The 125565-nt window shown below is 39.1% G+C and overlaps 1 protein-coding gene across 2 annotated transcripts; it reads right to left on the reverse strand.

Moving 5' to 3' along the window:
• Positions 1-44216: 44216 nt before the first annotated feature.
• LOC128684518 (transducin beta-like protein 3) lies at positions 44217-121128 on the reverse strand. 2 transcript variants are annotated; one of them, XM_070096284.1, is made up of 15 exons: positions 120923-121128; positions 119017-119068; positions 117155-117347; positions 116679-116853; positions 116048-116224; positions 114172-114344; positions 113358-113557; positions 108987-109183; positions 92241-92353; positions 91706-91911; positions 72433-72591; positions 68944-69218; positions 64029-64272; positions 46557-46744; positions 44217-45086 (listed from the first exon to the last, which is right to left on the reverse strand). In XM_070096284.1, the coding sequence occupies exons 1-15, from the start codon at positions 120949-120951 to the stop codon at positions 44381-44383; spliced, it is 3087 nt and encodes a 1028-aa protein (XP_069952385.1). In that variant the 5' UTR covers positions 120952-121128; the 3' UTR covers positions 44217-44380. The 2 variants fall into 2 exon arrangements, with proteins under 2 accessions (XP_069952385.1, XP_069952388.1); XM_070096287.1 differs by lacking the exon at positions 120923-121128 and having other exon boundaries at positions 117240-117347; positions 119017-119034.
• Positions 121129-125565: the final 4437 nt, after the last annotated feature.

Raw genomic sequence — 125565 nt, forward strand, 5'->3', positions numbered from 1 at the left:
CCTATCAAACGAAAATTATACCCAGTTCCAGTTCACCTTAGGGATGCATTTGACCGAGAGGTAGACAAATTATTAAAACTAAAGATCATTGAACCTTCAGTATCTGCAAATTTCTCACCAGTAGTCATGGTTAAGAAGGAGTATAATTCATATAGACTTGCTAATGACTTCAGAGGCCTTAATGCTATAACTCAGTGGGATGCTGAGCCTATGCCCTTAATAGATAGCGATCTACACAAATTTTATGACTCTTCATTCTTTTCAGAGATTGATGTTGCGCAGGCATATCATCAAGTAATGTTAGATCCTTCTTCTAAGCAGTACACCGCTTTTCCTACACACCAAGGACTGATGCAATATAGAACTATGCCCTTCGGTTTGGTAACTGCCTGTGCTACCTACGTGAGACTCAGTGGTCAGTCGTCAGTACTCAGTGGTCAGTCGTCACGTGAGGTCACAGACCCTGAGCTGCTTTGGGGATTAGTGTGGACGGTTACAAAGCATGGCTTGCTTCTGCAGTGTTTTAAAAATTGAGGTTGGAGAGTTGAAGGAGGAGGTCTTGCTTCTCCAGGAGGAGATTAGGAGGCTGAAGGTCCACCTCAATGGGTCTGGGAGAGAGTGTGAGGTGGCTGGAGTTGTGGGGAATGAGGCTTCTAGCAGCGAGGTGCAGTCTGTCTCTCGCTGTGGGGAGGCTGTAGTTGGGGAGGCAGCAACGGCTACCAGCAGTGAGGAGCAGCCCAGCACCTGCTACAAGTGGCGAGTAGTTCACAGTAATGGAAGGCGCATCAGAGTAAGGAAAGTTAAGAGTGAAGATCTGAAGGTAGGAAATCGCTTCTCTGTTCTTCAGGATGAATGTACTTCAGTGGCCAGTGAAGGTAAGGGTACTACTGCCCCTGCTAATGGAGGTAAGCGCATTCTTGTGGTTGGTGACTCTCAGGTAAGATACATTGACCGTGCTTTTTGTAATAGGAATAAGAAGATGAGAGATAGAGTGTGCTTCCCTGGAGCTGGTGTTGGGGACATTGTCAACAGGCTGGATAATATCATGTCAGGTAATGGGAGCAAGCCCATTATCTGTCTCAGTGCTGGTGGAAATGATATTGGGAAGGGTAGGAGAGAAGAGCTGCTAGATAAGTACAGGTCAGCTATAGATTTCATTAAGTCTAAGGGAGGGATCCCAATCATATGTAGCATCTTGCCTAGAAGGGGAGTAGGAAATGAATGGTTGTCTAGGGCAATTGGTGTAAATTGCTGGCTAGACAGATACTGCAAGGAACTTGCAATCCCATTCATTGACAACTGGAACAACTTTTATGGCAAACATGATATGTATGCAAGGGATGGGGTACATCTCTCTGGGGCTGGGGTGGTAGCACTTGCAGACTCGATTGAGAAGGCCATTGGTGAAATGCCTATGATTTTAAACTGATGGAAGATAGAGGTATGGGTGTGTGTGGGAAACAAGCAGGTTGCAACACTTGGGTTGGAAACAGTAAATGTATAAAAGGCATTCAGCATGAAGTTATAAATAAAGACAATAGATCAGGTCAGCAAACAAAGGGGGACAGCAGAGGGCAGCAAGGGACTAGCTCCCTTAAGGTTTACTATACTAATAGCAGGAGTGTAAGAAATAAGATAGATGAGCTAAGATTAATTGCAAGTGCAGGAAACATAGATATTATTGCTATAACAGAGACCTGGCTCAATCTGAAAGATAGAGAGATGCCCTCTGAATGTCACATACAAGGCTATAAATTATTCCACACTGACAGGGTCAACAGGAAAGGTGGTGGAGTAGCGATGTATGTCAGAGACAATTTAAATTGTTGTGTTAGACAAGATATTAAATTAGAAGCGTCAGCCACTGAATCTGTTTGGTTACAGCTTCTCGAGGGCCGAGAAAAACTAATTTTGGGTGTGATTTACAGGGCCCCAAATCTTGATAGGGAGTGCAGTAAACTTCTATGGGACGAAATTCGTAAGGCATCTACATACGAAAATGTTGTGCTAATGGGAGATTTCAACTATAGACAGATTGACTGGAGCAATTTGACAGGAAATTTAGAGTCAGGTGACTTTCTTGATACGATCCAGGATTGTTTTTTAAAACAGTTTGTGACAGAGCCAACTAGGGGAAATAACCTCCTTGACTTGGTTCTTGCCAGTAGGGAAACACTAATTAATAATCTTGAGGTTAATGATGAGCTTGGGGAAAGTGATCACAAATCACTCAGTTTTAATATATCATGGAATTCCCCTAATAATGGCAATCAAGTCTCCGTCCCTGACTTTCGCTTGGCTGATTTCATAGGACTGAAAAATTACTTAGGTGGGCTGAACTGGAATGACCTGACTAAGGGTCAGGTAGGTGGTGATGGTTGCCGATATGATGCTTTCCAGGGCATAGTTCTAGCTGCTCAGTCAAATTATGTTCCAAATAGGGAAATCAGATCAAACAAAAATGATCCTAAATGGATGAACAATAGATTAAAATATCTGATTGGTCAAAAGAGAGGCATATATAGGCAAATCAAAAGAGGAGAGGGGCAATTGAGAAATCGATATATTCAGTTAAAGAGAGAAATAAAAAAGGGAATTAGAAAAGCAAAAAGAGATTATGAGGTTAAAGTTGCAAGAGAATCGAAGACTAACCCAAAAGGATTCTTTCAGGTATACAGAAGTAAGATCAGGGACAAGATAGGCCCACTCAAAAGTTCCTCGGGTCAGCTCACTGACAGTGATAAGGAAATGTGTAGAATTTTTAACACATACTTCCTCTCAATTTTTACACAGGAGGATACCAGCGATATTCCAGTAATGATAAATTATGTAGAACAGGACGATAATAAACTGTGCACTATTAGGGTCACAAGTGACATGGTCCTTAGGCAAATAGATAAATTAAAACCTAACAAATCCCCAGGCCCTGATGAACTGTATGCAAGGGTTCTAAAGGAATGTAAAGAGGTGCTTAGCACACCTTTGGCTAATCTTTTCAACATATCACTACAAACTGGCATGGTGCCAGATAAGTGGAAAATGGCAAATGTGATACCTATTTTCAAAACAGGTGACAGGTCCTTAGCTTCGAACTATAGACCAATAAGCCTAACCTCCATAGTGGGAAAATTTATGGAATCAATAATTGCCGAGGCAGTTCGTAGCCACCTTGAAAAGCATAAATTAATCAACGAATCTCAGCATGGTTTTACAAAGGGGCGTTCCTGCCTTACGAATTTATTAACTTTTTTCACTAAGGTATTTGAGGAGGTAGATCATGGTAATGAATATGATATTGTGTATATGGACTTCAGTAAGGCTTTTGACAGGGTCCCACATCAGAGACTATTGAGGAAAATTAAAGCACATGGAATAGGAGGAGAAATTTTTTCCTGGATAGAGGCATGGTTGACAAATAGGCAGCAGAGAGTTTGCATAAATGGGGAGAAATCAGAGTGGGGAAGTGTCACGAGCGGTGTTCCACAGGGGTCAGTGTTGGGCCCCCTGCTGTTCACAATCTACATAAACGACATAGATGAGGGCATAAAGAGCGACATCGGCAAGTTTGCCGATGACACCAAAATAGGCCGTCGAATTCATTCTGACGAGGACATTCGAGCACTCCAGGAAGATTTGAATAGACTGATGCAGTGGTCGGAGAAGTGGCAGATGCAGTTTAATATAGACAAATGCAAAGTTCTAAATGTTGGACAGGACAATAACCATGCCACATATAAACTAAATAATGTAGATCTTAATATTACGGATTGCGAAAAAGATTTAGGAGTTCTGGTTAGCAGTGATCTGAAACCAAGACAACAGTGCATAAGTGTTCGCAATAAAGCTAATAGAATCCTTGGCTTCATATCAAGAAGCATAAATAATAGGAGCCCTCAGGTTGTTCTTCAACTCTATACATCCTTGGTTAGGCCTCATTTAGATTATGCTGCACAGTTTTGGTCACCTTATTACAGAATGGATATAAATTCTCTGGAAAATGTACAAAGGAGGATGACAAAGTTGATCCCATGTATCAGAAACCTTCCCTATGAGGATAGACTAAGGGCCCTGAATCTGCACTCTCTAGAAAGACGTAGAATTAGGGGGGATATGATTGAGGTGTATAAATGGAAGACAGGAATAAATAAAGGGGATGTAAATAGTGTGCTGAAAATATCTAGCCTAGACAGGACTCGCAGCAATGGTTTTAAGTTGGAAAAATTCAGATTCAGGAAGGATATAGGAAAGTACTGGTTTGGTAATAGAGTTGTGGATGAGTGGAACAAACTCCCAAGTACAGTTATAGAGGCCAGAACGTTGTGTAGCTTTAAAAATAGGTTGGATAAATACATGAGTGGATGTGGGTGGGTGTGAGTTAGACCTGATAGCTTGTGCTACCAGGTCGGTTGCCGTGTTCCTCCCTTAAGTCAATGTGACCTGACCTGACTAGGTTGGGTGCATTGGCTTAAGCCGGTAGGAGACTTGGACCTGCCTCGCATGGGCCAGTAGGCCTTCTGCAGTGTTCCTTCGTTCTTATGTTCTTATGTTCTTATGAGAAAGGTCTTGGGTAATATGCCAAATGTTTCAGTTTATTTTGATAACATTTACGTAATGACATCCACGTGGGGCGAACATATCCAAACATTAACATCAGTTTTGCGTAGGTTATGCTCACATGGCCTCACTGCCAAGCCGAAGAAATGCTTCCTTGGGTATAACAAGATTAGATATCTTGGACTGATACTTTCTAATAACTCTCTGCAGCCTCTCCCCAGTAAGATCAAAGCTTTATTAGAATTTAAATTCCCCAAAACCAAGAAGCTCATGTGTAGCTTTCTTGGTTCTGTAAATTTTTATGCACGGTTTATCCTGAACCTTACTGATCTTACAGGCATCTTATCCGACTTCCTTAAAAAGTCTGTGAAGGAACCTCTTGAACTTTCTGACGTAGCTCAGGAAAAGTTTAATGAGATTAAAAGTATTTTTTCGAAAGACCCTATACTTAAGATTCCAGATATTAATAAAACATTTTGTTTAAGAACTGATGCCTCCAATACTGGCTTAGGTGCAGTGTTACTACAATATCATGATGGTACTCCCTTCCCTGCATGCTTCCTAAGCCAGAAACTCCTTCCCACAGAAACGAGATACTCCACCATAGAAAAGGAATGTTTGGCCCTTGTGTGGGGTATCTCCAAACTTAAATTTCATTTGCTGGGAAAAGAATTCATTTTAGAAACGGACCACAAACCTTTGATATACCTAGAAACTTTTAAGGGAACCAACAGTCGCCTCTTGAAGTGAACATTGGCACTCCAGGCTTTTAAGTTCCATATTGTGTATATCAATGGTTCATCCAATTATTTCTCTGACTGGTTAAGTTGTGACAGTCAGTAGAAGATTTGTTGCCTTACGCAACTTCCACATGTTAGAACTTTGGCCCGGTGGCCTGGTGGCTAAAGCTCCCGCTTCACACACGGAGGGCCCGGGTTCGATTCCCGGCGGGTGGAAACATTTCGACACGTTTCCTTACACCTGTAGTCCTGTTCACCTAGCAGCAAATAGGTACCTGGGTGTTAGTCGACTGGTGTGGGTCGCATCCTGGGGGACAAGATTAAGGACCCCAATGGAAATAAGTTAGACAGTCCTCGATGAAGCACTGACTTTCTTGGGTTATCCTGGGTGGCTAACCCTCCGGGGTTAAAAATCCGAACGAAATCTTATCTTATCTTCTTACCTATTCTTCTTATACTCCTTGACTATAAGTCTTGGTATGGGGGAGTGTGAGGGAAAAGTTCAATAGATAGGAGTAGCGAGGGAGTATATAGTAACAATAGTTTCATTGCCGGCTACTTGTTAAGGTAGGGTAAGTCCAGCTCCCGCTATTCCCCCCCCTCCCCTTTTTTCCCCCTCCCCGAAAGTGATAGTTTGCTTGCCGGCTACTTGTTAAGGTAAGGTAAGTCTAGCTCCCGCTATTCCCGCCTTTTTTCCCCCACCCCAAAAGTGATAGTTTGATTGCCGGCTGCTTGTTAAGGTAGGGTCAGTCTAGCTCCCGCTATCCCTTCCCCTCCTCCCCCCCCGAAAGGTGACGTGTGGGGCTCCGGTCCAAACAGTAATCACTAGACTCACAGCTCCTAGCACTACTGTAAGTACATGCCTGCCTTGTATTCTAGTGGATTTATTGGTTGAAAGCTTCACTTTTGACCAATAATAAACTTAGTCCTTTCAGTCTTGCTCTAAGTTGACTGTTGTAATAATCACCACATCTTTTAGGTATTGTACTTATCATGGAGAGTGATTTCTTAAGCAGTGGGTAACCTGTCTATCTTTCCAGCTTGGATGACAGAGAGGGTCACCTGCCAATCAACGAGTAGAATTGAAGGAGCCGGACTAACGTTCTGATATGTCCCAAATTCTGATCCACTTACCTGTTTGTGTATGCAAGTAGCAGGATATAACCCCTCATCATTGCAGTGGAAAAAAACCTGCTTTCCTGTCATCTGGGTGGATTAATCATGGCTATACTGTGAAGAACTAGCCAGTGGGTTGTAACCAACACCTGCGACCCCCCCCCATCATCAGCAGCGGCTACGATTTCAACAACACACAGTGTCACCAACACCAGACACCCAAGTTTTACATATATTAGCATTGAATTCAGATATCATTTATATTTTTCATTTTTCATTTTCTTTAATGTAGGATCAATATTTCATATTTAAGTGTTTTATATTTTATATTTTCTAAATAATAAATTGTTTATGTTTGTCAGTTTTATTCTTTTTCTAAACATTAATTTTCCTGAGGAGGAGCCAGCCTTAGTAACACTGACTGAAGTTGTTACAGGGCTGAGTAAGCCTTCACAGCCCTACTGTAGATATTTTCTCTGGAAGTCTATCTACAATTTCTGCATTAACACGTTTTTTCTCATTGCCCAACCTGACAGTTACATAAACAGTGTCATACAATTGAGCTCTTTTATCTGAGAGAAAACCAGATAATTTTAGAGTGGTAGGATCTCCCATCTGTACTTTCATACCATTAAGACATTTACGTTTAATGAAAGTACGTTGGGATCCCTGGTCTAATAATGCAGTTACATTTTTTGATTTATGCCTTTTATCATAAATTTTTACCTGTAACACAGTTAAGGCTACTTCAGCAAAACCATCATTATTAACATTAGCAGCAATTTTTACATTAGCTACCCGTTGTGTCAGGATTGTCAACATTATCATTATTATCAACATTATCATATAGACCCTTACACATGACTATATGGTGTCTTCCTTTATGACATTGATAACAGTTGTTTAATTTGGCATGACTATCCTTTACATTGTGATTACCTAAACACCTGATACATCTGTCAAGTTCCTCCAATCTTTCAACTTTATCATTCCATGAATTGTATGCATTGCAATTCTTAGAAAAATGAGTACCCTTGCAGAAAAGACAATCTCTCTTTTCTTTGACTGGTTTCTTATTAACTGGGCTACTCTTAGGAGGGTACTTATTCTTCTTACCTTGTGAAGAATCATTATTTCTGATTCCTGCTACTTGATATGCACCTATGCAACTCTTTTTAGGAAATGAATTTGGATTATTAACATTGGGATAATTTTTCCCTTTGTGAAACTTGACAGATACCTTAGAGTTATTATGTGTTGCATCTTTAAAATGAGTTAGTTGGCTGGTCTGAAACTGCACAGTTAATTCTTGTAGACCTAGTCTTATTTCCTCCAGTCCAAAATAACCCTTGTGATATTTGTTCGAGAACCATTCAAGTGTTTTACAGCTTAATTTATTCTGTACCATGGCACTCAATAACCAGTCTGATTCCTTCATATTATATTTATTACTTAAAGTTTTGAGAGTGCTCTCCAGTTTAACTCTAAACTGCTGTAAACCTTTGTAAGTGTGATCTGGAGATTTTAAATTAACAATGATATTCACTAGATCCAACCTATTTTGTTCAATATTACCATAAGTGACTTTCAACAAGTCAACTGCTTCCTTGTAAGAATCATCTACACTGGGAAAAGCTTGTATGAGTATGTGAGCATCTCCTCTAATCTTTAAAAATTGACCAAAACTCCTCCCAATTTTCTCCAGGATTAAATACAGGTAAACATAATTCTGGGAGTTTTGGCAAAGATATATTATTTGTTGGAGTAGACTGATTAACTGCCTGGTTTACACATTTTAATTTATTCAAAACCTGACTTTTACAAGAAAGAATCTTTTCTTCTAATTCATAATACTGATTAATCATGAGATCTACTTCAGTCTGATCTACACAGTTTACTAATAAATCTCCTTCATATTTGTTGTAATATAATTTGTATTAATCATATCTATTCCTTGAAGCATCTAAATACAATTTTAAATCATCAGTATTCACAGTTTCTTGATTCATTAATTCTAAGCACTTATTATATGCCTTGGTTACATAACATTTTCTAGCTTGCAGTGATGCTTTTTTTTGCTCTATATTCCATATGTTTGTCTTCTCCATTAATTTCCTCATTTTCAGCCATGATGTAATGTATTAAATTCAACTCAATTAATAACACTGATTACAACTTACAACACTGATACAACTTACCTTTGAATAAATCCCAGCTACTTGAGCTTAGCAATTACATGTAAGAAAATTATAATATAAATTTTAAATGTACATTAATACAAACAAACCTTTAGCCAGACTTGGCTTATCAAAATTAATATTATACAAATTAATATAAATCCTTGCCAGAATTTGGCATAGCAAAATTAATATTATACATATTAATATAATCTTTAGCCATACTTGACTTGGCTTATCCAAATTAATATTGTAATAATTATAATCCACTACACATTAAGTAAATTTGTGAACTTAACATCCACCTCCTTCTGTCATTTCACATATAATTATTAAGTAATTAACTAATTAATGACTTCACTAATTACATCTGGTTCGAAGGACCAACGGGCAAATTAAATGTGGAAAATTACATTTGTCTGTATGTAACTCATAATGTACATACCAGTAAATAACAAAGATAATTATTATTTATCAGAGTTACATAGACATGTAGGAATTTGGGGCACCTAGGTCACAAAAATGTCCCCCTTCGATACCTACCACTGTCATATCCACAAGTTGCTCTAGATCTATTAATTACAAATGAAATATACATCACCAGGAATTCTGGTAAATATATAAATTTGTGGATTGTATATTAAAATTAATAATTGATTATATATATACAATTTACATAACAGAAGGAGAATATATCTTAATATCACTCACCAATTTGACTGGAGATTAAGGTGTATCATACTCAGAAAACCTCACTGTCTATACATGAAAATAACACTGGCCAGAGTTAAACATTAACAGACTTATCTGAGGTTCCTGGAGCTGTCTTGTCCAGTCGCCTGATATCTCAAGTTATGCAGGAATGCACATGCAACAATTTCGGCTCCTATTTGAGAGGTGTCAGCCCAATTTAACCTCTAGAGCACGAAAAATTCTTCCCATTATTTACTAACGTTTGTGTCCAATTCAAACAACAATGGCGAGTCTCTTCTGCTCAGGTGCAGTTTCCCATTTTTTATAACATAATTTTTATTAAATACAGTATGGCCGTCTATTTACATATAACTACTGTATTTCTGGAAAATATATACAGTATTTTCCACAAAACCTATATACATCAAGGAATAAACTTTTCTTGTGCATATTTGAAGAAAAACAGATAACTTAAGTTAAGGTTAAGTTAGGCTAGGCTGGGTTAGGTTACGATTAGTTAGGCTAGATTACGTTTTGTTAAGGTTAGGTTGGATTAAGTTAGGTTAGGTTACGTTTAGTTAGATTAGATTACGTTTTGTTAAGGTTTGGTTGGGTTAGTTGAGGTTAGGTTATGTTACATTACGTTTGGTTAGGTTAGATTACGTTTTGTTGAGGTTAGGATGTATTAAGTTTGGTTAGATTAGATTATGTTTTGTTAAGGTTTGGTCCTCTGCTAAAACTATGTGGCCCGGTGGTCTGGTGGCTAAAGCTCCCGCTTCACACACGGAGGGCCCGGGTTCGATTCCCGGCGGGTGGAAATTCCGACACGTTTCCTTACACCTATTGTCCTGTTCACCTAGCAGCAAATAGGTACCTGGGTGTTAGTCGACTGGTGTGGGTCGCATCCTGGGGGACAAGATTAAGGACCCCAATGGAAATAAGTTAGACAGTCCTCGATGACGCACTGACTTTCTTGGGTTATCCTGGGTGGCTAACCCTCCGGGGTTAAAAATCCGAACGAAATCTTATCTTATCTTATCTTATCTTACCTTCTAGCCTTCACAGCCTTTCCTTATACACAGTTTTCCTTGTGTGAATCTTAGTTGTGGCTCTGTCTCTGTAGATGCCTTCCTTTCCCATTACATTGTCTAATGCTCCAAATTTCAGAACACTAGTGACTTGACATGATCCTTTCTTCTCCTTTCCCTACCTCTTCTCCTTTCCTATTTTTTTCCTTTTTCTTTATTTTCTCTTCTGCCTATGTTCTGTCTCATTTTTCCCTATGAGTTTGGTCCTACCCTTTGTGGGCCCTAAGTTCTCCTGCAGTGGTCCTTTTTCTTGACTTTAGACTGTACCCACTTTTACTACGGCTACCACTCCATTGCTACTACCTCTACTATTGCCTACATTCACCCTTTACTCGTCTTTCTATCTCTTGTGCCACTAAACTACTCTCCCTACTTTCAACTGCCTCTGCTTCTGCTACTATTTCCTCTACCAGCCTTACCACTACTTTTTTTTTCTTCCTCTCTTGGTCCCGTCCCTGGCTCCCTCACTCTTTCATATTATCCAAATCTTACTTAGCACAGCCCATTTTGTGTTAGTGTGACTTCGTAAATAGTCCAAATCGGACCGAAAAATCGTCGTAAGCTTGTCTCTCCTATGTGCGAGTTATTTGTGTATGGATTCAGTTAGGTTAGGTTAGGTTAGATTACGTTTTGTTAAGGTTAGGTTAGATTACGTTATGTTTGTTTAGGTTAGATCATGTTTTGTTACAGTTAGGTTAGGTTACGTTTTGTTAAGGTTAGGCTGAATTAGGTTGGATTAGGTTAGGTTACGTTGGTTAATCTAGATTATGTTTAGTTAAGGCTAGTTAGGCTACGTTAGGTTTGATTAAGTACGCCACTTAATCTGGGAAAGCTATCACAAGATCTGCGTCTTGTTGCCATGATTGTAACCAGATCTACCTGGAGTTTATTGCCTTTGTAACTAGTTCAACAATCATAACTTTGGGGTCCAGTCCCTGGACCCGTTATGTACCTCTGTACTTTTTGACTACCACCCACAGGATTGGTATGGGCTGCAGAATAAACATATTAAACTAATTATGTTTACGTTGTGCCTGGAGCGAGACACGTCTCGGCGTGTTGCAACATAAATGCATTCATTTTCTTTATATCTTTCAGAATAACAATTTGCACAAGAAATGGTTACTTGTTCCATGATGTACACAGGTTGAATGTGTTCAATTCAATTCAATTCAATTCAAAGCTTATTCTCTATAAGGATTACAATGCTGAGTTTACAGAATTTGGTTATTGTGTGGTTTACATGTAGTAAAATAATGATTACAGAGTGTACCACTAGAACACCTAGCATGGCAAGGCATTTCGGGCAGACTTAGTTTAATTCTTAATTTTAAAATATTACAAATTATGAGGTAAGTTGGTATTATGGCTAAGTGACTAAATACTAGTTTGTGAGTTTAGCAATGTGAGTGCTTTTGTTTTGGCACCCATATCCAGCATATAGCCAAAAAAGTATCCAAAACGGTTGGGATCCTCTCCAAGATACGATACTACGTGCCGCAAAATGCCCTTCTCACACTATACCACTCGCTTATTTATCCATACCTCACCTATGCTATTTGTGCTTGGGGATCAACTGCAGCAACACACCTAAAGCCAATAATAACCCAACAAAAAGCTGCAGTAAGAATAATCACTAAATCCCATCCCTGGCAGCACACCCCCCCCACTCTTCAAAGATCTAAACTTAGTCCCAGTTCAGTACATCCACACTTACTACTGTGCAATCTATATCTACAGGGCCTTAAACTCTAATATCAACCTTGACCTTAAATGCTTTCTTGATAGTTGTGACAGAACCCACAGGCATAACACCAGAAACAAACATCTCTACGACATTCCCCGTGTCCGACTAAACCTTTACAAAAATTCAATGTATGTCAAAGGCCCTAAAATCTGGAATACCCTACCTGAGAACTCTAGAACTGCAGACACATTCATCACCTTCAAAACTACCATTAGAAAACATCTTATCTCCCTGATACACCCCGTCAACTGACTACACGAATACCACCTGGTGGTTCACACTTACACTCGCTCACTCTTTTGACCATAAACAGAAATATTAATCTCAGTCTTAAAATAATGAATCCTGTGATACTCCAATAATGAAACTATATACTGTGCCAAAACAAAAGCATTCACATTGCTAAACTCACAAACTAGTATTTAGTCACTTAGCCATAATACCAACTTACCTCATAATTTGTAATATTTTACAATTAAGAATAAAACTAAGTATGCCCGAAATGCCTAGCCATGCTAAGCGTTCTAGTGGTACACTCTGTAATTACAATTTTACTACATGTAAACCAAACAATAACCAAATTTCTGTAAACTCAGCATTGTAATCCTTATAGAGAATAAACTTTGAATTGAATTGAATTGAATTGAAGTATGGGAGTATCACAGGATTCATTATTTTAAGATTGAGATTAATATTTCTGTTTATGGTCAAATGGGTGAGTGAGTGTAAGTGTGAACCACCAGGTGGTATTCGTGTAGTTAGTTGATGGGGTGTATCAGGGAGATAAGATGTTTTCTAATGGTAGTTTTGAAGGTGATGAATGTGTCTGCAGTTCTAGAGTTCTCAGGTAGGGTGTTCCAGATTTTAGGGCCTTTGACATACATTAAATTTTTGTAAAGGTTTAGTCGGACACGGGGAATGTCGTAGAGATGTTTGTGTCTGGTGTTATGCCTGTGGATTCTGTCACAACTATCAAGAAAGCGTTTTAGGTCAAGGTTGATATTGGAGTTTAAGGTCCTGTAGATGTAGATTGTACAGTAGTAAGCGTGGATGTACTGAACAGGGAGTAAGTTTAGATCTATGAAGAGTGGGGGGGGGGTGTTGCCAGGGATGGGATTTAGTGATTATTCTTACTGCGGCTTTTTGTTGGGTTATTATTGGCTTTAGGTGTGTTGCTGCAGTTGATCCCCAAGCACAAATAACATAGGTGAGGTATGGATAAATAAGTGAGTGGTATAGTGTGAGAAGGGCATTTTGCGGCACGTAGTATCATATCTTGGAGAGGATCCCAACCGTTTTGGATACTTTTTTGGTTATGTGTTGGATATGGGTGCTGAAATTCAGGTTGTTGTCAAGGTATAGGCCTAGGAATTTGCCCTCATTATGTCTGGTAATTAGAGTGTTGTCGATCTTAATGTTAATTTGTGCATCTCCTGCTCTGCTACCAAACTGTCATCCAAGTCGATATTTTGATCAGCTCCTCGTTAACAATGGTGTTGATTACTTGGAGTTTACCTGGAGAGAGTTCCGGGGGTCAATGCCCCCGCGGCCCGGTCTGTGACCAGGCCTCCTGGTGGATCAGAGCCTGATCAACCAGGCTGTTACTGCTGGCTGCACACAAACCAACGTACGAGCCACAGCCCGGCTGATCAGGAACCGACTTTAGGTGCTTGTCCAGTGCCAGCTTGAAGACTGCCAGGGGTCTGTTGGTAATCCCCCTTATGTATGCTGGGAGGCAGTTGAACAGTCTCGGGCCCCTGACACTTATTGTATGGTCTCTTAACGTGCTAGTGACACCCCTGCTTTTCATTGGAGGGATATTGCATCGTCTGCCAAGTCTTTTGCTTTCGAAGTGAGTGATTTTCGTGTGCAAGTTCGGTACTAGTCCCTCTAGGATTTTCCAGGTGTATATAATCATGTATCTCTCCCGCCTGCGTTCCAGGGAATACAGGTTTAGGAACCTCAAGCGCTCCCAGTAATTGAGGTGTTTTATCTCGGTTATGCACGCCGAGAAGGTTCTCTGTACATTTTCTAGGTCAGCAATTTCACCTGCCTTGAAAGGTGCTGTTAGTGTGCAGCAGCATTCCAGCCTAGATAGAACAAGTGACCTGAAGAGTTTCATCATGGGCTTAGCCTCCCTAGTTTTGAAGGTTCTCATTATCCATCCTGTCATTTTTCTAGCAGATGCGATTGATACAATGTTATGGTCCTTGAAGGTGAGATCCTCCGACATGATCACTCCCAGGTCTTTGACGTTGGTGTTTCGCTCTATTTTGTGGCCAGAATTTGTTTTGTACTCTGATGAAGATTTAATTTCCTCGTGTTTACCATATCTGAGTAATTGAAATTTCTCATCATTGAACTTCATATTGTTTTCTGCAGCCCACTGAAAGATTTGGTTGATGTCCGCCTGGAGCCTTGCAGTGTCTGCAATGGAAGACACTGTCATGCAGATTCGGGTGTCATCTGCAAAGGAAGACACGGTGCTGTGGCTGACATCCTTGTCTATGTCAGATATGAGGATGAGGAACAAGATGGGAGCGAGTACTGTGCCTTGTGGAACAGAGCTTTTCACTGTAGCTGCCTCGGACTTTACTCTGTTGACTACTACTCTATGTGTTCTGTTAGTGAGGAAATTATAGATCCATCGACCGACTTTTCCTGCTATTCCTTTAGCACGCATTTTGTGCGCTATTATGCCATGGTCACACTTGTCGAAGGCTTTTGCAAAGTCTGTATATATTACATCTGCATTCTTTTTTGCCAACGGGCAAATTAAATGTGGAAAATTGCATTTAGCTGAATGTATAATTATTTACATAACAGTAAATGAACACTGATAACTATTATTTATCAGTTAGACAAGTAGGAATTTGGGACACTTAGGTCGCAAAAAATGTCCTCCTTCGATACCTACCACTGTCATATCCACAAGTTGCTCTGGACCTATTAATTAAATGAAATATACATACACCAGGAATACTGGTAAATATATAAATTTGTGGACTGTATATTAAAAATAATAAATGGTTATATATACACACAATTACATAACAGAAGGAAAATATATCTTAATATCACTCACCAATTTGACTGGAGATTAATGTGTATCATACTCAGAAAACCTCACTCTAACTAAATCTATGAAAATAATACTGGCCAGAATTACACATAAATCTAGAGAGCTTATCTGAGGTTCCTGGAGAAGTCGTGTCCAGTCGCCTGATATCTCAAGTTATGCAGGAATGCATATCCACCAATTTTGCCTCCTATCTGAGAGGTGTCAGCACAATTTTAACCTCTAGAGCACGAAAAATTCTTCCCCATTCACCAATGTTTGTACAAAATTCAAAACCAAGATGGCGAGTCTCCTGTCTGCCCAGGCACAGGTCCAGTTTCCCATTTTCCATAATATACTTCTTTTAAAAATACACTTTTATTAAATACAATATATGGCATCTATTTACCTATAAATTACCGTATTTCCGGAAAATATACAGTATTTTCCAAAAGGTCTAATATAATGACTTTTGTGGAGTCTATGTTTTGAGCTAGAATGAGCTATAGTACAACTAGGTTTAATCTAATAATATAAAAATACAAATTAAAAATAGCACCAGTCTCTCACTAGTAATTGCACTATGGTCTAATATAGTGAATTTGGTATTGACTATGTATTGAGCTAGAATGAGCTATAGTACAACTGAGTTTAATCTAATAATATAAAAAAGGCACAAAACTCTCAATTGTAATTGCACTAAGGTGTTATTTAAGTTGTTTACAAGAATTAGAGTATAACTAGATTTAAATTGACAGGATAAAATACACAAGTTAAGGTAGCAAAAGAATAAGAAAAAAATGATAAAAATAAAAATGGCAATGACTTGGTTATAATATGCTAGTAAGATGGTAGACAGGATAATATAAAAGTTGTAGTTGAAAATACTAGTTTAAAAAAGTATAGAATAAAAATGGTCAATAAAAGAAGTTTACAATAAGTTTGGTCAATATAGTTTAAAGCAAAATTGGGCAATAATAGGGATTTTAGAATAAAATTGGGCAATTGAGTATTTCTTAAAGTAAGGTAGAATTATTGAGGACAAGTTATGGTTAGTTTATAATAAAATAAGATAGAACAGAGATGTGGTAAGATGTAAAGAAGGAGATAGATTCTGTAGATATTAAACACAATTAAGACTATGAGGTAGAATGATTGTTGAATACAACAATGACAATCAAAAGTGGTTGGGGTATTAGAATTTTAGGGGGGCACAAATTTATGATAATATAACACTAATGGGGTTGTAAGAGAAGTAAATGCGAGGGTCTTGGCAAGAGGCGTGGAGTTAAAAGATAAAGAATCACACATAAAGTGGGAGTTGTCACAGTTGCTCTTTGCTGATGACACTGTGCTCTTGGGAGACTCTGAAGAGAAGTTGCAGAGATTGGTGGATGAATTTGGTAGGATGTGCAAAAGAAGAAAATTGAAAGTGAATACAGGAAAGAGTAAGGTTATGAGGATAACAAAAAGATTAGGTGATGAAAGATTGGATAACAGATTGGAGGGAGAGAGTATGGAGGAGGTGAATGTATTCAGATATTTGGGAGTGGACGTGTCAGCGGATGGGTCTATGAAAGATGAGGTGAATCATAGAATTGATGAGGGGAAAAGGGTGAGTGGTGCACTTAGGAGTCTGTGGAGACAAAGAACTTTGTCCTTGGAGGCAAAGAGGGGAATGTATGAGAGTATAGTTTTACCAACGCTCTTATATGGGTGTGAAGCATGGGTGATGAATGTTGCAGCTAGGAGAAGGCTGGAGGCAGTGGAGATGTCATGTCTGAGAGCAATGTGTGGTGTGAATATAATGCAGAGAATTCGTAGTTTGGAAGTTAGGAGGAGGTGCGGGATTACCAAAACTGTTGTCCAGAGGGCTGAGGAAGGGTTGTTGAGGTGGTTCAGACATGTGGAGAGAATGGAGCGAAACAGAATAACTTCAAGAGTGTATCAGTCTGTAGTGGAAGGAAGGCGGGGCAGGGGTCGGCCTAGGAAAGGTTGGAGGGAGGGGGTAAAGGAGGTTTTGTGTGCGAGGGGCTTGGACTTCCAGCAGGCATGCGTGAGCGTGTTTGATAGGAGTGAATGGAGACAAATGGTTTGTAATGCTTGACGTGCTGTTGGAGTGTGAGCAAAGTAACATTTATGAAGAGGTTCATGGAAACTGGCAGGCCGGACTTGAGTCCTGGAGATGGGAAGTACAGTGCCTGCACTCTGAAGGAGGGGTGTTAATGTTGCAGTTTAAAAACTGTAGTGTAAAGCACCCTTCTGGCAAGACAGTGATGGAGTGAATGATGGTGAAAGTTTTTCTTTTTCGGGCCACCCTGCCTTGGTGGGAATCAGCCAGTGTGATAATAAAAAAAAATAAAAATAACACTAACGGTGGACTATGGGTATTATCTGCACTTTACTCTGATTCTATTAGTCCAGCCTCACTTAGGAATGTTTTAAGGTCATGTTCTGTAGAGATGAAGTATCTCTTTCCAGGGGGCTGTTTCCTAACTGCGATTTTTCCATCCCTCACAAAGCACTGGTGGATTTTTTGGGCATAGCGTAATTTTCTTAGCCGATAAAGAAGGTTTTGTCTTGTTTTGGTAAGGCACTCATTGATGTAAACATCAGATTTAATAGAAATAGATGTTTTTAGTAGGTTGTTTCTTTGTAGGCTAGTTTGGAATTTTAACAGCACTGTTTTTTTACCCGCTTGGTAGCCCATCAGTTTGCAATCCTTTAGGTCATCACTACGTATGTTAAGGCGAAGGTGGTCCTTGATAAGCTGTAGGGTGGTCTCCATGCAGGTTTCTTGGGTGACTGGGGGTGGGAGATGTTTGCTGTTAACAACAACAGCGTCAGATAGCTGCTGTTGGTCATTATGGTCTTAGAAGTTGGTTATGACATTGGCAAGTTGTTGGTCCACTCTTGATCTTTCCTCTGTAATGTTGGTAGTAAGTAGGGTGACTTGGTCTTTTAGAGTGTTGATGGTGTCTAGGGACTGGGTGTGGGTGTTGCTTTGTTGTTCCAGAGTGTCTAGTTTATGTTCAAGAGCAGTGATCTTGTTGAGGTAATCTGCATTGCTAGCTTTTAGTTCCTGCATTTCTTGAGTTAGTTTGGTGATCGTTTGGTTCTGAATCGTAAGGAGTTTAGCTATTTCTGGGTCGGTGATCTTCTTGACATCAAATACTGGGAAGGAGTTATCTTGGACTGTGGCGGCGGCCATGTTTGTTGTTGTCTGTCGTGTGTTGTGGTGATGCCGGTGGGCGATGAGGGTTGTGTCCTGGCTGGCAGTACCACAAGTTTTCCTCGTGTTGTTACTGCTCTCACCTTTGATGTTGTAAAATATAAAATAATGACCGAGTTCCGCCTAAGAGATAAGTTAATATTTCGTTCGGATTTTTAACCCCGGAGGGTTAGCCACCCAGGATAACCCAAGAAAGTCAGTGCGTCATCGAGGACTGTCTAACTTATTTCCATTGGGGTCCTTAATCTTGTCCCCCAGGATGCGACCCACACCAGTCGACTTACACCCAGGTACCTATTTGCTGCTAGGTTACCTGGAGGTTACCTGGAGGTTATTCCGGGGATCAACGCCCCCGCGGCCCGGTCCATGACCAGGCCTCCCGATAGATCAGGGCCTGATCAACTAGGCTGTTACTGCTGGCCGCACGCAGTCCAACGTACGAGCCACAGCCCGGCTGATCCGGCACTGACTTTAGGTATCTGTCCAGCTCTCTCTTGAAGGCAGCCAGGGGTTTATTGGCAATTCCCCTAATGCTTGATGGGAGGCTGTTGAACAGTTTTGGGCCCCGGACACTTATTGTGTTTTCTCTTAGTGTACCAATGGTGCCCCTACTTTTTATTGGGGGCATTTTGCATCGCCTGCCCAGTCTTTTACTTTCGTAGGGAGTGATTTCTGTGTGCAGATTTGGGACCATTCCTTCCAAGATTTTCCAAGTGTAGATTATGATATATCTCTCCCTCCTGTGTTCCAACGAGTACAAGTCAAGTGCTTCCAAGCGTTCCCAGTAGTTAAGGTGCTTGACAGAACTTATACGTGCAGTAAAGGATCTCTGTACACTCTCTAGATCTGCGATTTCACCTGCTTTAAATGGAGATGTTAATGTACAGCAGTATTCCAGCCTAGAGAGAACAAGTGATTTGAAAAGGATCCTCATGGGCTTGGCATCTCTCGTTTTGAAAGTTCTCATTATCCATCCTATCATTTTCTTTGCACGTGCGATCGTGGCACTGTTGTGATCCTTGAAAGTGAGATCCTCAGACATTACTACTCCCAGGTCCCTTACATTATTTTTCCGCTCTATTGTATGGCCGGAGTCAGTAGTATACTCTGTTCTAGTTATTATCTCCTCCAGTTTTCCATAACGGAGTAGTTGGAATTTGTCCTCATTGAACATCATATTGTTTACCGTTGCCCACTGGAAAACTTTGTTTATATCTTCTTGGAGGTTAACCGCGTCCTCAGCAGATGACAGCCTCATGCAGATCCTAGTATCATCCGCAAAGGATGATACGGTGCTGTGGTGTATATCTCTGTTTATGTCTGATATGAGGATAAGGAATAAGATGGGGGCGAGTACTGTGCCTTGTGGAACAGAGCTCTTCACTATGGCAGCCTCCGATTTAACTCTGTTGACCACTACTCTTTGTGTTCGATTTGTTAGGAAGTTGAAGATCCATCTCCCCACTTTCCCAGTTATTCCTTTAGCACGTATTTTATGGGCTATTACGCCATGATCGCATTTGTCAAATGCTTTTGCAAAGTCTGTGTATATTACATCTGCATTCTGATTTTCTTCCAGTGCATCCAAGGCCATGTCATAGTGATCCAGTAGTTGTGAGAGGCAGGAGCGACCTGCCCTGAACCCATGTTGCCCTGGATTGTGCAGATTTTGGGAATCCAGGTGATTTGCAATCCTGCTTCTTAGCACTCTTTCAAAGATTTTTATGATGTGGGACGTCAGAGCTATTGGTCTATAGTTCTTAGCTAATGCTTTGCTGCCACCTTTATGGAGTGGGGCTATATAAGGAAACTTGTCGAAATGTTTCCACTCGCCGGGAATCGAACCTGGGCTCTCCGTGTGTGAAGCGGGAGCTTTAGCCACTAGGCCACCGGGCCTAGTAGTTCTCCGTAACTATTATCGTATTTTATCTAAATGATCCATAAGGTTTTATTGCTCACCGGCGAATAATGCTATATTTCTTATTCTGCATTCAAAACCGAGTACTAGAGACACTTTAATCAATATTTTGATTCATTAATTTTGGTGGCCCGGTGGTCTGGTGGCTAAAACTCCCGCTTCACACACTGAGGGCCCGGGTTCGATTCCCGGCGGGTGGAAATTCCGACACGTTTCCTTACACCTATTGTCCTGTTCACCTAGCAGCAAATAGGTACCTGGGTGTTAGTCGACTGGTGTGGGTCGCATCCTGGGGGACAAGATTGAGGACCACAATGGAAATAAGTTAGACAGTCCTCGATGACGCACTGACTTTCTTGGGTTATCCTGGGTGGCTAACCCTCCGGGGTTAAAAATCCGAACGAAATCTTATCTTAATTTATTTTTGTGAAACGCACATTGAACATATTTTCGTTTTCTATGAGGTATTTTGGGGGAACTAAACTATTACCTTGTATCTTATATTATTATTATTACATTCTTGAGGGTAGTGGTGAACCCCTAGGGGTCATAACAACGCTTGGAGGAATAGGAGACAATGAGGTTCCATCCAGGGAAAGGGAGATTAGGCCCCATTTCTTGGATCAAGAGCCCTTCACCGTTTTTGAGGTGTTTTCCTTCAACAGAAAAACTTATGCCTGTAAGGTTAGTAAATCAGTAAGTAATTTTACATGTAAGTACGGTTACACAATTTTTTTGACTCTACCACTGTGGCTCGTGGCCTGGTAGGCAAAGCTCTCGCTTCACACGCTGAGGGGTCCGGGTTAGATTCCCGGCAAAGGTGGAAACATTGGACGTGTTGAGGAAATGGTATGGTGATACCGACAAGATGTGGAAAAAGACACTTATGTACAGTTCAGGACATTTATTAAAGGAAACGTTTCGCCACGAGTGGCTTCTTCAGTCCTGAAGAAGCCACTCGTGGCGAAACGTTTCCTTTAATAAATGTCCTGAACTGTACATAAGTGTCTTTTTCCACATTGGACGTGTTACCTGACACCTATTGTCCCTGTTCATCCATCAGTAAAAATGTGTACCTGAGTGTTAGTTGACTGGTGTGGGTCGCATCCCGGGAAAAAACTGACCTAATTTGCCCGAAATGCTCTGCATAACAAGCGGCTCTCTATATAGTAGTATGTCATTGATATCAACTATGGTCTGTATACCTTGTATATGTGTTTTGGTGAAAGATATATAGTGTAGTGATGATAGATGTGTAAATTACCTAAGATAACCCAAAAAGTGAGACAAAGTGACTTTTGCCCAATGGGATCCTTGTAATATCTTATTATTTAGTATTTTATGGCAGTATTATGCTATAAGAAAAGTTAATGCTATATATCATTAATATAACAGAAGTCAGTCTTTACAGTGCAGCACTGTTGAGAAACAATAAGGTTTTTTTAAAAATTGGGTTATATTTTTGTAAAAAAAAAAAAAAGTATGCGTAACAATATTTCTGTGTAATCTAATCTTATACTAAGATTATTCATGTGGGACGGCTACTGTAGCTTTGACTTGTTGAAGGATAATCTACACAAAGCTGGCAGCATTGTTATCTTCAAAATTTAAAAAAAAATATGTTAATCTTTACAGATTGGTGACAAACTTATTATTGATTACAGATTGTTTAAAACATCTCTGAGAGAATAAGTGAGTCTTAACAGAAATAACGAGACAAAGAGAGCACCAGTTAGTCATGGACTAGTTTAATAAAATACGCAAACACATTAAGATTCCAGCCGCTCAGATGTTGCGTTATGAAGCAATCAGCATGTAAGAGTTGAGGTTAATCTGATGCGGCACTCAGGGTGTGTTTGGGTAGGAATCCAACAGGCTGGTGACCGTCTTGGCAGACAGGTGGACACTGGTTGACCACGTGGTTGTGAAGGCATCCGGGATTGGTGGTTAGCGGACTGTAGTGCAATGTAATCAGAGCTGAGGCAAGACATTAAAAGTGTGTAGTGTGGCTGTCACTCTGTGACAGTCCATGTCACTTTGTGTCATAGGCCGCCACTGATACCTACTGCCTTGCCCCAGAGAATTTCCCCTCCTATCTGTTGCTGTCTTGCAACACTGAATAGCTCCTGACGATGCAAGAGAGCTAGAGCTGAAGATTTTCATCCCGATGTGGCTGGCAGGGGCGTCGTAAGGGGGGAGCGGGGGGGCCGCCCCGGGTGACACCATTAAGGGGTGACACCACAGAGCCTCTAAAGAAGGTGACACTAATGACCAAAACCGTGCTACAGCAACCTAAGAGAAAAATCCTTCGTTTCTATATAGCCCATTATAGGATTACAGAGTACAAATAGACCTATATAGGGGAAATCATTGATTTTGATGATATGATAGATGATTTTGCAGGATTGAAGGCAAGGAAATAAAATATCAGATTCTTTGAAATGTTACCTGTACTCAAGGTTATGTCGGAACTAGTGTTTTTCTTTATTTTTCAATTTTTTTTTTTCGTTGTTGAAGATGAAAAAATGTAGGATGTGTTGCCTATACTCAAAGTGGTATTTGAGTTTATGTTTCCTCATTATTACTACGATTATTTATTTTATCATTAATAAAGTTGAGAAGTATTCTCCTATTCAGTTTATGGCCCTTAAACGTTCTCATTGTTAAACATTAGTCACTGATCATACAGCAGTGATGTAACTGATCATACAGCAGTGATGTAACTGATCATACAGCAGTGATGTAACTGATCATGCAGCAGTGATGTAACTAGTCATGCAGCAGTGATGTAACTGATCATGCAGCAGTGATGTAACTGATCATACAGCAGTGATGTAACTGATCATGCAGCAGTGATGTAACTAGTCATGCAGCAGTGATGTAACTGATCATGCAGCAGTGATGTAACTGATCATACAGCAGTGATGTAACTGATCATGCAGCAGTGATGTAACTAGTCATGCAGCAGTGATGTAACTGATCATGCAGCAGTGATGTAACTGATCATGCAGCAGTGATGTAACTGATCATGCAGCAGTGATGTAACTAGTCATGCAGCAGTGATGTAACTGATCATGCAGCAGCGATGTAACTGATCATGCAGCAGCGATGTAACTGATCATGCAGCAGTGATGTAACTAGTCATGCAGCAGTGATGTAACTGATCATGCAGCAGTGATGTAACTGATCATGCAGCAGTGATGTAACTGATCATGCAGCAGTGATGTAACTAGTCATGCAGCAGTGATGTATCTGATCATGCAGCAGTGATGTAACTGATCATTCAGCAGTGATGTAACTGATCATGCAGCAGTGATGTAACTGATCATTCAGCAGTGATGTAACTGATCATTCAGCAGTGATGTAACTGATCATGCAGCAGTGATGTAACTGATCATGCAGCAGTGATGTAACTGATCATGCAGCAGTGATGTAACTGATCATGCAGCAGTGATGTAACTGATCATGCAGCAGTGATGTAACTGATCATGCAACAGTGATGTAACTGATCATGCAACAGTGATGTAACTGATCATGCAACAGTGATGTAACTGATCATGCAGCAGTGATGTAACTGGTCATACAGCAGTGATGTAATTGATCATGCAACAGTGATGTAACTGATCATGCAACAGTGATGTAACTGATCATGCAACAGTGATGTAACTGATCATGCGACAGTGATGTAACTGATCATGCAACAGTGATGTAACTGATCATGCAACAGTGATGTAACTGATCATGCAGCAGTGATGTAACTGATCATGCAGCAGTGATGTAACTGGTCATACAGCAGTGATGTAACTGATCATGCAACAGTGATGTAACTGGTCATACAGCAGTGATGTAACTGATCATGCAGCAGTGATGTAACTGGAGTTTACTACTCCTATCCCCCCGCCCTTGGATTTCATGGGGTGACATCAAAGATGCTACCCCGGGCGACATCAAAGATGCTACCCCGGGTGACATCAAAGATGCTACCCCGGGCGACACCAAAGATGCTACCCCGGGTGACACCAAAGATGCTACCCCGGGTGACATCAAAGATGCTACCCCGGGCGACACCAAAGATGCTACCCCGGGCGACACCAAAGATGCTACCCCGGGTGACACCAAAGATGCTACCCCGGGTGACATCAAAGATGCTACCCCGGGCGACACCAAAGATGCTACCCCGGGCGACACCAAAGATGCTACCCCGGGTGACACCAAAGATGCTACCCCGGGCGACATCAAAGATGCTACCCCGGGCGACATCAAAGATGCTACCCCGGGTGACATCAAAGATGCTACCCCGGGCGACATCAAAGATGCTACCCCGGGTGACATCAAAGATGCTACCCCGGGTGACACCAAAGATGCTACCCCGGGTGACACCAAAGATGCTACCCCGGGTGACACCAAAGATGCTACCCCGGGTGACACCAAAGATGCTACCCCGGGCAACACCAAAGATGCTACCCCGGGCGACACCAAAGATGCTACCCCGGGCGACATCAAAGATCCTACCCTGGGTGACATCAAAGATGCCACCCCGGGTGACACCAAAGATGCTACCCCGGGTGACATCAAAGATGCCACCCCGGGTGACACCAAAGATGCTACCCCGGGTGACATCAAAGATCCTACCCTGGGTGACATCAAAGATGCCACCCCGGGTGACACCAAAGATGCCACCCCGGGTGACACCAACCCTAGAAACGCCTCTGGTGGCTGGTTCTATTTATATATATATACAGTGGACCCCCGCATAACGATTACCTCTGAATGTGACCAATTATGCAAGTGTATTTATGTAAGTGCGTTTGTACGTGTATGTTTGGGGGTCTGAAATGGACTAATCTACTTCACAATATTTCTTATGGGAACAAATTCGGTCAGTACTGGCACCTGAACATACTTCTGGAGTGAAAAAATATCGTTAACCGGGGGTCCACTGTATATATATATATATATATATATATATATATATATATATATATATATATATATATATATATATATATATATATATATATATATATATATATATACAGTGGTTCCTCGTTTTTCGTAATTAATCCGTTCCTGGAGCTGTTACTATAAATGAAATTTACGATTTACGAATCAATTTTCCCCATAAGAAATAATGTAAATACAATTAATCTGTTCCTGACACCCAGAAGTATTAAAACAAAAAAAATTTAACATGAAATATGCATGTAGTACATAAACAATACAATGGGAAATGATGAATGAAAGCATAACACTTACCTTTATTGGAGATTCTTCTTAGTGTATGGGAGACTGGAGGAGGAGAGAGAGTGGATTATTTATACTAGTTTGGAAGGGGAATCCCCTTCCATCAACACCTCAGGTACCATTTGCTTTTCTGGGGTTGCTTCTCTTCTCTGTTTCTTAATGCCACTAGGACCACCTTGAGAGTCACTGGAGTCCTGTCTCACAAAATAACTGTGGAGAGAGCTCTGTTTCTGGCATCTCTTTAACACTTCCCTAAAATGGCCCAAGACTTTGTCACTGTACATGTTGCCAACCTGGCTTGCAACAACCTTGTTAGGGTGATGTTTCTCCATAAAGCTTTCCATCTTACCCCACATAGTAAAAATCTCTTTAATTTCTGAAGAAGGCACCTTCTTCCATCTCTCTTCCTCCTCCTATGCAGCAAGATTCTGAGCTGCGATGTGTTGCTCTTCCTGCTGAAGCTCTTGCAGCTCCTCAGTGGTGAGCTCTTCATTGTGGTCTTCCACCAATTCTTCCACATCCTCCAAACTCACATCCAAACCCATTGAACTCCCCAGTGCCACAATTGATTTTACAACAGGCATAGGCTCATTAGGGTCAGTCCCAAATCCTTCAAAATCCCTCTTTGTCGACACAATCTGGCCACAATTTTCTCCAGGCAGAGTTCAAAGTCCTGGTAGTCACTCCCTCCCAAGCCATACCTATAAGGGTTATGCAGTGGAGGATGCTGAAGTGTTCTCTCCAAAATTCCCGAAGGGTCAAGTGAGTGTCTGTGGTCACAGTCAAGCACCTGTGAAACATTGCTTTTGTGTAGAGTTTTTTAAAGTTTGCAATAACCTGCTGGTCCATGGGTTGGAGGAGAGGAGTGGTATTCAGGGGCAAGAACTTTACTGTGATGAACCCAAACTCCTCGAAAATTAGGTCATCCAAGTTTGGAGGATGAGCAGGTGCATTGTCCATTACTAGCAGGCACTTGAGATCCAATTTCTTTTCCAGGAGATACTCCTTCACACTAGGGCCAAACACTTCATTGAACCACTTGACGAAAATTTCCCTCGTGACCCATGCCTTACTATTAGATTTCCAAAACACAGACAATTTACTCTTCATAACATTGTTTTTCCTGAACACTCTGTGATTTTCAGAATGGTACACTAGTAATGGCTTCACTTTGAAATCCCCACTAGCATTAGCACAGAACATTAGCGTCAGCCTGTCTTTCATAGGCTTGTGTCCTGGCATTGCCTTTTCCTCTTGTGTAATGAAGGTCCTCTTTGGCATTTTCTTCCAAAAGAGGCCTGTTTCGTCACAATTGAACACTTGTTCAGGTTTCAGTCCTTCAGCCTCTATGTACTCCTGGAATTCATGCACATATTTTTCAGCCGCCTTGTTGTCCGAACTGGCAGCCTCACCATGCCTTACCACACTGTGTATGCCAGTACGGTTCTTAAATCTCTCAAACCAGCCTTTGCTAGCCTTAAATTCACTCACTTCACCACTATTTGCAGGCAATTTCTTTACCAAATCTTCATGCAACTGCCTAGCCCTTTCACAAATAAACGAAGTCATAAGAGTATCTCCTGCTAATTGTTTCTCATTTATCCACACCAATAACAACTTCTCAACCTCTTCCAGTACTGGTGATCTCATTTTTGTCAGCATAGTTACTCCCTATTTCATTTTTCTTGGCCACTATGGAACATAAGGTTGTGTAGGGTTTCTTATACATCCTGGACAGTTCGGCCACACTTGTACCACTTTCATATTGCTCAATGATGATTTTCTTAAATTCAATCGTATTTCTCACCTTTACCACAGGCTTGGCACTAGGAGCTTTCTTTGGAGCCATGGTAGCTTATTTAGTACTTGCAAGCACTAATATAAATGGAATATTATGAAATATTTCGCTGGAGCACGTGAGGGGACCTTCGCTCACTGGTAAACAATGCCAGACTGGCTGCCGCCTGTGTCCCGGACGAACTACGACTCGCGAGTCAACCTATGAAAAGAGTCCATGTTTATACGAAAATATCTCTATGATTGGCGAATTTTACGATTGCCGGGAACTGCGAAAAGCGGGGGACCACTGTATATATATATATATAATTGTGACCACAAACAAGTGGTATTGATCAATAACAACACTAGGACTAGCCAAGGATTCGAACCCATGCTGCTTTGGTTAGTTACAGTGTTGTTATTGATCAATACCACTTGTTCATAGTCACAATAATATAAAATACTGCTCACTGAGGCTAGTACACCAAACGGGGAGGAGAATGAAATTAGCTCAGAGGCACCCACACTACTGTATGTCCTTGGACCAAGGATAACACACCTAGCTTGGCTGGGTGCTTGGTTCTCATAGAATTGCGTGGTGGGTTATAGAGTTATCGGTTTTCGCTCGCCATGAGGCGGGCCAAAGCAGCATGGGTTCGAATCCTTGGCTAGTCGCAGTGTTCTTATATATATATATATATATATATATATATATATATATATATATATATATATATATATATATATATATATATATACAGTGGACCCCCGGTTAACGATATTTTTTCACTCCAGAAGTATGTTCAGGTGCCAGTACTGACCGAATTTGTTCCCGTAAGAAATATTGTGAAGTAGATTAGTCCATTTCAGACCCCCAAACATACACGTACAAACGCACTTACATAATTGGTCGCATTCGGAGGTAATCGTTATGCGGGGGTCCACTGTATACAGGAAGGCCCCACTTATACGGCGGGTTAGGTTCCAGGCTACCGCCGTAAAGCGGAAACCGCCGTAAAGTGGAACACCCTTTTTTTCCACTTAAAAATGCATACAAACACTAGATAACAAGTTTACACTAACATATATTAAGTTAGCAATAGAACCAGGCATCAAAAAACAATAAAAAAGTACAATACACACATAGTGCACTCATTACTTACCTTAAAATATTTATAGTCTTAATCTAGGGTGAGACAAGTAGTATTTATTGTAAGAAATCAAGTGTGGTATGTATTGTAATAGCCTCACCAGGCCACCCCACCCACACATACTATTCTATGATATTTAAGCATCCCAGAGCGATAAAATGTATATACAGTTCACTCATTACTTACCTTAAAATATTTGTAGTCTTAATGTAGGGTCAGGAGTAAGTAAATGAGATAAAACGATTAAATGAGAGAGAGAAAGAATGAATACATGAGAGGGGGCAGGCGCAGTTATGTAAACAAACCAGGCGAAGGTAAGTTTTGTAAACAAACGAAGTGTACACGTCTGGTTTGTGTACAAGTTACATTGTGTACAGGTTGTCTCTACATTGATACGGTAGAATTAATAAAGAAGAACACTCCCATTCTCATGTAACATCATTTTGAGAAGAAATGAAGCTCTGAGTGAAGGCAATGGAAATAAGTCACACTGACTTTTTTGGGTTATCCTAGGTTCTCTACACGTATGTTGTTATGTATGATAATCTATGTAACTGTATTTGTGTATACCTGAATAAACTTACTTACATACATACGAAAGGAATAATTTTCTACAGTTACCCCCAGTAACACATTTACTCTTATGTTAGATTAGAGAAAATGTTATTCTTGGCGTCACTTGTACAAGTTATGTGGCTCCCACATCTTATATTTATGTTTATTTATTCTATTGTGGGGTGTATTTATCATCTTTTTATGTTATGTATCGTGTTTATTATATAATTTTGAAAAAAATATCATGGCTGGATTAATGAAAATGTGTATATTACCGTAATATACGACATTTAATGAGACTCAGTATTGTTATTATCACCACTTGTGCAAGTCGTCTGCTCACATCTCACATTTGTTTATTTATTCTACTGTGGGGTGTATTTATCTTATTTATATGTTATGCATCGTGTTTATTATATAATTTTGAAAAAAATATCATGGATGGATTAATGAAAATGTGTATATTACCGTAATATACGACATTTAATGAGACTCAGTATTGTTATTATCACCACTTGTGCAAGTCGTCTGCTCACATCTCACATTTGTTTATTTATTCTACTGTGGGGTGTATTTATCTTATTTATATGTTATGCATCGTGTTTATTATATAATTTTGAAAAAAATATCATGGATGGATTAATGAAAATGTGTATATTACCGTAATATACGACATTTAATGAGACTCGGTGACTATTGTTATTATGGCGTCACTTGTGGAAGTCGTCTGCTCACATCTCACATTTATGTTTATTTATTCTACTGTGGGGTGTATTTATCTTATTTATATGTTATGCATCGTGTTTATTATATAATTTTGAAAAAAATATCATGGATGGATTAATGAAAATGTGTATATTACCGTAATATACGACATTTAATGAGACTCGGTGAGTATTGTTATTATGGCGTCACTTGTGGAAGTCGTCTGCTCACATCTCACATTTATAAGAACATAAGAACATAAGAACGAAGGAACACTGCAGAAGGCCTACTGGCCCATGCGAGGCAGGTCCAAGTCCCTACCGGCTTAAGCCAATGCACCCAACCTAGTCAGGTCAGGTCACATTGACTCAAGGGAGGAACACGGCAACCGACCCGTTAGCACAAGCTATCAGGTCTAACTCACACCCACCCACATCTACTCATGTATTTATCCAACCTATTTTTAAAGCTACACAACGTTCTGGCCTCTATAACGGTACTTGGGAGTTTGTTCCACTCATCCACAACTCTATTACCAAACCAGTACTTTCCTATATCCCTCCTGAATCTGAATTTTTCCAACTTAAAACCATTGCTGCGAGTCCTGTCTAGGCTAGATATTATCAGCACACTATTTACATCCCCTTTATTTATTCCTGTCTTCCACTTATAAACCTCAATCATATCCCCCCTAATTCTACGTCTTTCTAGAGAGTGCAGTTTCAGGGCCCTTAGTCTATCCTCATAGGGAAGGTTTCTGATACATGGGATCATCTTTGTCATCCTCCTTTGTACATTTTCCAGAGAATTTATATCCATTCTGTAATACGGTGACCAAAACTGTGCAGCATAATCTAAATGAGGCCTAACCAAGGATGTATAGAGTTGAAGAACAACCTGAGGACTCCTATTATTTATGCTTCTTGATATGAAGCCAAGGATTCTATTAGCTTTATTGCGAACACTTATGCACTGTTGTCTTGGTTTCAGATTACTGCTAACCAGAACTCCTAAATCTTTTTCGCAATCCGTAATATTAAGATCTACATTATTTAGTTTATATGTGGCATGGTTATTGTCCTGTCCAACATTTAGAACTTTGCATTTGTCTATATTAAACTGCATCTGCCACTTCTCCGACCACTGCATCAGTCTATTCAAATCTTCCTGGAGTGCTCGAATGTCCTCGTCAGAATGAATTCGACGGCCTATTTTGGTGTCATCGGCAAACTTGCCGATGTCGCTCTTTATGCCCTCATCTATGTCGTTTATGTAGATTGTGAACAGCAGGGGGCCCAACACTGACCCCTGTGGAACACCGCTCGTGACGCTTCCCCACTCTGATTTCTCCCCATTTATGCAAACTCTCTGCTGCCTATTTGTCAACCATGCCTCTATCCAGGAAAAAATTTCTCCTCCTATTCCATGTGCTTTAATTTTCCTCAATAGTCTCTGATGTGGGACCCTGTCAAAAGCCTTACTGAAGTCCATATACACAATATCATATTCGTTACCATGATCTACCTCCTCAAATACCTTAGTGAAAAAAGTTAATAAATTCGTAAGGCAGGAACGTCCCTTTGTAAAACCATGCTGAGATTCGTTGATTAATTTATGCTTTTCAAGGTGGCTACGAACTGCCTCGGCAATTATTGATTCCATAAATTTTCCCACTATGGAGGTTAGGCTTATTGGTCTATAGTTCGAAGCTAAGGACCTGTCACCTGTTTTGAAAATAGGTATCACATTTGCCATTTTCCACTTATCTGGCACCATGCCAGTTTGTAGTGATATGTTGAAAAGATTAGCCAAAGGTGTGCTAAGCTCCTCTTTACATTCCTTTAGAACCCTTGCATACAGTTCATCAGGGCCTGGGGATTTGTTAGGTTTTAATTTATCTATTTGCCTAAGGACCATGTCACTTGTGACCCTAATAGTGCACAGTTTATTATCGTCCTGTTCTACATAATTTATCATTACTGGAATATCACTGGTATCCTCCTGTGTAAAAACTGAGAGGAAGTATGTGTTAAAAATTCTACACATTTCCTTATCACTGTCAGTGAGCTGACCCGAGGAACTTTTGAGTGGGCCTATCTTGTCCCTGATCTTACTTCTGTATACCTGAAAGAATCCTTTTGGGTTAGTCTTCGATTCTCTTGCAACTTTAACCTCATAATCTCTTTTTGCTTTTCTAATTCCCTTTTTTATTTCTCTCTTTAACTGAATATATCGATTTCTTAATTGCCCCTCTCCTCTTTTGATTTGCCTATATATGCCTCTCTTTTGACCAATCAGATATTTTAATCTATTGTTCATCCATTTAGGATCATTTTTGTTTGATCTGATTTCCCTATTTGGAACATAATTTGACTGAGCAGCTAGAACTATGCCCTGGAAAGCATCATATCGGCAACCATCACCACCTACCTGACCCCTAGTCAGTTCATTCCAGTTCAGCCCACCTAAGTAATTTTTCAGTCCTATGAAATCAGCCAAGCGAAAGTCAGGGACGGAGACTTGATTGCCATTATTAGGGGAATTCCATGATATGTTAAAACTGAGTGATTTGTGATCACTCTCCCCAAGCTCATCATTAACCTCAAGATTATTAATTAGTGTTTCCCTACTGGCAAGAACCAAGTCAAGGAGGTTATTTCCCCTAGTTGGCTCTGTCACAAACTGTTTTAAAAAACAATCCTGGATCGTATCAAGAAAGTCACCCGACTCTAAATTTCCTGTCAAATTGCTCCAGTCAATCTGTCTATAGTTGAAATCTCCCATTAGCACAACATTTTCGTATGTAGATGCCTTACGAATTTCGTCCCATAGAAGTTTACTGCACTCCCTATCAAGATTTGGGGCCCTGGAAATCACACCCAAAATTAGTTTTTCTCGGCCCTCGAGAAGCTGTAACCAAACAGATTCAGTGGCTGACGCTTCTAATTTAATATCTTGTCTAACACAACAATTTAAATTGTCTCTGACATACATCGCTACTCCACCACCTTTCCTGTTGACCCTGTCAGTGTGGAATAATTTATAGCCTTGTATGTGACATTCAGATGGCATCTCTCTATCTTTCAGATTGAGCCAGGTCTCTGTTATAGCAATAATATCTATGTTTCCTGCACTTGCAATTAATCTTAGCTCATCTATCTTATTTCTAACACTCCTGCTATTAGTATAGTAAACCTTAAGGGAGCTAGTCCCTTGCTGCCCTCTGCTGTCCCCCTTTGTTTTCTGACCTGTTCTATTGTCTTTATTTATAACTTCATGCTGAATGCCTTTTATACATTTACTGTTTCCAACCCTAGTGTTGCAACCTGCTTGTTTCCCACACACACCCATACCTCTATCTTCCATCAGTTTAAAATCATAGGCATTTCACCAATGGCCTTCTCAATCGAGTCTGCAAGTGCTACCACCCCTGCCCCAGAGAGATGAACCCCATCCCTTGCATACATATCATGTTTGCCATAAAAGTTGTTCCAGTTGTCAATGAATGGGATTGCAAGTTCCTTGCAGTATCTGTCTAGCCAGCAATTTACACCAATTGCCCTAGACAACCATTCATTTCCTACTCCCCTTCTAGGCAAGATGCTACATATGATTGGGATCCCTCCCTTAGACTTAATGAAATCTATAGCTGACCTGTACTTATCTAGCAGCTCTTCTCTCCTACCCTTCCCAATATCATTTCCACCAGCACTGAGACAGATAATGGGCTTGTTCCCATTACCTGACATGATATTATCCAGTCTGTTGACAATGTCCCCAACACCAGCTCCAGGGAAGCACACTCTATCTCTCATCTTCTTATTCCTATTACAAAAAGCACGGTCAACATATCTTACCTGAGAGTCACCAACCACAAGAATGCGCTTACCTTCATTAGCAGGGGCAGTAGTACCCTTACCTTCACTGGCCACTGAAGTACATTCATCCTGGAGAACAGAGAAGCGATTTCCTACCTTCAGATCTTCACTCTTAACTTTCCTTACTCTGATGCGCCTCCCATTACTGTGAACAACTCGCCACTTGTAGCAGGTGCTGGGCTGCACCTCACTGCTGGTACCCGTTGCTACCTCCCCACCTACAGCCTCCTCACAGTGAGAGACAGACTGCACCTCACTGCTAGAAGCCTCATTCCCCACATCTCCAACCACCTCACACTCTCTCCCAGGCCCATTGAGGTGGACCTTCAGCCTCCTAATCTCCTCCTGGAGAAGCAAGACCTCCTCCTTCAACTCTCCAAACTCAGTTTTATTCTATTTATTTATTCTACTGTGGGGTGTATTTATCTTATTTATATGTTATGCATCGTGTTTATTATATAATTTTGAAAAAAATATCATGGATGGATTAATGAAAATGTGTATATTAACGTAATATACGACATTTAAATGACTCGATGTATGTAAGTTTATTTAGGTACAGGTATACATAAGTATAATTATCAGAGTATATATAAAATATGAAATAACTTTTAAAAACATTTGAAATTTTGGAGTTTCCAGACAAAATGGAGAGACTTAGTGCTTACTGAGCTCATGGAGAATGTAAACAAACAGGGTGGGGCACGGTGACCGTATTAGAAAGTCAGGTGGGGGGAGCCGTATAGTGAGTTTTGGTCATAATTTGAAATGTCCGTATTAGCGGAACGCCGTAAAGTGAAACGCCGTAAAGCGGGGCCTTCCTGTATAGGTTACTAAGAACAGGTGAAGGACCTGTCTAGTTGGGCCAGCAGGCCTGCTGCCGTATCCCTCCTTTCTTATGAGTCGGGTGCCTTCGCACGTCAGGTGTTGCTTTGTTGTGGGATGTGATGGTGAGGTGCGGTCTAGACCCTTTATATGCCTTGCTTTGATGTACTGTCTTTATAGTTCCTTGATAATGTGAGAGGTAATGAAAGCACTTGGAATTTCATTATCCTTTCACAGTGGTTGTTTGCATATTCTGATATCACCTGTTTACTGAAATCTTATTATTTATTTATTTATATTTATATATATTATAGGTAGTAGGTTGGTAGACAGCAACCGCCCAGGGAGGTACTACCGTCCTGCCAAGTGAGTGTAAAACGAAAGCCTGTAATTGTTTTACATGATGGTAGGATTGCTGGTGTCCTTTTTTCTGTCTCATGAACATGCAAGATTTCAGGTACGTCTTGCTACTTCTACTTACACTTAGGTCACACTACACATACATGTACAAGCACATATACACACACCCCTCTGGGTTTTCTTCTATTTTCTTTCTAGTTCTTATTCTTGTTTATTTCCTCTTATCTCCATGGGGAAGTGGAACAGAATTCTTCCTCCATAAGCCATGCGTGTTGTAAGAGGCGACTAAAATGCCGGGAGCAAGGGGCTAGTAACCTCTTCTCCTGTATATATTACTAAATTTAAAAGGAGAAACTTCAGTTTTTTCTTTTGGGCCACCCTGCCTCGGTGGGATACGGCTGGTACGTTGAAAGAAAAAGAAGATTTATATATATATATATAGATATATATATATATATATATATATATATATATATATATATATATATATATACAGTGGACCCCCGCATAACGATTACCTCCGAATGCGACCAATTATGTAAGTGTATTTATGTAAGTGCGTTTGTACTTGTATGTTTGGGGGTCTGAAATGGACTAATCTACTTCACAATATTCCTTATGGGAATAAATTCGGTCAGTACTGGCACCTGAACATACTTATGGAATGAAAAAATATCGTTAACCGGGGGTCCACTGTATATATATATATATATATACATACATATATATATATATATATATATATATATATATATATATATATATATATATATATATATATATATATATATATATAAAGAAAATTGTCAAAGTGGGATGTCTGAATGTGCGTGGATGTTGTGCGAATAATAAGAAAGAGATGATTGTGGATGTTATGGATGACTCGGTTTCCTGTCTGTACGTGGTCATTTTCTTCCTTGTTTTTTCCAGTGGCTCTTGGTAGCATGTGTGTGTGTGTGTGTGTGGAAAGGGCAAAATCAGTGTTTATCCATGGGCTTCAGGAGAGAGGAAAGGACACACACTGAAAGACGGCAGGCAGAAAGAAAGGAGATTGAGAACATCATCACAGAAATAGGTGAAGAAGACATGGACGAGATTGTAAATTTTCAGAGAATAGGGGGGTACTTGAAGGGGAGAAAACGACCGATCAAGCTGATTCTCAAGACAGAAACGTTGCAGAACAGGATCCTCCAAGAGAAACCACGGTTGAAGTACTCAGAAGAGTACAAGAGGGTGTTCCTAGACAGAGACAGAACACAAACAGAATGACAGCAGCTGAGGGAGAGGACAAAAAAGTGAAAGGAGCTAGGAAAGGAGACAAGGACGGAACCAGCAGAGGTCAGTCAGAGCAGGACAGAGCAGCAAGGGCAAGCACACACAGAACCATCCTCAGAACCCTACAACCTATCACACCATCCCAACACTACAATCTACAATCCATACTCACAGCTTCCACCCAACACACAGCTATAGAATCCCACAGTACACTACCAGGTCTCCCACCCTCGCAGGCCCCCCCAAACCACAGTGTTGGAGAGGAAACTGAAGGTATGGTACACCAGTCTTGATGGAATAACAAATGAGTGGGAGGAGTGGCACGAAAGAGTCAAAGAGGCATCACTGGACTTCATAGCTCACAGAAACCAGTTAATGAGATGATGGAATATGTAACAACCATGTGCAAGGAGGCTGAGGAGAGGTTTGTACCCAAGGGTAACAAGAATAATGAAAAAGCCAGGATGAGCCCATGGTTCACCCAAAGGTGCAGGGAGGCAAAAACCATGTGTGCTAGGGAATGGAAGAAATATAGAAGGCAAAGGACCCAGGAGAATAAGGAGAGCAGTCATAGAGCCAGAAATGAATATGCACAGATAAGAAGAGAGGCCCAACAACAATATGAAAACGACATAGCAGCGAAAGCCAAATCTGACCCAAAGCTGTTATACAGCCACATCAGGACGAAAACAACAGTCAAGGACCAGGTAATCAGGCTAAGGAAGGAAGGAGGAGAGACAACAAGAAATGACCGTGAAGTATGTGAGGAACTCAACAAGAGATTCAAAGAAGTGTTCACAGAGGAGACAGAAGGGGCTCCAGAAAGACGGAGAGGTGGGGCACACCACCAAGTGCTGGACACAATACACACAACCAAGGAAGAAGTGAAGAGGCTTCTGAATGAGCTAGATACCTCAAAGGCAATGGGGCCAGATAACATCTCTCCATGGGTCCTGAGGGAGCAGAGGTGCTATGTGTATCTCTAACAACAATATTCAATACATCTATCGAAACAGGGAGATTGCCTGAGGCATGGAAGACAGCAAATGTAGTCCCAATCTTTAAAAATGGAGACAGACATGAAGCACTAAACTACAGACCAATGTCACTGACATGTATAGTATGCAAAGTCATGGAGAAGATTATCAGAAGAGTGGTGGAACACCTAGAAAGGAATGATCTCATCAATAGCAGCCAACATGGTTTCAGGGATGGGAAATCCTGTGTCACAAACCTACTGGAGTTCTACGACATGGTGACAGCAGTAAGACAAGAGAGAGAGGGGTGGGTAGATTGCATTTTCTTGGACTGCAAGAAGGCATTTGACACAGTTCCACACAAGAGATTAGTACAAAAACTGGAGGACCAAGCAGGGATAACAGGGAAGGCACTACAATGGAACAGGAAATACATGTCAGGAAGACAGCAGCGAGTCATGGTACGTGGCTAGGTGTCAGAGTGGGCACCTGTGACCAGTGGGGTCCCACAGGGGTCAATCCTAGGACCAGTGCTGTTTCTGGTATTTGTGAACGACATGACGGAAGGAATAGACTCCGAAGCGTCCCTGTTTGCAGATGACGTGAAGTTGATGAGAAGAATTCATTCGATCGAAGACTAGGCAGAACTACAAAGGGATCTGGACAGGCTGCAGACCTGGTCCAGCAATTGGCTCCTGGAGTTCAACCCCACCAAGGGCAAAGTCTAGGGGGCCAGAGACTACAAACCTCACTCAAGGAAAAAGATCTTGGGGCGAGTATAATACCAGGCACATCTCCTGAAGCGCACATCAACCAAGTAACTGCTGCAGCATATGGGCGCCTAGCAAACCTCAGAACAGCATTCCGACATCTTAATAAGGAATCATTCAGGACCCTGTACACCGTGTACGTTAGGCCCATATTGCAGTATGCAGCACCAGTCTGGAGCCCACACCTAGCAAAGCATGTAAAGAAACTAGAGAAAGTGCAAAGGTTTGCAACAAGACTAGTCCCAGAGCTAAGAGGTATGTCCTACGAGGAGAGGTTAAGGGAAATCATCCTGACGACACTGGAGGACAGGAGAGATGGGGGGACATGATAACGACATACAAAATACTGAGAGGAATTGACAAGGTGGACAAAGACAGGATATTCCAGAGATGGGACACAGCAACAAGGGGACACAATTGGAAGTTGAAGACACAGATGAATCACAGGGATGTTAGGAAGTATTTCTTCAGCCACAGAGTAGTCTGGAAGTGGAATGGTTTGGGAAGCGATGTAGTGGAGGCAGGATCCATACATAGCTTTAAGCAGAGGTTTGATAAAGATCACAGTTCAAGGAGAGTGATCTAGTAGTGGCCAGTGAAGAGGTGAGGCCAGGAGCTTGGACTCGACCCCTGCAACCTCAACTAGGTGAGTACAACTAGGTGAGTACACACACACACACACACACACACACACACATAGTCACAGAGTTGTCAAGAGTTGGAATAGCCTGGGTAGTGATGTATTGGAGGCAGGATCCATACATAGCTTTAAGAGGTGTGTTAAAGCTCATGGAGCAGGAAGAGTGACTGGGTAGAGGCAAAATGAAGAGGTAGGGCCAGGAGCTGTGACTTGACCCCCGCAACCACAACTAGGTGATTACATATATACATATATATTTATATATCTAGCCTCTCCTCACTTAGCGACGTACTCGTTTACCAATGACTTGGACTTACGACGAGCTCTCTGACCAGTATGCACACCTAAATAATGTATATTAGAGCTCAGTGCCTCTATTCAGTTTATTACAATATACAGTACACTACTGTATAAACATTTAAAAATATGCCAGAAATGTTATAAATGGTGCAAAGGTGACATTAAAACAATATTAAAGATGGTTGACACAACCCACTACCATTAGAGTATGCTCCTCACTTAGCGATGAATTTGTTTACCAATGTGGTCTTAGGAACAGAACTCCGTCGTTAAGTGAGGAAAGGCTGTACTTTATCCACAACGCCAGACCCCAGAAAAGTATGGGTGCCTAGCCGAAGCTAGACGATGTTTCCCCATACCCCGGGAAGTGATCCTGTGCTACTCTGGCCTGTCTCATGGGAAGCCAATCAAAGTTCGAGATGCTCTACCCACTGGACCATGCAATCTTACAAACATCATGCACCCAGTGGAACTGGGCATGTTTCATGATGCCAGGATATACGTGGCCATAGTAAGTATGCACATACATGTACTATGTACATATATGTGCATACTTACTCAAGTTATATAATGAAGGCACTTCACAATGCCTCCCATGCTAACTCTTGAATTCAACTGTTTGATAACTTTAAAAATGCTTGGTGTGCATTGAAAACAATGTGCTGGGACTGATGGTGTCTTCTCTGCTCTTAAAACCTTTCCCATGCATCCCACACAAAATGGTCTAAAACTCCCATAATATTCATTAATTACATAACATACTTCACTAAAGTGGTTTGTGAATTACTGTCACTTTACTAGGAGTCATTTAACTGATGATTTAACAGTTATGAGGACATTGGCGCCTTACTTTTGAAGCAGTCCCATCTCCGAAATTAAAGTGCCGACCAGTTCACCAAGTTCATACGCTCTGGGCTTCTGCCAGCTTCCTATAAGAGATGGGTCTCCTATTCCCATTATACTTTAATTTCTCCCTGCATTATTAGCAGTCATTTAGACAAACTATTTTATGTGTAAGTAAAGAATACTCATTTGATGTCTTAATGAATTTGGCAAAAAATTATGATTGGTACATTGGACCTTGTATCACCAGTCTAATTTGCTGATATCTACTGCCAATATGCCAGTGGTTTTATTATTAATATTACATTTATGGGGGAGAGCTAAACCCATAAGGGTCAGTGGTTTTATGATGTCACTGCTAATAGGGAACTCTGACATAAATCTGGGTGTCAATATCACGACCGTGGTGGGAAACCTGAGACAGTCAAAAGTACAAATCAGCTGATCTACCTTAGTAGGTCAGCTGTGTTGCATAGGTTTTGGAGTTATAGCTTGCATTAGCTTTGGAGTTATGGTCTTCTTTCAACAAACCAGCCATATCACACAGAGGCAGGGTGACCCAAAAAGAAAAACGAAAGTTTCTCTTTTTAAATTTAATAATAGTATATATATATATGTACAGAAGAAGGGGTTACTAGCCCCTTGCTCCTTGGAGTTATGTTATTATTATTATAATCAAAACTAAGTGCTAAACCACCAGGGTTTTGGAGTCATAGCTTGCAGGTGATCTGCACACTCCACAGATGGATACTGTTGAGTGGTAACATGGGAAAGGACTACAAATCCAAAACTTGAATAGAATTGTGCATGCTGGTAAACTGTAATAGGCGTTATATAGTTTGAAGCTGTGACAAGTTGCCATCTAGGTAAGCATCTTGGATGCAGACAATGCTTACTCCATTGTGAGTGCATGGAATGAAATGTTAGTCAAAGTTAAGAGCACATATGCAGTGTTATGATCATATCATTATGGCATTCATGGGGGAAACACTAAACCTGTAAGGGTCATATAGCCTGGGGGTATAGGAGGCATTCAGGTTGTCCAAGGAAGAAGAGCACAGGTCCAATTCCTTAGATCAAGAGCCTCTAACCAGCATCTAGGAACCTCCCTTGAGGGGGATGTGATCATGAAACACTTAACTGGTGTAGACTACTTTGTCCACTTTTGAGGTTTGAAGATAATTCACACCAGTGGTTAGTAAATTGCCAGTGCATTTTGGGAGATGCTGCATTCATAGTACAACAATTCAGAGAACCTTTTTCTAAAAAAACTTGTCGAGTCCTGAAAATAAATTTTCATCCTGCCATTGGTGGTGTTCTGAATCCCTCCTGGTTTTCATCCCATGGAGTCTGTATCATAAGTGAGTAGAGTGGGAACTTTCTTGGTGGAGTACAAAAATAATGCTCTGAATATCAATTATTTTAATTGATAAATATACAACTCTGATAGTGTCACTGACTCTCTTTTCCCCAAAAAAAATATTTTAGTCAAGGAAACCCTCAATTTAATGGACTTTGGAAATACAGGACAAAATCTGCTGGGTTAAAAGATTCAAAAACGATGGGCAAAATTTGCTGTTGCTATGATGTCGGCAAAACCTTCTTCTCTCAACCACAATCTTCATTAATGACTACCCACTCCCCCATTATTAATCCATTAAATTGAGGATTTGCTGTATGCAATTCAAATGTCAGCACTTCTCATTACAAAACAAAATTAAATATTACAAGAAATGCTATAAAATAATGTCTATGTCTGATGTTTTTTAACAATGCAAACTGTTGGAAAAATAAATACAGTGGACCCCCGCTTTACGATCAGCTCCCAATGCGACCAATTATGTAAGTGTATTTATGTAAGTGCGTTTGTACGTGTATGTTTGGGGGTCTGAAATGGACTAATCTAATTCACAATATTCCTTATGGGACCAAATTCGTTCAGTAATGGCACCTGAACATACTTCTGGAATGAAATAATATCGTAAGCCGGGGGTCCACTGTATTTTATAATGCCTGTGTCTGATGTTTTTTTAACAAATGCAGATTGTTGGAAAAATAAATATTTCCACATAATTACTTATTGAAATACATCACAGAGAAGTGATAATTTTTCAGATAACTTTTCATTATAGGGCAGGGTAGGATAACACTGTATAGGAATGAGGAGCCTAATATGGATGTGGGGAAAGTAAGTAAAGGACTGAAAGGGAGTGAAGCAGCTCTGATATGCCAGCAGCAACAGCCTGGTTGACCAGACAAGCCTGGCTCTGGGAGTAGGGAAAAAACTCTTGATACTCTTCAAAAGTAAGATGTTAAAAGCTGGTGGGGATAAAATGTTGGAGCAATTAATGTGTTTAATACATTGCTCATAAAAGTACACCGGCTCCCCTCTCAAATCACGACCACAAAATAGGTCATCCCCTGAGCTTTAAGACATCCTTCAACTGTATAGGAAGTGATTAGCACACATTCTTCAGGGCTTTGTGGGAAAAATTTCCCAACTCACAGATGGCATCCGAAAGCCATGGGAGTGAGCTGATATCCTTCCCTTAGTAGTCCTCTCTATCTCAGCTCAGAGGTTCTCAATGGGATTTAAGTCTGGGGAGTTTCCTGGCTAATCATCAAAGAAGGGAACCTATAGTCACAAAGCCATCAACAGATTTCATGATGTGGCAAGGAGTACTGTTTTGTAAAAACCTTGCACCACACTTGGAGAAAGATTTGGGCAAATGATAACAGGCCAATTCTAGGTATACATTATTAATATTAATGGGGACATTTTTCTAGGATTCCCTAGATGTGCTTTTGGTGTGGACATGTCATGAACACTGTCCTCAAGGAACTGACACAACCAGGGCCTCACTGGATGCTCAGACACATCACTGGCTTCTAGTATTTCATTTGATAGCCTTCTTTATGTAAGCCAATAATCATAATTGTTTCCTGACTCAGCTACTCACTCTTGCCCATATTTAATATGAGTTGTACTAAAAGCAGCTAAGAGTTTTAATGGAGAGAGTGAGGCTTAGGTTAGGGTATTCAGGTGGGAGGGGGCTATTTCCCAATGAAAGAAGACAGGGATGCACAATGTCACCATGATTGTTTAACATATTTATAGTTTGGGTTGTGAAAGTAAATGCTAGGATATTGAGATAAACTGTGGGATTGAAAGATGTTGGATCTGATACCAAATGGGAGTTACCCCAACTGCTCTTGGCTGATAACAAAGTCCTTGTAGGGAATTCTGAAGGCAAATTACATAGGTTGGAAGATGAATTTAAATGGCTATATAAAAAAAGAAATTAAAAGTGAACATAGAAAAGAGCAGGGTGATAAGTGTGACAAAGAGTCTATTCAATGATTCCTTGAACATTATATGGAGGGAGTATGGAAAAAGTGGATGTTTTTAGATATTTGGAGTGGATAAGTTTATGAAAGATGAGGTGACCACAGAATAAGGAAAGTGGAACAGAATTCTTCCTCCGTAAGCATGCGTGTCATAAGAGGCTACTAAAATGCTGAGAGCAAGGGGCTAGTAACCACTTCTCCTGTATATATTACTAAATTTAAAAAAAGAAGCTTTTGTTTTTCCTATTGGGCCACCCCACCTTGGTGGGATACAGCCGGTGCATTGAAAGAAGAAAGAAAGATAATAAAAGGTGGGCTGTGTTAAAGAAAGAAGCCTATCTATGGAGACAAATAAAGTAATGTACCAGTGAATAGTGATATGAACACTTACATGAGTGTGAGGAATGGGTTTTGAATGTTGCAGTGAAAGGAGGCTAGAGGCAGGGAAGATGTCACATTTGAGAGCAATATGTGGTGTGAATATCATGCAGAGAATTTTGAAAGTAGAAATTAAAAAAAATCTCCATGGGGAAGTGGAACAGAATTCTTCCTTTGTAAGCCATGCGTGTCGTAAGAGGCGACTGAAATGCCGGGAGCACAGGGCTAGTAACCCCTTCTGTATACATTACTAAATTTAAAAAGTGAAGCTTTTTTCTTTTTTAGGTCACCCTGTCTCGGTGGGATATGGCTGGTTTGTTAAAAAAAAATAAAATAAAAATAAAAAAAAAAGATCTGGGTTGACCAAGGATATAATTCAGAGAGCTGAGGAGGGATTGTTGAGGAAGTTTGGGCATACAGAAAGGATGGACAGCAAGTCTGACAAAGGAGTATAAATCTGAAGTGGAAGGTAGGAGAGGTAGGGATTATCCCAAGAATGTTTGGAGGGACAGGGGGTACAAGAGGCTTTGACTTTTAGGCCGGAGAATCCAGCAGGTTTGTGCTGGATAGGAGTGAATGAAGACAAGCAGTTCTTAATGGACATGCTGTTGGAGTGTAATCAAGGTAACTTTTATGAAGGATTCAAGGAAACCAGTTTGCTCTGCTTGAGTCTTGTAGATGAGAAGAGCAGTGCCTGTGCTCTGTAGGAGGGGAGGGAATAACATAAAAAAAAAAAAGGCACAATACCGTGACTGGAACGGGGAGGGAATGTGGTCGGAGGGGTAATCTGACTGTGATGTCAGTGAACTTTAGGAAAGACGATGATTGAGTGAATGTTGGTAAACATGTTTTCTTTGGGTCACCCTGCCTTAGCAGGAGATGGCCACTGAGTTCATTTTTTTTTTTTTAAATTAACTTTTCATTATGCAATACTTAATTAACATTTACACATTAAAACCTACATCTGACATACTTAAAATATTTATAAACAAGTCAAAATTACTTATGAAACAAAGTTATTATCCCATGTTAAACCATACTCTTGAAACTCCTTTTACTTTTCCCAGCACTTCTTGATCCCTTTACTTCTATTTCTTCTGTGGCTCTTTTCTTTACTTTGACTCTATTTTTTCTGACTTTAAGTACAACTCCATTCAAGTTCCTTCCTTTCTTCTTAGTAAATTTTTCTCCTCCACCTTTTCTTCCTCTATCTTTAAAGATCCCTCTTCCTCTGCTATCTTTCCCTTTTTTTGTCTCCAGCTGAATCTGATCCATGGAAAATCCCCTTCTTTTTGGAGTTATATTTTGGTCTTCATTTTCATATGCCATTGTTATGCTTTCATCATCAGAACTTTCAACAACAACCTTCTCAATGATAAAGTTGGCATTCAAGTCATCAAGAGAAGCAGGAGGTACCTCAGAGCTCTTCACTCTGTTACCGCTTTCATTATCGTATTCCTCAGTGTCATCATAACTACCTTCGTCAATTCCTTCATCATCATCATTTTCTTCAATTTCTTTTCCTGTATCAACTTCCTCCCCACTATTTTCATCACTCTCACTATCATCCACTTCTAAAATTGAATCTTGAACTGATGCTCTAAGGTCTTCATCTTCCTCCTCCTCATCCTCCACTTTCTCCTCCTTCATCTCGGTGCCTTCTTTGTTGGCTGAAGAATAATATATATTTTGCAGTAACTCCAAATTATCCAATACTGGGGGCAGGTGAAAGTCTCTGCAAAGGCAAAAAAAAAAAAAAAAAAAAAAAAAAAATGACTATAGTAAAGACAAATATTTTTAAGACATATGGCTTAAATTTTAGTCCTATTCTAGTTCTTATTCAATGGAACAGAATAACTGCATAAATCCTTAAGAGGAATAATATTCTATGGCAGCATTAATAAGGAATGCTCAATTCAAACAAGTCTTATTAAAAACTGATATTGTTAAGATGTTTCAAATGTTATCCACATGGTAAAAATCTACACAACAGGGCCTAGATTTGCAGCATTCTGAGTTATGATGATTCGCATCTACAACATTGGTATTTCGGAACCAATTAATTACTTATAAATGAGTGACACACTTGTGATATGGGTGTGAAGCGTGGGTGATGAATGTTGCAGCGAGGAGAAGGCTGGAGGCAGTGGAGATGTCATGTCTGAGGGCAATGTGTGGAGTGAATATAATGCAGAGAATTCGTAGTTTGGAAGTTAGGAGGAGGTGCGGGATTACCAAAACTGTTGTCCAGAGGGCTGAGGAAGGGTTGTTGAGGTGGTTCGGACATGTAGAGAGAATGGAGCGAAACAGAATGACTTCAAGAGTGTATCAGTCTGTAGTGGAAGGAAGGCGGGGTAGGGGTCGGCCTAGGAAAGGTTGGAGGGAGGGGGTAAAGGAGGTTTTGTGTGCGAGGGGCTTGGACTTCCAGCAGGCATGCGTGAGCGTGTTTGATAGGAGTGAATGGAGACAAATGGTTTTTAATACTTGACGTGCTGTTGGAGTGTGAGCAAAGTAACATTTATGAAGGGGTTCAGGGAAACCGGCAGGCTGGACTTGAGTCCTGGAGATGGGAAGTACAGTGCCTGCACTCTGAAGGAGGGGTGTTAATGTTGCAGTTTAAAAACTGAAGTGTAAAGCACCCTTCTGGCAAGACAGTGATGGAGTGAATGATGGTGAAAGTTTTTCTTTTTCGGGCCACCCTGCCTTGGTGGGAATCGGCCAGTGTGATAATAAAAAAAATAATAAAAATACTTACAAAACTTAAAATAAACAAGAAACATCACTTCCATTGAGCAAGACAAGATCAATATTCAGGGTAAATACTTTATATAAAGTATGGTAAATACTGTAGTTAAATTATTTTGTTGTTTGAATAACATGTACACATTGTAGAAATATTGCTTTGTTGTGTATTTAATTGAAAATGCCTACTGATGGTAAAAGTTTGTTTGGGGAAATTAACTGAAATTAGATGTGAAAAATTAAGTCCCAAGAGAACATTAATAATCTGTTTCATACTTTATGAAAAAACGTTTTGAGTACCAACCATTCGACTTATGGTAAATTTTTGGGAATGCATTAGCATCACAAGTTGGGGCCATACTGTATTTTCTTTTATGGGTTCAATTACATGCATGTAGTGAAGTTACACAGCATGCGGAAAGAAAACCCAATTTCCAAAATTTTAAATAAATCTTGAGCTTACTTAAGATCTCCCCCAAGAGAGATGCAAGATGACATGTAGCTGAGGATAGAGGATGACTGGTGAAGGGCTGACAAACGACGAAGATGACGCTCTGTGTAGGGAAGAAGACCCTCCAGTGTCTGCTTCCATGCACCCAGTTCTTCGAGCTCGTCTGGTAGGCGAGTCTTGAGCAAAACATTTACGATGTTCTGTTGATTGAGAATGTATATCACTATGCGTTTATAAAAAGTGAAAAAAAAAAAAAAAAATTGCCTTATTGATAAATGTTATTAAAATCAGTAATACAGTATTACAAGGGACTACAATTTTTTCCAAACTCTGAAAGACAAAATTGATCCTAAAATCTCCTATGCTGATAAATCTAATAAACTGCAATTTCAATCACAAGCAATATGTGTAGACTGATCTACAACAGATCACATCATCATCTTTAACTTCCTCTCTTAACCCTTTGGGGGTTGACAGGTCCTCTCAGAAACTTGTTCTCAGGGTCAGCCAAATTTAAAAAAAAAAAAAAAAAATTTTTTCTTACGAAAAGATGGAGAATCTTTTCCTGATCATAATGACACCAAAAGTATGAAATTTAATGGAAAACTTATGGAATTATGTTCTCGCGAAGTTAGTGGTCTCGATGATGTTTACGCATCGGCGATTTTGCCCACTTTGAGCCCTATTTTCGGCCAATTCCAGTGTACTAGTCAACAAAAATCATAACTATTTCGCTAAAACTCCATTTTTTCTATCGAATGAGTACAAGAAACCACCCATTTACCGATTTCAACTATCATATAAAGTGATCAGAATTTAGCAATTTTGCCAATTTCACCCAAATTTCAAAAGATGCAAATTTCTGAAAAGCATCCAGAATAAACAAGAAAGACATTCCTGGAACTAAAATAACAAGTTCTCTGCTCGTTAGTCACATCCCCAGGCCCCTCTTATATTTCTTTGGATTTCCACTTTGAATTTTTATTCTTACAAAAAAAAAAAAAAAATAAGATTTACTGCTATGCAGACTGCTGCATTAGTGTTTAGAAATGGTATAAATAATATCAGGGCACTTGTGAAAGAATATTAGACTCGCCAGTTGATGTGTATTGGACGCTTGGCATGATTTGTTTACTTTTGAACTTTGGTAAAAATCGAACATTTCTGCTACTTTGAGCTCAATTTCAAGGTACTTTTCATTGTAAAACCAGTCAAAATCATCTCAATTTCTGTAATATGTCTTCCATTCTATAAAATGAGACCAAGAAAACTAGAATACAGCAATAAATACCATACGAAAATACAGTGCAAATGTCGCTGTTTTAATCCAAAAACACGGTCAAAGTTTTTGTTTTTCTCATTACGCACTGTGTGCTGCAGGATTTTTTTTATACTGCACACACTGACCACATATATCCATTCTTACATATGTAGGCCTACCAGCTTTCTCTCACTAGATTTGAGGGCGCTAGAATTTAGGCGTACTAGTACGTCAAAAACCCTGGGTCGTAAGACGTACTAGTATACTTCCAAAACCCCCAAAGGGTTAAATGTGGGAATTTAAAAAAAAAAATCCTACATTGGAAATTTAAACCATTATTACACCCCCAAGATAACTTCTTCTTTCTATACTGCATATAAAGTCTATTGCAATGTTAGGTAGGAAAAGAAGAATGTTTTTAAAATTATACAGAAATTGCAGACAGTGCACCACGCACAGAGTGGAGAGTAATAAGAGAATTATGAAATAATATACAGTAGGCCCTCATATTACATGGATTTATTTGGCACATTTTGGTTATTACACTTGAAAAACTGTGGCATAATTTTATACAACACTTCATAAAATTAACTTAGCACAGTTCAGTTTGCGGGAGGGGAAAAAATTGGGTGAATCGCCGGCAGGATATTTTCCTAGCTCAGGTCGCTGCCTGGCTGTGGGCGAGACCACTGTTTACGCGGGGCTGCACCGGGATTCAAGACAGCAAATTATTGCTTCACCTTGCTCCTTTGCAGTAATGCATCAGGTGATTTCAAGTGTAAGCCCATGATTATTTGCCACTCTGAGAATCCTCATGCTCTGAAAGGTGTAGATAAAAACACCTTACCAGTAATTTAGAGGTCAAACAAGTCAGCATGGATGACAGAGAAAATATATATTGACTGGTTTAACCCTTTGACTGTTTTCGACGTATAAATACGTCTTACGAGCCAATGTTTCTGACATATATACACTCAATAATTCTAGCGGCTTCAAATTAAGCGGGAGAAAGCTGGTAGGCCCACATGTGAGAGAATGGGTCTGTGTGGTCAGTGTGCACCACATAAAAAAAATCCTGCAGTACACATTGCGTAATGAGAAAAAAAAACTGATCATTTTTTTTGGAATAAAACGCCGACCTTGAGGTGTATTTTCGTATAGTATTTATCGTTGTATTCGCGTTTTCATGGTCTTAGGTGATAAAATGGGAAACATATTACAGAAATAGAGATGATTTTCATTACTTTGACGATGAAAACGACCTTGAAACTGAGCTCAAATTAGCGGAAATGTTCGATTTTTACCAATGTTCAGGAGTAAACAAATCACACCACACGTCCAATACACGTCAACTGGGGAGTCTAATATTCTTTCACTAGTGCACTGATATTATTTATACTATTTTTACAACAATGCAGTAGTCTGCATAACAGTAAATTTTGTATTTTTTTGTATGAATAAAAAATCAAAATAGAAAGCAATAATAATATAAGAGGGGCCTAGAGATGTGACTAATGAACAGAGGATATGCTATTTTAGTGCCAAGAATGTCTACCTTGTTTATTCTGGACCCTATTTTGAAATTGGCATCTGTTTTAATTTGCATGAAATTGGCCAAATTGCCAATTTCTGACCACTATACTGGGTAATTCAAATTGGTAAATGGGCAGTTTCTCGTACTCAGCTGATATATAAAATGGAGCTCTAAAGAAATAGCTATGAGTTTGGTCAACTGGAACAACGAAATTGGCTGAAAACAGGGTTCAAAGTTGGCGAAATCGCCGATACACATATGTCGCCGATTCCGCTAACTTCGCGGGAGCGTAATTCCGTGAGTTTTCGACCAAATTTTGAACTTTTGGTGTCATTGCCATCGGGAAAAGATTCTCTATCATTTCATAAGAAAAAATAATTTTTTTTTTCGAATATTTGGCGACATAGAAAGACAGTTTCAGAAAGGGGCCTGAAATTGTCAAAGGGTTAAGCATCACTTTATTCCTGAAGTCAAGTTTTATTTGCACAGCAAGAACCTTGGATTCAAGGCTCTCTTCATTCTTGATAATTCCCGTACTCATCCAGAAGCTTTGCTGAATGTAACCCCACATGTAAAAGTTGTATTTTTACCTCGAATATAACATCTTTAATACAACCACTGGATCGGGGAGTTATTGAGTTATTCAAGTGTAGCTACACAAGAAAAGTGATGAAAATACTAGTTGCATCAGTGGACTGACTCCAACCTGGCAGTACAAAGCTTCCGGAATAATGTATAATGTATAACATACTGCAGGATAAAAAGAAGCCAAAAATCCATTACAGAATTTATGTACACTTCAATGCAACCATCGACTTTAATACGAGAACCTCAATCATCCACTTCTGCCGACAACCAACAACCATTCACCTCAGCCCAGTAGGGCCATACCATACATCTCTACTCTCTTCACAATCACTGACATACACCAGCAACCACAATTTAAGGTAAATAATATTATTTCTGTTGCATTTGTAGTCTTAAGCAACAAAAAACATTATCCTTTTAATTTTTGTAAGATCTGGATGTCTAAAAAATAAGTTGTTTGGCTTTTGGGGGGTCCCCAGGAACATAATCCTATTTTCCCTGTAAGCTCTTCAGTTTGTATAACACAGATTTATCGAACACGGCATTTTCAGGGATGTAACTACCGTGTAATGTAAGGATCTACTGTATTACAGGCAGGCCCCACTTATACAGCAAGTTAGATTCTGGGCTACTGCTGTAAAGCAAAAATCGCTGTAAAGTGAAAGTCTTTTTTCACTTTCAAATCCATATATAAGCCTAATAACATATTTATGCTTTCATGTATTAAGCAGTAGAGCCAGGCCTAAAAAATGCATATACAGTGGACCCTCGGTTATCGGCCGTAATCCGTTCCAGAAACTCGGCCTAAAACCAAAATGGCCGAAAAATGAAATAATATTTCCCATAAGAATTAATGGAAATACAGTTAATCCATTCCAGACAAGAATATTCACAAAAAAATATGTTTTTTTTAACAATTAAATCAGTATTACATGCCTTTATTGAAGACTAATCCTGGCTTATAGAATGCTCGCTACACTTTCTGCATGTCTGCTACACTCCCTGCATGCCTGCTATACTTCCTGCATTACTGCTACACTCCCTGCATGCCTGCTACACTCCCTGCGTGCCTGCTACATTCCCTGCGTGCCTGCTACACTTCCTGCATGCCTCCTACACTTCCTGCATGCCTGCTACACTTCCTACAAGCCTACTATACTTCCTGTATGCCTGCTACACTTCCTGCATGCCTGTTACACTCCATGCATGGCTGCTACACTCCCTGCATGCCTGCTACACTTCCTGTATGCCTGCTACACTCCTTGCCTCTATGACTGCCTGCCTTGAAATCTATATTGTTTTTCACTTTCTTTACCAAAGTAACTCTAGTAAGAACTTTCTTTGGGGCTATGGTGACTTATTTCGCAGTTGCATTTGATAAATAACCATCAAAAACAACAGATTATAGCGGAAAGTTTGGATGAAAGAGCAGAAGCTTCCTCACTCGCCCCGAGACACAGCCAGACTGATGCGAGCTGCTGTCGGTGGGCAGGTGTACGCGTCCCATACAGCCGATATGCGAAATAATAACCGATAACCGGAAGCCAAAAAACCGGCCTATAACCGAGCTGGCCGATAACAGGAACGGCCGATAACCGAGGGTCCAGTGTACACTACGTACACACATTACGTACCTTAAAATATTTTGATAGCTATAAAAAATATTATGTGTATTTTTGCCAAAATAGCTAAACAATATCTAATATAATAAAACCTTGTATCATATACTATTAGATATACCAGATTTTTGTCCTAACAGTAAAGTGGAATTAGGAAACACTATGATGGAATGAAGATATGTTTTATTTAATAAAATATAAAACCCAGCAGCTCAAATTTTGAGATGATGGACACTGAAACAAAGAAATGGAATTGGTTTACACAAGACATCTATTGGAGTTGTGGCCTTTCTTTCCCATGATGATAATATTCTTTGTATTCTTGATTCACTCTATGCTTTGCTTCACTACAAGAACAGCGAATGGAGAAGTCCACTGCCTCTACCTGTAAGCACTCTTATTTTAGATGAAAGTGAACATACAAGAAATATAACCTAATCTAAAGTATGAGAAGTGAGAGTGCAATTTATGCATTAATGACCAAGTCTAGCATTCCATGAAATATCTAAGTACATACTTTATCCACAGTGGCGAATTACTAGCCTTTCTAGAAAAATTACCCTAACTTTGTCTATTTTAAATTTTTTTTTTTTTTTTGAACAAGTCGGTCGCCTCCCACCGAGGCAGGGTGACCCAAAAAAGAAAGAAAATCCCCAAAAAGAAAATACTTTCATCATCATTCAACACTTTCACCACACTCACACACCATCACTGCCTTTGCAGAGGTGCTCAGAATACAAGAGTTTAGAAGCATATACGTATAAAGATACACAACATATCCCTCCAAACTGCCAATATCCCAAACCACTCCTTTAAAGTGCAGGCATTGTACTTCCCATTTCCAGGACTCAAGTCCGACTATATGAAAATAACCGGTTTCCCTGAATCCCTTCACTAAATATTACCCTGCTCACACTCCAACAGATCGTCAGGTCCCAAGTATCATTCGTCTCCATTCACTCCTAACACGCTCATGCACGCTTGCTGGAAGTCCAAGTCCCTCGCCCACAAAACCTCCTTTACCCCCTCTTTCCAACCCTTTCGAGGATGACCCCTACCCCTTTTTCCTTCCCCTATAGATTTATATGCTTTCCATGTCATTCTACTTTGATCCATTCTCTCTCAATGACCAAACCACCTCAACAACCCCTCTTCTGCCCTCTGACTAATGCTTTTATTAACTCCACACCTACTCCTAATTTCCACACTCCGAATTTTCTGCATAATATTTACACCACACATTGCCCTTAGACAGGACATCTCCACTGCCTCCAACCATCTCCTCGCTGCTGCATTTACCACCCAAGCTTCACATCCACATAAGAGTGTTGGTACTACTATACTTTCATACATTCCCTTCTTTGCCTCCATAGATAACGTTTTTTGACTCCACATATAACTCAACGCACCACTCACCTTTTTTCCCTCATCAATTCTATGATTAACCTCATCCTTCATAAATCCATCCGCCGACACGTCAACTCCCAAGTATCTGAAAACATTCACTTCTTCCATACTCCTCCTCCCCAATTTGATATCCAATTTTTCTTTATCTAAATCATTTGATACCCTCATCACCTTACTCTTTTCTATGTTCACTTTCAACTTTCTACCATTACACACATTCTCAAACTCATCCACTAAACTTTGCAATTTTTCTTTAGAATCTCCCATAAGTACAGTATCATCAGCAAAAAGTAACTGTGTCATTTCCCATTTTGAATTTGATTCCCCATAATTTAATCCCACCCCTCTCCCGAACACCCTAGCATTTACTTCTTTTACAACCCCATCTATAAATATATTAAACAACCATGGTGACATTACACATCCCTGTCTAAGACCTACTTTTACCGGGAAGTATTCTCCCTCTCTTCTACACACCCTAACCTGAGCCTCACTATCCTCATAAAAGCTCTTTACAGCATTTAGTAACTTACCACCTATTCTATAAACTTGCAACATCTGGCACATTGCTCCTCTATCCACTCTATCATATGCCTTTTCTAAATCCATAAATGCAATAAAAACTTCCCTAACTTTATCTAAATACTGTTCACATATATGCTTCAATGTAAACACTTGATCTACACATCCCCTACCCACTCTGAAGCCTCCTTGCTCATCTGCAATTCTACATTCTGTCTTACCTCTAATTCTTTCAATTATAACCCTACCGTATACTTTTCCTGGTATACTCAGTAAACTTATTCCTCTATAATTTTTACAATCTCTTTTGTCCCCTTTCCCTTTATATAAAGGGACTATACATGCTCTCCGCCAATCCCTAGGTACCTTCCCCTCTTTCATACATTTATTAAACAAAAGTACCAACCACTCCAACACTATATCCCCCCCTGCTTTTAACATTTCTGTCATGATCCCATCAGTTCCAGCTGCTTTACCCCCTTTCATTCTACGTAATGCCTCACGTACCTCCACCACACTTACATTCTGCTCTTCTTCACTCCTAAAAGATGGTATACCTCCCTGGCCAGTGCATGAAATTACCGCCTCCCTTTCTTCCTCAACATTTAAAAGTTCCTCAAAATATTCTCGCCATCTACCTAATACCTCCCTCTCCCCATCTACTAACTCCCCTACTCTGTTTTTAACGGACAAATCCATACTTTCCCTGGGCTTTCTTAACTTGTTTAACTCACTCCAAAATTTTTTCTTATTTTCATTAAAATTTCTTGACAGTGCCTCTCCCACTCTTTCATCTGCTCTCCTTTTGCACTCTCTCACCACTCTCTTCACCTTTCTTTTACTCTCCATATACTCTGCTCTTCTTATAACACTTCTGCTTTGTAAAAACCTCTCGTAAGCTACCTTTTTCTCTTTTATCACACCCTTTACTTCATCATTCCACCAATCACTCCTCTTTCCTCCTGCCCCCACCCTCCTATAACCACAAACTTCTGCCCCACATTCTAATACTGCATTTTTAAAACTATTCCAACCCTCTTCAACCCCCCCACTACTCATCTTTGCACTAGCCCACCTTTCTGCCAATAGTCGCTTATATCTCGCCCGAACTTCCTCCTCCCTTAGTTTATACACTTTCACCTCCCTCTTACTTGTTGTTGCCACCTTCCTCTTTTCCCATCTACCTCTTACTCTAACTGTAGCTACAACTAAATAATGATCTGATATATCAGTTGCCCCTCTATAAACATGTACATCCTGGAGCCTAACCATCAACCTTTTATCCACCAATACATAATCTAACAAACTACTTTCATTACGTGCTACATCATACCTTGTATATTTATTTATCCTCTTTTTCATAAAATATGTATTACTTATTACCAAATTTCTTTCTACACATAACTCAATTAAAGGCTCCCCATTTACATTTACCCCTGGCACCCCAAATTTACCTACTACTCCCTCCATAACATTTTTACCCACTTTAGCATTGAAATCCCCAACCACCATTACTCTCACACTTGATTCAAAACTCCCCACGCATTCACTCAACATTTCCCAGAATCTCTCTCTCTCCTCTACACTTCTCTCTTCTCCAGGTGCATACACACTTACTATAACCCACTTTTCACATCCAATCTTTATTTTACTCCACATAATCCTTGAATTTATGCATTTGTAGTCCCTCTTTTCCTGCCATAGCTTATCCTTCAACATTATTGCTACTCCTTCTTTAGCTTTAACTCTATTTGAAACCCCTGACCTAATCCCATTTATTCCTCTCCATTGAAACTCTCCCACCCCCTTAAAGCTTTGTTTCACTTAAAGCCAGGACATCCAGTTTCTTCTCATTCATAACATCCACAATCATCTCTTTCTTATCATTTGCACAACATCCACGCACATTCAGACTTCCCACTTTGACAATTTTCTTCTTCTTATTCTTTTTAGTAATCTTTACAGGAAAAGGGGTTACTAGCCCATTGTTCCTGGCATTTTAGTTGACTTTTACAACACGCATGGCTTACGGAGGAAAGATTCTTATTCCACTTCCCCATGGATATAAAAGGAAAAGTAATAAGACCAAGAACTATTAAGATAAAATCAAAGAAAACTCAGATGAGTGTGTATAAATAAACGTGTACATGTATGTGTAGTGTGACCTAAGTGTAAGTAGAAGTAGCAAGACGTACCTGTAATCTTGCATATTTATGAGACAGACAAAAGACACCAGCAATCCTACCATCATGTAAAACAATTACAGGCTTTCATTTTACACTCACTTGGCAGGACGGTAGTACCTCCCTGGGTGGTTGCTGTCTACCAACCTACTACCTATTTTAAATACCTCATATATAACTCATAACCACACGTAACCCCATTGTAATTTTTGTGACTGAATTTCAATATATTCTGTAAATAGTTCATTATTACTGTAGCTGGCTTAGCAAACACAGGGTGTTGAGGCGCAGTCCTTGGATCCATTATGTGCCTCTGTAATGCTTTAACAAGTGATGAGTATGGCTAAATTCCATTTTCTATTTATAATATTTACACAGAGATTTCAGGAAATGATGAGTAAATGCATGAGTTTTAAACCAAGTGTGAGAGTATTTGTGGTTGGGCATTTCAATGCTAAAGTGGGTAAAAATGTTATGGAGGGAGTAGTAGGTAAATCTGGGGTGCCAGGGGTAAATGAAAATGGGGAGCCTTTAATTGAGCTATGTGTTGAAATAAGTTTGGTAATAAGTAATAAATATTTTATGAAAAAGAGGATATGATATAGCACGTAATGAAAGTAGTTTGTTAGATTATGTATTGGTGGATAAAAGGTTGATGGCTAGGCTCCAGGATGTACAGGTGTATAGAGGGGCAACTGATATATCGGATCATTATCTAGTTGTAGCTACAGTTAGAGTAAGAGGTAGATGGGATAAGAGGAAAATAGCAATAACAAGTAAGAGGGAGGTGAAAGTGTATAAACTAAGGGAGGAGGAAGTTCAGGTGAGATATAAGCAACTATTGGCAGAAAGGTGGGCTGGTGTAAGTATGAGTAGAGGGAGGGGGGGTTGAAGAGGGTTGGAATAGTTCTAAAAACGCAGTATTAGAATGTGGGGCAGAAGTTTGTGGTTATAGGAGGGTGGGTGCAAGAGGAAAGAGGAGTGATTGGTGGAATGATGAAGTAAAGGGTGTGATAAAAGAGAAAAAGGTAGCTTATGAGAGGCATTTACAAAGCAGAAGTGTTATAAGAAAAGCAGAGTATATGGAGAGTAAAAGAAAGGTGAAGAGAGTGGTGAGAGAGTGCAAAAGGAGAGCAGATGATAGAGTGGGAGAGGCTCTGTCAAGAAATTTTAATGAAAATAAGAAAAAAATTTTGGAGCGAGTTAAACAAGTTAAGAAAGCCTAGGAAACGAATGGATTTGTCAGTTAAAAACAGAGTAGGGGAGTTAGTAGATGGGGGGATGGAGGTATTGGGTAGATGGTAAGAATATTTTGAGGAACTTTTAAGTGTCGACGAAGAAAGGGAGGCGGTAATTTCATGCACTGGCCAGGGAGGTAACCATCTTTTAGGAGCGAAGAAGGGCAGGATGTGAGTGTGGGGGAGGTGCGTGAGGCATTACGTAGAATGAGAGGGGGTAAAGCAGCTGGAACTGATGGGGTCATGACAGAAATGTTAAAAGCAGGGGAGATATAGTGTTGGGGTGATTGGTATTTTTGTTTAATAAATGTATGAAAGAGTGGAAGGTACCTAGGGATTGGCAGAGAGTGTGTATAATCCCTTTATATAAAGGGAAGGGAGATGAAAGAGATTGTAAAAATTATAAAGGAATAAGTTTACTGAGTCCTAGGTAGTAGGTTGGTAGACAGCAACCGCCCAGGGAGGTACTACCGTCCTGCCAAGTGAGTGTAAAATGAAAGCCTGTAATTATTTTACATGATGGTAGGATTGCTGGTGTCCTTTTTTCTGTCTCATAAACATGCAAGATTTCAGGTACATCTTGCTACTTCTACTTACACTTAGGTCACACTACACATACATGTTTTTTTTTTTTTTTTTTTCAACAAGTCGGCCGTCTCCCACCGAGGCAGGGTGACCCAAAAAAGAAAGAAAATCACCAAAAAGAAAATACTTTCATCATCATTCAACACTTTCACCACACTCGCACATTATCAGTGTTTTTGCAGAGGTGCTCAGAATACAACAGTCTAGAAGCATACACATATAAAGATACACAACATATCCCTCCACACTGCCAATATCCCAAACCCCTCCTTTAAAGTGCAGGCATTGTACTTCCCATTTCCAGGACTCAAGTCCGACTATATGAAAATAACCGGTTTCCCTGAATCCCTTCACTAAATATTACCCTGCTCACACTCCAACAGATCGTCAGGTCCCAAGTACCATTCGTCTCCATTCACTCCTATCTAACACGCTCACGCACGCTTGCTGGAAGTCCAAGCCCCTTGCCCACAAAACCTCCTTTACCCCCTCTCTCCAACCCTTTCGAGGACGACCCCTACCCCGCCTTCCTTCCCCTATAGATTTATATGCTTTCCATGTCATTCTACTTTGATCCATTCTCTCTAAATGACCAAACCATCTCCACTGCCTCCAACCGTCTCCTCGCTGCTGCATTTACCACCCAAGCTTCACACCCATATAAGTGTTGGTACTACTATACTTTCATACATTCCCTTCTTTGCCTCCATAGATAACGTTTTTTGACTCCACATATACCTCAACGCACCACTCACCTTTTTTCCCTCATCAATTCTATGATTAACCTCATCCTTCATAAATCCATCTGCCGACACGTCAACTCCCAAGTATCTGAAAACATTCACTTCTTCCATACTCCTCCTCCCCAATTTGATATCCAATTTTTCTTTATCTAAATCATTTGACACCCTCATCACCTTACTCTTTTCTATGTTCACTTTCAACTTTCTACCTTTACACACATTCCCAAACTCATACACTAACCTTTGCAATTTTTCTTTAGAATCTCCTATAAGCACAGTATCATCAGCAAAAAGTAACTGTGTCAATTCCCATTTTGAATTTGATTCCCCAAAATTTAATCCCACCCCTCTCACGAACACCCTAGCATTTACTTCCTTTACAACCCCATCTATAAATATATTAAACAACCATGGTGACATTACACATCCCTGTCTAAGACCTACTTTTACCGGGAAGTAGTCTCCCTCTCTTCTACACACCCTAACCTGAGCCTCACTATCCTCATAAAAACTCTTTACAGCATTTAATAACTTACCACCTATTCCATATACTTGCAACATCTGCCACATTGCTCCTCTATCCACTCTATCATATGCCTTTTCTAAATCCATAAATGCAATAAAAACTTCCCTACCTTTATCTAAATACTGTTCACATATATGCTTCAATGTAAACACTTGATCTACACATCCCCTACCCACTCTGAAACCTCCTTGCTCATCCGCAATCCTACATTCTGTCTTACCTCTAATTCTTTCAATTATAACCCTACCTTACACTTTTCCTGGTATACTCAGTAAGCTTATTCCTCTATAATTTTTACAGTCTCTTTTGTCCCCTTTCCCTTTATATAAAGGGACTATACATGCTCTCCGCCAATCCCTAGGTACCTTCCCCTCTTTCGTACATTTATTAAACAAAAGTACCAACCACTCCAACACTATATCCCCCCCTGCTTTTAACATTTCTGTCATGATCCCATCAGTTCCAGCTGCTTTACCCCCTTTCATTTTACGTAATGCCTCACGTACCTCCCCCACACTTACATTCTGCTCTTCTTCACTCCTAAAAGATGGTATACCTCTCTGACCAGTGCATGAAATTACTGCTTCTGTTTCTTCCTTAACATTTAAAAGTTCCTCAAAATATTCTCGCCATCTACCCAATACCTCCATCTCCCCATCTACTAACTCCCCTACTCTGTTTTTAACTGACAAATCCATATTTTCCCTAGGCTTTCTTAACTTGTTTAACTCACTCCAAAATTTTTTCTTATTTTCATTAAAATTTCTTGACAGTGCCTCTCCCACTCTATCATCTGCTCTCCTTTTGCACTCTCTCACCACTCTCTTTACCTTTCTTTTACTCTCCATATACTCTGCTCTTCTTATAACACTTCTGCTTTGTAAAAACCTCTCGTAAGCTACCTTTTTCTCTTTTATCACACCCTTTACTTCATCATTCCACCAATTGGTAGACAGCAACCACCCAGGGAGGTACTACCCTCCTGCCAAGTGAGTGTAAAACGAAAGCCTGTGATTGTTTTACATGATGGTAGGATTGCTGATGTCTTTTGTCTGTCTCATAAATATGCAAGATTACAGGCATGTCTTGCTACTTCTACTTACACTTAGGTCACACTACACATACATGTACACATTTATTTATACACACTCATCTGAGTTTTCTTTGATTTTATCTTAATAGTTCTTGGTCTTATTAATTTTCCTTTTATATCCATGGGGAAGTGGAATAAGAATCTTTCTTCCGTAAGCCATGCGTGTTGTAAAAGTCAACTAAAATGCCGGGAACAATGGGCTAGTAACCCCTTTTCCTGTAAAGATTATTAAAAAGAATAATAAGAAGAAAATTGTCAAAGTGGGAAGTCTGAATGTGCGTGGATGTTGTGCAGATGATAAGAAAGAGATGATTGTGGATGTTATGAATGAGAAGAAGCTGGATGTCCTGGCTTTAAGTGAAACAAAGCTGAAGGGGGTGGGAGAGTTTCAGTGGAGAGGAATAAATGGGATTAGGTCAGGGGTTTCAAATAGAGTTAGAGCTAAAGAAGGAGTAGCAATAATGTTGAAGGATAAGCTATGGCAGGAAAAGAGGGACTATAAATGTATTAATTCAAGGATTATGTGGAGTAAAATAAAGATTGGATATGAAAAGTGGGTTATAATAAGCGTGTATGCACCTGGAGAAGAGAGAAGTGTAGTGGAGAGAGAGAGATTTTGGGAAATGTTGAGTGAATGCGTGGGGAGTTTTGAATCAAGTGTGAGAGTAATGGTGGTTGGGGATTTCAATGCTAAAGTGGGTAAAAATGTTATGGAGGGAGTAGTAGGTAAATTTGGGGTGCCAGGGGTAAATGTAAATGGGGAGCCTTTAATTGAGCTATGTGTAGAAAGAAATTTGGTAATAAGTAATACATATTTTATGAAAAATAGGATAAATAAATATACAAGGTATGATGTAGCACGTAATGAAAGTAGTTTATTAGATTATGTATTGGTGGATAAAAGGTTGATGGGTAGGCTCCAGGATGTACATGTTTATAGAGGGGCAACTGATATATCGGATCATTATTTAGTTGTAGCTACAGTTAGAGTAAGAGGTAGATGGGAAAAGAGGAAGGTGGCAACAACAAGTAAGAGGGAGGTGAAAGTGTATAAACTAAGGGAGGAGGAAGTTCGGGTGAGATATAAGCGACTATTGGCAGAAAGGTGGGCTAGTGCAAAGATGAGTAGTGGGGGGGTTGAAGAGGGTTGGAATAGTTTTAAAAATGCAGTATTAGAATGTGGGGCAGAAGTTTGTGGTTATAGGAGGGTGGGAGCACATACATGTACAAGCATATATATACACACCTTTGAGTTTTCTTCTTGCTCTTGTTTATTTCCTCTTACCTCCATGGGGAAGTGGAACAGAATTCTTCCTCCGTAAGCCATGCGTGTTGTAAGAGGCGACTAAAATGCCAGGAGCAAGGGGCTAGTAGCCCTTCTCCTGATATATTACTAAATGTAAAAGGAGAAACTTTCATTTCTCCTTTTGGGCCACTCCACACCTCGGTGGGATACGGCCGGTGTGTTGAAAGAAGTAGTAGCTTACTGAGTATACCAGAAAAAGTGTATGGTAGGGCTATTATTGAAAGAATTAGAGGTAAGACAGAATGTAGAATTGCAGATAAGCAAGGAGGTTTTAGAGTGGGTAGGGGATGTGTGGATCAAGTCTTTACATTGAAGCATATATGTGAACAGTATTTAGAGAAGTTGCAGAGATTGGTGGATGAGTTTGGTAGGGTGTGCAAAAGAAGAAAATTAAAGGTGAATACAGGAAAGAGTAAGGTTATGAGGATAACAAAAAGATTAGGTGATGAAAGATTGAATATCAGATTGGAGGGAGAGAGTATGGAGGAGGTGAACGTATTCAGATATTTGGGAGTGGACGTGTCAGCGGATGGGTCTATGAAAGATGAGGTGAATCATAGAATTGATGAGGGAAAAAGAGTGAGTGGTGCACTTAGGAGTCTGTGGAGACAAAGAACTTTGTCCTTGGAGGCAAAGAGGGGAATGTATGAGAGTATAGTTTTACCAACGCTCTTATATGGGTGTGAAGCGTGGGTGATGAATGTTGCAGCGAGGAGAAGGCTGGAGGCAGTGGAGATGTCATGTCTGAGGGCAATGTGTGGTGTGAATATAATGCAGAGAATTCGTAGTTTGGAAGTTAGGAGGAGGTGCGGGATTACCAAAACTGTTGTCCAGAGGGCTGAGGAAGGGTTGTTGAGGTGGTTCGGACATGTAGAGAGAATGGAGCGAAACAGAATGACTTCAAGAGTGTATCAGTCTGTAGTGGAAGGAAGGCGGGGTAGGGGTCGGCCTAGGAAGGGTTGGAGGGAGGGGGTAAAGGAGGTTTTGTGTGCGAGGGGCTTGGACTTCCAGCAGGCATGCGTGAGCGTGTTTGATAGGAGTGAATGGAGACAAATGGTTTTTAATACTTGACGTGCTGTTGGAGTGTGAGCAAAGTAACATTTATGAAGGGATTCAGGGAAACCGGCAGGCCGGACTTGAGTCCTGGAGATGGGAAGTACAGTGCCTGCACTCTGAAGGAGGGGTGTTAATGTTGCAGTTTAAAAACTGTAGTGTAAAGCACCCTTCTGGCAAGACAGTGATGGAGTGAATGATGGTGAAAGTTTTTCTTTTTCGGGCCACCCTGCCTTGGTGGGAATCGGCCGGTGTGATAATAAAAAAAAAAAAATATTTAGATGAAGGTAGGGAAGTTTTTATTGCATTTATGGATTTAGAAAAGGCATATGATAGAGTGGATAGAGGAGCAATGTGGCAGATGTTGCAAGTATATGGAATAGGTGGTAAGTTACTAAATTCTGTAAAGAGTTTTTATGAGGATAGTGAGGCTCAGGTTAGGGTATGTAGAAGAGAAGGAGACTACTTCCCGGTAAAAGTAGGTCTTAGACAGGGATGTGTAATGTCACCATGGTTGTTTAATGTATTTATAGATGGGGTCATAAAAGAAGTAAATGCTAGGGTGTTCGGGAGAGGGGTGGGATTAAATTATGGGGAATTAAATACAAAATGGGAATTGACACAGTTATTTTTTGCTGATGATACAGTGCTTATGGGAAATTCTAAAGAAAAATTGCAAAGGTTAGTGGACGAATTTGGGTGTGTGTGTAAAGGTAGAAAATTGAAAGTGAACAGAGAAAAGAGTAAGGTGATGAGGGTATCAAATGATTTAGATAAAGAAAAATTGGATATTAAATTGGGGAGAAGGAGTATGGAAGAAGTGAATGTTTTCAGATATTTGGGAGTTGACGTGTCAGCGGATGGATTTATGAAGGATGAGGTTAATCATAATATTGATGAAGGAGAAAAGTTGAGTGGTGCATTGAGGTATATGTGGAGACAAAAAATGTTATCTATGGAGGCAAAGAAGGGAATGTATGAAAGTATAGTAGTACCAACACTCTTATGTGGGTGTGAAGCTTGGGTTGTAAATGCTGCAGCAAGGAGGCGGATGGAGGCAGTGGAGATGTCCTGTCTAAGGGCAATATGTGGTGTAAATATTATGCAGAAAATTCGCAGTGTGGAAATTAGGAGGTGTAGAGTTAATAAAAGTATTAGTCAGAGGGCTGAAGAGGGGTTGTTGAGGTGGTTTGGTTCATTCAGAGAGAATGGATCAAAGTAGAATGACATGGAGAGCGTATAAATCTGTAGGGAAAGGAAGGCGGGGTAGGGGTTGTCCTCGAAAAGGTTGGAGGGAGGGGGTAAAAGAGGTTTTGTGGACAAAGGGCTTGGACTTCCAGCAAGTGTGCGTGAGCGTGTTAGATAGGAGTGAACGTAGACAAATGGTATTTTGGACCTGACGAGCTGTTGGAGTGTGAGCAGGGTAATATTTAGTGAAGGGATTCAGGGAAACTGGTTATTTTATATAGCTGGACTTGAGTCCTGGAAACGGGGAGTAAAATCCATGCACTTTAAAGAAGGGGTTTGGGATATTGGCAGTTTGGAGGGATATGTTGTGTATCTTTATACATATATACTTCTAAACTGTTGTATTCTGAGCACCTCTGCAAAAACAGTGATTATGTGTGAGTGAGGTGAAAGTATTTTCTTTTTGGGGATTTTCTTTCTTTTTGGGTCACCCTGCCTCAGTGGGAGACGGCCGACTTGTTAAAAAAAAAAAAGATAGTTTGTCCAAACAACAGCTCTAGACCAGAAGAGACACATTGAATACAGCCCTACCTGCTACCAAAAAAACAAAAGAAAAGGTAAACATACTATTCTCATACCTGAGCTTCACGAGAATGTTTTGTCTTGGTGTTCCACATAGCAGCATATCCTAATAGTGATGCTACTTGATCCTGCCTTAGCTTACTTAGGATGTCAGTTAGCTGATCTGGGCAATCATCTAATAATGCTTTCATGACATTCAGGGCACGAAAAGGTTGATCAAGACGCACTGCAATCCCAAAGGCTTTGGCCCACTTCTTATCTTTGATGAGATTGGACAGTGTTTGTTCTTCTGCAGCCAGTCTGTAGAGAAAAAAAAAGATAATACAGGAAGGCCCCACTTATACGGCTGGTTAGGTTCCAGGCTACCGCCATAAAGCGGAAACCGCCGTAAAGTGGAGCACCCTTTTTTTCCACTTACAAATGCATACAAACACTAGATAACAAGTTTACACTAACATATATTAAGTTAGCAATAGAACCAGGCATCAAAAAACAATAAAAAAGTACAATACACACATAGTGCACTCATTACTTACCTTAAAATATTTATAGTCTTAATCTACGGTGAGACAAGTAGTATTTATTGTAAGAAATCAAGTGTGGTATGTATGGTAGTCAGCCAGGCTACCATACCAGGCCACCCCACCCACACATACACTTCTATGATATTTAAGCATCCCAGAGTGATAAAATGTATATACAGTTCACTCATTACTTACCTTAAAATATAGGGTGAGATGAGTAGTATTTATTGTAAAAAATCAAGTGTGGTATGTATGGTAGTCAGCCGGGCTACCATACCAGGCCAACCCACCTACACATAATATTCTATTACATTTAAGCATCCCAGAGCGATAAAATGTATATACAGTTCACTCATTACTTACCTTAAAATATTTGTAGTCTTAATGTAGGGTCAGGAGTAAGTAAATGAGATAAAACGAATAAATGAGAGAGAGAAAGAATGAGTGCATGAGAGAGGACAGGCGCAGAGTTATGTAAACAAACCAGGCGAAGGTAAGTTTTGTAAACGAAGTGTACACGTCTGGTTTGTGTACAAGTTACATTGTGTACAGGTTGTCTCTACATTGATATGGTAGAATAAATAAAGAAGAACACTCCCATTCTCATGTAACATCATTTTGAGAAGAAATGATGCTCTGAGTGAAGGCAATGGAAATAAGTCACTCTGACTTTTTTGGGTTATCCTAGGTTCTCTACACATATGTTGTTATGTATGATAATCTATGTAACTGTATTTGTGTATACCTGAATAAACTTACTTACATACATACAAAAGGAATAATTTTCTACAGTTACCCCCAGTAACACATTTTCTCTTATGTTAGATTAGAGAAAATGTTATTCTTGGCATCACTTGTACAAGTTATCTGGCTACCACATCTCATATTTATGTTTATTTATTCTATTGTAGGGTGTATTTATCATCTTTTTATATTATGTATCATGTTTATCATATAATTTTGAAAAAAATATCATGGATGGATTAATGAAAATGTGTATATTAACGGAATATACAACATTTAATGAGACTCGGTGATTATTATTATTATTATCATTTCTAATATGGCGTCACTTGTGCAAGTCTGCTACCACATCTCATATTTATGTTTATTTATTCTATTGTGGGGTGTATTTAACATCTTTTTATGTTATGTATCGTGTTTATTATATAATTTTGAAAAAATATCATAGATGGATTAATGAAAATGTGTATTTAACGTAATATACGACATTTAAATGAGACTCGATGATTATTATTATCATTACTAATATGACGTCTGGAGACATAAGACACTCTTACTGATTTTAATGTGTACCTGCACGCCAGCACAGTATGTAAGTTTATTTAAGTACAGGTATACATAAGTATAATTATCAGAGTATATATAAAAATGAAATAACTTTTAAAAACATTTGAAATTTTGGAGTTTCCAGACAAAATGGAGAGACGTAGTGCTTACTGAGCTCACGAAGAATGTAAACAAACAGGGTGGGGCGCGGTGGCCGTATTAGAAAGTCAGGTGGGGGGAGCCGTATAGCGAGTTTTGGTCATAATTTGAAATGACTGTATTAGCGGAACGCCGTAAAGTGAAACGCCGTAAAGCGGGGCCCTCCTGTACTGACACACAAGAAATTCAATAACATTTGATGAAGATTTCTGCTTGCTGGAGGGAGAGTGTGTGGAGGAGGTGAATGTATTCAGATATTTGGGAGTGGACATGTCAGCGGATGGGTCTATGAAAGATGAGGTGAATCATAGAATTGATGAGGGGAAAAGAGTGAGTAGTGCACCTAGGAGTCTGTGGAGACAAAGAACTTTGTCCTTGGAGGCAAAGAGGGGAATGTATGAGAGTATAGTTTTACCAACGCTCTTATATGGGTGTGAAGCATGGGTGATGAATGTTGCAGCGAGGAGAAGGCTGGAGGCAGTGGAGATGTCATGTCTGAGGGCAATGTGTGGTGTGAATATAATGCAGAGAATTCGTAGTTTGGAAGTTAGGAGGAGGTGCGGGATTACCAAAACTGTTGTCCAGAGGGCTGAGGAAGGGTTGTTGAGGTGGTTCGGACATGTAGAGAGAATGGAGCGAAACAGAATGACTTCAAGAGTGCATCAGTCTGTAGTGGAAGGAAGGCGGGGTAGGGGTCAGCCTAGGAAAGGTTGGAGAGAGGGGGTAAAGGAGGTTTTGTGTGCGAGGGGCTTGGACTTCCAGCAGGCATGCGTGAGCGTGTTTGACAGGAGTGAATGGAGACAAATGGTTTTTAATGCTTGACGTGCTGTTGGAGTGTGAGCAAAGTAACATTTATGAAGGGGTTCAGGGAAACCGGCAGGCCGGACTTGAGTCCTGGAGATGGGAAGTACAGTGCCTGCACTCTGAAGGAGGGGTGTTAATGTTGCAGGTTAAAAACTGAAGTGTAAAGCACCCTTCTGGCAAGACAGTGATGGAGTGAATGATGGTGAAAGTTTTTCTTTTTCGGGCCACCCTGCCTTGGTGGGAATCGGCCAGTGTGATAATAAAAAAAAAAAAAAAAAAAATTCTCCTTGCTGGTCCTGGATGTTAGTCATACAGTCAATACCTCCTTAATGAAGATAATCAATTCAGAAGACCAGGATTTTCACATCTAATTAATCTTAAATGATATCATAAGGCACTGGGAACTGACAAAAGAGAGACGTAGAGTTTGTATGGTGACAATTCTGAAATTGTTTTGACAAAAAAACTAAAATACTGTACATAAAAAAGTATATAACAATGATAAAAGGAGGTCATATACAATGACATAAATTTAAAAAGGTACAATATATCTTCAGTTTTGCAATCAGGGGACATTACACTTGTCAGATACACCTGACGTCATGTCAAGTGAACTTGTATAATAACCATATGTGATAAATTCCAACATTGTAAGGTGTTGTGAGTTTATCATGCACTTGAAGACCATCCAAGCACTTGTTTTGCACTCAAATGAAACAAGCCATCTTCAGGATCAGCTGAACTCTGTTGTGGAGCTGTTTAATTTACGAGGCTGAAAATTCAAGTGAAGCTACACTTCACTGTTACAGACCAGTACACTGTGCAGGTCAGGCTGGTCAAAGGAGGATATGGATACATACTTTATTTTGTATTGATAGAGTGATTTTTAGTGTAAAACAAAACCCTGTAATTGTTTTACATGATAGTAGGATTACTGGTGTCCATTTTTTCTGTCTCATAAACATGCAAGGTTTCAGGTACGTCTTCCTACTTCTACTTACACTTAGGTCACACTACACATACAAGCATATATATATACACACCCCTCTGGGTTTTCTTCTATTTTCTTACTAGTTCTTGTTCTTGTTTATTTTCTCTAACCTCCATGGGGAAGTGGAACAGAATTCTTCCTCCATAAGCCATGCGTGTTGTAGGAGGCGACTAAAATGCCTGGAGCAAGGGGCTAGTAACCTCTTCTCCTGTATATATTACTAAATGTAAAAGGAGAAACTTTCGTTTTTCCTTTTGGGCCACCCCGCCTCAGTGGGATACGGCCGGTGTGTTGAAAGAAAGAGTGATTTTTAAGAAAATAAGGCATTTCATTCTGTGCATTTCTTGTGCTGTTTTTCTTGCTTGCAAACTTACTACCACTAGGGGGTAATTAATTATTATTGTTTAAGTTGTACTAATTACAATATCCTGGGTTAGGCACTAAACACCATATGATGTCACTTGTCATAGTTTTGCTAGTTTAGGTTAAGCAGGATAATTTCACTCAATGTCTATAAGAATAATATTGCTAGTTTTTACAGTGTTACCTGCATATATTTAAGGCCTTTGTAAACCTAGTTAACTGCTACCAAACCTCCCAAACTGCACAGATTTCTAGATTATCAAATTTGATTTGGATAATAAGTTCAGAATTACAGTGTAATTTTTACATGCATGATTTGCAATTCTGACATTATAGTTGAACATTAGGATACTAAAGTTACAATTAGTATGCTACAATTACAACAATTAGAATACAACAACAAGGATACTGCAATTACAACAATTAGGACAGCAAATAATTACTGACTTCCTGTCATTCCACTTCATAGCAGAAATCTAAGGTTTTTATCTTTCAAAATACTTGGGGAACCTGCAGAATGTTAAATTTTGCTTATCACCTTGTTGACTGCTACATTCAACAGCACAGGAAAAACAACCATCACAGAGGTAAGGAAAGGCAAAATGAATTGCATATGTGTATGTAGCTGTCAATACAGCTTGATGGCTATGGCTAACAAGACATGGGACGGTGACCCATGATGTTGTGTGCTTTCACATTATGAATGAGATGCGATGCTCTCATGTCACATTCGTAATGAGGAGTAGAGCTATCCTAGTAATATAGAAAAACCACTGAATATTTTCATATATAAACCAAAATACTACGCAAGGAAAAAATCAAGATTATTATTTATCATACCTGGCAGCTTCCTCTAAAGCTTTATCTTTTTCTTCTTGCGTAACATCTTTCCAGAGAACCAGTGTGGCATCCTCCCCACCAGTCACAACCTTCGTCTCATTCTCCGACACTGCTATGGCCCAAGCCTTGTCTTCGTGCTCATCAAATGTTTGTATGCACTGACGGCTCTTTACTGTCCATAATTTAAGAAGTCCATCTGACCCAGTGGAAAGTATTTGCTGTCCTTCAGACACCCAAGAGAGTCGTAGAACACTCACACTATGGCCTTCAAGGGTCTGTGAGATGGGTGGGTGAATCATATGATAATTATGTACTATCCCTAGCTTTTTTTTTTTTACCATGCCAGTGGTTTCCCACTGAGGCAGGATGTTCTGACATTACAGCTATAATGCCCCTCCAAACTGCAATATTCTCACCTCTCCTTCAAAGCGCAGGCACTGTACTTCCCACCTCCAGGACTCAGGTCCAGCTAACCAGTTTCTCTGAATCCCTTCATAAATGTTACCTTCCTTACACTCCAACAGCACGTCAAGTCATGAAAACCACTTGCCTCCACTTGCTCCTATCTAACATGCTCTCACATACCTGCTGGATATCCAAGCCCTTTGCATACAAAAACCTCCTTCACCTCCCCCCTCCCTTCAACCTTTCCTAGGACATGTCCTACCTGTTCTTCCCTCTGCTACAAATTTATATATCCTCTCTAAATGTCCAGACTAACTCAATAACACCACATCAGCCCTCTGGATATTATTATTAGTAACCCCACACTTCCTTCTAATCTCCAAACTAGAATTCTCTGCTTAATATTCACACTATACACTGTTCACAGGCACATCTCCACTGCCTCCAGCTTCCTCTTAACTGCAACACCTAAAACCCATACTTCACACCCATATGAGTATTAGTACCACTATAATCTGGCATATTCCCCTTATTCCCTCTATGGACATGGTTCTTTGTCTTCACGGACACCTCAATGCACCCCTCATCTTTTTCCTTTGTTAATTCTATGGTTCACCTTATCTTTCGTAGACCTGTCTGCTGACAAGTCCACTTCTAAATATCTGAACACATTCCTTTCCTGAATACTCCATCTTTCCAATCTGATGTCCAGTCTTTCAGTACCTAAATTTTTTTTGTTACTCTGACCTTGCTCTTTCCTATGTTCACTTTTAATTTCCTTCTTTTACATATCTACCAACCTTAGCAACTTCTCTTCAAAATTTCCTAAATTTCTGTCACTCCAAACCACCTAACAGGATCAGGTGTTACTTTCAACAATAAAGTATGCTGGTGTGAGCCACCTGGGATATTTTAATGAAGAGCACTGTACATCCACATTTAAAGTAGTAAAAATGTTTGAAACATTTAGTTTCTTTAATTCAACCTCATTTAAATAAAATGTCTTAAATGTACAAAAATAAATTTCACAATATTAGGCTATAAAAGCATTATCAAGTACATGTATATATGAAGAACATACAGTATATACCCCATTGAGCAAAAGGATAAAAAAATTTAAGTAAAAAATAAAATAAAATGAATATAAACAATTGCTCAAATATATACAGAGGACCCCCAGTTTTCTTTCAGTGTGGAAATCACACAAGTTGGATTTTGAGCACTTTTTTTGGCAAAATTTCCCCCTGGGTTTCGTATATCTGCTTGAAAATCATTGGTACCAGACATGTCTGCCTGGGCCGCTCATACATTTGTGACTCACTCTTGGACACATTAAATGTCTTATTTTACGTTAATTTAGACATTTTCATTAATCGATCTATAATGTTTTCTTCAAAATTATCTAAGAAACATATTACATAGCATATAAACATGCCTTTGTTACTCGTATACTAAGAGTGCCCCTCTAGTTTTAACGCCATAGTAATAATACTAATACGTAATAATAGTAATCACTCTTGGGCACATTAAATGTCTTATTTTATGTTAACATAGATATTTTTATTAATTAACAGCATATAAACTACTTCTTTCAACAAACCGGTTGTATCCCACCGAGGCAGGGTGGCCCAAAAAGAAAAACGAAAGTTTCTCTTTTTTAAATTTAGTAATTTATACAGGAGAAGGGGTTACTAGCCCCTTGCTCCCGGCAATTTAGTCGCCTCTTACGACACGCATGGCTTACAGAGGAAGAATTCTGTTCCACTTCCCCATGGAGATAAGAGGAAATAAACAAGAACAAGAACTAGAAAGAAAATAGCAGAAAACCCAGAGGGGTGTGTGTATATATATGTATGTATGTATAGTATAGTGAGACCTAAGTGTAAGTAGAAGTAGCAAGACGTACCTGAAATCTTGCATGTTTATGAGACAGAAAAAAGGACACCAGTAATCCTACCATCATGTAAAACAATTACAGGCTTTCGTTTTACACTCACTTGGCAGGACGGCAGTACCTTCCTGGGCGGTTGCTGTCTACCAACCTACTACCTAGGAGCATATAAATATGCAATGTTTATATGCTATCAAGGGGTTGGTGGAGGGTAAACATTACATCTTCTCTGGTCTGGCATCAAAGAAAACGTGTATGAATCTGCGTTGGCTTCAGAGAAAATGTGTATGAATCTGCGTTGGATTTTCTTTACAATTCTCAGCATGAATTATTCATCACTTCTTCCTTTGTTCATGATGGCATCTAAAGGTAGTTGTTAGCAACGATCAAACTCAGTGAACATGATATGTCAATGGTAATAATATGGCTGTAGGCGGCAGTGTACGTAGCCAGTAGGTATACACCTGGGATGTAGTCCGCCTGTGACTACAAATAAATACTACTCACCAACAAGAGTCTTCAATAAAGGTATATAATGCTCATTTATCATTAAAATTAGTCATTTATATTTATTTCTCATTGTTTTCTGTATGTAAGACTACAGTTATTCTCTATAAAATGTATTTTTCGTTAATATATTTGGGTGTTGGAAACGGATTAATTGGATTTACAATATATCTTGTGGGAAATATTACTTTGGTTTTTGGCCATTTCGGATTTCGGCCACCCTTCTGGAACGGATTAATTACAAAAACTGGGGGTTTCCTGTATACAGAATAAATTGTCTTGGAGCTGCATCTTTGATTTCACTGAGATAAGTCTGCAAGGTATGCTAGTCAGCAGCATTTGTTGATGGAAAGGCAGTCAAAAAGATGAAAAACAAAAGTGCAGTCACTAATACTGGTTTTACAAACAATAGCCCTAATAGCCTAATAGCCCTAATATTTCTATTTATGAGAGTTTATGTGAACACAGACATAATCAAAACTTCTAGTTAAAATAATCTACTTGATAAAATTATGTGGATAATGTAATATATAACCATAAAAGTAATTAAGCATTATACAAATAACCCACACAAGAGAGAGAGAAAACTTATGACCACATTTCGGTTTGACTTGGACCATTTACAAAGTCATGCAGTAATTAAGCATATAAAGCTTCAGCCATTTAATATTCTAAAAGAGACTTACAGCAGCATTACTAAAATCTGATAAAGTCCAGATTTTGATGGTGGCATCAGCAGAAGCTGTGGCCAGGACCTCATCCACAGGTGAGAACTGGACGCACCACACACCTCTCCGATGACCCCGAAGGATTCCCAGTAATGACAAGTTTTTACTGTCCCAGATCTGTGACACAAGAATAAATAATGCTTTCAGCAGTTTACAGGTAAGATAAAATAATATGATATACCTACATATTTACCCTTTACAACCTTTATACCTTTGATGAGTTCCAAGAGTTTTTTACTCATCTGGTGCTTACCTGGTCTACCAGGCTGTTGCTGCTGGTGGCCCACAGCCCCATATATCCATCACAGCTTAATTAATCTGGCAAGCAATCACATATTCTAAAAAGTCTCTCATATGTAGTTTTATAAACATGTGTAAGTTTATTATTATCCATAAGCAAATACAGTGGTACCTTGACTTACGAGTTTAATTCATTCTGTGACGGAGCTTGTAACTCAATTTGCTCGTACAGTATGTCAAATCAATTTTCCTCATTGAAATTAATTGAAATGCCATTATTCCACTGCAGCAGAATTCCTGGCTCTAAGAGACAGGAGAAAATACTTCAATATGAAGCTAATATCAACTCTACGGCTTATTTATCTATCACAACCGATGAAATATGACATAATAAACAATATAAATAGCAAAGAAACACTATATATACTGTAGAATGAATAAAATATGTTATTATGTGACAAGTGGTGGCAGCCACTCCCAAGGTAAAAATAATTATCGCTCTGACCATATCTTCTCATTCTTACCCTTCTGAGGTCTTACTATAAGAGAAACAGTGTGTTTGTGAGGCTAACTGCACTAGATCACTAATTTCATAAGGAAAACACTGAAATAAAAGCAATTTTCTAGTGTTTTTCCATGATTTCATGCTTTAATTCAATGGACATCATTCTCTTCTTCTCCTCATCATTGTCCTTTGCACTTACTTTCTTAGGACCCATGGTTAGAAAAAAAAATTTGGCAAAACTGCACAAAAAGCACAAAACACTGGGATGCTGGGCAGATGTTGTGGCATTCGCTGTGCCAACTAGTGGCAGCGTATCTGAAGCTCGCTTGTAACTCGAATTTTGACTCACAACTCAAAGCAAAAAATCGACCAAGCGACAGCTCGTAACTCGGAAAACTCGTAAGTAGGGGCACTCATAAGTCAAGGTAGTACTGTACTGCACTAATTAATTTGGAATGACAGACAAACTGGCGATAAATCAGGTAAGACAAATATACCTACTTAGATGAGCTATCATTGTACAATTTTTCACTTAGGTATGAGCTTTATCATGTTTTACGGAAGGACATGCAATTAGAACATTGATACAGTACAACTCTAAAATTCACAAGCTTTGTAAGACACAAGATATACAGTGGTCCCTTGAGTTATGATATTAATTCATTCCAGAAGATGAACCATACCTCCATACTAGTGTAACTCAAACCCCAAGATACAAAATTTTTTGGTAATTCATTCCAGGACTCAGAAAGTGAAACTTTTACTGTACCTTAGATATGCATGCTCACAGCTATAACTCACAGGCACTGTATCTCTCTTCATCTTCTCTCTTATTCACAATAATAGATTCTTCTATCTCTACGATAACCTCACTGCTTTTTTTCACTAGCTTAGATTCATCAGCCACTTTAATATTCTTTATTATCTCTTTTTGCTTGATAATAGCCTCAGTAGGAAATGGGTGATGTGTTAATAACAAAAATAATAATGTTTGATCGTGAAAAGCCATACTCATGCACAAATGAACTGATAATGTGTATGTGTTTATACTTTAGGTTCAAACCTATGAACTCTGACAAAGATGTCAGTATATGCACATGGCTGTATTGCTGGGAATAATAATAATAATAATAATAATAATAATGATAATAGAATTCTTCCTCCATAAGCTGTGTGTGTTGTAAGAGGCGACTAAAATGCCAGGAGCAAGGGGCTAGTAACCCCTTCTGTATAAATTACTAAATTTAAAAAGAGAAACTTTCGTTTTTCTTTTTGGGCCACCCTGCCTTGGTGGGATACAGCTGGTTTGTTGAAAAAAAAATAATAATAATAATAATAATATTTCTCCACGAGGAAGTGGAACAGAATTCTTCCTCCATAAGTCATGCGTGTCGCAAGAGGCGACTAAAATGCTGGGAGCAAGGGGCTAGTAACTCCTCCTCCTGTATAAATTACTAAATGTAAAAAAAAAAAAAAAAATCTATGTTTCTTTTTTTTTGGGTCACCCTGCCTTGATGGGAGATGGCCATTGTGTTAACCCTTTTACCGTGTCCAACTTACTAACATGCAGGTGCTGGTACTGCGTCCTATGTGTTAGTAAGCACCATTTTTCGTACTCACAAATCTGCCAACTGCCAATACTTTTTACCTCAGGTCAACTCTTTGGGTCTTCTTCCCTCTATTCATTCATTTAAAAAAAATCTAAAGCCAGCTGGGTACATACAGTGTATCATGGTTAACTACTCAGGGGATGACTACATGTCTTACATACTAGTACACCTCACTAGCAAAGTTAAACCAGCTTCCCCACCAACAAACTAGGTAAGTAAGTGACTGAAAGATGACTTGTTCAGTCCAAATTTTTTACAATTTCATAATACTAACAATTAAATTCAGCCACAAGGCACACTAAGTATAATCCTAGGATAACCCAGTAAAGTCAAACTATATATGAATTATTTCCATGTTTTAATTAGTAATACACTCTTGATTAGTATTACACTTGTCATATTACAAGTATTCATTATATAAATATAGCCTTAGAAGACCAAAATAGTAAAAAAAAAAAATAATACAATAACAATTACAAAGTATATGTCTTTTTTTTTTCAACAAACCGGCCGTATCCCACTAAGGCAGGGTTGCCCAAAAAGAATTTATACAGGAGAAGGGGTTACTAACCCCTTGCTCCCGGCATTTTTAGTCACCTCTTACAACACGCATGGCTTACGGAGGAAGAATTCTGTTCCACTTCCCCATGGAGATAAGAGGAAATAAACAAGAATAAGAACTAGAAAGAAAATAGAAGAAAACCAAGAGGGGTGTGTGTATATATGTGCTTGTACATGTATGTGTAGTGTGACCTAAGTGTAAGTAGAAGTAGCAAGACGTAGTACCTGAAATCTTGCATGTTCATGAGACAGAAAAAAGGACACCAGCAATCCTACTATCATGTAAAACAAGTACAGGCTTTCGTTTTACACTCACTTGGCAGGACAGTAATACCTCCCTGGGTAAAATACATCTATTTAAAAAATAGTATATATAGCATTAAATATTAAAAAAGTTAAAAAAAAAAAAATTAAATAAATAAATATATATATATATATATATATATATATATATATATATATATATATATATATATATATATATATATATATATATATATATACATACAGTGGACCCCCGCATAACGATTACCTCCGAATGTGACCAATTATGTAAGTGTATTTATATAAGTGCGTTTGTACGTGTATGTTTGGGGGTCTGAAATGGACTAATCTACTTCACAATATTTCTTATGGGAACAAATTCGGTCAGTACTGGCATCTGAACATACTTCTGGAGTGAAAAAATATCGTTAACCGGGGGTCCACTGTATATATATATATATATATATATATATATATATATATATATATATATGTATATATATATATATATATATATATATATATATATATATATATATATATATATATATATATATATATATATATATATATATATATTAATATATATTATATATTATATATTATATATTATATTATATATATATATATATATATATATATATATATATATATATATATATATATTATATATATATATATATATATATATATATATATATATATATATATATATATATATATATATATATATGTATGTATATATATATATATATGTATATATATATATATATATATATATATGTATATATATATATATATGTATATATATATATATATATATGTATATATATATATATATTTTTTTTTTTTTTTTTTTTTTTTTTCAACAAGTCGGCCGTCTCCCACCGAGGCAGGGTGACCCAAAAAAGAAAGAAAATCCCCAAAAAGAAAATACTTTCATCATCATTCAACACTTTCACCACACTCGCACATTATCACTGTTTTTGCAGAGGTGCTCAGAATACAACAGTCTAGAAGCTTAAACATATAAAGATACACAACATATCCCTCCAAACTGCCAATATCCCAAACCCCTCCTTTAAAGTGCAGGCATTGTACTTCCCATTTCCAGGACTCAAGTCCGACTATATGAAAATAACCGGTTTCCCTGAATCCCTTCACTAAATATTACCCTGCTCACACTCCAACAGATCGTCATGTCCCAAGTACCATTCGTCTCCATTCACTCCTATCTAACACGCTCACGCACGCTTGCTGGAAGTCCAAGCCCCTTACCCACAAAACCTCCTTTACCCCCTCTCTCCAACCCTTTCGAGGACGACCCCTACCCCGCCTTCCTTCCCCTATAGATTTATATGCTTTCCATGTCATTCTACTGTGATCCATTCTCTCTAAATGACCAAACCACCTCAACAACCCCTCTTCTGCCCTCTGACTAATACTTTTATTAACTCCACACCTTCTCCTAATTTCCACACTCCGAATTTTCTGCATAATATTTACACCACACATTGCCCTTAAACAGGACATCTCCGCTGCCTCCAACCGTCTCCTCGCTGCTGCATTTACCACCCAAGCTTCACACCCATATAAGAGTGTTGGTACTACTATACTTTCATACATTCCCTTCTTTGCCTCCATAGATAACGTTTTTTGACTCCACATATACCTCAACGCACCACTCACCTTTTTTCCCTCATCAATTCTATGATTAACCTCATCCTTCATAAATCCATCCGCCGACACGTCAACTCCCAAGTATCTGAAAACATTCACTTCTTCCATACTCCTCCTCCCCAATTTGATATCCAATTTTTCTTTATCTAAATCATTTGACACCCTCATCACCTTACTCTTTTCTATGTTCACTTTCAACTTTCTACCTTTACACACATTCCCAAACTCATCCACTAACCTTTGCAATTTTTCTTTAGAATCTCCCATAAGCACAGTATCATCAGCAAAAAGTAACTGTGTCAATTCCCATTTTGAATTTGATTCCCCATAATTTAATCCCACCCCTCTCCCAAACACCCTAGCATTTACTTCCTTTACAACCCCATCTATAAATATATTAAACAACCATGGTGACATTACACATCCCTGTCTAAGACCTACTTTTACCGGGAAGTAGTCTCCCTCTCTTCTACACACCCTAACCTGAGCCTCACTATCCTCATAAAAACTCTTTACAGCATTTAATAACTTACCACCTATTCCATATACTTGCAACATCTGCCACATTGCTCCTCTATCCACTCTATCATATGCCTTTTCTAAATCCATAAATGCAATAAAAACTTCCCTATCTTTATCTAAATACTGTTCACATATATGCTTCAATGTAAACACCTGATCTACACATCCCCTACCCACTCTAAAACCTCCTTGCTCATCCGCAATCCTACATTCTGTCTTACCTCTAATTCTTTCAATTATAACCCTACCGTACACTTTTCCTGGTATACTCAGTAAGCTTATTCCTCTATAATTTTTAGTCTCTTTTGTCCCCTTTCCCTTTATATAAAGGGACTATACATGCTCTCTGCCAATCCCTAGGTACCTTCCCCTCTTTCATACATTTATTAAACAAAAGTACCAACCACTCCAACACTATATCCCCCCCTTCTTTTAACATTTCTGTCATGATCCCATCAGTTCCAGCTGCTTTACCCCCTTTCATTTTACGTAATGCCTCACGTACCTCCCCCACACTTACATTCTGCTCTTCTTCACTCCTAAAAGATGGTATACCTCCCTGACCAGTGCATGAAATTACTGCCTCTGTTTCTTCCTTAACATTTAAAAGTTCCTCAAAATATTCTCGCCATCTACCTAATACCTCCATCTCCCCATCTACTAACTCCCCTACTCTGTTTTTAACTGACAAATCCATATTTTCCCTAGGCTTTCTTAACTTGTTTAACTCACTCCAAAATTTTTTCTTATTTTCATTAAAATTTCTTGACAGTGCCTCTCCCACTCTATCATCTGCTCTCCTTTTGCACTCTCTCACCACTCTCTTTACCTTTCTTTTACTCTCCATATACTCTGCTCTTCTTATAACACTTCTGCTTTGTAAAAACCTCTCATAAGCTACCTTTTTCTCTTTTATCACACCCTTTACTTCATCATTCCACCAATCACTCCTCTTTCCTCCTGCCCCCACCCTCCTATAACCACAAACTTCTGCCCCACATTCTAATACTGCATTTTTAAAACTATTCCAACCCTCTTCAACCCCCCCACTACTCATCTTTGCACTAGCCCACCTTTCTGCCAATAGTCGCTTATATCTCACCCGAACTTCCTCCTCCCTTAGTTTATACACTTTCACCTCCCTCTTACTTGTTGTTGCCACCTTCCTCTTTTCCCATCTACCTCTTACTCTAACTGTAGCTACAACTAAATAATGATCCGACATATCAGTTGCCCCTCTATAAACATGTACATCCTGGAGCCTACCCATCAACCTTTTATCCACCAATACATAATCTAATAAACTACTTTCATTACGTGCTACATCATACCTTGTATATTTATTTATCCTCTTTTTCATAAAATATGTATTACTTATTACCAAATTTCTTTCTACACATAGCTCAATTAAAGGCTCCCCATTTACATTTACCCCTGGCACCCCAAATTTACCTACTACTCCCTCCATAACATTTTTACCCACTTTAGCATTAAAATCCCCAACCACCATTACTCTCACACTTGATTCAAAACTCCCCACGCATTCACTCAACATTTCCCAAAATCTCTCTCTCTCCTCTACACTTCTCTCTTCTCCAGGTGCATACACGCTTATTATAACCCACTTTTCACATCCAATCTTTATTTTACTCCACATAATCCTTGAATTAATACATTTATAGTCCCTCTTTTCCTGCCATAGCTTATCCTTCAACATTATTGCTACTCCTTCTTTAGCTCTAACTCTATTTGAAACCCCTGACCTAATCCCATTTATTCCTCTCCACTGAAACTCTCCCACCCCCTTCAGCTTTGTTTCACTTAAAGCCAGGACATCCAGCTTCTTCTCATTCATAACATCCACAATCATCTCTTTCTTATCATCTGCACAACATCCACGCACATTCAGACTTCCCACTTTGACAATTTTCTTCTTCTTATTCTTTTTAGTAATCTTTACAGGAAAAGGGGTTACTAGCCCATTGTTCCCGGCATTTTAGTTGACTTTTACAACACGCATGGCTTACGGAGGAAAGATTCTTATTCCACTTCCCCATGGATATAAAAGGAAAATTAATAAGACCAAGAACTATTAAGATAAAATCAAAGAAAACTCAGATGAGTGTGTATAAATAAATGTGTACATGTATGTGTAGTGTGACCTAAGTGTAAGTAGAAGTAGCAAGACATGCCTGTAATCTTGCATATTTATGAGACAGACAAAAGAGATCAGCAATCCTACCATCATGTAAAACAATCACAGGCTTCGTTTTACACTCACTTGGCAGGACGGTAGTACCTCCCTGGGTGGTTGCTGTCTACCAACCTACTACCTTATATATTATATATATATATTATATATTATATATTATATATTATATATTATATATTATTATATATTATATATTATTATATATTATATATTATATATTATATATATATATTATATATTACATATTATATATATATAATATATTATATATATATTATATATATATATATATATATATATATATATATATATATATATATATATATATATATATATATATATATATATATATATATATATATATATATCTATATATATATTAGCATCAATAAATTGTAAAATGTTAATGTTGCTGGCACATTTACACCACTGTTGTTGATTAGTGATCATTTTATCACCAACCTCAACACTCCATAAAATTGTTAGTTTCATCAGATTTTGCTCATTTTAGTCTTATTTGGTTTAGAACAACAAGCTCTATCAATCTATAAAAAATATTGTTTATTTTCCAAAATCTTCCCAGACACACAAAGGAATTTTTTTTTTCAGGCTATCCCACAGTTAAGGGTTAAAAAATAATAACAATAATCTGTTTCTACAAGTACATGAAACATCTGTTACAGACCTAGCTGACATTATTGGCATATGTACTACTGTATGTAGAAAGCCCCTGGTTATACAGAGCATTTCGAGTAACACAGGTTAATATTGCTCCCCAGGATGTGACGCAAAACGGACATACCATCATACATATATTGTATCTTCAGTTTTTAATTGCAACTCAAAAAAAAAAATTCCTCTAATAGGGTAAATCGTAACTCCAAATTATCGCAACTTCTGGGACCACTGTAGTTTTATTAAAGGACTTTTCAGGAATCAATTAATTTAACTACATATTTTCAAATGGAAAGAAAATATATAGAAAAATCTATTACCCTTGTATATCATCAGGATACAAATTATAATATTTTAGTACTTCCAGGGAAGTACTACCGTCCTGCCAGATGACTGTGAAACAGAAACCTGTAACTGTTTTGCATGATGGTAGGATTGCTGGTTTCTTTTTCTGTCTCATAAACACGCTAGATAACAGGGATATCTTGCTACTCCTACTTACACTTTGGTCACACTTCACAGACACGCACATGCATATATATATACATACATCTAGGTTTTTCTCCTTTTTCTAAATAGCTCTTGTTCCTCTTTATTTCTTCTATTGTCCATGGGGAAGTGGAAAAGAATCTTTCCTCCGTAAGCCATGCGTGTCGTATGAGGCGACTAAAATGCCGGGAGCAATGGGCTAGTAACCCCTTCTCCTGTAGACATTTACTAAAAAAGAGAAGAAAAACTTTATAAAACTGGGATGCTTAAATGTGCGTGGATGTAGTGCGGATGACAAGAAACAGATGATTGCTGATGTTATGAATGAAAAGAAGTTGGATGTCCTGGCCCTAAGCGAAACAAAGCTGAAGGGGGTAGGGGAGTTTCGGTGGGGGGAAATAAATGGGATTAAATCTGGAGTATCTGAGAGAGTTAGAGCAAAGGAAGGGATAGCAGTAATGTTGAATGATCAGTTATGGAAGGAGAAAAGAGAATATGAATGTGTAAATTCAAGAATTATGTGGATTAAAGTAAAGGTTGGATGCGAGAAGTGGGTCATAATAAGCGTGTATGCACCTGGAGAAGAGAGGAATGCAGAGGAGAGAGAGAGATTTTGGGAGATGTTAAGTGAATGTATAGGAGCCTTTGAACCAAGTGAGAGAGTAATTGTGGTAGGGGACCTGAATGCTAAAGTAGGAGAAACTTTTAGAGACGGTGTGGTAGGTAAGTTTGGGGTGCCAGGTGTAAATGATAATGGGAGCCCTTTGATTGAACTTTGTATAAAAAGGGGTTTAGTTATAGGTAATACATATTTTAAGAAAAAGAGGATAAATAAGTATACAAGATATGATGCAGGGCGAAATGACAGTAGTTTGTTGGATTATGTATTGGTAGATAAAAGACTGTTGAGTAGACTTCAGGATGTACATGTTTATAGAGGGGTCACAGATATATCAGATCACTTTCTAGTTGTAGCTACACTGAGAGTAAAAGGTAGATGGGATACAAGGAGAACAGAAGCATCAAGGAAGAGAGAGGTGAAGGTTTATAAACTAAAAGAGGAGGCAGTTAGGGTAAGATATAAACAGCTATTGGAGGATAGATGGGCTAATGAGAGCATAGGCAATGGGATCGAAGAGGTATGGGGTAGGTTTAAAAATGTTGTGTTAGAGTGTTCAGCAAAAGTTTGTGGTTACAGGAAAGTGGGTGCGGGAGGGAAGAGGAGCGATTGGTGGAATGATGATGTGAAGAGAGTAGTAAGGGAGAAAAAGTTAGCATATGAGAAGTTTTTACAAAGTAGAAGTGATGTAAGGAGGGAAGAGTATATGGAGAAAAAGAGAGAGGTTAAGAGAGTGGTGAAGCAATGTAAAAAGAGAGCAAATGAGAGAGTGGGTGAGATGTTATCAACAAATTTTGTTGAAAATAAGAAAAAGTTTTGGAGTGAAATTAACAAGTTAAGAAAGCCTAGAGAACAAATGGATTTGTCAGTTAAAAATAGGAGAGGAGAGTTATTAAATGGAGAGTTAGAGGTATTGGGAAGATGGAGGGAATATTTTGAGGAATTGTTAAATGTTGATGAAGATAGGGAAGCTGTGATTTCGTGTATAGGGCAAGGAGGAACAACATCTTGTAGGAGTGAGGAAGAGCCAGTTGTGAGTGTGGGGGAAGTTCGTGAGGCAGTAGGTAAAATGAAAGGGGGTAAGGCAGCCAGGATTGATGGGATAAAGATAGAAATGTTAAAAGCAGGTAGGGATATAGTTTTGGAGTGGTTGGTGCAATTATTTAATAAATGTATGGAAGAGGGTAAGGTACCTAGGGATTGGCAGAGAGCATGCATAGTTCCTTTGTATAAAGGCAAAGGGGATAAAAGAGACTGCAAAAATTATAGGGGGATAAGTCTGTTGAGTATACCTGGCAAAGTGTATGGTAGAGTTATTATTGAAAGAATTAAGAGTAAGGCGGAGAATAGGATAGCAGATGAACAAGTGTGTGGACCAGGTGTTTACAGTGAAACATATAAGTGAACAGTATTTAGATAAGGCTAAAGAGGTCTTTGTGGCATTTATGGATTTGGAAAAGGCATATGACAGGGTGGATAGGGGGGCAATGTGGCAGATGTTGCAGGTGTATGGTGTAGGAGGTAGGTTACTGAAAGCAGTGAAGAGTTTTTACAAGGATAGTGAGGCTCAAGTTAGAGTATGTAGGAAAGAGGGAAATTATTTCCCAGTAAAAGTAGGCCTTAGACAAGGATGTGTGATGTCACCGTGGTTGTTTAATATATTTATAGATGGGGTTGTAAGAGAAGTAAATGCGAGGGTCTTGGCAAGAGGCGTGGAGTTAAAAGATAAAAAATCACACAAAGTGGGAGTTGTCACAGTTGCTCTTTGCTGATGACACTGTGCTCTTGGGAGATTCTGAAGAGAAGTTGCAGAGATTGGTGGATGAACTTGGTAGGGTGTGCAAAAGAAGAAAATTGAAAGTGAATACAGGAACGAGTAAGGTTATGAGGATAACAAAAAGATTAGGTGATGAAAGATTGAATATCAGATTGGAGGGAGAGAGTATGGAGGAGGTGAATGTATTCAGATATTTGGGAGTGGACGTGTCAGCGGATGGGTCTATGAAAGATGAGGTGAATCATAGAATTGATGAGGGGAAAAGGGTGAGTGGTGCACTTAGGAGTCTGTGGAGACAAAGAACTTTGTCCTTGGAGGCAAAGAGGGGAATGTATGAGAGTATAGTTTTACCAACGCTCTTATATGGGTGTGAAGCATGGGTGATGAATGTTGCAGCGAGGAGAAGGCTGGAGGCAGTGGAGATGTCATGTCTGAGAGCAATGTGTGGTGTGAATATAATGCAGAGAATTCGTAGTTTGGAAGTTAGGAGGAGGTGCGGGATTACCAAAACTGTTGTCCAGAGGGCTGAGGAAGGGTTGTTGAGGTGGTTCGGACATGTGGAGAGAATGGAGCGAAACAGAATAACTTCAAGAGTGTATCAGTCTGTAGTGGAAGGAAGGCGGGGTAGGGGTCGGCCTAGGAAAGGTTGGAGGGAGGGGGTAAAGGAGGTTTTGTGTGCGAGGGGCTTGGACTTCCAGCAGGCATGCGTGAGCGTGTTTGATAGGAGTGAATGGAGACAAATGGTTTTTAATACTTGATGTGCTGTTGGAGTGTGAGCAAAGTAACATTTATGAAGGGGTTCAGGGAAACCGGCAGGCCGGACTTGAGTCCTGGAGATGGGAAGTACAGTGCCTGCACTCTGAAGGAGGGGTGTTAATGTTGCAGTTTAAAAACTGTAGTGTAGAGCACCCTTCTGGCAAGACAGTGATGGAGTGAATGATGGTGAAAGTTTTTCTTTTTCGGGCCACCCTGCCTTGGTGGGAATCAGCCAGTGTGATAATAAAAAAAATAAATAAATAACATATATTTCAATGAACATTTTATGTTATACACAGTGGCGGCTCGTCCATAGAAGCTGCAGAGCTGCAGTCCCCCCCAGATACTCACTGCCAGACGTATGACTTCATCAATCTTACAGTAAAATAATTTGCAACTGACAAATATATTACACTATAGGTAGTAGGTTGGTAGACAGCAACCGCCCTGGGAGGTACTACCGTCCTGCCAAGTGAGTGTAAAACGAAAGCCTGTAATTGTTTTACATGATGGTAGGATTGCTGGTGTCCTTTTTTCTGTCTCATGAACATGCAAGATTTCAGGTACGTCTTGCTACTTCTACTTACACTTAGGTCACACTACACATACATGTACAAGCACATATATACACACCCCTCTGGGTTTTCTTCTATTTTCTTTCTAGTTCTTATTCTTGTTTATTTCCTCTTATCTCCATGGGGAAGTGGAACAGAATTCTTCCTCCGTAAGCCATGCGTGTTGTAAGAGGCAACTAAAATGCCGGGAGCAAGGGGCTAGTAACCTCTTCTCCTGTATATATTACTAAATGTAAAAGGAGAAACTTTCGTTTTTCCTTTTGGGCCACCCCGCCTCGGTGGGATACGGCCGGTGTGTTGAAAGAAGAAAGAAATATATTACACCTAGGTAGTAGGTTGGTAAACAGCAACCACCCAGGGAGGTACTACCGTCCTGCCAAGTGAGTGTAAAACCAAAGCCTGTAATTGTTTTACATGATGGTAGGATTGCTGGCATCTTTTGTCTGTCTCATAAACATGCAAGATTCCAGGTATGTCTTGCTACTTCTACTTACACTTAGGCCACACTACACTTACATGTACATGTTCTTGTTCTTGTTTATTTCCTTTTATCTCCATGGGGAAGTGGAACATAATTCTTCCTCCATAAGCCATGCATGTCGTAAGAAGCGACTAAAATGCCGGGAGCAAAGGGCTAGTAACCCCTTCTCCTGTACATATTACCAAATTTTAAAAAAGAAACTTTCGTTTGTCTTTTTGGGCCACCCTGCCTTGGTGGGATGTGGCTGGTTTGTTGAAAAAAAAAAATATATATTACAGGAAAAATCTGTTGTATGTTGTTTTCAATGTAGTATTTACAGTGGACCCCCGACTAACGGCGGCATCAAGTAACACCAAATTCGTCTAATGGTGCTCTTTAGCGTAAAAAAATGGCTCTACCAACAGCAAAAAACTCATCTAACAGCGTTCGTCCCGAACATGTCCATGCGGCCGGAGCGCGGCCTGAGTAGGCCCAGCCACTCCAAGACTCGGTGTGCCATTGTTTACAAGCCATTGCGGTCAATTCCACGTGTACCTGCGATATATTTTGTATTATTCCAGTGTTTTTAGTGCTTTTAATTACTAAATAAGCCACCAAGGGCCCCAAGAAAGCTTCTCGTGCCAAGCCTGTGGTAAAAAGGGTGAGAATTACGATGGATATGAAGAAAGAGATCATTGAAAAATACGAAAGTGGAGTGCGTATGTTCGAGTTGGAAAGGCTATACTACAAACCCCATTCAACCATCAGTACTATCTTGACTAAGAGAAAGGCAATCAAGGAAGCTGTTGTTGTGAAAGGTGCAAGTATGTTTTCAAAACGGGGACCGCAAATAAATGAAGAGGCAGAGAGACTGTTGTTGGTATGGATAAACGAAAAACAATTATCAGAAGACAGTGTGTCTCAGTCAATAATATGTGAAAAGGCAAGGAAGTTGCATGATGATTTCGTTAAGAAAATGCCTCAAAATAGTGATGATATTGATGAATTTAAGGCCAGCAAAGGATGGTTTGAGAGATTTAAGAATCGTAGTGGCATACACAGTGTGGTAAGGCATGGTGAGGTTGCCAGTTCAGATAAAAAAGCGACTGAAAAATATGTGAAGGACTTTAAGGAATACATAGACACTGAAAACTTAAAACCTGAACGAGTGTTTAATTGTGACGAAACAGGCCTGTTTTGGAAGAAAATGCCAAACAGGACCTACATTACTCAGCAGGAAAAGGCACTCTCAGGACATAAGCCTATGAAAGACAGGCTGACATTAATGTTGTGTAGTAATGCTAGTGACGATTGCAAAGTGAAGCCTTTATTGGTATATCACTCTGAAACTCCCAGTGTGTTCAGGAAAAATAATATAGTCAAGGGTAATTTGTGTGTGCTGTGGAAATCAAACGCTAAGGCATGGGGTCACTAGAGAACTTTTCATGGACTGGTTTTATGGTGTGTTTGGCCCCACTGTGAAAAATTACCTCCAGGAAAAGAAATTGTCACTCAAGTGCCTCCTGGTACTGGACAATGCTGCTGCTCATCCTCACAACTTGCAAGAGCAAATTACAGGGGAGTTAAGCTTCGTTGAAGTGAAGTTTTTGCCTTCTAATACAACTCTTCTCCTCCAGCCCATGGACCAGCAGGTCATTTCAAACTTCAAAGAACTCTACACCAAAGTAGTGTTTCAAAAGTGCTTTGAAGTGACCTCAGACACTCAAGTGACCCTAAGAGAGTTTTGGAAAGATCACTTCAGTATCCTCAGTTGCATAAACCTTATAGGTAAGGCTTAAGGAGTGACTACCAGGACTTTGAACTCTGCTTGGAGGAAACTGTGGCCACACTGTGTACAAGAGAGGGGTTTTGAAGGGTTTGAGGCTAACCCTCAGGAGCCTATGCCAGTAGTGGAAGCTATTGTCATTGGGGAAGTCCTTGGGGTTGGAGGTTTGTGGCGAGGATGTGGAAGAGTTGGTGCAGAACGACGAGGAAGAACTAACCACTGCAGACCTACAAGAGCTTGAGGTGCAACAGCAACAGATCACATCTCAGGAATGTTCTTCAGAGCAGGAGGAAGAGAGACGGAGGAAGATGCCTTCGTCAAAGATTAGGGAAATGTGTACAATGTTTACAAAGGTGCAAGCATTTATCGATGAATTTTATCCTGTCACAGCTGTTGCAAGCCATATTGGCAACATGTACAATGACACTCTTGTGTCCAATTTTAGGGAAATCCTAAGGGCACATGAGAAACAGAGCTCTCTGGACAGATTTTTGGTGCGACAGGGGTCCAGTGACTCTCAAGCTGGTCCTACTGGCATTAAAAAACCAAGAAGGGAGGTAACCCCACCAAAGGACTTAGTACATGTACCTGAAGTCTTTATGGAAGGGGATTCCCCTTCCAAACAATAAAACACCTCAATCTCTCCTGCTGCTGGCACATCACTCATCAACAACTCCACAATAAAGGTAAGTGGCATTTAATTATTGTTTATTTTGCATGTCCCATTCGTTTTTGTGTAGGGAAATATATATTTCATGTAAAAAAATATTATTTTGTTTAATACTTTTGGGTGTCTGGAATGGATTAATTCTATTTCCATTATTTCTCAATTCGACTAACGGCAAATTCAACTAAAGGCTAGCTCTCTGGAACGGAATACAGCCACTGGTCGAGGGTCCACTGTATAAGCAAATTTTTTTTTTTTTTGTTGAAACGAGATAAAAAATTATTAAAAATAGAAGTTCAATGCAGTACGATAGTACAGGAATTACTGGCATTACATCTAGCAGTGAGGAGCTGCATTCGATGCAACACACACCCAGTTGCAATCAGTCTGTTTACGCTATGAGTATGCGCGTTGTAACACGTGGCCAGTATTGGTGTTGGTGGTCATTTAAATTCTTTTCAATAGTGTTAAATTTAATTACCATTTGATAAATGATGACAGTGGAAACTAGAGAAAACTCAGTTAAATATTTACAAAGTACTATTAACTTTTTGCAGTTGATTTTAAGTGAAAAAGTAAAGATAAAAGAAAAAGGATGACATACACCAGTTTTATCCATTCTACAAAAAAGTACAAGCAGGAGCAAAGAATATACCTGCCAGTTTAGCATCAGTGTTTACCAGAAAAGTGAATGGCTTTGTGGCTGTGATGAAAAGAGTGCTTTATTCTGTTTTCCATGCTTACTATTTGGTGGAGACTCTTCATGGACAAAAAGTGGCATGACTGACCTGAGACATTTACCAGAAAACGTAATGAAACATGAGCAGTCAACCAATCATATACATAATGTTAATGATTTGTAAATGCTGGGTAAAGTGAACACTGCAGCTCAAATTGATTCAGCATACAAGATTTCGATAGCAAAACACAATTTCAAGTAGTTGTAATATTATCACTTCTGCTAGCCATGTCTCCACCAGCAGGACTGTGATGACCTCTATGGGTACATTGATGAACTGGAACGAGGCACAACTCGTTCTCACCGAACCAGACCTCAGACGCCGACGGTGCCTGGAAGCCTCGCTAATCGCCGTCACCGACACTATAGAACGCAACACTGGAAACTACAAAATTTCAAAAACATTGGCATACATGATACTTAAGCAGCACCAACCCAACAACACAGGAGTCACGTGATTTCATCGTCTACCCTCGCCTCGCATGGGCCAGTAGGCCTTCTACAGTGTTCCTCCATTCTTATGTTCTTATGACATTCCTCAGGTCACGTGCGTCACGTCTCACTCTCCGCCTATATATATAATGTCTTTCTACCTCTGTATGTTAGAAGTGATCAAGGTTCCAGGACCGAAACGTTTTCTAATAAATATGTTATAGTGTTTGCTTACATGTCTTTCTAAACCAACATATATGTGAGCACTTATCATTATTAACATAAGAACATAAAAAAGGAGGAACACTGCAGCAGGCCTGTTGGCCCATACTAGGCAGGTCCTTTACAATTCATCCCACTAACAAACATTTGACCAACCCAATTTTCAATGCTACCCAAGAAATAAGCTCTGATGTGAAAGTCCCACTCAAATCCAACCCCTCCCACTCATGTATTTATCCAACCTAAATTTGAAACTACCCAAAGTCCTAGCCTCAATAACCCAACTAGGTAGACTGTTCCACTCATCAACTACCCTATTTCCAAACCAATACTTTCCTATGTCTTTTCTAAATCTAAACTTATCTAATTTAAATCCATTACTGCGGGTTCTCTCTTGGAGAGATATCTTCAAGACCTTGTTAATATCCCCTTTATTAATACCTATCTTCCACTTATACACTTCGATCAGGTCTCCCCTCATTCTTCGTCTAACAAGTGAATGTAACTTAAGAGTCTTCAATCTTTCTTCATAAGGAAGATTTCTAATGCTATGTATTAATTTAGTCATCCTACGCTGAATGTTTTCTAACGAATTTATGTCCATTCTGTAATATGGAGACCAGAATTGAGCTGCATAATCTAGGTGAGGCCTTACTAATGATGTATAAAGCTGCTAAATTTAGTTTCATTTTAAAAATTATTACTTTCATAATGTTTATTATGCTGTTCTATGAGGCTTGCACTCATGCAGTGCCCCCCATTCTATTTTTTGACGAGCCGCCATTGGTTGTATAGACCAAATAAGGGGCAAGTTGTAAAATAAAAATGAGATACATACAGTATAGAGTTTATTATATTATTTTGGGTCACTTTTTATATTGTATCTTTATATATGCTTCTAAACTGTTGTATCTGGGTGCCTCTGCAAAAACAGTGATTATGTATGAGTGAGGTGAAAGTGTTGAATGATGAAAGTATTTTTGTTTTGGGGATTTTCTTTCTGTTTGGGTCACCCTGCCTAGGTGAGAGATGGCCGACTTTAAAAAAAAAAAAAAAATACATACAGTATACAGTATGGGGCAGTGGGGTTGCTTCTTGCTAAATATCCTTCCACCTCTGCTCCTCATTTCATACATTATATACAGAATCAACAAAGTGATCTTTTGTACACTAAAAAGAAGTCCTCTGGTTGGAGGACAATGAGCTAGTATATAGAAATCATACCACCAGCACCTTGAATGTGGTGGAGGCAGCTATAAACAGGAAGGTGAAGTGGCAAGCTCTACAGTACACAGAGCATGACTCTCAATCAATGGATTTAACTGCAATATAGGAAATAATCCTAGGTAGTAGGTTGGTAGACCAACTGCCCAGGGAGGTACTACCATCCTGCCAAGTGAGTGTAAAATGGAAACCTGTAATTGTTTTACATGATGGTAGGATTGCTGGTGTCCATTTTTCTGTCTCATAAACATGCAAGGTTTCAGGTATGTCTTGCTACTTCTACTTACACTTAGGTCACACTACACATACATGTACAAGCATATACATATATACACACCCCTCTGGGTTTTCTTCTATTTTTCTTACTAGTTCTTGTTCGTTTATTTCCTCTTACCTCCATGGGTAAGTGGAACAGAATTCTTCCTCCGTAAGCCATGCGTGTTGTAAGAGGCGACTAAAATGCCGGGAGCAAGGGGCTAGTAACCTCTTCTCCTGTATATATTGTAATAAAGTTGGTAGAATTACCGACAATATGTAAAGTAAAAGGACACAAGTGCAACTAATGTGACATTTATTGTGGCAACGTTTCGCTCTCCAGGAGCTTTATAAAGCTCCTGGAGAGCGAAACGTTGCCACAATAAATGTCACATTAGTTGCACTTGTGTCCTTTTACTTTACATCCTGTATATATTACTAAATGTAAAAGGAGAAACTTTCGTTTTTCCTTCTGGGCCACCCCGCCTCGGTGGGATACGGCCGGGGTGTTGAAAGAAAAAAGAAAGATAGGAAATAATAAATCAATGATGCTAATGAGGCCCCTGACTGGGATGTGTACACAGGATCTCTGATTAGAAGCCCTGAGGAAAGCCCTCCATTCCTTAAGTGAAATATATTTCCACCTGGATGTATAACAGGAGCAGCTGTATGATCTGCCAATACCAGATACACGAGTCAAGATAAAAACAAAGCAGCAACCATGTGCTTTTTCCTAGAGCAAAGTAATTTTTTTTTTTAACACACTGGCCGTTTCCTGCTGAGGCAGGGTGACTCATAAAGAAAGAAAAACCCCAAAAGAAAGAAAAAAAAACTTTCATCATCGTTCAACACTTTCACCATCATTCATACATAATCACTGTCTTTGCAGAAGCACTCAGATACGTTTGCAGAAAGTGCCATACCTGTATGAGTGATACAGTATAAAAAATGAAGCTCTCACCTTGGCAGTTCTGTCTAGTGAGCCTGTAGCAATTAATTTGTAGTTAACAGATACACAAATAGAATTAATATCTTTATCATGGGCTTTTTCTGTATGTGTAGAAGATAAGACAGACACATGACTGATGGAGGTGTCTGTAGCTTTTATTTCCTTGTCCAGAGTCCATTTCTTAATACACATATCTTGACTAGCAGTCACCATAAATCCTGGAAAGAGATCAATACCATTAAAATATTAAAAGGAACTACATGTTTATTTAAACAGGCTTATATAATTATTTTGTGAAAAAATATTTAAAATTTCAGAAAGATTTTGCATGAAAGCATTTTCAAATACTTAAAATTACTGTACAGTATTTCTCATACAGTTAATTTCTTGTTTAGGAATGTCATACACATTCTTATATGGTGTTCAGCATTCTGAAGCTGAGCTATGGCCAGGTTAGGCTATGCTAGATTAGGTTAGTTTAGACTAAGTTAGGTTAAACTAGATTACATTTTACTGCATTACATTTAGATTAGGACATGAATCTCACCTTCAGCAAGTCCAACACAGCCTACACTAAGTGTGTGACCAACAGCTGAAGCTATGCAAACAGCAGTCCCATCATCTTTCAATCGCCAAACAAGAGCACTGTTATCATGGGAACTGAAAAAAAATATGTTCTATGGGGTATTCCATTCTACGATTATGAAATCAAAATCATCATTTACACCTCTCTGCTTTCCTTCATTTAGCAAGGAAAATTTCCATACAAACCTCTTCACCTACAAATAAAATTCACAGCTCTTTAAGGTGATTTAATAAATGCTACCTTACATGGTTTTTTTTTCAGTATTTGATCTGACCATCTATCTTCAAATCTACTTGCAAAACAATTTTACCCATCTTTGTAGGGCTTACTACATACTAGTAATATTACAATCATCAAGTTTTCCTTGACAATACAGTGCGTCAAAATAATCCAGAATTGACATTCCTTTCTTCCTCTCTTCATATCCATTATTCAGAACCCTCCCTCTAATAATTTTACCATTATTACATTTTGATGAAAGCCAAATTCTCTTACCAAACCTCTATATAAACACACACTGAAAATTCAAATTCAAATTTTTTATTTTGAATTAAATTTACAGTGTGCTTATAAGGAGATCTGGTAAAAGTGTTTAGATTTATCAAAGTAAAATAATGACAATATTATTAGATGGAGGGTTCTGAATGATGGATATTAAGAATGGGGAAAGGAGATGAAAAATATGTCTCATTTAAATGTTTATCCAAAAACCTGCACTCAAAAGAAGAATCTTATGATGAAGTTTGTCTGTTCTGGACCATTGTTAAATCACAACAGAATGAGAAAATGGCAAAGAGAGTCAGATAACAGAATAGGAGGAAGGAGAAAGAAGGAAGTAGTGGTAGCAGTTACTACTGCCACAACCACCACCACTACTGTTCTTATTACTACTATCACCAGTATTACTACTACTACTCCTCTCTTCTCCTTCCACTCATTTTATTTTCTGGTCTTCTCTGCTTTTTTTTTCTTATTCAGCTGTCACTTGACTATGCTCTACGATAAACCTAAACTTTGTCATAAGGGTCCTCTCCTAAGTGCATATTTTGGGTGAACTGTTCCAGCCATGGTATTAGCATTTTTATTCACCAGATTTTACATTAAGGAATTTAACAAAAATTTTAGTAATGTACAGTAATTTCTTCTGTAGATTTGTTGTTTATTTTGTGTAGGAATGTGCAACACATGTAATAGAGCGAGACTTAATACTGTATTACACAACATTAGAGCTTTATTAAGACTATACAGCATTTCAAGCCTCAACCAATACCTATGTAACTACCAGCTTGGCAGGATCTTCAGTGTCCATGGCATAGATCTACAGTTTGGACCATAAATCTGTGTGTGTGAATTTAGGTACTCTAAGGAGTCTCCTCCAAACACTCCTTTCCCTTCACATGCAACCTGCAGGGCTTTATAAATACAGTGGAACTCCGGATTTTGTATGCACTGAATATCGTACGTTTCGGATTTAGACCACTTGTGTGGGCGAAATTTTGGTCTGGATTTCATACCTCCATCTGGAAATCTTATGTATCAGATGCATCTGTCCGTCTGGGATGCCACCACTCATGCGTACATGTCTCAGTCTGGCTGTCACTGGTTGAGTGAGCATTCATCCGAAACATTTCACAGTTTTTGTGTTTGTTTATTGATTGTGACTGTGAAATAAGCTACCATGGGCCCAAAGAAAGTGCCTAGTGCCAGCCCTTTGGTAAAGAAGGTGAGAAACAGAATTGCTTCAGAGGAGGAGGAAGAGAGAGGGGAGAAGGTGCCTTCTTCAGTGATTAAAGATATGTAATGTTCATTTATCATTAAAATTAGTTATTTATATTTATTTCTAATTGTTTTCTGTATGGAAAACTAATTTTATTCTTTAACCCTTTCAGGGTCCGTGCCGTAGATCTATGGCTTTACATTGAGGGTCCAAACCGTAGATTTATGCCATGAGCTCAGCTGTGAGCAGTAAATTTGGGCCTAGATATGAGAGAATACATCTATGTGGTATGTGTGCACCACATCAAACAAATCCTGCACCACACAGTGCATAATGAGAGAAAAAAACTGAGACCGTAATTTTCGATTAAGACAGCAACTTTGCAGTGTTTTTTCGTATGTTTTTAGTTGTATTTGCAATTTCTTGGTCTCATTTGATAGAATGGAAGATATATTACAGAAATAGAGATGATTTTGATTGGTTTTAGTGCTGAAAATGGGTTGAAACTGAGCTCGAAGTAGCAGAAATGTTAAAATTTTGCCAATGTTCAAGAGTAAACAAATGACCTCACACATTTAACCCTTTGACTGTTGCGGCCGTATATATACGTCTTACGAGGTACCGTGTTTGACGTATATATACTCATAAATTCTAGCGGCTTCAAATCAAGCAGGAGAAAGCTGGTAGGCCCACATGTGAGTGAATGGGTCTGTGTGGTCAGTGTGCACCATATAAAAAAAATCCTGGAGCACGCAGTGCATGAGAAAAAAAAAAAACTCCGACCGTTTTTTTTAATTAAAATGCCGAATTTGTGGTCTATTTTTGTATAGTATTTATGGTTGTATTCTCGTTTTCTTGGTCTCATTTGATAGAATGGAAAACATATTATAGAAATAGAGGTGATTTTGATTGATTTTACTATAAAAAGAACCTAGAAATGGAGCTCAAAGTAGGGGAAATGTTTGATTTTTGCCAATGTTCAAAAGTAAACAAATGATGCCATTGTCCAATAAATGTCCAACTAGCCATTCTAATATGCAGTCATGAATGGGTTGATGTTATTTATACAATTATTACAGTATTGCAGTAGTCTGCATAATAGTAAGTCTTCTATTTTTTGTTTGAATAAAAATTCAAAATAGAAAGCAAGAGTAATATCAGAGGGGCCTGGAGACATGACTGATGAGCAAAGAAAATGTTATTTTAGGGCCAGGAATGTCTGCATTGTTCATTCTGGACCTTATTTTGAAATTGTCATATTTTTTAGTTTTATGAAATTGGCCAAATTGCAAATTTCTGACCACATTATATTAGGTAGTTGAAATCGGTAAATGGGCAGTTTCTTGTACTCAATTGATAGAAAAAATGGAGTTCTAAAGAAATAGCTATGAGTTTGGCCAAATGGAACAATGGAATTAGCTGAAAATAGGGCTCAAAGTGGGCGAAATCACCGATTTGTAAACAGCGCCGAGGTTGCTAACTTCGTGAGAGCATAATTCCGTCAGTTTTCCATCAAATTTCGTTTTTTTGGTGTCATTACAATCGGGAAAAGATTCTCTATCATTTCATAAGAAAAAATAATTTTTTTTTTAAATTCTGCAACACCAGGAGACACCTCAGGATTGGGGGTTGCGACAGTCAAAGGGTTAATACACGCCAGCTGGCGGGGTCTAATATACGTTCACAAATGTGCTGATATTATTTATACAATCATTACAATATTGCATGACAGTAAATCTTCTATTTTTTGGTTTGAATAAAAATTCATTATGTGAATTAAAAATCAAAATGGAATTCATTTGTAAAGCCTGAAAACATAACTAATGAACAGAGGAAATGTTACTTAAGTGCCAGGAATGCCTGCATTGTTTATTCTGGACCCTATTTTGAAATTGGAATATTTTAAACTTTGCACTAAATTGGCCAAATTACCAATTTCCAATCACTATTTTGTAGTTGAAACAGTTGAGTTGGCAATTTCTTGTTCTCAATTGATAGAATAGAAGTAATACTAGTGAAATAGCTAAGAATTTGGTTAACCGGAATAAGGCAACTGGCCTAAAATGGGAGTCAAAGTCGGCAAAATCGCTGATGCATAAATATTGCTAACACACCAAAATTCGCAAGAGCATAATTTCATCAGTTTTCCATCAAATTTTGTATTTTTTGTTTTATTGCCTTCAGAAAAAGATAAGATTCTCTACCATTTCATAAGAAAAAATAAAATATTTTTTGAAAATTCTTGGACACTGGTGCGCACTTTGAAATTTGGCCTCTGGACCCTGAAAGAGTTAAAAAAAATGTATTTTTTGTTAATATTTTTGGGCGTCTGAAACGGATTAATTGTATATTTACATTATTTCTTATGAGAAATGTTACCACGGTTTCTGTGCGTTTTGAATTTAGATCGACCTTCTGGAACAGATTAAGTACAAAATCCAGGGTTCCACTGTGTACAGTATCCTTATTATATTTAAAAATTAATAAGGGTCCACTGTTTTTAGTTTAAAGACTCAGGACAGGATAAAGTACCAACACTGCCAATATGGAAAACAAAGCCAATGTGTATATATAGTACACCTCTCTTCGCTAACCTCAAAGAAAATAAAAAATTCTGAAATAATCAGAAGACATTAGTGCTCCAACTGCATAGCTAAAAAAGAAAGGCATAAACAATATGGAAAGAATAACAAGTCAACATCTGTTATATTTATATGTAGATCCCTTCGCTACAGAAGAAAGGTGAGCTAATGCATAGTATTGAATATCCACTTTTTTTCTTTTTTTTTAACAAGTTGGCCGTCTCCCACCGAGGCAGGGTGACCCAAAAAAGAAAGAAAATCCTCAAAAAGAAAATACTTTCATCATCATTAAACACTTTCACCTCACTCACACATAATCACTGTTTTTGCAGAGGTGCTCAGAACAACAGTTTAGAAGCATATACAGTGGACCCCCGCATAACGTTGGCATCGCATAGTGTTAAATCCGCATAGCGATACATTTTATCGCTAAAATTTTGCCTCGCATAGTGCTAAAAAATTCGCTCAACGCGATTCATCCAAGACACGTCCATGCGGCCTGAGCCAGCCTCACTTGTTCTGCCAGCCTCCGCGGTAACATTCAAGCATACAATCGGAACATTTCGTATTATTACAACCTTTTTATAGCGATTTCACTTGAAAAATAAGTGACCATGGGCCCCAAGAAAGCTTCTAGTGCCAACCCTACAGGAATAAGGGTGAGAATTACTATGGAGATGAAGAAAGAGATCATTGCTAAGTATGAAAGTGGAGTGCGTGTCTCCGAGCTGGCCAGGTTGTATAGTAAACCCCAATCAACCGTCGCTTCTATTGTGCCCAAGAGAACGTCAATCAAGGAAGCTGTTCTTGCCAAAGGTTTAACTGTGCTTTCGAAACAGAGATCGCAAGTGATAGAAGATGTTGAGAGACTGTTATTGGTGTGGATAAACGAAAAACAGATACCAGGCGATAGCATCTCTCAAGCGATCATAAGTGAAAAGGCTAGGAAGTTGCATGAGGATTTAATTAGAAAAATGCCTGCAACTAGTGGTGATGCGAGTGAATTTAAGGCCAGCAAAGGTTGGTTTGACAGATTTAAGAGGCGTAGTGGCATACATAATGTGATAAGGCATGGTGAGGCTGCCAGTTCGGACCAAAGAGCAGTTGAAAAATATGTGCATGAATTCAAGGAGTACATAGACAGTAAAGGACTGAAACCTGAACAAGTGTTTAATTGTGACGAAACAGGCCTGTTTTGGAAGAAAATGCCAAGCAGGACCTACATTACTCAGGAGGAAAAGGCACTCCCAGGACATAAGCCTATGAAAGACAGGCTTACTCTTCTCATGTGTGCCAATGCTAGTGGTGATTGCAAAGTGAAGCCTTTATTAGTGTATCACTCTGAAACTCCCAGAGCGTTCAGGCAAAAGAATATCCTCAAGGCTAATTTGTGTGTGCTGTGGAGGGCAAACAATAAGGCATGGGTCACTAGGGACTTTTTCTATGACTGGTTACACCAAGCATTTGCCCCCACTGTGAAAAATTGCCTAACTGAAAAGAAATTAGACCTTAAGTGCCTCCTGGTGTTAGACAATGCTCCTGGTCATCCTACAGACTTGGCAGAGCGACTTTGTGGGGACATGAGCTTCATTAAGGTGAAGTTTTTGCCTCCTAATACCACTCCTCTCCTGCAGCCCATGGACCAGCAGGTTATTGCAAACTTCAAAAAACTGTACACAAAAGCTCTGTTTGAAAGGTGCTTTGTAGTGACCTCAGAAACTCAATTGACTCTAAGAGAGTTTTGGAGAGAGCACTTTAATATCCTTATAGGTAAGGCTTGGGAGGGAGTGACTAAGAGGACCTTGAACTCTGCTTGGAAGAAACTGTGGCCAGAATGTGTAGACCAAAGGGATTCTGAAGGATTTGAGGCTAACCCTGAGAATCCTATGCCAGTTGAGGAATCAATTGTGACATTGGGGAAGTCCTTGGGGTTGGAGGTTAGTGGGGAGGATGTGGAAGAGTTGGTGGAGGAGGACAATGAAGAACTAACCACTGATGAGCTGCTAGATCAACTTCAACAGCAAGAGGCCACACCTGAGGAAATTGCTTCGGAGGAGGGGAGAGAGAAATTGAAGAAGTTGCCTACTTCAAAGATTAAGGAAATCTGTGCAAAGTGGCTTGAAGTGCAAACCTTCATGGATGAAAATCACCCTCAGACAGCTATTGCAAGCCATGCTGGTGACTATTACACTGACACTGTTGTGAAACACTTTAGGAAAGTCATAAAGGAACGAGAGGTACAGGCCACCATGGACAGATATGTTGTGCGACAGAAGTCCAGTGACTCTGAAGCTGGTCCTAGTGGCATTAAAAGAAGAAGGGAACCAACCCCGGAAAAGGACTTGACACCTCAAGTCCTAATGGAAGGGGATTCCCCTTCTAAACACTAAAACCATCCAGTCTCCCCTCCTCCCATCCCATCAATCATCACCAGATCTTCAATGAAGATAAGTGTCATGTAACTGTGCATGTTTTCTTAAGTCTGTGTGTATTAAAATTAATATTTCATGTGGTAAAAAAATTTTTTTTCATACTTTTGGGTGTCTTGCACGGATTTATTTGATTTCCATTATTTCTTATGGGGAAAATTAATTTGCATAACGATAATTTTGCATAACATTGAGCTATCAGGAACGGATTAATAGCGTTATGCGGGGGTCCACTGTACGTATAAAGATACACAACATATCCCTCCAAACTGCCAATATCCCGAACCCCTCCTTTAGAGTACAGGCATTGTACTTCCCATTTCCAGGACACAAGTCTGGCTATATAAAAATAACCAGTTTCCGTGAATCCCTTCACTAAATATTACCCTGCTCACACTCCAACAGATCGTCAGGTCCCAAATACCATTCATCTCCATTCACTCCTATCAAACATGCTCATGCACGCCTGCTGGAAGTCCAAGCCCCTCGCCCACAAAACCTCCCTTACCCCTTCCTTCCAATCTTTTTGAGGACAACCCCTACCCCGCCTTCCTTCCCCTACAGATTTAAACGTTCACCATGTCATTCTACTTTGATCCATTCTCTCTAAATGACCAAACCACCTCAACAACCCCTCTTCAGCTCTCTGACTAATACTTTTATTAACTCCACACATTCTCCTAATTTCCACACTACAAATTTTCTGCATAATATTTACACCACACATTGCCCTTAGACAGGACATCTCCACTGTCTCCAACTACCTCCTTGCTGCTGCATTCACAACCCAAGCTTCACACCCATATAAGAGTGTTGGAACCTCAAAAATCGAACGTATCACATATCGAACGTTTCGAAAATAGGACCATTTTTTCGGACAAACTGTGTCCCTATTATCGAACGCGCCCCTATTTTCAGACCGCCGGGTGTGGGACCTGTCTGCCGCCCGCTCTGTCCGCGTCCCCACGCAGGCGCCGTGAGCAGTCTAGCTTTGTTTATGCTTGAGTGAACACTAACCTGCGCTCTCATTCACGCATTTTACGATTATTTCGTTGTGTTTAGTGCTTGTGAGACTGTGAAATAAGCTGCCATGGGCCCAAAGAAACTTGCTAGTGGTACCCCTGTGGTAAAGAAAGTGAGAAACACCATAGATGTGAAGTTTTTTTGTGAGACAGGGGTCCAGTGACTCTCAAGCTGGTCCTAGTGACATTAAAAGACAGAGAAGGGAAGTAACCCCAGAGAGGGCTTTACCTGAAGTCCTCATGGAGGAGGATTCTCCTTCCAAACACTAACCCCAACTCCATCTCTCCTCCTCCCTATCTTCCAGATGCCATCACCAGTCTTCAAAAAAAGGTAAGTAAAAATGTTATTTATATGTATTACTATACATAATTAAAAACTAAAGTATTTGTCGTATGTAAAACTGTAATTAATCTCCATAAAATGTATTTTTTGTGTGAATATTTTTGGGTTTCTGGAACGGATTAATTGTATTTCCATTATTTCTTATGGGATATATTGCTTCGAATTTCAGACTTTTCGAATTTAGAACTAGCTCCTGGAACGGATTAAGTTCGATTTTTGAGGTTACGCTGTACTACTATACTTTCATACATTCCCTTCTTTGCCTCCATAGATAACGTTTTTTGTCTCCACATATGCCTCAACGCACCAATCACCTTTTTTCCCTCATCAATTCTATGATTAACCTCATCCTTCATAAATTCATCTGCCGACATATCAACTCCCAAGTATCTGAAAACATTCACTTCTTCCATACTCTTCCTCCCCAATTTGATATCCAATTTTTCTTTATCTAAATCATTTGATACCTTCATCACCTTACTCTTTTCTATGTTCACTTTCAACTTTCTACCTTTACACACACTCCCAAACTCATCCACTAACCTTTGCAATTTTTCTTTAGAATCTCCCATAAGCATAGTATCATCAGCAAAAAGTAACTGTATCAATTCCCATTTTGTATTTAATTTAATCCCACCCCTCTCTCGAACACGCTAGCATTTACTTTTTTTAAAATCCCATCTATAAATACAGTGGAACCTCAAAAATTGAACTTAATCCGTTCCAGGAGCTAGTTCTAAATTTGAAAAGTCTGAAATTCGAAGCAATATTTCCCATAAGAAATAATGGAAATACAATTAATCCGTTCCAGAAACCCAAAAATATTCACACAAAAAATACATTTTATAGAGATTAATTACAGTTTTACATACAACAAACACTATAGTTTTTAATTATGCATAGTAATACATATAAAATAACATTTTTACTTACCTTTATTGAAGATTGGTGATGACATCTGGAAGATAGGGAGGAGGAGAGAGGGAGTTGGGGTTAATGTTTGGAAGGAGAATCCCCCTCCTTGAGGACTTCAGGTAAAGCCCTCTCTGGGGTTACTTCCCTTCTCTGTCTTTTAATGCCACTAGGACCAGCTTGAGAGTCACTGGACCCCTGTCTCACAAAATAACTGTCCACAGTCCTCTGTTTCTGGCACCTCTAACATTTCCCTAAAATGAGACATGGTTCTATCACTGAACTTGTTGGAAAGATGGCTTGTTTCAGCTTGCTCAGGGTGGTACTTCTGCACAAACATTTGGACATCATTCCACTTGGCACAAATCTCCTTAATCTTTGAAGAAGGCACCTCATCCGTTCCCTCTTCCTCCTCCTCTGAAGCAAGTTCCTCAGCTGTGGACTGATACTGCTCCAGATAAAGCTCTTGCAGCTCTTCAGTGGTTAGCTCTTCCCTGTGGTCCTCCACCAACTCTTCCACATCCTCACCACTCACCTCCAACCCCAGGGTGTTCCCCAATGCCACAATAGAGTCCACAACAGGCAGAGGGTGAGCTGGGTCAGGGTCAGCCTCAAACCCTTCAAAATCCCTCTTTTGGACACAATCTGGCCACAATTGTCTCCAAGCAGAGTTCAAAGTCCTGGAAGTCACTCCTTCCCAAGCCTTACCTATAAGGCTTATGGAGTTGTAGATGTTGAAGTGATTCCTCCAGAACTCTCTTAGGGTCAACTTAGTGTCTGTGGTCACTTCAAAGCACTTTTCAAACACTGCTTTTGTGTAGAGTTTTTTGAAGTTAGAAATGACCTGCTGATCCATGGGCTGGAGGAGAGGAGTGGTGTTAGGAGGCAAGAACTTCACTTTTATAAAACTGAAGTCCTTAAACAAGAGGTCTAATAAGTTTGGAGGATGAGCAGGAGCATTGTCCATTAACAGGAGGCACTTGATTGGCAATTTCTTTTCCTGGAGGTATTTTTTCACACTGGGGCCAAACACTTCATTGACCCACTCTGAAAATTTGTCTTGTGACCCCTACCTTATGATTAGCTTTCCACAAGACACATAACTTGTTCTTAAAGACATTCTTTTTCTTAAACACTCTGGGATTTTCTGAATGATACACAAGTAAAGGCTTCAATTTAAAATCACCACTAGCATTAGCACAGAACAAAAGAGTAAGCCTGTCTTTCATAGGCTTGTGTCCTGGCAGTGCCTTTTCCTCCTGTGTGATGAAGGTCCTTTTTGGCATTTTCTTCCAAAACAAGCCTGTTTCGTCACAATTAAACACTTGTTCAGGTTTGAATTCTTCACTGTCTATGTACCCCTTAAACTCCCGTACAAACTTCTCAGCCGCCCGTTTGTCTGAAGTGGCTGCCTCACCATGTCTTACAACATTGTGTATGCCACTATGCATCTTAAATCTGTCAAACCAGCCTCTGCTGACCTTAAATTCACTGTCAGCACTGGTTCCAGGAGATTTCTGTACCAGATCGGCACGCAACTTCCTTGCCTTTTCACAAATAATCGTCTCTGAAACACTATCACCTGCAATCTCTTTATCCTTGATCCACACCAGCAACAACTTCTCAACCTCTTCAACTATTTGTGGTCTTTTTTTGGTTAGCATATTAACACCTTTTGCAACATCAGCTTCCTTGATTTGTTCTTTCTTTGCCAGGATAGAACCGATGGTCGACTTGTTTTTCCCATACATCCTGGCAAGCTCAACAAGTCTCACACCACTCTCATACTTCTGTATTATTTCCTTCGTCACATCTATGGTGTTTCTCACTTTCTTTACCACAGGGGTACCACTAGCAAGTTTCTTTGGGCCCATGGCAGCTTATTTCACAGTCCCACAAGCACTAAACACAACAAAATAATCGTAAAATGTGTGAATGAGAGCGCAGGTTAGTGTTCACTCAAGCATAAACAAAGCTAGACTGCTCACAGCGCCTGCACGGGGACGCGGACAGAGCGGGCGGGCAGACAGGTCCCGTACCCGGCGGTCCGAAAATAGGGGCACGTTCAATAATAGGGACACAGTTTGTCCGAAAAATGGTCTTATTTTCCAAACGTTCGATATGTGATACGTTCGATTTTTGAGGTTCCACTGTATATTAAACAACCATGGTGACATTACACATCCTTGTCTAAGACCTACTTTTACCGGGAAGTAGTCTCCCTCTCTTCTACACACCCTAACCTGAGTCTCACTATTATTTTGTTATTTTTTTTTATTATCACACTGGCTGATTCCCACCAAGGCAGGGTGGCCCGAAAAAGAAAAACTTTCACCATCATTCACTCCATCACTGTCTTGCCAGAAGGGTGCTTTACACTACAGTTTTTAAACTGCAACATTAACACCCCTCCTTCAGAGTGCAGGCACTGTACTTCCCATCTCCAGGACTCAAGTCCGGCCTGCCAGTTTCCCTGAACCCCTTCATAAATGTTACTTTGCTCACACTCCAACAGCACGTCAAGTATTAAAAACCATTCGTCTCCATTCACTCCTATCAATCACGCTCACGCACGCCTGCTGGAAGTCCAAGCCCCTGGCACACAAAACCTCCTTTACCCCCTCCCTCCAACCTTTCCTAGGCCGACCCCTACCCCGCCTTCCTTCCACTACAGACTGATACACTCTTGAAGTCATTCTGTTTCGCTCCATTCTCTCTACATGTCCGAACCACCTCAACAACCCTTCCTCAGCCCTCTGGACAACAGTTTTGGTAATCCCGCACCTCCTCCTAACTTCCAAACTACGAATTCTCTGCATTATATTCACACCACACATTGCCCTCAGACATGACATCTCCACTGCCTCCAGCCTTCTCCTCGCTGCAACATTCATCACCCATGCTTCACGCCCATATAAGAGTGTTGGTAAAACTATACTCTCATACATTCCCCTCTTTGCCTCCAAGGACAAAGTTCCTTGTCTCCACAGACTCCTAAGTGCACCACTCACCCTTTTCCCCTCATCAATTCTAAGATTCACCTCATCCTTCATAGACCCATCCGCTGACACGTCCACTCCCAAATATCTGAATACATTCACCTCCTCCAATCTGATATCCAATCTTTCATCACCTAATATTTTTGTTATCCTCATAACCTTACTCTTTCCTGTATTCACTTTTAATTTTCTTCTTTTGCACACCCTACCAAATTCATCCACCAATCTCTGCAACTTCTCTTCAGAATCTCCCAAGAGCACAGTGTCATCAGCAAAGAGCAACTGTGACAATTCCCACTTTATGTGTGATTCTTTATCTTTTAACTCCACGCCTCTTGTCAAGACCCTCGCATTTACTTCTCTTACAACCCCATCTATAAATATATTAAACAACCACGGTGACATCACACATCCTTGTCTAAGGCCTACTTTTACTGGGAAATAATTTCCCTCTTTCCTATGTACTCTAACTTGAGCCTCACTATCCTCGTAAAAACTCTTCACTGCTTTCAGTAACCTACCTCCTACACCATACACCTGCAACATCTGCCACATTGCCCCCCTATCCACCCTGTCATATGCCTTTTCCAAATCCATAAATGCCACAAAGACCTCTTTAGCCTTATCTAAATACTGTTCACTTATATGTTTCACTGTAAACACCTGGTCCACACACCCCCTACCTTTCCTAAAGCCTCCTTGTTCATCTGCTATCCTATTCTCTGTCTTACTTTTAATTCTTTCAGTAATGACTCTACCATACACTTTACCAGGTATACTCGACAGACTTATCCCCCTATAATTTTTGCACTCTCTTTTGTCCCCTTTGCCTTTATACAAAGGAACTATGCATGCTCTCTGCCAATCCCTAGGTACCTTACCCTCTTCCATACATTTATTAAATAATTGCACCAACCACTCCAAAATTATATCCCCACCTGCTTTTAACATTTCTATCTTTATCCCATCAATCCCGGCTGCCTTACCCCCTTTCATTTTACCTACTGCCTCACGAACTTCCCCCACACTCACAACTGGCTCTTCCTCACTCCTACAAGATGTTATTCCTCCTTGCCCTATACACGAAATCACAGCTTCCCTATCTTCATCAACATTTAACAATTCCTCAAAATATTCCCTCCATCTTCCCAATACCTCTAACTCTCCATTTAATAACTCTCCTCTCCTATTTTTAACTGACAAATCCATTTGTTTTCTAGGGTTCCTTAACTTGTTAATCTCACTCCAAAACTTTTTCTTATTTTCAACAAAATTTGTTGATAACATCTCACCCACTCTCTCATTTGCTCTCTTTTTACATTGCTTCACCACTCTCTTAACCTCTCTCTTTTTCTCCATATACTCTTCCCTCCTTGCATCACTTCTACTTTGTAAAAACTTCTCATATTTTAACTTTTTCTCCCTTACTACTCTCTTTACATCATCATTCCACCAATCGCTCCTCTTCCCTCCCGCACCCACTTCCCTGTAACCACAAACTTCTGCTGAACACTCTAACACTACATTTTTAAACCTATGCTCTCATTAGCCCATCTATCCTCCAATAGCTGTTTATATCTTTCCGTAACTGCCTCCTCTTTTAGTTTATAAACCTTCACCTCTCTCTTCCTTGATGCTTCTATTCTCCTTGTATCCCATCTACCTTTTACTCTCAGTGTAGCTACAACTAGAAAGTGATCTGATATATCTGTGGCCCCTCTATAAACATGTACATCCTGAAGTCTACTCAACAGTCTTTTATCTACCAATACATAATCCAACAAACTACTGTCATTTCGCCCTACATCATATCTTGTATACTTATTTATCCTCTTTTTCTTAAAATATGTATTACCTATAACTAAACCCCTTTCTATACAAAGTTCAATCAAAGGGCTCCCATTATCATTTACACCTGGCACCCCAAACTTACCTACCACACCCTCTCTAAAAGTTTCTCCTACTTTAGCATTCAGGTCCCCTACCACAATTACTCTCTCACTTGGTTCAAAGGCTCCTATACATTCACTTAACATCTCCCAAAATCTCTCTTTCTCCTCTGCATTCCTCTCTTCTCCAGGTGCATACACGCTTATTATGACCCACTTCTCGCATCCAACCTTTACTTTAATCCACATAATTCTTGCATTTACACATTCATATTCTCTTTTCTCCTTCTATAACTGATCATTCAACATTACTGCTACCCCTTCCTTTGCTCTAACTCTCTCAGATACTCCAGATTTAATCCCATTTATTTCCCCCCACCGAAACTCCCCTACCCCCTTCAGCTTTGTTTTGCTTAGGGCCAGGACATCCAACTTCTTTTCATTCATAACATCAGCAATCATCTGTTTCTTGTCATCTGCACTACATCCACGCACATTCAAGCATCCCAGTTTTATAAAGTTTTTCTTCTTCTCTTTTTTAGTAAATGTCTACAGGAGAAGGGGTTACTAGCCCACTGCTCCCGGCATTTTAGTCGCCTCATACGACATGCATGGCTTACGGAGGAAAGATTCTTTTCCACTTCCCCATGGACAATAGAAGAAATAAAGAAGAACAAGAGCTATGTAGAAAAAGGAGAAAAACCTAGATTTTCTTTCTTTCAACACACCGGCTGTATCCCACCGAGGCGGGGTGGCCCAAAAGGAAAACGAAAGTTTCTCCTTTTACATTTAGTAATATATACAGGAGAAGGGGTTACTAGCCCCTTGCTCCCGGCATTTTAGTCGCCTCTTATGACACGCATGGCTTACAGAGGAAGAATTCTGTTCCACTTCCCCATGGAGATAAGAGGAAATAAACAAGAACAAGAATTAGAAAGAAAATAGAAGAAAACCCAGAGGGGTGTGTATATATATGCTAGTACATGTATGTGTAGTGTGACCTAAGTGTAAGTAGAAGTAGCAAGACGTACCTGAAATCTTGCATGTTCATGAGACAGAAAAAAGGACACCAGCAATCCTACCATCATGCAAAACAATTACAGGCTTTCGTTTTACACTCACTTGGCAGGACGGTAGTACCTCCCTGGGCGGTTGCTGTCTACCAACCTACTACCTGAGCCTCACTATCCTCATAAAATCTCTTTACAGCATTTAGTAACTTACCACCTATTCCATATACACCTACCATCCGACTTACGACCGTGTTTTCTATGCCAAATTTCTGGGAAATAAACAACTGTTTGTGTTGTACACATTGTTTATTCTAAACCTTACAGTATAAAATACAGTACTAACAGCATAAAAAGTAAAGCAAAAAATGAAATACCAAAATAAAACAATAAAATAAAGTCAATACAAAAATGTGATTTTCATATTCAGTAGTAAGGTTCTACTTATGCCCATTTCGACTTACGACCGGTTTTTCGGAACCAAACTTGGTCGTAAGTCGGATGGTACCTGCACTTGCAACATCTGCCACATTGCTCTTCTATCCACTATCATATGCCTTTTCTAAATCCATAAATGCAATAAAAACTTCCCTACCTTTATCTATATACTGTACACATATATGCTTCAATGTAAACACTTGATCTACACATCTCCTACCCACTCTAAAACCTCCTTGCTCATCCACAATCCTACATTCTGTCTTACCTCTAATTCTTTCAATTATAACCCTACCGTACACTTTTCCTGGTATACTCAGTAAACTTATTCCTCTTTAATTTTTACAATCTCTTTTGTCTCCCTTCCCTTTATATGAAGGGACTATACATGCTCTCCACCAATCCCTAGGTACCTTCCCCTCTTTCATACATTTATTAAACAAAAATACCAACCACTCCAACACTATATCCACCCCTGCTTTTAACATTTCTGTCATGATCCCATCAGTTCCAGCTGCTTTACCCCTTTCATTCTACGTAATGCCTCACGCACCTTCCCCACACTCACATCCTGTTCTTCTTCACTCCTAAAAGATGGTATACCTCCCTGGCCAGTGCATGAAATTACCGCCTCCCTTTCTTCGTCGACATTTAAAAGTTCCTCAAAGTATTCTCACCATCTACCCAATACCTCCATCTCCCCATCTACTAACTCCCCTACTCTGTTTTTAACTGACAAATCCATTTGTTCCCTAGGCTTTCTTTACTTGTTTAACTCGCTCCAAAATTTTTTCTTATTTTCATTAAAATTTCTTGACAGTGCCTCTCCCACTCTATCATCTGCTCTCCTTTTGCACTCTCTCACCACTCTCTTCACCTTTCTTTTACTCTCCATATACTCTACTCTTCTTATAACACTTCTGCTTTGTAAAAACCTCATAAGCTACCTTTTTCTCTTTTATCACACCCTTTACTTCATCATTCCACCAATCACTCCTCTTTCCTCCTGCACCCACCCTCCTATAACCACAAACTTCTGCCCCACATTCTAATACTGCATTTTTAAAACTATTCCAACCCTCTTCAACCCCCCGATTACTCATACTTGCACCAGCTCACCTTTCTGCCAATAGTTGCATATATCTCACCCAAACTTCTTCCTCCCTTAGTTTATACACTTTTACCTCCCTCTTACTTATTGTTGCCATTTTCCTCTTTTCCCATCTACCTCTTACTCTAACTGTAGCTACAACTAAATAATGATTTGATATATCAGTTGCCCCTCTATCCACTTATGACAACAAAAACAAGAACCCAGGACACATGCATCAAAGAGCAATACATTACACAGTGGTAAAAAACATACCTTGAAGCAAATATTTGTGGCTGAGTTGGATGTCTACATAGTGCTAATACAAGGGCAGTGTGCCCCTGTATTAGATGACAGCTGAAGCTTTGACAGTTGTAAATACGAAGCTGTATGCTATTTGTGGCCACCACCAGATGGCTTTCTCCTGCACCCACAAAAATGGCATCCAGAATTTGATCATTATAACCTGCAAGCTGAAATACAATGTTTTTTTTAGTCAGCCTATATTGTCATATATACAGCAGAGCTTTTAAATTTTGCCACTTAACTCATTTTTTTTAACACATCGACTGTCTCCCACTGAGGCAGGGTGACCTAGAAAGAAAGAAAAAACTTTTATCATCATTCAACACTTTCACCATCATTCATACATAATCATTGTCTTTGCAGAGGCACTCAGATATGACAGTTCAGATATCACTCCAAACAGCCAATATCCCAAACCCCTTCTTTAAAGTGCAGGCACTGTACTTCCCACCTCCAGTACTTAAGTCTGGCTAACCAGTTTTCCTGAATCCCTTCACAAAATATTTATTACCCTGCTCACACTCCAACAGCTTGTCAGGTCCCAAAAACCATCAGTCTCCATTCCCTCTTATCTAACATGCTCGCGCACACTTGCTGGAAGTCCAAGCCCCTCGCCCACAAAACCTCCTTTACCCCCCTCCCTTCAACCTTCTCTAGGACGACCCCTACCCCGCCTTCCTTCCTCAACAGATTTATACACTCTCCAAGTCATTCTTTGTTCCATCCTCTCTACATGACCAAACCACCTCAATCCCCTCTTCAGCCTTCTGACTAATACTTTTAGTAACTCTACACCTCCTAATTTCCACACTATGAATTCCCTGCATAATATTTACACCACACATTGCCCAATATTTGGACATGTTTGTATTGGTGTTTTCTAGGTTGGTATTACAGGAAGGGAAAATTACTTGTATACACTATTCATGTAATTTAGTGCTATACAGAGGTGAAAATATATAGTAAAGGAGAGGTGGTAGTAGTGTTGAGAGAAGGACAATGGCAGAAAGGAAGGGATGAGAGTTACAGTTGATGTAACAAACAGGTACAGTATTAGAAAAGGAAGGATAAAGATAGCCTTCATTAAAGATGTGACAAACAGGCAGGCAACAATGAATTTGAATTTGATTATCACCACTAGCATGCGTATACAGTGGTACCCCGAGTTTCAGCCATAATTCATTCCAGAAGGCTGTTCGAGTGCTGTTACTGAACGAATTTGTTCCCATAAGGAATAAAGTAAATTAGATCAGTCCGTTTCAGACCCTCAAAAATACGCTTACAAAAGCACTTACAATAATACACTTACATAACTGTTCGAGTTGGGAGCTGTACGAAACTCGGGGTACCACTGCAGCATGTGAAGTTTTCTTATCACAATCTCAGTACAGTAGAAAATGTAATAACAATTAAGGTATTTATTAATTACTCTGTGTTCTTTAAATGTTACATAAATTTCAAGTTACTTCTCCATACAAACTGAACTACTAATTAACTCTCTGGCTGGTTCCTGTGGAGACCTTACCACCCTCTTTATGGTAAGTGCTTTCTTTAAATGATACAGCATGTAAAATAGCATAAAAATTAAAAGAGTTAATTACATTTCTATATAGTGATGACTTTGTGGCTCTTTTTAAGTCTATTCACAAAGACAGATGAAATCTTATACATAAAACATTCAAATTTGTTGCACTAAAGTTCAGCACCTTCAAATATGCTCTGAGTGGCAACTTTTGGCCTATTCAGGAGTGAACAGATCTGTGCAGTGAGTGTCCACAGAATAAAAAAAAATCCAGTGCATGATGGGAAAGCAAACTTTCAACCCTGAGTATGGTTTAAAGTAGTTTTATTGGCATCATTTGACAGAATCAAAAATATATACAGTGGAACCTTGAGTTTCGGCTGCCCTAAGTTTTGGCCGTTTTGATTTTCGGTCACTTTTTTGGGCTATATTCTGTCTTGAGTTTCGAACAGTACCTTGAGTTTCGGCTGCCGTACCAGTCCTGTCCGCCTGCCCGTGCCCACAAAGCATCCAACGCATGCATTGTGGGTCAGTCTGGCTTTGTTTCTCAAGTGAACATTACCCTGCACTTTCATCCAAACATTTCACAATACAGCCCATTGTTTTTGGTGCTTGTTGCTTGAGTGTGACTGCTACGTAATTAACCATGGGCCCAAAGAAACTTTCTAGTCCCACCCCTTTGGTAAAGAAAGTGAGAAACACAATAGAACTGAAGAAAGAAATTGTAGCAAAGTATGAAAGTGGAGGAGGAAGAGAGAGGGGAGAATGTGCCTTCTTCAGTGATTCTACGATATGTACAAATATAAAGTAGCAGGAGTTGATAAAGGTTATACATATGTAGTGCCAGCCAGTGATAAAGTGTAGCAAGTAAGTTAAGTGATTAAGTGATAGAAAAAGGATACGAAACTAACCCCTCCAATGTTATTGGAGGTATATAGGGTTACTGACAACACCGCCGCACCACCACCACTACACGCCTTATGCTGCCAGTGGCCTTTGTAACCCAACAACAACAACAACTCGCCACCACCACTCGTGACATACGTAATGATATATTTTATTCATTCTAAAATATATATCATGTTTCTATGTTATTAATATTGTTTATTATGTCATATTAGATCAATTGTGATCAATAAACAAGCTGTTGAGTTGATATTAGCATCATATGGAATGAGTATCTTGTCCTGTTTCCAAACAAAGTCTCCTTTTCCCTGTCTTCCATAAGCCAACAAGAGTCTTCGGTAAAAGTATATAATTTTTTTTTTTTCAACAAGCCGGCCGTCTCCCACCGAGGCAGGGTGACCCAAAAAGAAAATACTTTCATCATCATTCAACACTTTCACCACACTCACACATAATCACTGTTTTTGCAGAGGTGCCCAGAATACAACAGTTTAGAAGTACATGTATATACGTATAAAAATACACAATATATCCCTCCAAACTGCCAATATTCCAAACCTCTCCTTTAGAGTGCAGGCAATGTACTTTCCATTTCCAGGACTCAAGTCTGGTTATATAATATAACCGGTTTCCCTGAATCCCTTCACTAAATATTACCCTGCTCACACTTCAACAGCTCGTCAGGTCCCAAATACCATTTGTCTCCATTCACTCCTATCTAACACGCTCATGCACGTTTGCTGGAAGTCCAAAACCCTCGCCCACAACACCTCCTTTACCCCCTCCCTCCAACCTTTTCGAGGATGACTCCTACCCAACCTTCCTTCCTCTACAGATTTAAACACTCTCCATGTCATCCTACTTTGATCCATTCTCTCTAAATGACCAAACCACCTCAACAAACCCTCTTCAGCCCTCTGACTAATACTTTTATTAACTCCACACCTCCTAATTTCCACACTCCGAATTTTCTGCATAATATTTACACCACACACTGCCCTTAGACAGGATATCTCCACTGCCTCCAACTGCCTCCTTGCTGCATATATATGTAAAACTATATTTATTCTTTAAAAAGTGAGTTTTTTGTGAATATTTTTGGGTGTCTGGAATGGACTAATTGGATTTATATTATTTATGGGAAATATTGCTTCGATTTTCGAACAATTTGAGTTTCGGCCGAGCTTCTGGAATGGATTACAGCCGAAACTCGAGGTTCCACTGTACTACTGAAATATTCGATTGTTGACAAAATTTTCCTTTGGAATGGTAAGCCAACTCCCTATCATTTTTTTTCTAACTAGGTCTGCTTCAATTTTTGGAAAACTTGAAAACTTTGCCCAATCATACCTGGTTATATTTTATTATCTGAGAAATATGGTAAAACTTTTTATTTTTTTGTGTAATGATGTATTCAAAACAGAAGGCAAGTGTAATATAGGAGAGGCTTGGGAATGTGATTACTGAAAAAAGATTGCTTTAGTTGCTGAAATCCATACCATGTTTATTTTGGATTTTTTTTTTTTTAAATTAGAATTTGTTGAATTTTGTGTAAGGTTGCCCAAATTTTTGGCTTCTTGGCAGTGTAGTTTTGACATGAATGAATCAATCAATTTATTTCCATATGATATATCATTTATACAAAATTGGAAGACATTGCATCTGTCATATGGAAAGCCCCTTAGTTACGCAGATCATTTTGGGCAAGATTAAACCTAACTTATGTCTCAAAGGACTATAGCATTTTACAAATATGTATATATAAGACAATAACGATTTTCACAGTAGCAGATAAAATAATAAGTCACATAGAAATAAGAACACTTAGGTTATGCTATACATATTAAGAAAGTGAGAAAACTAATTATCTAAATTTTTAAAAAATAGAAGAATGCATAAAATAAGGATTGAACCTGTTTCCATATATCCAGAGAAGAGGTCTTTGCAAAGATTACTGAATGATCATAGGTAGTCATAATAATGGAGTCAAGGGATGGTGAGTGAGTCACTTGATTAATTAAAGTAACTCCAACTTTATCAGGTGGTGTCAGCACCGGTGCTGAAGCCTTCCACACTTCCCGACCAGCATCCACCTGCCATACTGCAGGAATTCCTGAGAGAGAAGTTAACAAGGATTAGGATCAAGAGGCAAAACACACATACATTAACACTCCTATACTACATAAACAAATGTAAAAGTAAAAGGAAAATAACACAGAATAGGTGCCTTGATGCTGGTGAATTTCTCTTGATCCAAGGAAATGGAGCTACCCCTCTTCTTCCTCAAACCAATCCTGATTGTCCCCCACTCATTACATGTTTTGAGCTTCCTCATGAATAATAATAACAAAGATAGGAATCCTTGTCAGTGACATAGATCACTGACAAGGATTCCTCTGCTGCTTACATGTGCTTGCATTTTATTAAGTTTTTCTCTTAAATATTTTTTTTATGTGGTGATCTTCTACTTACATATTCCTGAATATATTTTTACCTCATTTTTAGTCACATATATCATACCCAACAGCCTGAATTATCAAAGACCAGGCTGCAATTAGTGTACAGAGGATCGAGCTTCAATTAGTTCTTGGTCAGAATGACCCAAATAAGTTTAATGCTAAATGAAACCCCAGAACAATGTACATATCTTCTTTCATTCAGTGAACATCTAACTGTTGCAGATCACTTTATTAAGGAGTTAAACATAACACAAATCTCTATACTAACCTTTATCGCCGACAACAAGAGCATATATGTGGCCATCCCCTGCCTTAGCTCCAGGAAAGACAGTGCCAGGAGGCTGTAACACAAAGCCTGAGATAGACTCAAATACTGGCACAACTTTCTTGCTGACCATGGTTGCCAGCTCCCACACGATGATAACACGGTCCAACCCACAACTGAAATAATAGTATAGTTATGGAAAGAAAGTTTTTTTTTTTTTTAAAATACCAGCCACATCCCACTGACCCTGGGTGACCTAAGAAGAAAAACAAAAGTTTTTTTTGTAAATTTAGTAATTTATACAGGAGAAGGGGTTAATAGCCCCTTGCTCCAAGCACTTCAGTTTCCTCTTATGACACACACTAATTAAGCAGTGTTTGAAAATATGTAAGTACAGTCGGACACCCATATCTGTAAGGGATACATTCCAAGGACCTGCCATGGATACTGAAACTGCAGACAGTAGCAAACCCTATATATAAGTCCTATACATACCTATTATAAAGTTTAATTGATAAATTATGCACAATAGGTGGAGAATTATCACTTCTTCTCTGATGGGAAGCACTTTGCATCTTCTCTTAGGCTTTGAAGAACTGCCAGCTTCTCTACTTTTGCACACTGGGGCCATTATTATACAAAATTAAGAGGTATTTTTAGGCCACAGTAAACGTGGATAACTGAAACCATGGATACCGAATCAGTGGATACAGGGGTTCTACTGTATATCAAAGTAAATAACTGGCAATTGGGAAGAACTGTTCTTCATTAGTGTTTCTGGTTTTTCTGCATGCAAATCCTATAATTTCTAAATAAAATAATCTTATCATGATGAAAAAGCTCAAATTCACTGAGAAATACACAAAATATACAATGAATATAGCATTAAAGTATGCTGCTATTTAACACATGCAATACATGTACTGTACATTATTATTTTTTTTATTATTAACACATTGGCCATTTCCCACCAAGGCAGGGTGGCCCAAAAAAGAAAGACTTTCATCATCATTCACTCCATCACTGTCTTGCCAGAGGTATGCCTACACTACGGTTATAAAACTGCAACAGTAACACCCCTCCTTCTGAGTGCAGACACTGTACTACCCAACTCCAGGACTTAAATCCGGCCTGCCAGTTTCACTGAATCCCTTCATAATTTTTTTTTTTTTTTTTCAACAAGTCGGCCGTCTCCCACCGAGGCAGGGTGACCCAAAAAAAAAAGAAAGAAAATCCCCAAAAAGAAAATACTTTCATCATCATTCAACACTTTCACCACACTCGCACATTATCACTATTTTTGCAGAGGTGCTCAGAATACAACAGTTTAGAAGCATACCCATATAAAGATACACAACATATCCCTCCAAACTGCCAATATCCCAAACCCCTCCTTTAAAGTGCAGGCATTGTACTTCCCATTTCCAGGACTCAAGTCCGACTATATGATATTCTGTGTAATTATCAAGGACTCATGATCTGATAAATATCTAGGACAGAATGAAAGACTGTCTAAAGTTTCCTCTCCTAATTGTGGGTAGTTGTGAACTGTTCTAGCTATGGCATTGGGACTTTCATGCTTCATACCATACTATCAATTAGCAACAACCATCTCAAATAAATGGTTTAGAACACTGACAAGTTGATAACTGAGACACCTATACAACATTTATCAACAACTATCTTCTTAAAAATGTGTCAATTCTAATACAGTATACTGATCACAAACCAGTATACATATACATGTACAGTACACAATCAGTTAAAGAGCAAGCAAAATACCTACCAGATATAACTTCATTTAATTCTGTGGAGCAAATGCTTAATCCACTATTTTACCATTTGAATAGCTATAAGCTCAAAGATGTTGTACATATACCTGACAAGGTGTGCATTATCTTGTGTGATTTCCAGTGAAGTAACAGCTGAGTGGTGACCTTCCAGAGAATTATCATGCTGTGATGAACCAGCCTGCAGAGTCCACACATGTATGGTATTAGCTGCTGCCCCATATACCCTTGGTCGTTTGGTCAGCTCACGATCAAATATTACTGCACTGAAATTGAATAACTTAACTGTTTGACTGCCTTATGTGATTATAGTCCTCAACTGTACTTCCACTGATTCATACTTCTGTATATGTACAGCAACTTGGTCATAATACACATTAAGTCTTCTTTCACTGCTTAGAAAAAGAAAGGACTAACAAGTATTTTTATAAAGCAATTGTGGAAACAGCCCACTTTCAAAACATGTTTAGCCACATAAATGGAGTACACACATAACATCAAAGAAATAAAATAACCATGTGACAAATGACATGAAGTTCCCATAGATTTAAAGACACATGTGTACAGGTCCACAACCCTCTATCTAAAATTCTGAAATTCAAAACAATACTGGCCCTAAGGGTTTTGGATAAAGGGTTGTGGACCTGTATTCATTTGTATTTCAAGATATACAAAGTGAGACTCAAATAAAAAAAAACAAATAACCACTTACTGACTTACCCAAACACCCCAGAGGCACCTTTAAGACTATGAGTACAATATTTCTGGTGAAGGTCCCATATCCGGACAGAGGAGTCCGCAGCCCCACTGATAAGCAATGTGGATGTTGTGTCCCAGTTCATCACAGTCACAGGACCACGATGATATGATCTGAAGCTTCGTATTAACTCAAGACCTAAAAAAAACAATTTTGTAGTCAAGTAATAATACTAAAATGTGTGCAATTTTAAATAATTGCAGTTAATAACTAGAGAAAAATAGCTTTTCTTTCTAATATGTCATACTGTTTATTATTCTTTAAGCTGCCAATTCAGAGTTGCTAACTTGCATATAAAGAAAGGAATTATAATGCCATTTCAAAGGCTGCAGTTGTATGCAATCTAATCAACTTTCATTGCTAATAAACTACAATGATTCCTATTGAATTGCTAATTCAGTGTTACAAACTTTAGAAGCAAAGTATACATGAAAATTACTTGGCCAATGGTACTGCTGAAGGGTTGTAGACTTAAGTGCTACAACAACAGAGGAGTTGTCTGGGGACAGGGCTATGGATGTTACCTGATCATCTTCACAATGAATTCGACCTGTGACTTGACCGTTGGTGAGAGAGACCACCCCCACATTATCCCCACACTCACATAATAAGGCTTCACCATCATTTGTCACCTAGCAAGATATGGAAGAATTATTATAGTAGTAGTGCAATAAGTGCATACAGTTTAAATACTAATGTTATAGCAAAACCAAGAGATATACAGTACTACAATACTATACATGTTCTGTAATAATAATAATGCTTTTAAGTGATGTGTACTCATAAGCAGCAAGGGAAGCACTGCTTGCTCTATAAATTCTTCCCTTTAGAATTAAAATATCCATTTGACTTAAATATTATTGGTGTATATAGCAATCTGCATTTTTGTTATTTATATCTGTGAATTTAAACCTAGCATAAAAAGAGTTTAGATATTTGAAACTTGTTAGACAAAAGCATCTCATACTTGAAAATCTGTCCTAATAATGCAGTAGCATCATTTCACCTGCTTGCTGGGTAAAATGAGGTATGGTACCACTGTCAGACATAAGATGAAAACCATTAATTTAAATTGTATCAACACAATTTTTCCCAAACCCACGTAAGCAGGATTCGGATCAATCTAATATGAGGTGAAAAGCATTCTGATGATAGAAATTCCCCTCAATAATATTCATCATCGCTGAAAAAAATTCCTTTTCTTTGGAGTAAGGCACCGAAAGCAGAGTGTACTCCTGGATGTTCCTCCCTTATTACTACCCACTGCTACTGCTTCCCTCTTACAACCCTCTAGAGATGAGGTGTCCCATGGCTTAATTGGCAACGCACTCAGCTCATATACTGAGTGTCCATGGTTCGATCCCTGGCAAGGGTGGAAACACTGGGCATGTTTCCTTACACCTGTTGCCCCTGTTCACCTAGCAATAGGTAGGTACCTGGATGTCCTGTTGCCCCTGTTCACCTAGCATTAGGTAGGTACCTGGATGTTAGTCAAAGTGTTGTGGGTTACATCCTAGAGGTAAAAAACAAAAAAAAAAAAATACTGCAGAGATAATGCATATATGTATACTTAACTAGATTATTATCAGATTTGCAAATTTAGATTCATTATAAGATTCTTAGAGCTTTTCCACTTTTCATTATTGTGTGAGTTTAGAAAAAAATTACAGAGCTTTCTTTTTAGTCACTGAAATTTAACTATAATATTTTCTTTGATTTACAAAAATTTTGAGTTTTATAAAGCTGAATGACTTGAAAAAGGCTTACAGTGAAGCAGGTATGGTAGCATTTTTAAAGTAATGGTTTTAGAAAGGACTGCATATGCAGAGCACAGTTCTCTTCTTTGAAATGAATGAAAATTTTCTCCTGAAAATTCTCACTGTCAAAACAGATTGCAAAGCTTTGCCCTTCTATCATTTGATAAGTATCCTGTATTGAAAATCTTTAGAACAAGAAAGAATTTTACAGCAAAGTTAATGATCATCTGTGCCTAGTATGAGCCAACAGGCCTGCTGCAGTGTTCCTCCTTTCTTATGTTCAATAATCAATAGGAATTCCAGTGAACTATTAGCAAATAAAAACAAAGATTTATTAATATTCATATTTCAGCTTTATCAAAAAGCTTAAAATTACTATTTTCTTACCTTAGCAACTTTTTCACAATATGCCACTGCTGCTTATGCAGTATAGTAATGAAAAGATGCTTAACAAGTGGGTAACATTAAATTATACCCAATTCTTAAAAGTTTTATAATTCCTGTACTAAACACATTAAAAAACCACAAAATAAAATAACCTCACCTGTACATGACGGCCTGTGAAGTATGCATCATATTTGGCTTCGACAGCAAAGCTAAAAGAATAAGGAAAAGTTTCGGTACACAAATTGATATGTAAGTTACTAATAATATTCAACAATGCAGTATTTACAGGCAAATGTAGAAGTACAGTTTGCCAGTTACAAATTTAAAATATCTTAAACTATGAAAAATAAATGCATACCAGTAGTAGTTAGGGAAAAATTGGCTCAGTTAATGAGAATAATGAAATTATCTAAAGAATAAAGTTAATTAGTAAAGGAAAAAGACATTGATGTACAGTTCAGAACATCTGTGAATGGAATTTTGCCATGAGTGGCTTCATTAATCCTAATACACACACAGCTAAAACATGGTGTTATATAGTGGACAGAGCAGATGAGTTATGGTTAGGGTGAGATGAGGCAGGAGGTGCATCAGGCTGCAGGAAATAGGTTGACAAATATGATCAAAATAGTTCTATCAAACAGTTTACAAAGCATGCTAACTCCAGAATTTAAATGTAAGTATGACTTTTATATATATATACAATATATACATACATGATATACACACATAAATACATCAGAGAAACCCCAAGATTAGCACACTTTGTAATCTGTTTGATTCAATTATTTTATACTTTAGCTTAAGGGCACTTTATAGAAAACTTAAATTAATCACAAGACTTTTGCAGTGCCCATTTCCTTTTGATTTTTTGTGCAGTCCCAAATTATTACTTTGTGTATGTATACATACACACACACATATAATGCACATTTGCATGTACTGTTTGTAATGTTCGCAGGATGTTAGTAGTAGTTGCAAAATTTACATGTAATCTTATGTTCTTGAGACAAAGAAAAGCCCAGTAATCCTTGCAATGCAAACCATTTAGCTAATAGGTTTCTGCTTCACAGTCATGTGACAGGATGGTAGTACCTCCCTGGGAGGTTGCTGTTTATCAAACCCTGCTTTCTTTATTATTATTATTATTATTATGGGGAAGCACTAGACCTATAAGGATAAGTAGATTTTCAATTAGGTCTTGAATACTTATATACATATACACATTTTTAAATTAATATTATTACATTCATTTAGGAGCACTAAACCCACAGGGGGTTATACAGCACCTTAGGGAATAGAAGGCATTCATATTCAATTCCAGGAATTGGAGCCCAGGTCCAATTCCTTCAGAGATACTTCACCAGTATCAAAGATTCTTCTTTAAGGGGAACACATTTTTACAATAGTCTTGAGGATACACCCCTGTTATGGGCAAACAAATGTAGTGGTGAATTAGATACATGGGTAACACCTGGGTATCTTTATCTGAAGATGTTTCACCAACCAGTGGTGATATGAAAAGACAGTAGAGGATAAGTAAGTTTATTTAGGTAAAGGTACTCATAAGTATAATTATCATATATACTATGTGTAAATTACCTAGGATAACCCAAAAATCAGACAAAATATATTTCCAGTGGGGTCCTTGCAGTCCCTCAGCCTGAGTATTGATATATAGGCAGGAAAATGTAGCAAGGATGGGGCACTGATTATAACCATAACTTTTACTGTCTTTGCATATCATCTCTGAAGTGAATTGATAAAGCTACTACTTGGCTAAATGTCTTCAAAGAAACCTACCCAGGTGTTACCTATGTGTTTAATTCCTCGTCTTGTCAGTAATGAATATCATTATTTAATGATGCAAAAAATAGCACAGATTAACGTTGGATGACCCAATAGTCACTGCAACATTTCCTTTCCTTGGGGAATAGGAGGCAATCAGGATTGATCCAAGGAGACTGGTCTCAAACTCCTTGACTCAAGAGTTCTTCAGCGTCCCTAAAGTGGGAGTAAAGCTTAGCAGCTCAAAAAAAAAAAAAATCGTCAACCACACTTACTTGGACTTCAAAAGCGCTTTAGCCGACATTACGATCCCCTTCTTATTTCTCTAGTGTGGCCGTAGTTTTCGAGCTTAACGTCTGGGCAGGACACCCAGACGACCGATAAAAACCCCTAAGGAATACAGAGTAGATTGTGTGCAGCAAGTGTAGGTCAGCAGAAGTGCCAGCAGAATGAGAGAGTCTGGTATTTCCCACAGTCTGCCACCACGCTGTTTACACCACCACACTCCTACATCTTATATAGTCGAGTATATAATCAACTAGAAAATGTTATTAAATAATTACTAAACGGTTTTCAAGATAGGTTAAAAATTTATATAAAAATCTAAATAATGCAGAGTTTTCTCATATAACATTTAAAAATATAATAAAATCCTCGATAATATAAGACGTAATTAAGAAATGAAATAAGTGGCTTTCTACGAGCTTACTTATTTTGTCTGTATAATCCTACGGGTTTAGCGCTTCCTCCTTGATTATAATAATAATTACTTATTTTGTAATTTTCACTCATTTTTGTGTCCTTCCAATGAGCATGGGAAGCGTGACACAAAATAATAATAATAATAAATAATATCTTTGTTACTACAAGTACATGTACAAGGTACACAGACCATAGCTGACATCAATGACATACTACTATATAGAAAGCCGCTCGTTATGTTGAGCATTTCGGGCAAATTAGGTCAGTTTTGTCCCAGGATGCAACCCACACCAGTCGTCTAACACCCAGGTACCCATTATACTGATGGGTGAATACAGACAATCAGTGTAAAGAAACATGCCCAATGTTTCTACTTTCACCAGGATTATTATTATAATCAAGAGGAAGCGCTAAACCCGGAGGATTATACAGCGCCTTTCACCAGGAATCGAACCCGGACCCTCGCCTAGTGAACCGAGAGCTATAGCCACCAAAACCTCTAGGTGCAGGTGTGGGGACCCATAACCTCGGATAAATAAATAAAAATGTTTTAAGGAAAAATGCTGAGATTTCTCTTTGAGGCTGTTTAAATATTCTGTCTCCTACCACCCCATCCTTTATACGTAAGATATGTTTTGTTGGGATTTTTAATCCTGAGGGTTAGCCATCCAGGATAACCCAAGAAAGTCAGAGCGTCATCGAGGACTGTCTGTCTTATTTCCATTGGGGTCCTTCAATTTTGTCCCCCAGGTAACAACACTGCACTAGCCAAGGAGTCGAACCCATGCTATTTTGGCCCACCTCATGGTAAGAGAAAACGCACGACTCTTCAGACCACTAGACCACACAATCCTTATTGCGACCTCCAATAGTCGACTATAAACCCAGGACAATCCAGGAAAGGCCAAGCAGTGTGGCTTATTGCGAATTCCAATAGTTAACTATTTTCTGTTAAGTAACAGGTACGGGGATGAACATGAAGAAGTGACATACATATTGCATTATTACTTAAGAATATTATACAGTGGATGTTCATCACTTCTCATCGCCAAGGAAAATCTAATGAATGCTAAGTAAATGTAAGTCAGTCAGTCAGTCAGTCAACCAATAAATAAGTAAGCAAGTAAGTAAGAAAGTCAGTCAGTTAGTAAGTCAATTCACTGATTGTACCACTCTAAATATATGCTGCTCTCTGATATAATAATATATGACTGAACTGTCTTGGTTAATCCAATAAAAATAAAACAAACAGATTTATGTTCACTGGGGGGGGGGCCTGAGCTATATATACACGAATAACACCTTCGTGATCCGAACCGTACCCCTCCCCCCCCCCCAAAAAAAAAAGATGGAATAGAGGGAAGAAATGCGAGATGATTCTGCTTGATAATGTTAACACGCAACTCTCTCATTCATTCGTCTCCTCGTGTTTCTTTTTTTTTTATGTATGTATATGCTTTCACTTTCATTTTGATATTCCAATTTCAGTGGAAGGGGTATCAACCCCTCGTCTCCCCCGACATTTTAGTGGCCAGTGACGCGCACATTTGTAGGTCATAGGCTTTATAATAATAATAATAATAATAATAATAATAATAATAATAATAATAATAATAATAATAATAATAATGATGATGATAATAAAATAATAATAATAATAATAATAATACCAATAGTAATAATAATAATAAATAATTAATAATAATAATAATAATAATAATAATAATAGTAATAATAATAATAATAATAATATTAATAATAATAATAATAATAATTAATAATAATAAAAATAATAATAATAATAATAATAATAATAATAATAATAATAATAATAATAATAATAATAATAATAATAATAATATATCTTTATTTACTACAAGTACATGTACAAGGTACACAGATCATAGCTGACATCAGTGACATACTACTATATAGAAAGCCGCTTGTTATGTTGAGCATTTCGGGCAAATTAGGTCAATTTTGTCCCAGGATGCGACCCACACCAGTCGTCTAACACCCAGGTACCCATTATACTGATGGGTGAACATAGACAACTGGTGTAAGAAAACACGCCCAATATTTCTACCCTCGCCAGGAATCGAACCCGGAGCCTCACCGTGTGAAGCGAGAGCTTTAGCCACCAGGTTAATGTGATAATAGGTTAATATAATGTGCGTGTTAATGTGGACATTCTTATAAGATGGCAAGATTAGAAATGAGGTTCTTTTGGATTGCCAGGATGGCATGTTAATCACTATAGCAGCGAGTTTCTATAGGGCCATGTATCACTGTACCATCGATCAAACTGAAGAGGTTCAAAAAGCATTGAACTGCTCTAGTTCCAATCACTGTACAATGGATTATTAGGTTCAAGAAATTAAGAAATCTTACACGACAATGGGTCCCATCTCTAACCCTGGATCAGGTTGAAGAGAATGAGAATCAATTTAGCCACGCTAGGTTCCGGTCAGCTGTTTTACCCACCAGCTTCAAAATAATCAGAAGAATCAGGAAACCCTCAAATATTTAATATTTTCATTTGAAGCTGACGTCCCAATTCACTTCTTAAACTACTAAAGAATTATGTTAAGAGATAATTCTGCCAGAAATTACGTTCACATCTAAACAGGATGTTCTGAGAGGAAGAATTAATGGCTAGGAGATGTTATCCTGCCTCAGCTCATGTACGGACTAGGAGATGTTACCTGGAGGTTATTCCGGGGATCAACGCCCCCGCGGCCCGGTCCATGACCAGGCCTCCCGATGGATCAGGGCCTGATCAACTAGGCTGTTACTGCTGGCCGCACGCAGTCCAACGTACGAGCCACAGCCCGGCTGATCCGGCACTGACTTTAGGTATCTGTCCAGCTCTCTCTTGAAGGCAGCCAGGGGTTTATTGGTAATTCCCTTAATGCTTGATGGTAGGCTGTTGAACAGTTTTGGGCCCAGACACTTATGGTGTTTTCTCTTAGTGTACCAATGGCGCCCCTACTTTTTATTGGGGGCATTTTGCATCGCCTGCCCAGTCTTTTACTTTCGTAGGGAGTGATTTCTGTGTGCAGATTTGGGACCATTCCTTCCAAGATTTTCCAAGTGTAGATTATGATATATCTCTCCCTCCTGCGTTCCAACGAGTACAAGTCAAGTGCTTCCAAGCGTTCCCAGTAGTTAAGGTGCTTGACAGAACTTATATGTGCAGTAAAGGATCTCTGTACACTCTCTAGATCTGCAATTTCACCTGCTTTGTATGGAGATGTTAATGTACAGCAGTATTCCAGCCTAGAGAGAACAAGTGATTTGAAAAGGATCATCATGGGCTTGGCATCTCTCGTTTTGAAAGTTCTCATTATCCATCCTATCATTTTCTTTGCACTTGCGATCGTGGCACTGTTGTGATCCTTGAAAGTGAGATCCTCAGACATTACTACTCCCAGGTCCCTTACATTATTTTTCCGCTCTATTGTATGGCCGGAGTCAGTAGTATACTCTGTTCTAGTTATTATCTCCTCCAGTTTTCCATAACGGAGTAGTTGGAATTTGTCCTCAGCTCATGTTCGGACTAGGAGAAGTTATCCTGCCTCAGCTCATGTACGGACTAGGAGATGTTATCCTGCCTCAGCTCATGTTCGGACTAGGAGATGTTATCCTGCCTCAGCTCATGTTCGGGCTAGGAGATGTTATCCTGCCTCAGCTCATGTTCGGACTAGGAGATGTTATCCTGCCTCAGCTCATGTTCGGACTAGGAGATGTTATCCTGCCTCAGCTCATGTTCGGACTAGGAGATGTTATCCTGCCTCAGCTCAAGTACGGACTAGGAGATGTTATCCTGCCTCAGCTCATATACGGACTAGGAGATGTTATCCTGCCTCAGCTCATGTTCGGACTAGGAGATGTTATCCTGCCTCAGCTCAAGTACGGACTAGGAGATGTTATCCTGCCTCAGCTCATATACGGACTAGGAGATGTTATCCTGCCTCAGCTCATGTACGGACTAGGAGATGTTATCCTGCCTCAGCTCATATACGGACTAGGAGATGTTATCCTGCCTCAGCTCAAGTACGGACTAGGAGATGTTATCCTGCCTCAGCTCATATACGGACTAGGAGATGTTATCCTGCCTCAGCTCATGTACGGACTAGGAGATGTTATCCTGCCTCAGCTCATATACGGACTAGGAGATGTTATCCTGCCTCAGCTCATGTACGGACTAGGAGAT

The sequence above is a fragment of the Cherax quadricarinatus genome, chromosome 4 (genome assembly GCF_038502225.1).
Source record: "Cherax quadricarinatus isolate ZL_2023a chromosome 4, ASM3850222v1, whole genome shotgun sequence".
Taxonomy (NCBI): domain Eukaryota; kingdom Metazoa; phylum Arthropoda; class Malacostraca; order Decapoda; family Parastacidae; genus Cherax; species Cherax quadricarinatus.

What these genes read in the sequence shown, in the direction of transcription:
- LOC128684518 (XM_070096284.1), bottom strand. Translation starts at nt 120,951, where the DNA reads ATGTCGGCTAAAGCGCTTTTGAAGTCCAA. An exon ending in TCTTGTTGTCGGCGATAAAG is followed by an intron (nt 113,558 to 114,171) that starts GTTAGTATAGAG and finishes CTTCTCTCTCAG; the next exon opens with GAATTCCTGCAGTATGGCAG. An exon ending in CTGTGTTGGACTTGCTGAAG is followed by an intron (nt 91,912 to 92,240) that starts GTGAGATTCATG and finishes ATCTCTTTCCAG; the next exon opens with GATTTATGGTGACTGCTAGT.